The sequence below is a fragment of the Haliotis asinina genome, chromosome 4 (genome assembly GCF_037392515.1).
Source record: "Haliotis asinina isolate JCU_RB_2024 chromosome 4, JCU_Hal_asi_v2, whole genome shotgun sequence".
Taxonomy (NCBI): Eukaryota; Metazoa; Mollusca; class Gastropoda; order Lepetellida; family Haliotidae; genus Haliotis; species Haliotis asinina.
In genome coordinates this window covers 2,604,501-2,748,679 of record NC_090283.1, presented here as the reverse complement: position 1 = coordinate 2,748,679, position 144,179 = coordinate 2,604,501, and the positions used below count along the sequence as shown (strand labels likewise).

General features: G+C 41.7%; 7 protein-coding genes and 1 long non-coding RNA gene across 10 annotated transcripts; 7 read left to right on the top strand and 1 right to left on the bottom strand.

The window, feature by feature from the left end:
* The first annotated feature begins 33,104 nt into the window (after positions 1-33,104).
* Positions 33,105-38,285, top strand: LOC137282045 (scavenger receptor class F member 1-like). Its single transcript, XM_067813796.1, has 4 exons — positions 33,105-33,157; positions 33,346-34,203; positions 36,061-36,205; positions 36,583-38,285. Exons 1-4 carry the CDS (start codon positions 33,124-33,126, stop codon positions 37,163-37,165), a joined length of 1,620 nt encoding a protein of 539 aa, XP_067669897.1. The 5' UTR covers positions 33,105-33,123; the 3' UTR covers positions 37,166-38,285.
* Positions 38,286-45,393: 7,108 nt separating this feature from the next.
* On the top strand, positions 45,394-47,100 carry LOC137282046 (uncharacterized). The gene is made up of 3 exons (XR_010956786.1): positions 45,394-46,114; positions 46,389-46,524; positions 46,842-47,100. It is a non-coding gene; the product is annotated as an uncharacterized lncRNA (long non-coding RNA).
* A 74-nt stretch (positions 47,101-47,174) lies between these two features.
* Positions 47,175-49,427, top strand: LOC137282044 (putative ankyrin repeat protein RF_0381). The gene is made up of 2 exons (XM_067813795.1): positions 47,175-47,206; positions 47,680-49,427. The coding sequence occupies exon 2, from the start codon at positions 47,721-47,723 to the stop codon at positions 49,014-49,016; it is 1,296 nt and encodes a 431-aa protein (XP_067669896.1). The 5' UTR covers positions 47,175-47,206; positions 47,680-47,720; the 3' UTR covers positions 49,017-49,427.
* A 3,790-nt stretch (positions 49,428-53,217) lies between these two features.
* On the top strand, positions 53,218-125,524 carry LOC137280865 (uncharacterized). 3 transcript variants are annotated; one of them, XM_067812061.1, is made up of 12 exons: positions 53,218-53,521; positions 86,998-87,065; positions 88,470-88,531; positions 89,510-89,902; positions 119,745-120,089; positions 121,735-121,790; positions 122,089-122,185; positions 122,797-122,853; positions 123,173-123,228; positions 123,482-123,590; positions 124,620-124,673; positions 124,952-125,524. In XM_067812061.1, exons 3-12 carry the CDS (start codon positions 88,471-88,473, stop codon positions 125,377-125,379), a joined length of 1,656 nt encoding a protein of 551 aa, XP_067668162.1. In that variant the 5' UTR covers positions 53,218-53,521; positions 86,998-87,065; position 88,470; the 3' UTR covers positions 125,380-125,524. The 3 variants fall into 3 exon arrangements, with proteins under 3 accessions (XP_067668162.1, XP_067668161.1, XP_067668163.1); XM_067812060.1 differs by having other exon boundaries at positions 86,998-87,988; XM_067812062.1 differs by lacking the exon at positions 86,998-87,065.
* On the top strand, positions 67,709-71,096 carry LOC137282141 (uncharacterized). The gene is made up of 2 exons (XM_067813868.1): positions 67,709-68,246; positions 69,289-71,096. The coding sequence occupies exons 1-2, from the start codon at positions 67,709-67,711 to the stop codon at positions 71,094-71,096; spliced, it is 2,346 nt and encodes a 781-aa protein (XP_067669969.1).
* LOC137282139 (uncharacterized) lies at positions 84,621-85,283 on the bottom strand. The gene has a single exon (XM_067813867.1). The coding sequence runs from the start codon at positions 85,281-85,283 to the stop codon at positions 84,621-84,623; it is 663 nt and encodes a 220-aa protein (XP_067669968.1).
* Positions 89,829-91,014, top strand: LOC137280872 (uncharacterized). The gene is made up of 4 exons (XM_067812068.1): positions 89,829-90,198; positions 90,341-90,431; positions 90,582-90,710; positions 90,832-91,014. Exons 1-4 carry the CDS (start codon positions 90,125-90,127, stop codon positions 90,943-90,945), a joined length of 408 nt encoding a protein of 135 aa, XP_067668169.1. The 5' UTR covers positions 89,829-90,124; the 3' UTR covers positions 90,946-91,014.
* A 14,959-nt stretch (positions 125,525-140,483) lies between the features above and the next one.
* On the top strand, positions 140,484-141,575 carry LOC137282138 (ankyrin repeat domain-containing protein 29-like). Its single transcript, XM_067813866.1, has 2 exons — positions 140,484-140,490; positions 141,022-141,575. The coding sequence occupies exons 1-2, from the start codon at positions 140,484-140,486 to the stop codon at positions 141,573-141,575; spliced, it is 561 nt and encodes a 186-aa protein (XP_067669967.1).
* The last annotated feature ends 2,604 nt before the right edge of the window (positions 141,576-144,179 follow it).

Sequence of the window (144,179 nt, the reverse complement as noted above, 5' to 3'; positions counted from 1 at the left end):
GGGCTGCCATAGTGTTGACTGGGCTGACGACTACGCTACGTCTCTGAGTTGGGACATAAGCCACGAGCAGGGTTCCATTGTTCACGACTTTATTTAGGTGGTTGTCTTTGTTATCCGTAAACACGTAAGGGGAGACGAGTCTAATATTGAGAAACCAGTCGTCGTTATCGGGTAACAACACCCACTTGTTATCTTCAGTGAAGACGAGCATATATGGTTTGTTTTGGACGACGGTAGTGCTCTCAACATCGTCTAAGTCGAACAGTTTACCACCGAACGATGGGTATATTATCCAATTATTATCACCGGTGTTGACAAGGGCGTACTTAGTGTTGACTGTTGCTCTTGTGGTATCTATCATATCACTTAGGGTTCCACCGGAGGGGATTTCAACGCGTTTGTAAATGTTGTTTTTCAGTTGCAAGGCGTACGATTTACCATCTACCCCGGGAGCGTCGAAACCGCGCGTGTCTCCGAGGTCGGAGATCACGATATTGACGCATTTTTTCACTCCGGGCCCTTGTGCGCTGGTCATTTTACATGAAGCGTTAAGCTGAGGTATCCTATATTTACAGGATTATGATTTATATCTAACACCGATATTGTCAGCTCAGGTATGTTGCCCTGGGTTAATCTCTTATACTGCCGTGGTGAAAACGACTCGGTTCTACCGTCGTTGAATTTCTCAGTTTTCACCGGCACTGCTCTCAGTATAGTGGAAGGGTGACCTCCTTGAATGTTGTACGTTGTGCTCACCTGACCGAGATGAATGTACAGCTCTCGGTACGGTACTAGATCGGGTAACTTCGTGCCTGTGACGGTTGTTGTTGGTTTTATCTCGTCAGGAGACATACCGAGTATCCTCGCTAATGGTCGGCCGAGCCTCAAGGAGGTTCTTCCGTTGTTGATTAACACCACTGTGCCGTTTGAGTCTTTCATCTTGAGTTCGGCTCCCAGGGGTTTGAAGACCTCATCGTTTAGAGAGCACACGCTGTAGTAGCCGTCAGTTATCTGGCTGCGAGTTCCACTAACGAACAGCTTATTGTTGCTGATATTGATGTTAGTCCATTGCGGTAGGTAGGTGATATCGCAGAGTGCGACTTCGAGTTGGCCTGACGTGTTATCGATCGCGTGCGTCAGCTGAACGGCCTCACCGCTCGTTATTCCTGGAAGTGTTATGTACATATTATAATATATGAATTATATATTATAATATGGATCTGGCACACTTGAAAATCGTGGTGAATGCAGATGGTACGGGGTTTAAAACAACCTTTATTGATATCTTTGAAAACTATATCGTGTCCGTTAATAACGCGCAGGCGGTGGTAAACTGGAATCAAAACCCAATGCAGTTTTGGCAGAACCAACTCAACTTTGCTGTGTGGTGTGCGACGACAGGGTCGGGTGTGACACCAGACTATGGTATAGACGAACTGAGTAAGGCGGTTATTTTGTTTCATATTTATTATCAAACGAGACGAATATTGAAGGAAATAAGTGCTCCTCTTCCCCAAGATAAAGCGTGGAGTATGACGAATAACCCCTATGATAGGCGCGCTTATGAACGTGTTTGTGGGGAGTTTGAGATTCCAACGAATAAAGACTTTCGCCTTCCTGGTGTGAACCATGGTCTCGGTATAGTTCTCGTGTACTTCTACAGGTCCGGAACATATTATGCCGGTTCTAAAGATGGTTCATACAACCCAAACCGGCATACATTTACAGGCCCCACAACGAATGAAAAGATCCATGTCAGCTGTATAAAGCAAACCAATCCTGATGCAGCCACAGCCTGGACTAAAATGATCTCAAAAACATCTAAAGAATTCACTCGTGCTGGTACAATACGCTTGAACGACTCGATTCGAACGTACGTGTGGGCGCTGTTGGGTGCGCAGTCGATGACGCGTTCCAACATCATCGGTAAGGGAACTGCTTACGACGCTCAGAAACAGTTCGTTTCCAACGTTGATGATGCTATCAATTCTCCAGTTGATCTCCCGAGGGCCATCGACCGTTACCAAAACGTGTTAGAATACGCCAGATCGAAAGTCAATTACGTGTTCGGCGTGGGGTTGTACATGGCTCCGAGTGATATGCAACTGAGAATAAAAAAAGTGGTGGGTTATAACAACAAAATAGTCATAGCCACGGCGGACCAAAAATTGGGTATCAACCCCGATATTAACACCCCCTATATCCCACACATCCCACCACGTGAAACGGGTATAGTTGCCCCGCCCCCGGAGTCTAAAGTTCAACCAACACCACACCCCCATATGCATGTGGGGGTACCCCCCTATCAGCAGCATATTGATAATAAAACAGCCTTAGTGGTTGGTGGGGTAACTGTGGGACTTATTTGGTTAAAGATTTCTTAGCCGCTACGTACACCAGACCCGCCACGGCGACGATGGCTGCCCACAGGTTTTGACTGAGCCACATGGCAGTTTTAGACAGAGCGCTCAACAACCACGAGACGATGCTACCCAGGATGCCGGGAAGGGCTTCGGCGGCTTTACCAGCCAGTTTAGCTAGGCCTTCCCCGAGTTTTTTTATCCAGTCTGTAACACCACCGCCACTTGGAGTTCCCCCGCCGCCGGCAGGCCCCACAGGGGTTCCTCCCACCAGTGACACCACCAGGGTTGATATGATGAAACCCAATGCAGTTAGAATGCTGACGATGGTGATCCCTTGCTCCCGGAACAATATCCGAATCCTGTTGGCTAAAGTTGTATCCTCATTCAGTATTCTATCGATTGTTTCCCGAATGCGACTGATCTGGGATCGAAGCTGTTCACGATTCGAGGAAGCGGCTTCCAATCGTGTACGTCTCTCGTCTTCTAAATCACGTATTCGTTCATTGATACGACGCTTCATATCATCGTTTTCAGTTTCGTTGAGTTTGGTTTTTTCCTTAGCGATGTGCTCGTCGATTTCGTTCAGTTTCCCCATGTTGTTCACGAGTTCTCCACGCACGCGTTTCACGGCTTCGTCTAAGCCGTGCAGTTCCCTTACCGGAAAGTCAAACCCCGGTAACGGTTTGTCCCAGTAGGTGCTCAACAGTTTTTCTATGCTGTCCGAGGCTTCTGTAGCACGCTGTGGTGTCATTTCATCTCTAGTGGTGAGGTGGGATCTGGTAGCTTGCAGATCTTCAACAACGGCCTTAGGTATTCACCAACGTAATCATTCATGTTTAGATGTTCACGGATAAATTCGACACCATGGCGGCTGGCTAGAGTTGACAAGGCCAGTGTTTTTTTATTGCGCTTGTTAAAGAGGTCAACCTCTGGTTTAGCCTTAAGGCGTAGAACACCCTTTGTATCAATAAAAAAATTATCAAGGTATCGGCCCTGTGGATCAACGTAGTATTTATCACTTCTTAAACTTTCGTAATAATCATCTACCGTTGTTGCTAAAAGTTCTTGGTTCAATAGTGAACTAGTAAATGAGGTCTCCTGCTCATCAGATGCCTGGGCACTAGCGCCCGGCATCTCCGTCATATCTATGTCTTCATCCATTAGTATTTAAATATATTTTATTTATATATAACAATGTACGGCAGAAAATTAGATCCTTTCAGAAGATTGAGAGAGCCATTAGGAGCCAGAGCCGTGCGCCAGTCGGTGACCATCACCAACAATCCCAGCAAGATAGACCAGAATCAAACTCTGCTGGTTAGATTTCCAAACCTTGGTGAGAATGACCTCATTGTACCAAGCACTGTTCGACTGGCGTTCAATATCACGTTGACCTCCGACAACGACAAACGCGAGCTAGTGCGGAACGTGGGTCGAGCCATCATCAAGAAAACGACCGTCAAGATCAGCGGTAACGAGGTGCTGAGTATCGACGACAGCGACGTGTTTCACTGCTACAAGGATCTCTGGAAAAGCGAGGGAGAACGAGTCAATGATGTGTACCAGGGTATCAGCAAATCAACCCGGGCGCGCATAGGGTATGTGTTCACGCAAGACCAGCAAGACAAGCTATCGGACGGTGAAAAGGCCATCGCTCGAGCATACGGGAATCGATTCTGCGTGCCGCTCGACTTCGAGTTGCTCACAGGACACGCGCCGTTTTACCAGGCCGCGCTGGGTGATAGGCTCGAATACGAGCTCACGTTTAACGACTATAGCAAAGTAGTGCGTACGCCGAACGGTGATGAGGCCAGTTATGCCATAGACAACATCTCTCTGGAGTTCGACATGGTCACTAGCCCTGAGCTGGCCAGGCAGGTTCGAAGCCAGTACTCTGGGAAGATGGCTATCCTGTACGATCGCGTACTGAGGCATAGATCAGTCGTGCGAGATAAGAGCGACACTGTGTGGAATATCAACCTGAACGTGCCGGCGCGATCGATGAAAGGTATCCTGGTCGTCCCCGTGGAGTATTACGATCCATTCCGGAGGGACAGCGAGAAGTTTTTCAACCCCGAGATTGAAAAGTTGGAAGTGACCATCGAGGGTGTGCCAAACCAGCTGTTCAGTCATGGTATGAGACCACACCAGCAGTGGGATGAGATAAAAAAGCTACCAGTGGGGGATTATATAACAAAAGACCTGGACCTCGGCTCCGTGCAGATCGGTGAATACCTGACCACCAAGTACGCCCTATGGTTGGACATGCGATCCACGGATGATGATAAACTGCACGGTAGCGGGCGCCGTATAGATAACGGCAGCGAAGGGATAACCATCCAGATTACTAAGAAGGCTCAACCCGCTGGTAAGTTGAAATTATATCTGTACGTTATTATGGACGCGCAACTTAATATAGACAATGGGAGATTCGTGCAAGCCATCTACTGTGGGGGATTCCCCCAAGCGAGAGAAACTGGTGGCGTTGGCTGTTGGCGGCAAAGCCAAACATTACTTTGGAGACTACACTCCAGATAAAATTCACAAAATGTCAGCCGAAGAAATCGATAAGCTGTACGCTAGATACGAGTCCCGGCTCGGAGCAGAAATGACAAAGACAATAGGATCGGCTATGACCCAGATATACACCGGTATTGTATCACACTTCCTTCCCATTCCACCAGAGCGCCGACTTTACCTGTGGGAGGACCTCGAGAAAGACCCTTTTATCGAACACGCCGTGAGCTCTATCAGCTGCGGGCTGTACCACAAATATGGTATGTTGTTGGCTCCAGTGACGGCGGCGATTATCACGGCAAAACATTGTCAATTTGAGAGAAAGAATAATAATAATAGTATAGATGGATGCTGCACAGGAACCAGTGGAGGTACCCCCAACAGTGGAGGAGACCCCTTCACAGGAACCAGTGACCCCAGTGGGGGTACCCCCAACAGTAACCAGGCAGAAGAATCCTAAGAGAGTAGCTGCCGGTAAAAAACGGTGGTGTAACCAACATAAAGTGACCAACCCAACCCGACTGTTGTTGGCTGTAGGCGTAACTGCTGCCGTGGTTATAACATGGTTATACGTGGGGGTACCCTCCCACAGTGAGCCACCACCCAACAGTGAGCCCCCCACCCCCACTATTGACCCGCATATCATGTTATAATTTTAATATTTTATATCATATACATAATGTCTGAGGGGAAAACGTTTGTCAACGACGCATACCACGCCACAGTGGTAGCCAGTCTAGCCGTAGGGTACGCTCGGTTGACTAAAATGGTGCGTAAACAACCAACTATCAAGCTAGATTTCAACCTGCAGGATATGGGTATGCTCATAATGAACCTTGGTATGGCGATGGCCACAAAAGACATCCTAGTAAAACAAGGAATAATACCTGATAATATAACGAAATAAATATAGGGATGGCCACGATAGCTATGATGGTCGGTGGGGCGTTAGTGAATGCCCTGGCATTTTCCGGGAGTAATTTCCTCTTCTCGAAACTACGAGATGATCACGTGGCTGAAATACAGGAAGAAAGGAAGCGGCACGATCTCGCTACTGAGAAATTACAAAGAGCACAGGCCAAGTACGCTAAAAAACGTCTCCAGAGGATCGACTTTATTAACGAACAACTCCAGCGTGAAAACCATGCCGTTCAAACATTCAACGATGTTGATGAAGCAATGAAAGAATACTACCTACTAACTGGTAAACAATTGGAACCGCTCAATAAACCCACACTCGCTCAGTACTACACACCATCCAAGGGACAAATGAATCGTGAACTGGGCTTCATAGTGTTGGGTATAGCAGCTACTGCGTTGGTTGCGAAGCAATTAAATTAAAATACCTATATAAGTAAACATGAGACCCGCTCCATACCGATGCGAATACATACTTATGGGGAAGACCGAGGCCTGTGGTAGGAAATGCAGGAATCAGGGGTTCTGTTGTTTCCATATGGGAAGTCCTAACTACACGTGTTCTGTGTGTGGTATCGGGGTTAAAGGACACTACTGTCTATGTAAAGCTCACGGAGCGAACGTAGTCAGACATCAACTCATCTACGAGAATAAAAAAGGCTACATAAAAGAACGTAGGCGACTGCTCAAGATAGACTCCAGTGCGTGAAAGGGTTACCTCCCTTTACTGTGAAGCAATTAGACATTGGTTCTCTTAGGTGTAAACACTATGTCTACTGTACGCGAGCTGAAGAGGGTCGCAAAACAGAGAGGTGTGATCGGGTATTCTCGAATGCGGAAGTCAGCATTGTTGAGATTACTAGGTTTAGAAGCCCCTCCTACGGTAACACAATTAAAAGCTCAAGCAAAACAGCTTGGATACACGGGTTATTCAAACCTGGGGAGAGCCGGGTTAACCGCATTGTTATCACATGCCCCCGTAGCAAAACCTCCCACTGTAAAACAACTGAAAGCCGAGGCACACGATTTAGGTTTAGGTGGGTATTCCCGTATGAGAAAACCACAGCTTGTAGAATTATTACGACAGAATAGAGCTATTGACCTACAGTTCGTGCGCACTGAGCGCGCTGTAGGCAACTATTTGAGAGGTTGGCGCATGCGCGTTGATAGAAATATAGACATTATAGATATCAAGCCTCTGATAGCTGATAAGGTCAACCAGGAACTAAATAACCTAGGAAGTATCAAGTTTCAGATCACAGTGAAAATGTCGCTCGATAAGCAGGTTGGGGGCCCCACAGGGGCCACTGAATATGTTCAGCCTTACTTCCGAGGTCAACAAGAGGTCGCCACACATACAGAGACCATTGACGCATCAATCGATACCAGTTTTCAGCAGATACGAGAATACCTAGAACGCTACACACACTTGGGGTCCGGGTGGGCTGTAGATAAAATCGATAATGTCTATCTAGACATAGCTAACTACGTGCCATTCAGAGGCGGGTCATACCTAGCCTTGCCTCCCTACTATAGGAACAAACATGCCATAGTAAACGTTAAGAATAGAGGAAACGATTGCCTGAGGTTAGCTATCAGGTCAGCCTTATTTCCAGCTGGCGCTAATTCAGATAGGCTTTCTAGCTATCCCCAAGATGATGGGCTCAATTGGGATGGTATAGATGAACCCACCCCCATATCCCAGATCACTAAAGTAGAAAAACAGAATAATCTGGCTATAAATGTTTTTGGGCACGAAGGTAACACAACAATAGTACACAGGGTCAGCCCGGTGAAGGTCAGCCCGGGGGTACCCCCCGCTCGCGTTATCAATATATTCATGATCCAGCGAGGTGACAAGTATCACTACACATGGATAAAACACTTTAGCAGGCTGTTGTATGACCAATCAGCATACAAAGGAAAGACCCACTTCTGTGAACGATGTCTACATGGCTTCACCCGAGCTGATTTATTAGAATCCCACCGGGATGATTGTCAAGGTGTGGGGCAGACGGCCATACGAGTCGACATGCCTAAGGAAGGTGATAATATCCTAAAATTCTGTAACCACAAGAACCAAATGTCTGTGCCTTATATCATATACGCCGACTTCGAAGCCTTAGTTGTGGGGGATACCCCCACACCCCCCAGTGGTGCCGCCGGCGAGGCTCCCAGTGGTAGCTTCACCCACAAGACACAAGAGCATAAAGCCTGTTCGTTTGGATACATTGTCGTCCGTTGTGACGGGGAAACGAAAGCTCCGGTAGTATATAGGGGGCCTGACGCGGCTGAAAGGTTTCTAAAGTGTTTGCAGGAGGAAGAAAAAATTATTAGGAATGCATTGTATAAAATCGCTCCCATGCGTCTGACCCGAGTCGACAGGCTAGCCCACGCTAGTAGCACTAACTGTCACGTGTGTGAATCACCACTTAACGGTGATTCGGTGAGAGATCACTGTCACATAACTGGTAAGTATAGAGGCGCCGCTCACAACGCGTGCAACCTCAAGCTTAAAATCAACCCTAAGACAATACACATCCCCGTTGTCTTTCACAACTTGAGAGGGTACGACTCACACTTGATCATGCAGGCCATCGCGAAAATCGATGGTAATATAACGTGCATCCCCAACAACATGGAGAGATACATCTCCTTCAGCTTAAACGGACTTAGGTTCATTGACTCGTTTCAGTTCCTCCTGTCGTCACTCGACAGTCTGGTCAAGGCCAACAATACCTTCCCTATCACCAATCGATACACAGACGCCGAGACTAGACCCCTGCTTATGAGGAAGGGTGTGTACCCCTATGAGTACATGGATAGTTGGGCCAAATTCACCGAGACCAGACTACCCCCTATTGACTGCTTTTATAGCAAGCTGAATGAGGCGTCCGTCTCACGAGATGATTACTCGCACGCGACTAACGTATGGAATAAACTGGGTTGTAAGAACCTGGGTGATTATCACGACCTGTACTTGAGGACAGATGTACTGCTGTTAGCCGACGTGTTTGAAACGTTTAGGCGGACGTGTTTCAAGCAGTATAAACTCGACCCCGCATGGTATTACACCAGCCCAGGTCTGTCGTGGGACGCCTTGCTTAAAAAGACCGGAGTTAATTTGGAATTGCTCACAGATTACGACATGCACCTATTCATTGAGAAAGGCTTGCGAGGTGGGATTTCCATGGCATCCAAACGATACGCGAAAGCAAATAATCAATACGTGAAAGGTTACGATCCTAACAAGCCAACCAATCACATTCTCTACCTCGACGCAAACAACCTGTACAGCTGGGCCATGAGCCAGTATCTACCTACAGGGGGATTCGAATGGGTACCCCACGTTGATGTTATGGGGGTTGCACCAGATTCGAACAAAGGGTATATCCTCGAGGTTGACTTAGAGTATACCAAGGAATTACACACATCACACAACAGCTACCCCCTGGCCCCCGAACGTATGAGGGTTAACCCAGACTGGATGTCTGAGTACCAACATAACTTGTTAGGTGGGCGTGTGACAGACGTTGAAAAACTCGTGCCTAACTTAATGAATAAGACGAAGTACATCGTTCACTATCGCAACCTACAGCTGTACCTGTCGTTGGGTATGAGGCTGACCAAAATACACAGGGTGCTCATGTTCGACCAGAGCCCATGGATGGAGCCCTACATCAGAATGAACACAGACCTACGAAAAAAGGCCACCAGTGATTTTGAGAAAAATCTCTACAAGCTCATGAACAACTCGGTGTTTGGTAAGACTATGGAGAACCTGAGGAAACGCGTGACCGTGAAGCTGGTTCGGTCGAGTGAGGAAGACAAGCTCAGGAGATTGATAGCCAGTCCGGCATTCAACCGTAGTAAGATATTCACAGACAACCTGGTTGCCCTACACATGAAGAAAAGCCACATAAAATTCAACCGGCCTGTTTACGTGGGGATGAGCATCCTCGATTTATCCAAACACCTGATGTACGACTTTTACTACAACGAGCTCAAGAAACAGTATGGTGACAGGTGTGAAGTGCTGTACACTGACACGGATTCCCTGCTGATGGAGATTCGAACCGAGGACGTGTACGAGGACATGAAAAAACACCTCGATTTATACGACACCAGCGACTACCCTAAGACCCATGCCATACACAGTACGGTAAATAAAAAGGTCCTAGGTAAGATGAAGGACGAGTGCGCTGGCACGCCCATAGCCGAGTACATAGGTTTGAGACCTAAGATGTACTCCATACTGAAAGCCGACAATAGTGAGATCCGGAAGGCTAAGGGTGTTAAGAAGTATGTGGTGAAACAACACATCAAACACGCCAGATTCAAGGAAGCCCTGTTCAAGACCCGTACCTTTAGGCATAAAATGAACACACTTAGAAGTGATGGACATAAGATATACGGACTGACTATAAACAAGACGTCCCTGTCACCTATGGACACGAAACGTTGGATAGCTATTGATGGGATAAACACATACGCGTATGGACATGAAAAAATTTGAGGCTATTTACTACAGCCCGCGTGGGTACTGGAAAGGAGCTAGCGCAGTAGATAAGCTAGCTAAAATAGCGCGAGTACCCCCGGAGGAAGCCAAAGCGTGGCTTGAAAAACAAGCCCTGTGGCAGATCTATTTGCCGGCACCACGCTACGTGCCTAGAAGGAGGTTCGGTATTAACATACCTAATAGCGTTCACCAGGCAGACCTACTGTTCCTACCCCACGACAAGAGGTACAAGTATGCCTTAACCGTAGTGGACGTAGCCAGTCGTTACAAGGAAGCCGAACCCTTGACCACGAAAGATTCGGCCCAGGTAGCCAGAGGATTCGAACGCATATACAAACGCAGCCCGCTGACGTGGCCAACAGAGCTGCAAGTTGACCCCGGACGGGAGTTCATGGGTGCCGTGTCACAACTGCTAGCCAAACACGATACAAAGGTCAGGCGTGGCACGGCCGGAGCCCATCGCAGCCAAGCCATAGTTGAGAGATTTAATAGGACTTTGGCTGAGCGCTTGTTCGGCTATCAGTATGCTAGGGAGATGGCCACCCCTGGAAAACGATCGACTGAATGGGTCACGAGGTTATCCAAGGTGGTGTCGGCAATCAACCATGAAGTCACCCATCTCACCGGTAAGAAACCGGCAGACGCTATCAAACTAAAATCAATAGTTGCAGAGTCGGCCGCTCCATTGCGTGGGAAGGAGAAACAGATACCAGATAGGGCCCTAGTGAGGTATCTATACCAGCCGGGGGAACACGAGGGCGATAGCCGTAAGCGAGCCACCGATCCTATATGGTCAGTCAAAACTTACAACATAGATAAAGTGGATATGAAAGCCGACGAACCTAACTTGTACTACTTGAGGGATGGGCCGGGTAGGGGTTTTGTAAGAGAAGAATTATTGATCGTACCGTACGGCACAGTGTTACCTCCAACCAATACACGGTAAACTGTTTCATAGACACCCAACCTTTTTGTAGTAGGGGTAATAGTAGCAAGATCTAAGGTCCCAACCAAAGCCTTATTTAGTAAATAAGGCTTTGTAGAGACATTTCTTGAAAGTGAGCCAAAACCCCTATTCCCTATACTACTCATTAGAACGTACATTCGTGATCTGATACAAAAGAAGTGGGACACCCAAGTGGGAATAAATAAATTACATGCCATAAAACTTTATATTGGTTAAACCCACTTGGGTTGTCAGTCCAGATTTGAAGAGGTCATTATGCGACGATGTCGCATTGGCCATATGCGCTACACCCACAGTTATTTACTGAAAGGCGATGATCCTCCGTTTTGCATCCCTTGTGATGAGAGAACCACGGTCAAGCATATCCTGCTTGACTGTGTTGAATTCTCCATCATAAGGGATAACTATTTCAATGTCAAAACAATGAAGGATCTTTTTAGCACAGTACTCATTTAATTCTTGGATTTTTAAAAGAAATTGATTTTCTTATTGAATTGTAGTTGATATGTTCTGTAGATAGTTGTATTTTAATGATTGGTAGTTTAAATTAGTAACTTAGATTGTTAGTGGCTGTACCCTCAAAGGGGGTTGAAGTATTGTAAAATTATTGTCCTCCTGAGAGGGTACGTAAGTCCAATACACTCATAGTCAATTTAAATCTACTACAAGTTTTTAATCGTAGAATATTTGTTCTTTTATGTAATGGCTAAATTTCAGGATTATCGCCAATAGCTGAGGGGATGGTGTAAATCCAGCTAGGGTTCATGCAGGTAGCAGAAGTAATGTAAGTCCCCATGGACCTTAGTGTGGTGATCTACCTTCAGTTGTTGGCGATCTATAGCCCCGGTTTTATGTTGTATTGTCTTCTTTAATTCCATTGTTTTAACTTTCAATGCTAGTTTTATGTTCTGTGATACTCTAGTGTTTTTACTGTCCTTCGCTGACAGGTTTTACTTTTTCTCTTTTTTCATCCTAACATTACTATAACTTATATTGTTCTCGTCACGATATGGCTGCAATATTGCCGATGTGACGTTAAATGTTAACTCACTCACTCACTCTTCCTGGAACTCGAGATGTAAGGTGAGGTGTGAGGCAAGAGTTAGTTTAAAAAAGAGACTGAAGAAGATTCCCGAATTCGCTGGGTGAGAATACAGAACAAACGACCATCAGGTTGCAAAGTGTTAATTCTGACACCACTAACAACACTTAGAAAACGTTTACACAGTGAATATCACTGCCAGATAACAGATCCTTTCTTCTGATCGTTCTTATATGATCACCATCCGTGCAATACTACAATCAAAAAGTATTGGAACATCCGAAAATTTGATAGTCATATAAACACTAAAATGTGGTATGGTCATTTATACTCTTTGACGAATGCAACATCTTGTGTGCACCTAAAACAGTATTTTATGGCTTGAAATGAAGCAACTGATTCATTATTCGCTGAGTACGGGTGAAATGAAACACTGTCAAAAGCAGCGAAAAACAAGGGTGCCGAAACACACCAACACCATTCAAAAACCCAAACACAACAGCCAAGTGTATGAGGAAGACAGACTTTCCAGGCAGTTTCTGAGTTGACAATGTGGATGTATGGGACGCTAAGGTGTGGTTGACGGAGTTGCCTCCCTTGTGTTGTGCACGATCTGGCAATGAGCCAAGTTTCTCTCACTAGAGGTGTTACGGCTGACCCACTGTTACTTGTGCAGCCCGCACCCGTGCTGAGATCGGTGTGTGTAGGGTGTATGAAACTGGCGGAGTTGTCTCCCCTGTGCTGTCAGTGCTTGTGCACGTTCCACTGAAACACTGTTTCTGTGACTAAAGACTGCGACATTCGTATCCGCCTTTTACATTGTCAGTCTAGTAATGGTGATGCAATGACCTTGAACCAAGAGAGCAGTCTTCTTTGTATAGTCTTTCTTGTGAGATTGACATTGATCGAGGGAAAATACCAGCGCCTTGAGCATGCACCAGTGCTTGGATATGAGCGCTGTATGAATATCCTATGATCCTACACATAAAGCCAGCAATGGTACCTTAGATGTCCGGTGACTTCAGCAAGTGGATGCAGCGGTATAGTCTGTGTGGTCTGTATACAGTATACATGACAGTATGAGGCCCGTGTAATATCATCACACATCATTGCCCCGGTGACACAAACGTGAGGCGACACGGCAGTCTGTATACCGTATACATGACAGTATGAGACCCGTGTAATATCATCACACAGCTTTGCCCAAGTGATACAAACGTGAGGCGACACGGCAGTCTGTATACCGTATACATGACAGTATGAGACCTGTGTAATATCATCACACAACACCGTACAACAGATGCGAACATGTGACTACAAGGTGATTTGTATACCGGGCACATGCCAGTAGGAGTGACTGACTTAAATATTTACGTCCCGTCGGCAATATATCAACCATACAACCAAGAGAAAGTCTGCACAATAAACAACGTACTCTTTAAACAGCCAGTCATACTGTGTAACTGTACAAATAGTGAGAAGACACATATCTAATGGCCTGAAAACATGAAGGGACTTTGAAACTGACATAATGGTTATATTTGGTGAGTGTATTGATACATTCAAACGCCAATAAAATAGCATTGATTTGGTTGTGAAACTAGAGATGGTAAGCGAGAAGATATTGTTGTGTATCTAATGACACTGGCACCAGCAACTGCGCCACCATCCTTTGAACCATCTGTAAAGACGAAGACTGGTATGCCTTATATATACTTTCTAGCTGATTAAATTCATGTTTACATTTAAATGCATTAGTATCTGATATTTTAAATATCGTCATTTTTGGTCAGCTCGTGGCGTCACTAATGGCCAAGGAGGGGAAGAATGAAGGCGGAAAGGCGATATCGTTATCCAGCTCAATGAAATCCTCAGAAAGGAGCGGGTTTGGTCTTATTACTAGAGGTGGAACAAGAGAAGACTTCAGTGACACAGGTCCTCAAATAGGATTAAACATCATTATAAGCATTGGTATATTCATTACGATAAAGTTTTGTGACGTAGAGTACAGAAGAATGGATGCGTAGATGTTTCAAAGGTGGTTTATCAGCCTCGACATGACGATCTCCGCATGCTCCACCGTAAACGATGGAGTCATAACCCAGTTGGGGACGTATATATACTCCAGCTGGAGTTTTCTTTATGCCTTCCCATCTATACGATCAACCCTCCCATCGTTTGATTGTAGTAACGGATCACAAATGGTTCTTCAGCAGCTGCTTCTTTTGACTCTCGGTCATCTCTCTGCTCTCTGAAGTTGCTGGACACCGCACTTGTTGCCTGTGTTGTTGCCATTCCTTCTGACCACTATGAGACCTGACTCGATGTCTGTGTCTGGGTCATAATTATCTGTCACGTTGGCTGTCAAATCAACATTTTTGACATCACATCTCTCATTGGACATGTTTGAGAAAGATGTGCACGAATCGTTTCTGTGCTTGCTATGTTTTTGTCTGTCAGCACATCCATCAGATTCAAACGAGTGAAGAGGTTGTGAAAAGCCCCGGACCTCTCATACCCATCTGTTCCATAACTGGGACAATATTCAAACGCAGGTTTGCATAATAATATACCCTGTAAAACGGTTTTGACAGAAACACACTCACTTTTTGTCAGAAGACATCATTTGTTAGGCAACTGTCACAATTTCAAACAGTATATTAAAGAAGGCCAGTTGACCCATTTCTGTGCCGCATATTTCAGTCAAGTACGTGTGAATACAGTGTCCTGTCAATCTCACCTACTGTTGTAAAGGTAAGTGCCTCCCACAACTGAGATAGTAGTCACTTGTAAACATGTTTATGTTATGAAATAAACAAATCATTGTTTGAGAACAACTCCTCCAGGATATAACCCTCTGTATAGCTGCTAGCGGGTTATGGCCATTTAAGTACTCCCTTAATGACACAGACCTTAGATTTTTGGTCACATAATGCTTGCTTTGGTCAATATATCGGGGACAAAACAAAGGTGGAATGTATGAAGACCATATGGTTACTCGTGCAGCGACAGCCGGGAGATGGGTGATGGTATGAATTATATCTTAAGTCAAAATTGTCTGTAGTTATAAAGAAAGTTTAATGTAAATAAAGAGGTAATGGGTCTCCATTTTGTATCCATAGCTGAAGATCATTGGTATTGTTGTGGAGTCCTCTACAATGCCATTGAATTAAATTAGTAGAGTAGGTTATGGTGGCTCAATTGAAGATGGTACACGGAGAGATTGTCCACTGCGCCGTGATGACAATGACGGTGTGTCCTCCATGTCCAGAGGTTCAAATGTGTTGTGAATCTCTATATGGAAAAAAAACGAGAAGACACCTCTACGTTTTTAAGTGTCCTACTTTATTTCGTTTTTGAGTTGTTTCCGCTCTTTGTTCGTGATTTTTTTTATTGTTTGGTTAGCTGTTCTGGCTTGAGTTCAGGGTCTAAAAGAGCTTGGTGTGCAATGTAGTGCGATTTCTGTTACCATAAACACTGTGCAAAATGTTTGCAATTCGACAGCCCTGATCATCCTTTAGACAAGTAGAGACAGCTGCTGTGTACATTTTTAGGAACTATTAACTGGTCTTTGCTTCTTCTATTTTACAATCTGAGTTTGTCCTTTGAGTGTGTATGCTCAACAGAATTTCACAATTGATCGAAGCGGATTTGGGATGCACATTTCCACTCTCATGTCAAGCTTATATTGATCCAAGGCGTGACCTGATGTAGAAGGTAAACAGGCACGTATTTGTCTTAATGATACCATCGACAGATTGGTCTTTGGTAGTATATTCCACAGTATGATTGACAGTATGATTGACATATTGCTTGACGAGATGCTAACGTTATGATCAAGCACGTGATGTACGGACATGTGAAACATGAAGACTGTATGTGGATACAGTGTGGTGGTATTGCTGTATGGAATGATGATAGACACACCTCAAACAGCAGTTGTAGTTTGACTGATTTATAATGTGGAACAATCAAGAATGACTGCGTGAAAACAGAAGAAAGCTGTGACTGGTGTGGACAGCGAGAAAGGAAGGCAGTATTAAATGACAAGAGTGTTAAATGCTACAATTGCATGGAAGAAGCCTTTTGGCAATTATTTGGTAAAAGTATTATTGATATACCGCCGTGAAAACTCATATGTAGATACGAAACAAAAATAAAAACTTGATACTCGTTTCAAAGTGAATAATTTGAACATTTTGGAAAATGGGTTTGAAATAACGAGTGTTTTCAATCCTCTTGTCATCGAAGATGTTATAGCTTACAGATCATTTTCGTCATGAAATCGGTTCCACCGGAAATACGACTACAATGTCCATGGTCAAAAACGGTCAATACCGGATGTGTCCTCCATGGGCGTTCCCAACTGGGATACAACGTCTCCTGTTGGAAAGTCAGACCTGGGCTATGAGCTGCCATGAATGGCAAAAGTTCTGGAACGAGCCGCCCCCAAATAGACCCGCTACATGTATGTAATACTGGGCATTGCGTTCTCCTTGTCTTCTCCAAACTCTAACCCTTCCATCAGCAATTGCAAAGCTTAATGTGAACCTTGATTCATCACTAAACACAACTCTATTTCAATCTCGCTGGGTCCATCTCAGGTGCCCAAAGAAGACGTTGGCGTCGATGGAAACGGGTTAGAATTGGTTCACGATAAGGTCGTCGTGCATGAAGACGAGCAGAGCGCAGGTGATTTCGAATGATGTGGGCAATCACTCGACCTCCAATACATTCCCAGTGGATGTGGCAGTGACAAACCGAGTACGCAAATGACGTAAGACGATATGTTGGTCTTCTGCGTGTGACGTCACACGTGGTCGGCCAGGACGGGGGCGGTCAGCTGTGGTGCCAGTTTGATGGACTCGTGTCTGGAGATTATGGATGGTCTATCGACTGCATCCCATAACCCTCGCAGTGACGGACGTTCCCGTATTCACCGTGCCAATGGCACGTTTACGCTGAATGTTTGACAGTCGTGGCAATGCAAATTAACGAATAATTAACCATAAAACCGTGTTTTTTTCTGAGATGACACTCTACTCTGCTACCGTGAGATCAATTGCACGTGTAGCAATAGGTCACGTGACTTGTGGCACGTGGAAACGTGATCTTAGCATGCAGTGCTCTCCCCTTCGCAACATAGGCCCGACCGGTCGAGTAGAATGAATGTGTGATGCAATGCCCTTGACAATGCATTTATCCATAATAACAACAAGAACTCTTTCAAAAAAAGTTTCAAAATACCATTTGAAAAATAATGAGTGTCACGTTTTTATTTTTGCTGAGTATATATGTAATCAGAACATTACATTCCCTAACCGTAATAATTACTTATAAAAAGTCATGGTAGAAACACTTCGAAGAAACAAACTATACTGTGACCCACCTGGCAGACAGACAAGCTGACAGTGTTCATGTGATGGGCAGTGCATGGTGGGGACCGTCTCAAAAATGTCAAGTGTCAGTATCACTGCTGATCGAGCACTTTAGCGGGATGACAACAAGTGCAACTCCGCTGAAGTTAACTCCGTTTCCTCAGACTGTTATCGTCCTCGATTTTGAGAACACGGCCTTCAGTCTTTTGCCATACTTCTGGGGTAATTCTCGCCAAAGAAGCATACACAAGATATTTAGCGCCTGAGAGTGTGAATGCGGTATTCCTGTGGACAGTGAAAGTATTACAGTTACCTGAGATCAGTTCGATGGGAGCTCACAGTACTGGTGTACGCAGAACTATGTGGCCTTGTTTTGCAGCTAGTTCTTTAGTGATGTACTGGATTGGCTTTTTATGCAACCAGATATATTATCCATGAACTGTCCCTTTGTTTACTGATTGGCACGCTACCGGAAGTGAGAAAATCCTGCAGCTGCGTCTTGTAAATGTTCATGGTGGGTGTGATGGTAAAATATGTAACATCAGATCGCTGACTCTTTTCAGTACGAGGTCGGTTAAGGCTACGGTTGTCAACACGGCACGATCCTATTTGAGATGAATAAATGTACGTACACTCATCATGAGAGTAAGGTGCAAGAGTCTCCGAAAGAATAGCGATTGATTTTGACACGACCCCTGAGGTACTGTACCAGAGGAGTGAGGTGTACTACTTTGAGGGCCTGGACCAAAGGAGTAAAGGGTATAACCCTGAGGAACTGGATCAGAGGAGTAAGGGGTATAACCTTAAGGGACTGTAGAAGAAGAGTAAGAGGTATAACCTCGAGGGATTAGACCAGAGGAGTAAGGGGTATAACCTTGAGAGACTGGACAAGAGGAGTAAGAGGTATAACCTTGAGAGACTGGACCAGAGGAGTAAGGGATACCACCTTGAGAGACTGGACCAGAGGAGTAAGGGGTATAACCCTGAGCGACTGGACCAGAGGAGTAAGGGGTATAACCTTGAGAGACTGGACCAGAGGAGTAAGGGGTATAACCTTGAGAGACTGGACAAGAGGAGTAAGAGGTATAACCTTGAGAGACTGGACCAGAGGAGTAAGGGGTATAATCTTGAGGGACTAGACCAGAGGAGTAAGGGGTATAACCTTGAGGGACTAGATCAGCGGAATAAGGAATGTAACCTTGAGGGACCAAACATCATCTCTTATTTACAGTAGGTCCATCTACTGGTGACAGATTGTGGTATCATAAACAATCGTGAAGCGCAAAGTTTTCTTCAAATTTAGTTCAATCTCCGTGGCAAAAAATGTCAATTTTGAGGCTTGATAATGTCAGTCTGATAAACCTGTAGGTTGCTGTGGAGGCATTGAGTGAATACATTGAGTGAATTTTAAAAAATACTGTACGGATCACCCAGACTGAATTGTGATTATGTGCTCACAGTAACGAAATTAGATACAGTATAATACATCAATGTGGCAGTCTGGACAATTAGCGGGGGAGCAGTACTTTAAAGTATCGCATTTCCTGTGAAAAGGACAACACCATTACAAAAAACTATCTTGCGAAACAATCTTAACTGCCTTATATCGACTGTTAACGTTGTCGGTACAAGCAAAGCTAATGGAAAACATATGCCGTATTGGAGATGAAGTATCGTATCCCTGTCTCACGTACGGCATAGCGTAAATCCTGGTGTTTGGTGGTTGGCACCTGGCGGCTGGCGACTGGGGTCATATGGTTGGCTATTGGTTATTAATTTACATACTTTTATTTTGCCTTCAACAACTATTTAGAGATCATTTGATAGACAGCCTGATACCACAGTGAGAGGGTTAGTTAGCAGCTAGGAGGTCTGAAACGGGTTAGCTGTCAACTGACCCCAGAAAATAGTTGTGATGTAGAATGTACAAGTAAACTTGTAAAATATATGTGATGAAAGCAAAACAAAAAACGACGAACGATTTTGCTTCGCATATAGACGCAGTTTAATCAATCATGAACACACGTTCTACACCACCACCAGAAGAAATGAATTTTGGACATATGTTGTAAAGAATGTATTCCTGCCACAATGTGTAATGAGAAAGTTGTTTGGGAAAATGGCAAATTTGGATCGGCCATTCCTAATAATATGTGTCAGATTGCACTGAAAATATTCTAGCTGTTTGTTATACTTACTCATTCCAACTGTTTCCTTGACTCTCGTGATGAGTGTACGTACATTGTGAACCTTCATACCACAGTAAATTAACATTGTATCATAAGAGTAATGGTTGACTATCAAATCATAACACCTTATGTGAAATATGCTTTAACGTGTGCTGTTTATATCATGTCATATATGTACACATATGTAAAACGTTCCCCCGAAGAGAATATCCATTCACTGGTGCATTGATCCGAGCGCCATGGGCAAAATATATCATTGAAACTTTTATGAACACATCTGAAAAATAGGTGATGACTTCAGCTGTTTCGTAAAGCTAAAAAGAAAACCGTAATATTTTTGGTGCTGACAACACTGCACAACATGCACCACGTGATGACAGCCTGGAAACAAACCAGAAAATAAATAAAAGTGATTGACCATATAATAAACACAGTAGGACATTTAGAAATGTTGTCAAAAATGAAACAGTGCTATAATTTTTAATATTACACATTTCTGTAGCATTGTTATATTCGGTATATACGAGGATATATGAATGGATTTGCAGATGGCTTGTGTCTGTTGAGACGTTTTGTTTGTTTGTTGTTGTTGTTTGTTGTTGTTGTTGTTTTAGGCGGGTGCTCCCAACATATGCCTTCTTTATTGTAAGTATACTGGATACCAATCACATCATTATTTGAGGTAGCACATTCTGATTGTCAAGAAGTTTGGACGCTTGACCATGACACTTCTGTTTTATGGGCAATTGAGTGAATGTGTCAAGCAAGGCATTTAATGTATTTTAAACCCGGCCCCCAGCCGCCAAACGCCAGGTTTTACACTATGCACACGTTTACTGGGTAGAAATTATTCACATAGCAGGGTGACAATTACCCCACTTTATAAATGAAAGAAGTACTTTAAATACGATGGTCGATTCTTCGGGGAAGTGACAATAAAAATACAAGGTCATAGAAAACCTCTGTCAACCTGCCAGGGATTGAGCCTATGTAGCAATTCACCCTGAAGGTAAAATGGCTGTGTATGTTGATACCTGCAGCTATGTGCGTCAAAACATGTCCCTTTTGTATTTTAGCAGTGGGTCGTCACAGACTCCACATCGACAATGAATGCAGAAGTATTGTCAACGCGTGGTATATGGTGTGCGTCGACAGGGGAATAATAAGCTCATGATTACGATGAATATTACGTTGACGATGACGAAGAGAAGTTTAGTTCGAACTTCATTAGTTGATTTCTCAACACATGACAAACAAGTAGAACGAGGTGAGCGGACTTCCAAATCAACCCCAGGGCCTCAACCTCTGTAAAGATGTGAGCATCTCTCTCTCTCTCTCTCTCTCTCTCTATATATATATATATATATATATATATATATATATATATGTAGATAGGGACAGTGGGAATCTCGTTAATCCATTCATGCGCGTCACTAATTAGATGACGAGGCATTTGGCTACCTTAAGAGAGTCATAGTTACTCCCGCCGTTTACCCGCGCTTGACTGAATTTCTTCGCTTTGACATTCAGAGCACTGGGCAGAAATCACATTGCGTCATATCTATCTATCTATCTATCTATCTATCTATCTATCTATCTATCTATCTATCTATCTATCTATCTATCTATCTAGATAGATAGATAGATAGATAGATAGATAGATAGATAGATAGATAGATAGATAGATTCTATCTATCTATCTATCTATATAGATATAGATATACATATAGATAGATATATATATATAGATAGACCTATATATATACATACATACATACAGTTTTTAACAACAATGAACAGGCAAGGATTCAACAATGGACAGATAGAGAAACAATAGCACTTCTTTCTACGGTTGATGTGATGACAGACACATGGCTGTCCTGAAGTAGACACTAACAGTATCATGAAAACCAGATTCAAAACGTAGCGTGTAGTATTACAAGTTCTTTCCCACTTATGTTCACGGTTACAGTGACATGCAGGGTCCAAGTAGAGGGCGTAGTCTTAGTCAACAGTTGACAGGAGAAATATAAGATCTGTTTCTACAATCACATTACAAGCGATAGTCTCATTTAATCTTAAAGACCCTGAGTTGAATGCATGTAGTGATAATTGCTGTTACATAACCAGGCGTGCTCGCCATGGCACATGAGTCTGTAAGTACTTGAGTATAATGTAGGTCTAGCGGACAATAAATATTCTATATGGCGGGGAAATCCCTCCTACTGAGCGTCTAGGTTATAGTGACACACCGCTTTAAAATGCAACTGTTGAGGGTGAAATTTTGTTTGATACACCATGCTGATGCCCGAGCTTACAAAGATCCATTTCAATCGTAAAATACTCGCATCCAGCAGAAGGCGTTGTAAAAGAGTTTAACCAGTCAAAAAAATTCATTCTGCAAACAGGTAGGCACTGTGAACTGAGTGACGATATTGATCACTAACGATACCTTCACAGCACGTTAGTGGTAATTCACAATTCCTGGGAATCTGGTGTGACTAGTAAATCGTGACCACAATGCATGACCATTGTCACCCAGACATTGTCATTACCATTGTCACTTACGTTACATGTGCATTGTCACACCGTTTGGGGGCGCGGTGGGAGAGCTGGCTAAAGCTCTAGGCTGGTGATTCAGTGAGGTTGAGGTGTCGGGGTCGAGCCCACCTGTGACCAGGTGTGAAAACCTTGGAGTCACCTTTGTGTGCCGACGCCTTCCGTGTTGTCACAACCCCCAGTGTACAGTACACAACCCTATGCACTTAAAAGAACCCATGAACCCGTTGGTATATGGTTTCCACATGAATACGTGCATACACCTAGTTGCGGGTACAGCGATGTGCAGTGGACAAAGTACTGTGACTATGTGTCCCAGGCCACCCAGCTGTGAATGAGTACCTCGTTAGGACGAGAACGCCACAATACCCACGTGCGCCTAGTAGGCAAGAGTTGTATACTCCCCAGGGAGTTGAAATTGGTAATACGAAGTGCCGTTGGGATTAACATGGCGTGATCGAGGGAAAAAATACGAACGCCTTGAGTATGCACTAGTGCATGGATATGTGCGTATATAAATATCCTATGAATATCCTATGTGTTTAAATCACGAACATTGACAAACGACGCATGCAAGCGTGCAGTTAATGTTGCTGGGTGTTTTTTGTTGGCGTATAGATGGGAGTAGCTACGTTTGCTGCATGTAACGTGTTTCCTAGAAAATTGAAAGTAGGTATAATACTGACTGTGTCGACATAGCAATAAACTCTTCCCTCACGTGGAACCTGGTTCTGACCAGGAAGTATTCACCATAAGCATTAGTCACACACCGGTCAGCCACTGAACATGATAAAGATCAGCTCCGCCGTAACACATATAGACTTAGGTGAGACGTCGTGCTCCGCCATTACACCGTCGACATAATGGACTTAGATGAGACGCCATGCTTCACTAAAACACTGTCGATATGTGGACAGAGGCGGGACGGCACAGCATGGATGTCAACACCCCAAATCAGCAGAGTGCACATTACAGTTGTCCATGACAATTCACTTCAGAATGAATGCAATTCGCGTAAATAAGTCCTTACAAAACACAGTGGCAATGCAGAGTCAATGGTAACACACTAGACAGGTATCAGCAAATGGCCAAGATCACTAGATATTCTAGCACAAAGAATGTACACAGGAAGCGGGTTGTATTTCACACGCTGGACTTTGTAAGCTGTGTGTTTTCCATGTCAGTGTGACCCGGGATGTATTACAGGTAGAATATCCGGAAAGAAACAGTGCGTGACCACAAACATACATTGTACCCCCATTTAAAACCGACAGCTTATTCCATGTCATTTGGGGTTTGAGTTCAATATGATGAAACCCACTGAAGCCTCTTGGCTCCGGCGACGGAGCAAAACAATTAAAAATACATAAGAATGAAGATTTTTATGGATATCAACTTCTTTATATGAGAACACAACGTTTCGGAGTTAATGCTTACTCCTTCATCGGCTCAGTTAATGCTTACTCCTTCATCAGCTGAGTTAATGCTTACTCCTTCATCAGCTGAGTTAATGCTTACTCCTTCATCAGCTGAGTTAATGCTTACTCCTTCATCAGCTGAGTTAATGCTTACTCCTTCATCAGCTGAGTTAATGCTTACTCCTTCACCTGATGAAAGAGTAAGCATTAACTCCGAAACGTTGTGTTCCAAAGAAGTTGATATCCATAAAAATCTTCATTCTTCTGTATTTCACTTCTAAATGCCCTTCAAAAAAATAAAAATACACCTTCAATGATGTGGCTATCATTTTCAACTTTCTGAACTCCCGGATCAACCCATGCCGAACAGCAAAATAAACGGTGCTCTGTGTTTGTCGGCGTTATATATTGAAGACAGGAACAGGATCATTTAGTTTTGCGAGATTTCAATTTCTTCGAGACTTGCGTTTCTTTTATTGCTCAGTTCATATTATTCAGCATTTGCTTGTTCCAAGTATATAATGGTTATTAGTACTGCCACTATTGCAGAAATGACCTCCTTTGATATTAAATATAAACATTATGCATGCATACAATTCTCAAACGTCATTTCACGACAGTAAACTGAAATTTAAAAAACAAATGGTAGTAATTTCAAGGGAGTGATACCCTGACTTCATTGAAGTCTGTCAGTAAACGTTTCTCCGTATTCACAGCAAATGGAGTTGTGATGAGAATTATGTTCTATACTCAGTACAGTTTAAACACTGAGTGACACGTCGTTTTAAATGCATCCTAAGTCCTGATCCAAAGAACTGATCCTAAGTCCTATCCTATGCTCCCTTTTAATGCAACATAGGTACAGGGACATACATCGTCTGCGAGATACTGTTGTCATAGCTTCCTGGTGAGAGGGTCCTGGACCTGGTCCATGACTGGAATAACACCAGAGAACTGCAGAGAGAGGATCCGTAATTACTAATGGTGATACTTCCAATATTTCCACAATAGAAAAACCAATAAAATCTAACTCATCATCATCATCATCATCATCATCATCAACACCCAACTTCGTCAATCGCCTCTACCTTGTCCCATCTACAACTTCCACGATACACTATAACACAAGACGCCACTACATGGTGGGAAGACTTTGAATTATGGACAACGCTACAACAAGCTTCCAACCAAAAGGTTTGCCTGATTCCTTTCCTGCCTGAAGGCCCAGCAAACCACTGGCACCAGTCACTGTCAGACGCACACAAGTCCGACCAAAAGGCTTCCCTGATGCTTCCTTTGCTGTTTGAAAGCCCAGCAAAACACTGACACCAGTCACTGTCAGACGAACACAAGTTCGGCAGGTCAGGTCATGTTGACTTGACAGAGTCAGAGGACAACGGAGACGGTGAAACATTTCCTCAGCAGGTGCAAGGGGCCACATTACAAGCAGACATCCCTTGCAAACTATTGGTCGCCATAACAGTCAACGGACTTCTACCGTCACTCAAGCAGTGGGTGTTTTACAAAGAGGCCAAATCCATAGAAGAAGTACTGTGACCTCTGAAGTGAACCTGGCTGACCAATTTGAAAAGCTGTCTGGTCTTGTGAAGTCCCTCCTTGAAATCAGACAGGAACCGACAGTAGCTGCAGCAGCTCCTGACTACACCAGCCTTGAAGTCATTGAATTTTATATCCCTTTTGACAGCTATGTGATTGACAAGATTCAGGAAAAGCATGATAAACATTACCCAGATTGTCACAAGGATGCGCCTTTGAAGTGTCTCGCTTGCATCCTTCTGACAATCTGGGTAATGCAGATGGCCGCTGTGTTGGGGAGCCTTCATATTATCCCGAAAGCTCTTGGTGGGTTAGACTAGGCAGTGTTTCCAGGGAGAAGTCCCATTCGCTGTATGGGCTGCGTGTAGAGGAGGCGAGTGCCCTGAATTGACGATGAGTCTTACCAGCCTGACTGTGCCAGGATAACCCAAACCCTCTCTGCTGCCCATCTGTCTTAATCAGTAAAAGAAAATAAGGGCATTTGTATTGTAGTTGAATTCGACACCACCGAGGGGATGCTTGAAGCGCTATAATATGATTATTATTACCCCGCATAACTGACGCAGCCTGCGAGGGACTAGAAGGTAAATAGTCACATGAATTATTTCGCCGGGTACCCATTTTCTGCTGGCTGAACAAAGGCAAATTGAACAAATTCTCTTGCCAGATCCCAGGTGTCACGTCGGTCAATGTTGGGCAGAACAGGCGTCCTAGAAACTTTCAGGAGTCAAGCGCCATAAATCACGCCTTTGTAAACTGTTCTTACCTTCATTTCTTAGATGAATATGAGGCCTCCTCCACCCACAGTTACCCAACGATTACACGCTGAATGCTGACATGTCATTGCTGAATGCTGACATGTCATTGCTGAATGCTGACATGTCATTGCTGAATGCTGACATGTCATTGCTGAATGCTGACATGTCACTGACTATTGCTAGAGATGCTTGTTGGCCTCCATCAACTCTCAACCGTTTTGCCAGGACACATCAACAGAGTACTGAATTAAAGCACCGTCAGCAATGAAACTGGCCACAAGTTTTGACTCATAGGGAGGATACTGCCCTTCTCAGAATCACAAGACTCCATCCATTTATGTCAAACGTGAAACACAAAGTGACATCGTCGTTTGTCCGATAGAACATCCCGACGTTGCCTAAAATCAACGGAATATAGAGCCGGACTACCCAGTTGTAATGATTTTATATGCATATATTTTTACAAAACATTCTTTTAACAAAATTTCTTAAATTATCAAACTCATCGGATCACTTCAGTGAATCATTTAAAAATTATTCATATAAAGTAATTTACTCATTCTTCTGAGTGTTCTGAGGAGTGAGTGAGTTAATATTTATCGTCATATCGGCAATATTGCAGCCATATCGTGACGAGAACAAGTAGTATTGACACTGTAGAATAAATGAATATAAGAAACTAAAACCCTGTTGACGACGAACAGTAAAACCATTAGTACATATCACAGGTATCCATTTGAGACTAGTGATTAAATCTAAAACAGTTTAACTATAGTGGACAATACAATATAAGAATGGGCTATAGATTGCCAACAACTGAAGGTAGATCACCACACTAGGGACCATGGAGACTTATATTACTTTTGCTACCTGCATGGACCCTAGCTGGATTTACATCAACCCTTCAGCCGTTAGCAATTTAGGCACATCTGGCCATACAAAAGACACATATACTACGATTAAAATAGCGGAGAGATTGAATTCACTTTGAATGTTTGTGGACTTACGTACCCTCTCAGGAGGACAATAATTTTACAGCACTTTAACCTCCCTCGAGGATACAGCCACTAACAATCTCAGTTATCAATTCAAACTTCCAATCAAAAAAGATTGATCTGTTTACAAGTCTGTTATCCAATCTAATTGCTAGAATTAAACGAGAACTTATGTTATGAAAAAGGTCCTTCAGAGTTCGTGATTTGAAATATTTATCCCTTGTGATGGAATATTCCACACAGTCAAACAAGACATGCTTGACCGTGATTATTTGATCACAAGGGATACAAAATGGAGGATCTTCACCTTTCAGTATATATGCGTGCAGCTTGTGTGGCCAATACGACATCGTCGCGTGATGACCTCTTGAACTCTAGACTGACAACTTAAATAGGTATAACCAATATAAGGTTTTATGGCATGTAATTTATTTATACCTACTTCTTCTGCATCAGATCGCGGATATAAGATCTAATGGTAGCTTTATAATCAGTGTAAGGGATAAGAAATGGTGTCACAGATTTGTTGAGTGCTACCTTAGCAGCAGGGTCAGCAAGTGTGTTACCAGAGATTCCTACATGGCTGGGTAACCAGAAAAAGACGATGTCGCATTGGCCAGTAGCAAGATCATTATACAATTCAACAATTTCTTTTAAAAGTGGATGTTTACATGATGAGTTTCTAATAGTCTGAAGGCAATAAAGAGAATCTGAAAAGATGACATATCGTTTATACTTAGGGTGCCTATTAATATATTTTAAGGCTGTTAATATGGCGTTTGCTTCCACTGTGAAAAGAGAGCTGTTATCAGGCAATCTAGAAGATATCGTTCTGGATCCAATGACAGTGGCACACGCCACTGTACCACCATCCTTGGATCCCTCAGTAAATAAGGATTTATGTGTATTGTATTTACTACGTTATTGATTACATTCTTGTTTATATAATTGTAGTTCATTAGTTTCTGATTTTTTAAATGTGGTTAGTGCTAGGTCCACTTGGGGTCTAACCAACTGCCAAGGAGGAGAAGAAATAAGACGGGATGGAGCTATATTATCTATCTCAATGCCGGCAGCAGATATATACTGTTTAATTTTCAAACCAGGAGGCGGAACGAGAGAAGATTTCCTCTTGTATGAATCCTCACAGAGAGGAGTGAAAACACGTTTATATGCAGGGTTTGACTCATTGTTATATACTGTGACGCTAATTTTATACGGCGCTGCTCAAGAGATGGTTCATCGGCCTCGACGTACAAGCAGTCAACAGGTGAAGTTCAAAAAGAGCCAAGACAAAGTCTTAAACCTTGGTGATGGACAGAATCAAGTATTTTAAGTTGCTTTTGCAGGCTCCACCATATACGATGGAGCCGTAATCACGTTTTGATCGTACCAACGATCCGCATAAGTGAAGGAGGGTAGTTTGATCCCCTCCCCACTTCGAATTGGAAACAACCTTCAATAAATCAAGAGCTCTCTGGCAGTTACGTTTAAGGGATTTAATATCTGGCAAAAAGGTTAAATGTGTGTTCTGAGGAAACATGTGCCCCTGGACCTAGGCATGGAATGAAGAGTTTAGTTTTCAGGCGAAATTTGTTTCTCACACGAACTGTCTCAATGAAGTGAACTCTAACATGTGCATCTGCCATCACCACTATGTGTATGACAGTTCAGTTTCAGTTTCCAACTTAAATATTATAGCACAGATCTTTCTCCATTTTACTCAAATTAAATACACCTGTAATAAAACGCCACTGATATATAGTTCAAAAGAAGTGAAGACGGTTATAACAATGTTTTTAATGAAAATCTCTCTACTCCCGACATGTTTTATGCTTCACGGCACCGCGTCTTTAGCCTCCCTGGTACTCTAACAAGCTCCCGCGGGATAACCGAAATATACATTTTAGCCTCCCAGGTACTTCTCTAATTAGCTCCCCCGGGATAACCGAAATATACGTTTTAGCCTCCCAGGTACTTCTCTAATTAGCTCCCATGGGATAACCGAAATATACATTTTAGCCTTCCAGGTACTTCTCTAATTAGCTCCCACGGGATATCCGAAATATACATTTTAGCCTCCCAGATACTTCTCAAATTAGCTCCCCCGGGAAAACCGAAATATACATTTTAGCCTCCCAGGTACTTCTCTAATTAGCTCCCCTGGGATAACCGAAATATACATTTTAGCTCTTCCCAGGTACTTCTCTAATTAGCTCTCCCGGGATAAGCGAAATATACATTTTAGCCTTCCCGGTTCTTCTCTAATTAGCTCCTCCGGGATAAGCGAAATATACATTTTATTAATAATAATATAATAATAATAAAACTTTATTGCCCGACAAGGGAATTCCTTTCACAACAGTGAGGCATACAGCATGGTTAAAACAATTCAAGCAAAGAGACTCGATCACATTAAAAAATACAGAAAAAACAAATGAATAAACGGCATGAGAAAGATAACCAGTGTATATTGTAAGAGACTGGTAGCCAGATGCCTTTAACGTTGTGGCTAGGTCTAACCTTCATTTAAAAGTTTAATGCTAGCGGGTATAAAAGATGATTGGGACCTCTTTGTGCGCACTTTAGGGACGAGGAATCTACGTCCAGAAGGTATAAGCTTAAAACAAGAATGTAGGTCATGAGACGGGTCGGATAAGATTTTGTTCGCAGACATTAAAACACGCTTCTCATACATATAACAAAGGGGGTGCAAATTCGTGCCGACAATTTTTGAACAGGTGGTTACAACTTTTTGCAGTTTGTTTTTGTTTTGAAGAGAGAGGGCACCGAACCAACACTGAATAGAGAACAATAAAATAAATTGGATACAGCAGTTATAGAAGATATTCAAAATGGTGTTGTCAATGTTAAAAGATCTGAGCCTTCTCATAAAATACGTACGTTGTTGACATTTCTTGTATGTAGCCTCGGCATTGTGGGAGAAGGTGAGTTTACTGTCTATGATAGTTCCGAGATACTTGTATTCAGTTACAGTCTCTATCGTTTCACCAAGGATTAGCAAAGGGGCACAGTATGAATTTTGCCTAAAGTCAATTACCATCTCTTTGGTTTTCCTAGTGTTGAGCTGAAGGAAGTTTCTGCTACACCATGTTGTAAATGCCGTGACTTCGGAGCGATAGCCTTCTTCAGAGTCTGTTATGAGAGCAACTAGTGCATTATCATCAGCGAATTTGACTGCTGAACAGACCTCTGTAGCGCTCCTACAGTCGTTGGTGTACAGAATGAACAATACTGGGGAGAGCACACAACCTTGTGGGGCGCCAGTATTGATAGGAGTGACGTCGGAAAGCACGTTGTTGACTTTAACACGTTGGGTTCTATGGGAAAGGAAGCTGGAGATCCACCTGATGATAGAAATGTTCACGGAGAGATCAAGAAGTTTCTGAAGGAGAATATTCTGCTGTATGGTATTGAATGCAGAGGAGAAATCAACGAACACGATGCGAACGTAGGAGCGTGGTTTCTCAAGGTGTTCATACACTCTGTGAAGGAGACTCAGTGTGGCGTCCTCTACTCCACGCCGTGGCTGGTAGGCATACTGGAGAGGATCCAGTTTGTGGCTGACGTCACTGAGGAGGAAGTTGAGAACGATTCTTTCAAAACACTTCATGAACACAGACGTAAGTGCTACAGGTCTATAATCATTCAAACAGGATGGCTTTGATTTCTTTGGCACGGGGATTATTTCAGGAAAGTTTCCAGATCTTAGGGATACAATGGTTATCCATGGAGCGTTGAAATAACGTGCAGATGACGTAAGCCAGCTGATCACGGCACTCTTTGAGGACAATGCTGTCCGCTGTTAATTTTCCGAAGACAACGTGTGACGTCACGCCTTCCTGGTAGGTACTTCTCTAATTAGCTCTTCCCGGTACTTCTCTAATTAGCTCTCCCGAGATAACCGAAATATACATTTTAGCCTTCCTGGTTCTTCTCTAATTAACTTCTCCGGGATAACCGAAATATACATTTTAGCCTCCCAGTACGACACCTCATCCTCAGGCAATATGGCAAGGCTGGCGTCAAGTTCGACGTCAGTGTAATGAAAAGTCCACTGGCCGGATTTTCTTTCTTCTTGAGAAACAATGGATCTGCTGTGTAGCGTCATAGAAATATTGCATAAAGCCAGTGAAATAACTTTGCGTATGTACCGTTTAGAGGGAACTGATGGACGATGAAGGGGTGCCTGTTCCGTGACAGTAAACTTGACTTTGTAACGATCAGACAGATCTAAACAGTTAACGGCACATCACTAACATCTTAGGTAAGACCGCGTTACAGTGACAGCCATCGCCATACAAGGTTAGACGGCGATACTTCAACACAATGTGGATGTTCCGAGATGTCCCGTGCAACTACTGGAGATATGAACTGACCTTCTGACACCTTTAAACCTTGCATGTGACAGGATACTGTTTAATCACATTTTGTGAATGTGTGGGTACTACTGGACATGTTCACACTTTTCACACTGACGTCATCACCGATCTTCAGTAATCGATTCATACAAGTTTCACAAATTTAATTTGTTTCTGAAGATAGTCATGCTATCCGTTTGAGGTGAAGTTTATAGTTTTGAAAACGACAGCGTGTATCATCACACTGGAGATGTTTACGTCCCGTGATTCCATTGATACCAGTTTTGCGTACTACCAGTGAACGTTCACAAAGCTCCAAGTTTTCACCATGTTGTGAATAGGGTCAAACTTCCTGAACAAAGTTCAACGTGTAACATGCGTCTAAGCTGTGACATTGCCACACGAATCCGTTGAGATACCTCAATAACAAATGAATCCTGAAATTCGAGATTGTGAAACTGATTTCATTTATAGCAAAATGTCAATGTATCATCATATTTCAATCTTGTCTTGTTAAACGTGGCTATGTATTTCAGGAACGTGAAAATGAATATAGTTTGTAATTACATGTTTGGGCAAAGGAACATTTTTTCAAACACACGTGACTGTATTCTTTCCTGTCCCTTTTCAACACAAGGAAACAGAAACTAATTCAGTGGCCACGGAATAACAGTTAGACTTATATACCAGATGCGATATCGCCCCACACGCATCTGTCTGAATACCGCCCTAGAAATGTAAGTGTATCTATCTTTTTAATCAAGTTTCAGTGGTTTAAAAATCATTTCCGATGTTTGCATCCACTTCGACATTGTAAAGAGTATTACGGGTTTTGTCTCTTTGCTCGCCACTTCGGCATAGTAAGCAAATGCTACATTAATCTATAGACGCTGCCACCAGGTATCTACCTGAAGCATTATCCATACAAAGTCTTTACTTCGTATCACAGCGGTACTTACTCAAAGAGAACTTCATTCACATAAACATAAAACTAACATTGATTGTTTTATCAAGATACGAAATCATTTCACACACTCAAAACTATGGAGAGATGTCATGTTTATAACATGCTCTGACTGATGGGTGAGTTCCGTGTGGCCTCCTCCTGACCTGCTGCAGTAGCTGCTAACCATCCTGAAACAACTTTTATATATAGGGCCAATACTGCAGCTACGTCTACAGATCAGTCAATGAAAACACTGTGCATTGAAGAACTGGGCTCGTAGCTTCAGGCCACATCTTGGATGTGATAGATCAGTGTTATCATTCCTGTATTTTCATATTTACATTTTCATATTTTTTCTCGTTGGCTTATTTTTTCCTTCCAATTAAATCGGAACAACTTTAAATTTTTGTCTGTGCTTTAAATGTAAGGCCTACGCAGAAATAACGTTTTCGATTGGCCAGTTATATATTCCTGCACTCAAGGTTATGTTTCCAGGCACCTGTGAGAGTAGAATGTAGTTGTAATTTTTTAAGTGTAGGCATTGCACACATTCATTGAGGGATTATGTATGTATGTATATATCTTTTCAGGAATATCAAGATCGTTACGCAGATTATGTGTGTGGTGCATATAGTAACATCCACCCAAGGTAGAACTAAATCATTTCCTTTCCATAAAGAGATTGCATGATTTTAATTACCCAGTCTCACACAATGCGTATTGTTATACGCGAGTCTTCAGACAGATCTAAAGAGGCTGAGGGTGCAGCTATGGGTAGAACAATGACAACATATCATTGTTATTAACAGCATGACCTTTACTATTGTGTCATTTCAGCTTCACCGTGTAAGAATAACCAGCACTGTTCAGACTGTACAGACCACGGCATATGTCTCACCGAGTGTGAGCAGGGATATTTTGATAAATACTGTAGCAGCAGCTGCAGCAGGAACTGCCAAAATCACACGTGTAAAGCAACAAGTACTGGGATCGGGAGATGCACGAAGGGTTGTGTACCGGGCTTTCGAGGTGATAACTGTAATCGTCCCTGTACAGAACCCGGAAGTACCTGTAGACGATGTCAAGGCCGATGTGAAGGGGGATACTGCTACCAGGGATCCTCCTGTGTGTCAGGATGCTTTGACTCTTACTACGGCTCGTCCTGCAGGAACTGCTCCAGCAGATGTAAGACTTGTAATAGGATAACAGGGACGTGTGAAGAATGTCTGCCATCGTATCTGAAATGTGAGGACTTGTGTAAACACTGCTTAGGTCCATGTGAGGCGAAATGTGTAAAGGAATGTCCGTCAAGCCTCAATCAGAGCATCTGTGGAAAAGAGTGCAACGATCACAGCAAAATCTGCATCAATGGTTGCACTCCTGGCTGGTATGGAGCCGAGTGTTCGTCTCAGTGCACTCAGTGTCATGGGACAAGATGCAGTAATACGGGTGCATGTTTAGACGGTTGTAATCCTGGATACTTTGGACCTTACTGCAGATCATGCCCCATCACTTGTGCAGGTGGTACTTGTGACTCGCAGAATGGATCTTGTGTCCATGGATGCATCACAGGATATTATGGCGATAAGTGTGGCCATACCTGCGACATCTGTACCGATGGTGTTTGCGATCAGACTGGAGACTGCGTCGATACATGCATCTCGGAGTCATGTACTACAGGTGTGATAACCACAGGTGTGTTTGCTTTGAAACAGATTATTTATTCACTTGAAAATACTTAAAGATAAAGGCGTGACTGAAGACATGGATGGGTGTGAATATCTAATACACAAAAGACGTTGGTGGTACTTTTGCGGCCATTACAAGAAAACAAGACATTGGTTTTTGGTGTACTTGCTACGATAATATACATACGAGCATTAATTAAGCGTCACCCAAAATAATTGTTCATTTTTAACCAAATGGGATCAAACAGAGAAGTCAACCAGTTATATCTAAATGTACATGCAGTGAGCATGAAATTCACGTGCAGACTCAAATGCATGCCTTTCAGGGTTAAGTTCTGTCAAAGTACAGACAAAGGAGGGGTATAAAAAGGTGAAATGAAGTATTCTCATTGCTTTCTGATCGACGCATAAATAAGTGAACAGTGCTGAAACTGAACCTTTTTTTACGTGCCCAGGCGTAGGCGTTCTGGAACTACCAGATGGCAGATTATTTGTATGCATGAAGCTGGTTTGTCCTGTCGCAGCATTGGGCCTAGATTGAAAATCAATCACATTGTCATTGGTCGCCTTGTAAGGAAACATGCACTGGTTACGTCAAGGATCGTCCACTATCAGGAAGGCCGAGGAAGAGCTCTTCCCGTAATGACCGTACCCTCGTTCTCCTAGTGAGACGCAGGCCCATGGCCATTGCCAAAGATCTCAGAGAACAATGGAGAGTGGGTGTTCGTCTCTCAACCAGCACCATCAGAAGGAGGCTCAGGTTCGCTGGACACACGTCGTCCAATCAGACGTCCCTTTCTCACTGATAGACACAAGGCTCAACGTTTGGCGTGATTTAATAAGCGACAAAACCATAACGGACATGACGCAGGATCCACTGGTCCGATGAAAGCCGTTTTCTTCTTCGTGTTACTGATTGATGGTCGTTGGCGAGTTTGAAGAAGGAATAATGAGGCTTATCAACAGTGGATGATCCATGCAGCTGAACCCTTTGGAGGTGGCTCTGTAATGGTGTATGGGTATATCTCCTATGACTGTAAGCTGAATCTTACCACCATTCAAAGGACACTCAATGGTCAGAGATACCAACAGGAAGCACTGGCAGCTGATGTTATTTGAATAACCACTCCTAGCCAGTCAGCTAGTATTTATGGACGATAATGATAAGTCCCATCGTTCCAGAGCTGTTATCGCAAACTTGCAGAACAACGCAGATGACAGATTACCTTGGCATGCGAGAAGCCCTGATCTCAACCCATTTATGGGACCATCTGGGGCGCCAAGTTCAAATAAGGGATACGCCTGTTCAAAATCAACAGGAATTAGCCCCGGCTCTTCACGAGGAAAGGCAGAGGATTCCAGTGATGTGCATACGGTGTTTGATTTCCAGCATGAGGAGAAGGGTCGCAGCCGTTATCCGTGCGAGGGGAGGGTACGCCAAATACTGATGTCACCATTACTGTTGGCTTAGGATTGAACAGTGAACGTTCTTTGAAAAATTTGTGTACGTTGGACTACAGACGTTGTCTGTGTGAGCATAGTTCTGGATCGTCAATAAATTACAGCCATAAATAGCAGCACTGTTGGTAGTTGATGGATTGACACTTTAGCTGGATCAGTTAACGAAATTGGAAGCATATGTTTAGTTTCCATATCATGAATGACCAGTGTGTTGTGTTATTCTTGTAGAATGAAAATGGGTGGTGCTTAATTGATGCTCATGTGTACATTTTGTTAGAAGTATTCAAACAGGATATCCGTAACCCATTCTCACACCATAAACTAGATGAAGAAACAGTTCCCAGAATTACGTTTGTTAATGATATGTCCATTGTCAAAATCCTGAGCGTGTTCTCTTTCACAGACGATGGAATCAACAGCAACAAACCAGAAATCAAGTCATCAGGATATTTGGTGTACCTTATCATCTCTCTCCTGATTGTACAGATCGTCATGGTCTCAGTCTGCGTGTATTACTTCTGTTACCGTAGGGGGATGTCAGCACGAAGGTGAGAAGGCAGGACGAATTGAAGAAACTCAGACCGTCATAACCTTTCATTTTTTTGTTAGTTCTGAAAACAAAAACAAGTTGACAAGATTCACGACTTGAACTTCTCCCACTGTAACCATGGAGCACATATCATAGCGTAGTGAGCACACACCATTTCAACCACGGCTATGATTCATCAATGAAACGAACTCGGCATGGGGCATATCACATGAGTTACTTCCGTGTAGCACTAATTAATGATTATGGAAGTCTGGGAAAACGTATTCGTGCATTTATATTTGTAATACTGATTTCTGATGTCGTAATATGTCTCTGGACAAACGCTGTTTACATGTATGCCATTTAATTGTCTAGACTCCATAATTTCTTTAACAGAGAAAGTCAAACAGAAAGCATACACCTTGCTACAATATCGCCCTTGGAACCTGACGCTCCTGTCATGGACTACCAGCAATTGCACCGATACTATGAGATCAGGGAGGAGGACATGGACACAGATGAGCCTGTGACTCCACCTCGTCGATCAGCAGACCCTGGAGGAGGTATGGACAGACTGGAGTGTGTGGCTCCACATCTGAGACCGGCAGACCATGGAGGAGGTATGAACAGACCGCACTGTGTGGATCCACCTCTGAGATCGACAGACCCTGAGGTAGCCATGGACAGACTGGAGTGTGTGGCTCCACCTCTGAGACCGGCAGACCGTGGAGGGGGTATGGACAGACCGGAGTGTGTGACTCCACCTCTGAGACGAGCAGACCCTGAGGTAGGCATAGGAAACATGGTTGTCTTGGCTGACGTCCTACAACCAGCAGCTGACGCAGATGACGGAGCTGGTGTAGCATGTGGCAGTTCCACCAGAGACCCGCACACATACACGCACCTGACGAGCGTCCCTGTTGACGATCAAGTAAACTACATCTCGCCAACTGAAAGCGAAAGTGACCAACAGGTTTAGTTGAAACCAGCTTAACCTGTTGAAACTAGTTAATATGTGTTCTGAAAGTACAATGCACGATTGGAATATATGGGTTTTACTTTCATTTCGATCAAAATAGTGATATATATATATTTTAAAAACATCTATGTGAATTGCCCTATCCACATACTGTATTATGAGGGCCGAGTGTGTAGTTCAGCTGTGCCTTACTGAAGTCAACATATTCAAAGCATGAATCATTGCTAAAAATAGAGTTTCAATGCAACAACGAAATCCAAGGTGCACAGTTGTATGGATACAAGACGCTTTCTTCCGTGACTGTCAACAATACCCGTCCTTGTCCACCAGGGCAAGCCGTGTTGGGAAACGGAGGTGAAATGTTTCCTAATACATATTCATCTAGTCTGACCGGCAGACCATGAGTACAAACTGAAACGTGTGTAATTTGTGAAGTGCTCTAGTGCTCGGTAAGTCCACATACTGTTACTGAGTGGCGTATTGTTCATATTACACATGTCAGCCTTTCCCGCCTGACGAGGAAGTATCAGGGCAGCCCTTGTGCATGTGATCCTATTTGAGAGAATCTTCTACCGACATGTTTAGCATAGGTTGTCATGTGTTTTTATATTGCTGATACGTGTCTTAACTTGTTGTATCTGTTTCCAAAATAGGTTCTAGAGAATGAGTCTTGCGATGTCAGATTTTTTTATGCTTATAGTTGTATGTAATGCCACCATATAGCTAGAATATTGCTGAGTGCGTCGTAAAACTCACTCACTCACCCACTGTATGTAATGATTCGGGACACCTCTATAACTTCCATGACAGTTTTTCCATGGTTTTGTATTATGAATATATTTCTTTCTTTAATTCCCATCTTCGCAATTCTTCATCGTCATTTTGTTCCCATCTTCAGTGCTAGATTTATGTTCATATAGTCAAGCTTTTTTACTGTCTTCGACGGCACGGGTTTTTTTTACATTTTCAATTGAATGGTTCGAATTAAATTGTTCTCGTCACGAAGTGGCCGCAATATTGCCGACGTGACGATACATTCTCACTCACTCACGTGTTCTCATCTTACGCTTGGTTTGTGAGGCATTTTGCAAATAAATTCAGTGTCACTCAGCGTAAGAAAGTCACCTGTCCCGATTTTCTCTCGTGTTTGCAAATCCACAGTCGCCACATCACTCTACTGATGTACAATAAATACCCTCCTTTGAGAGTTCACATGACTGACGTCAGACCATCCACACATTCAAGTAGGCATCAATAAATTACACGAAATAAAACCCTATTTTGGTTACACCTACTTGGGTTGTCAGTCCAGGTTTGAGGAGGTCATCATAGGACGATGCATTGGCCACACAAGATTTTCTCATCAATATTTACTGAAAGGTAAAGATCCTTCGTTCTGCATCCCTTGTTTTAAACGAATCACAGCGAAGCATATTTTGATTGACTGTGTTGAATATTCCATCACAAGGGGAAAAGATTTTAAATCACGATCTTTAAAGGATATTCTTATTAATGAGAACTCTCATTTAATTATTGCATTTTTATAGAGGTTAGATTTGTTATCTGAGCTGTAAATAGATAAATATTTTATGAATGGAAGTTTAACGTAGTAACTAAGATTGTTAGTGGTCGTATACTCGAGGGGGCTTAAAATACGATAAAATTATTGTCCTCCCGAGAGCGACGTAAGTCCCAAAACATTCGAAGTAAATTAAAACTTTTCATGTTTTTAATCTTAGTACAGGTGCGTTTTAATGAACGGCTAGACATGTCAAAATTGCTAACAGCTTAAGGGATGGTGTAAATCCAACTAGGAGCCATGCAGGAAGCAAATGTACTGTATTGTCACTATGGTCACTGGCATGGTGATCTACCTTGTTGGCAATCTATAACCCTTTTTTATATTGTATTGTCCTCCATAGTTAAACTGTTATCTGTGATATACTAGTGGTTTACCTATTCACTGTCAACAGGGTTTTAGTTCCTAGCAAGTTTAAGGTTTCTTGATATACATGTATTGATGTTTTTTTTACCGTTCCCGTCAGGATATGGCTGCAATATTGCCGATATGACAATAAATATTAAGTCACTCACTCACTTACTCAGAGCATCCACAGTGTTCTACTCCACTGTTTCTGTCAACTAACAAACAGGGATTCATGTTCTGTGATCATCAATATATTGTCTGTTACAATTTGTACTAATAGGAACTGATCAGTGATGAACCTTTCCACCAGTGTATTTGTTACAACAAATAACCCTTACTACACGCTAAGCAAGTCTCTATACATCTGTGGAGGCCTGTACGACAGCTTGGATCAGTCACATCGGTAAATCCGCCTTATTACCCCCTACAACTAGCTCCATCACTGCTGTGTCTCTCCAAATTTAGGCAACCCCTGTGGCAAGTAGTGGGGTATCTACTGTTAACATCTCAGACCCATACGCTATGTCTCCTAAACGTGGTTGCTTATGTATCTCAGTTCTGGCATGTGGAAGGCTGTGTAAAAATATGTTTCATGGCCTTTAAACAGGTGACATTATGTTATATTCCACTCCACCTCTACCTCAAACAGGGTCATCAATGTCTCAGAGTTTCCAGAATTGAACATATACTTGCATGTTAGTAAACATGACCATAGAAGACAAATCACACTGAAGAGGTAAATGCAGGTAAGGAAACAATCTGCCAACAATCTTCACTATTGCACAGCAGATAAGTTTGCTTCCTCGTTACCACTTCCCAATGTCCTACAGTACTCTGCAGGACACATTGTATTCTTACCTGTTTACCATTTCCTCTGTTACAGTGTACAAGGTCGCCATGTTCCTTGTCGTCATTGTCATCATATTATCCTGTGAGTAGCTATGTCATGACCATGACAGTAGTTCTCTATCAGTGTATGAAACTCCTAAAATACCGAGTAAAATACTAACTCATAAAATACCCAGAACACGTCACAATTTAATTCTGGACTCACAAAAGTCCAGAAACTCTCTGCACTGTGGCCACTCTCTCACAACAGATTTGGCAAAAATAAACATGCAGCTGTTATGAATATGAGCAAAGTATGGAATACTGTAAAGGACATTCTCGCGATCTCGACCTTTGGAAACAAGCTTAAAATGTCAAAAGTGCGAGAATGCGAGATCGCGAGAATGTCCCTTACAGTATTCCATAGCTAAGGATGAAAAAATGTAAAACGTTTCTTTCGAAAACTCAAAATATAATCTCGCTCGCCCATGGGCGTACCCATGGGCGAACAGTGACCCATGGACAGGCCCATGGGCGAGAATGTTTAATTTCGTCCAGAATAAATGTTTTGGAGGTTGTAAATGAATGAAAATATGTATCATGACACAAATTTCAGCTCGGTGTGACTTGACTCCGCTGACAGCGATTTTAAAAAATCTCGCCCATGGGTGAAAAACATATTGCCCATGGACGAGAATAATTACTTTCACTGAAAATACATGTTTTTTTTCATGTTTTGCAGTTTTAAATAAATGGAAGTATATTTATTGGTGTAGTGACACGAAAATCAGCTTATTTTGACGTAACCCTGCTAATTTAGAGCGATTTTTTAAAACCATCTCACCCACGAGCGAAAATATTCACTTTTATTCAAATTACATTTTTTCATCTTTTGGAGGTTGTAAATGGACGAAAGTAGTATCATAATGCAAATATCAACTGACTTTGACCTTAATTCCGTTAATTTAGAGCGATTTTAAAAAATCTCGCCCATGGGCGAAAAACATTTTGGCCCATGGGCGAGAATATTTACTTTTTTTCAAAATATATTTTTTCATGTTTTGCACTTTGTAAATGAATGCAAACATATTTATGAGTGTCATGACATGACATCCAACTCATTTTGACTTGATTCTGCTAATTTAGAGCGATTTAAAACAATATCACTTATGGGCGAAAAACATTTGGCCCATGGGCGAGAATATTTCCTTTTACTCCAAATACATCTTTTCCCATGTTTTGAAGGATGTAAATGAATGAATAAATGAATGCTTTATGAGTATCAGGACACAAAATGCAACTGATTTTGATTTAATTTTCCGAATTCAGGGGGTGTTTAAAAATATGCGAGAATAATTACTTTTTACTCAAAATACATATTTTCCCGTGGTTTGGAGGTTGTAAATGAATGAGGATATATTTATAGGTATCATAGCACAAAATTCAAGTCATTTTGACTTAATTCCGCTAACTACAAGAATCTGCACTTCCGCTCCAAATACATAGGTTTTTTTTTATTGTTTTGGTGGTTGTAAATGAATGAAAGTGTGTTTATAAGTATCACTCCGGTCTTAATTCGACTAACCTCGCTCGTGGATGAAAATATTTTCATTTGCTTGTTTTCTTTTTGGAAGCATATGGTTAAAATTTAGATGAAATTATGATGACAAATAATTTCAGTTTAATTTAGTGAGTTTAGTTCTATGTCACGCTCAGCAGTATCCCAGCAATATGACTGCGGTTTGCACATAATCAAGTTTGGAACAGACAATCCAGTGATCAACAGCATGACCATCGACCTGCACCATCGGGAACCGATGACATGTGTCAATCAAGTCAGCAAGCCTGACCTCCCGATCCCGTTAGTTGCCTCTTACGACAAGCACAGTCACCTTTGATGGCAAGCATTGGTTGCTGAAGCCCTGTTCTACTCCAGATCTTCATAGGTAGAGCTATGAAGTTGAAGTTATTTGTGAAAGTCCTTACTCCAGTGACATAAAGACTATGCTGGGACACATTAATAAACAGCGTTGTGAGATCTTTAAACTGTATTGAAATATGTCTTGTCAGTCCTACTGACATTTGCCAATTACCACTTTAATATAGAATACATGGTCTGTGCTCCTTAAGAACAAATAAGTAATTAAGGATCCCCAACTGGGTAATTAAGTAAAGAACTCAAAATACTGTCACTTTCTGTCGAGGACGTCACGCACCATCAGTCGTGAGCTAATGACCTTGCAAAACCTCTCACAAAAGAAACACAAAGCACCAAAGCATGCAAAAAGATGTAATTTGAGTAAAAGTGAATATTCTCACCCATGGGCCAAATGATATTTTTAAATCGCTCTAAATTAGCAGAATTAAGTCAAACAAAGCAGATGTTCGTGTCACGGCACTAATAAATATACTTTCATTTATTTAAAAACTGCAAAACATGGAAAAAAACATGTATTTTCAGTGAAAGTGAATATTCTCGTCCATGGGCGAGATTGTTTTTAAATCGCTGTCAGTTAGCGGAGTCAAGTCACACCGAGCTGAAATTTGTGTCATGATACTTATTAACATTTTTTCAGTCATGTACAACCTCCAAAACATTCATTCTGGACGAAATTAAACACTCTCGCCCATGTCCTGCCCATGGGTCACTGTTCGCCCATGGGTACGCCCATGGACGAGGGAGTTTAAATTTTCAGTTTTCGAAAAAACACTTTTTCATTTCTTCATCCTTAGCACATATTCATAACAGCTGCATGTTTATTTTTGCCAAATCTCTTGTGAGAGAATGGCCACAGTGCAGAGAGTTTCTGGACTTTTGTGAGTCCAGAATTAAATTGTGACGTGTTCCAGTAAAATACTAACTCCTAAGATACTTATAACTGGAAAACGTTGCTGGCCCTTTTGACGTGTGACCATTCTTGTATTTAAAATGGGAAGCTGATATAAGGTGTTGAAATAATGTGATTAATTAATGACTTACTTGTAGTGAGGTAAACATAAACATGTGCAGAAGCAGATTTAATAAAATCATAACTTGTGGGTCACTGTTGATTCGTTTACTGTCAATGCCATCTGAATCAGAAAAGCAGAAAAGAATGGATTCGAATTCCCTAGACCAATCACATTTAGTGGTAGATAAATGGGTAGGCTGCTCTGTGGAAGGTATGGTTTAATTGATCATGATCGGTACAGACATCGTTCAGTTATCACATTTGTAAACTATGCTTGAAATATTTTCTGTAGTCAACTAGATCGACAAATGTAAACAAATTGAAAATGCATTTGCCCATGGGGCGGGCTATAACATATGATTGTGATACAGCCATATACCTAGCAAGCAGCAGGCCGCCGGGCAGATGTTATTTCATATACTGGACTCTCGATTAACATGAATCCAGTCATATACCTAGCAAGCAGCAGGCCGCCGGGCAGATGTTATTTCATATACTGGACTCTCGATTTACATGAATCCAGCCATGTACCTAGCAAGCAGCAGGCCGCCGGGCAGATGTTATTTCATATACTGGACTCTCGATTTACATGAATCCAGCCATATACCTAGCAAGCAGCAGGCCGCCGGGCAGATGTTATTTCATATACTGGACTCTCGATTTACATGAATCCAGCCATGTACCTAGCAAGCAGCAGGCCGCCGGGCAGATGTTATTTCATATACTGGACTCTCGATTTACATGAATCCAGCCATGTACCTAGCAAGCAGCAGGCCACCGGGCAGATGTTATTTCATATACTGGACTCTCGATTTACATGAATCCAGCCATATACCTAGCAAGCAGCAGGCCGCCAGGCGGACGTCATTTCATATACTGGACTCTCGATTTACATGAATCCAGCCATATAACTAGCAAGCAGCGGGCAGACGTTATTTCATACACTGGACTCTCGATTTACATGAATCCAGCCATATACCTAGCAAGCAGCGGGCCACAGTTATTTCATACACTGGACTCTCGATTTACATGAATCCAGCCATATACCTAGCAAGCAACGTGCCGCCGGGCAGACGTTATTTCATACACTGGACTCTCGATTTACATGAATCCAGCCATATAACTAGCAAGCAGCGGGCAGACGTTATTTCATACACTGGACTCTCGATTTACATGAATCCAGCCATATACCTAGCAAGCAGCGGGCCACAGTTATTTCATACACTGGACTCTCGATTTACATGAATCCAGCCATATACCTAGCAAGCAACGTGCCGACGGGCAGACGTCATTTCATACACTGGACTCTCGATTTACATGAATCCAGCCATGTACCTAGCAAGCAGCGGGCCACCGGGCAGACGTTATTTCATACACTGGACTCTCGATTTACATGAATCCAGCCATGTACCTAGCAAGCAGCAGGCCGCCGGGCAGATGTTATTTCATATACTGGACTCTCGATTTACATGAATCCAGCCATATACCTATCAAGCATCGGGCCGCCGGGCAGACGTTATTTCATACACTGGACTCTCGATTTACATGAATCCAGCCATATACCTAGCAAGCAGCAGGCCGCCAGGCGGACGTCATTTCATATACTGGACTCTCGATTTACATGAATCCAGCCATATAACTAGCAAGCAGCGGGCAGACGTTATTTCATACACTGGACTCTCGATTTACATGAATCCAGCCATATACCTAGCAAGCAGCGGGCCACAGTTATTTCATACACTGGACTCTCGATTTACATGAATCCAGCCATATACCTAGCAAGCAGCGGGCCACAGTTATTTCATACACTGGACTCTCGATTTACATGAATCCAGCCATATAACTAGCAAGCAGCGGGCAGACGTTATTTCATACACTGGACTCTCGATTTACATGAATCCAGCCATATACCTAGCAAGCAGCGGGCCACAGTTATTTCATACACTGGACTCTCGATTTACATGAATCCAGCCATATACCTAGCAAGCAACGTGCCGCCGGGCAGACGTCATTTCATACACTGGACTCTCGATTTACATGAATCCAGCCATGTACCTAGCAAGCAGCGGGCCACCGGGCAAACGTTATTTCATACACTGGACTCTCGATTTACATGAATCCAGCCATATACCTAGCAAGCAGCAGGCCGCCGGGCAGATGGTATTTCATATACTGGACTCTCGATTTACATGAATCCAGCCATATACCTAGCAAGCATCGGGCCGCCGGGCAGACGTTATTTCATACACTGAACTCTCGATTTACATGAATCCAACCACACACGTTCTTCTGTGTTTCCCCTTTTGCTCTGTAATCATTTTCTAAACAATTGTGACATCCCAACATTTATACACATGGTCATGTATCCGTTTCTTGGGACAATATTATTGTCATTAACCCTTGTGTGTTGAGTGGACTCGAGACGTTGCCGTTTGAAGACAAGTCTTGGTATCCATTCTATAAAATGATATCTGGGGAGTGTAAGATGATTGAATTTTGTCTTTCCATGCAACATGCAATATAACTATCGCATAGCGTTACAAAATAGACAAACGCTTTATGAAAATGTTCTTATTTGTACGAAAACCTTTATTTGGGTTTCGATATAATCATTCTATGCGTCTTTCCTTTTGTTCAGCAGTTACTGCTTTCAGTGATGCCGAATGCAACATTCGTTCATTTGGAGAACTGTGTGACAAGTCCTGTCCTTCACAATGCGCTGTTCCACTGAACAGATTGGACAGATTCTGTGACTTGAGCAGCGGAATATGTCCTGAAGGATGCATCAGAGGCTGGCATGGCAACTACTGCAATCAAACATGCAACACTAGCTGCTTGGGAAGTGTCTGTAATCAGCAAAATGGGCACTGCACCCTTGGCTGTATTGATAACTATGTTGGCCCTTTCTGTGACACTGGTAAGCACAACATATTTTGGGTGTGGTCATAGCTTCTGTTATCGATTGAAGGTGCGAACGAAGATAGTGTATGTGTTGATACATCTGAAATGTATTCCACGTGTACTGATAGTAACGTATTAAATCAACAAGACAACTAAGACCTTTTTGCACTATTTGAAACACATCTGTTTACATCAGTGAAGTGTGCCCAAATGAAGTTCTGTGTTTACTTGGTGACAAAGAGCCAGACCATTGTTCACTTCTTCCTTTGTTAACTGTCATCCGTCTCCTGACTTCAGTTCATGGCACAACAACTGTGACTCCCGAAGAAGACACAACGTCAGGTAGCGGATATTTAATAGCTTCAATATCAGGAGTGTTGCCGTCAAATAAGGATTTTCTTGCGGTGTGGCATTATCAATTATCATTATGAAGCTCCATACATTCTCGCTGGTGTCATGATTAACTACATGGTATTATTATTAGTGTTGAGATGAATCACGGTATGCTCGTATTGTTGTCATTATATATAACACAGGAGGTTTTTGTTGCTGTCAACATTTATCACGGTATGTGTGCATTGGTGCCGTAATGAATGACAATACCTTATATTCACAGTAGGTACAGAGAGCAATGAGCCTACGAAGACTACTACCACAGAACCTCCATCAGATAAATCAGTCCTTGCTATTTCCGTGGCAGTAGCGGTCACAGTGGGTGTCGTCATTTTCATTGCAGTAATCATCTGTCTAAGGTAAGTAAGTTTTAGCACTTTTAAAATGTGAAATATTTCATAAAAGCAAATTTAATTTCGTTGTTTCGCCAAGGAAAATTCCAGATAAAAGTAGTAGTGGCACAATGCCCTGGAACCTTTCACGTTTTCTTTGAGTAAAGACAACATATTGTTATATTAATTCAGGATATCATAAGACAGGTTCTAACTATCTATCTATCTATCTATCTATCTATCTACCTATCTATCTATCTATCTATCTATACTTAAATTGATATGAATAATACATTCATTTTATGAGAGTTTTTCTCATGAATTGCCTTCATGTTTGTTTTCAGACATGAAAAGAAGGGTGAGTGACTGTATAGCTTGTAACCTTATAATAACAACATCAACGTGACTCATATCATTGTGTTTTACTTTTTGTTTAATCTGTCATTAAGGCTATACGTATTTCCCGAACAGAATTTCCGTTACTGATTAAATAACAATGTGGCATCAGGAGGCTGCGTTTATGAGGTCTTTCATTGTACACGTGCTTTGATATATTCAGCATTATAACAGAACATCTAGAATATAACAGGTGTATATGCATGGCTGTTGTAGAACTGCAGCATAAAACCATACAACACATATGTCATGTTGTTATAATTGTTGTTTATAAGTCACCCTGACCCTGAGGTTGGCCAGAGACTACTTCCGGGTATTAAGTTTATTCTGTAGTTCACCTTATATGACCCAGCGTACAACTGTATTGTAAAGGATGATGATTACTATGTTCAAGATGTAATTTATGCAATTCATAACAACATAACAGATGGAGTGAAATATACATTCTAAGTAACTAATTCCAATATTTAATACTTTTATCCTTGTTTGTCGTCCAGTTTCTCCACGAGTACTTTTACCACTCTCAAGATGACACCTGTCAAATATTTAGCGCCAATTGTAAAGAATTCGCCATTGTTTTCCAATGCCTTTCATTGCCAATGTAATTTCAATACATGTGTCTTTGTCAGTACCACTGTGGTACATTCTTCAAAGAGTGCAACTGTCCACACTGTCGTAGTCTGTATAACATAAAGCTGCACTGGCAGTTAGTTTCAGTTACAATAATTATTTCCCTATCACTCAAAGAGGTATTATTACGGCTAAGGTTGCATAAATTCCGTGTAGTTTCAGCCGCAAATCTGGATGGCAGTCGCAGAAAGGACACCATGCTGCATAGTGCCTGCAGAAGGGGGACCCTTGCTCAAGTCAGACAAATTTTATCTCACGAACTGGTGGACACAAACAGCAGAGGAGAGTATGGCTGGACACCAGTCATGATAGCTGCTGAGGGTGGACGCCGAAAACTAGTTGACCTCCTTGTGAAACGAGGTGGTGACCTGTCACTGACAGATGATGACGGTTACACCGTGCTTCACGTGGTTTCCATCAAAGGACATTTGAAGGTAGTGAGATATGTTTTGTCAAAGAAAGTAGTTGGCGTAAACACCACAGGACACTGTGAGAGGACAGCAGTGATGGCGGCAGCAAGGTTTGGACATAGGAAAGTGTTTGACTTACTTGTGAAGAACGGAAGTGATCTTACAACTGTTGACTCAGATGGAAACAACATCCTTCACATCGCCTGTATCGGAGGAAATGTGGAGATTGTGAAGCATATCCTCTCCAACGTCAATGTTGATATTAACAGCAGGGGACTTAACGGAAAGACTCCACTGATGTTTGCAATCAACTTTGGTCATGTACAAGTCTTTGAACTGCTTGTAAGTAAGGGGTGCATCTTGCCAATAGTGGAAGAGAACGGGAAAAATATCCTGCACATGGCATGTGTTAAAGGAAATGTTGACATGGTTCGACACATCCTCAATAAAAGCATTGTTTCTGTGGATGGAGAGGACAGTATGGGGAAGACTCCAGTGATGCTTGCTGTTGAGTCTGGCCATACAGACGTATTTCAGCTGCTAGTGAGTAAACAGTGTGACATACACAAAACCTGTCACGATGGAAACAATATCCTTCATACAAGCTGTTCTCGGTGCCACGTTGACATAGTAAAGCATATTGTGACAGGGCATCTTATTAATATCGACAGTTGTGGACAAAACCGAATGACACCTGTAATGTTTGCAGCAAAGAATGGACAAAGAGACATATTTGATTTACTTGTGAACAACGGGTGTGACATGTCCCAGAAAGATAAAGATGGAAACACTGTCCTTCACATGGCCTGTATCGGAGGAAGCAAATACATTGTTGAACGTATCTTGTCAAAGGAACCTGTTGACGTTAATAGTAGAGGACAGTCTCAGAGCACACCGGCAATGATGGCAGCCGCATGTGGACACAAGGACGTGTTTGACCTACTCGTTAACAGAGGAGCAGACCTGACACTAGTTGACGGAAGAGGGTTTGGCGTCCATCATCTGGCTTGTATGGGTGGACACCTACCAGTGGTGGAACATATTCAAAACATTATTGGTGTTCCTGACAGTGATGTACTTTAACACAGATGCACAGTCGGACGGACAGTCCCAGTTACGTGCTTCATACCAATGATCTTGCAATATATTCCAGCTACAGTATGTGCGATACATTCTCGTTATCTGTGTGGTCAGTTTCATGTCACAATATCGTGTCTGCAGTCTGCAGATTTACTTTAGACACATGTTGACGCTTCAAGTTGTTACCTCACAGCATAAGAGCGTCGATACAAGGAACATTAGCTACGTCTAACTTACAGAAAGCACCAATCCATCAGTCAGACATATATGAGTACTTGAAAATGACTATGTAAGCAATGTGTTCTGTGTGGTCTAGATTATACACTATGATGATACAATAATGTCTCACAATGTATGTGTTTAAGAGGAAAACTGATGTGCGTTTATCTATTTCAATAAAGCCTGTTAAAAGTTGCATGGATTTGATGTGGAAATATGAATTGATGCCATAATTCTACAACATCCAGTCAGTATGTTCCAAAACGTTTAAAATTTCAGGATCCACAAACAGTTTTATAATCTGCTATAGGCACCTGGACATAAAGTGATCTCAAGAGAAACTACCCCCTCCAACCAACATACCTACCTACCTACCTACCTACCTACCTACCTACCTACCTACCTACATACATACCTACATACATACATACATACATACATACATACATACATACATACATACATACATACCTACCTACCTACCTACATACATACATACATACATACATACATACATACATACATACCTACATACATACATACATACATACATACATACATACATACATACATACATACATACATACCTACATACATACATACATACATACATACATACATACATACATACATACATACATACCTACACATACATACATACATACATACATACATACATACATACATACATACATACATACATACATACATACATACATACATACATACATACATACATACAGACATACATACATACATACATACATACACACACACACACACACACACACACACACACACACACACACACACACACACACACACACACCTACCTACCTACCTACCTACCTACCTACCTACCTACCTACATACATACATACATACATACATACATACATACATACATACATACATACATACATACATACATACATACAAGTGTGCTATGTGATCTGTGAAGTAATAAATACTGCAGGGCCTGCAATTTGCGTAGAACAATGGCGACATTAGGAAAGTACTAACGGTATGAAAGTCGATATTGCGAAAGTTATTCCGACATATCAGGTTAACGAGGATGTCGGACTAAATAAATGAGACTAAGTTACGTTTATTCAATACGTTACCAACAAAGGCGTCCGATAAAGTCGATTATCGGATAAATGGTCGGAGTAACGAGATTTGACTGTATTGTAAGTTGGTTCTCTTGAAGCCCAAATAAACGAATCGTGATAAGTGTTAGTAATTTTGAACCAGTGTAAGTGTTTTGGGTTTTTTAGTTGAATTGACAAATTTTATGATCAAACAGATATATCTATATGCAAGAAACACATCCTTTTTTAATGCAGGTATATCACATAAGATACTGAAGAAGTACAAATGTAGTTGGGTTGTGGGGATAAGATAATCTGTTTCATTGTGAACGCCGGTATTCTTGTTGTTGTTTAATAGAATTCCCATTATGAAACATAGTCCATGAATCGAGAATCACTGATAATGTTGCGGAAAAGATATTTCCTAGGAAATATCGTTTGATCTAACACAAGCGATATCTCCTGTGGATCACAGTTTTGGATAATAAAATTCGCTATCAGCTTTCTTTCACTAATGTCTGATCTCCTCACGTAGGTTAAAATAGAATGACAAATGGTGTCTGCAACCAATAACGGGCCATATATACCGGATGTGAAAACAAATGCCATTCTTGGAAAAAAACAACAACACATGTTTGAAATGTAGATAAAGCCACACTTATATTTTATACCGTATATTTTCTCATACACTGAGAGATCCCTTCGTCTTCGAATTGTATAAACATGATCACGTGTTTCAGGATATTCACTGGAAGACAAGTTTTATGATTGAATATACACCTGATCAATCTTACTGCTGCTCACATTTTCAGTTCTAATACTTCTTGCGTATTTTTACACACTTTTGTTGCACTGATATACAAAATCATAATCAAAGGGGGGTAACTCTGGCCTGGTTTTCTCGACAAAAGTCTCATAATGACATAACATTTCAGCACTTATATCGAGGGTAATAATTTCATTGTAAGAAATGAGTGTATGTTTTCAATCATTGATGTTAGCTATCGACAAAATTCCATTTGGTTTCATATGGAACTGGAATTATTTCGTGTACACTTCCCCTTTAAAGAATAACTCAGTCTGCATCTGTCGATCATTTTCTCTCCTATAAAATGTCAACGAGTGATGACATTTGCTAAAAATGTTTAATACCAGATGAAACAGTCACGTCCCCACTTGTATTTTAGACATGTATTTTTTTTTCCAAACCCGACAGTCAGTGATATAAATGACCAGTGTCTGATGTAATTCCCACTGTATTGACGTGCATAATCGAGTCTGGATCAGACAATCGCGTGATTGACACCATGAGTGACAGTTTACACAACTAGGACACGATGACTCATCAAGCACGTCAGCGATACTCACCCCCGGGTCCCGTTAGTCGTCTCTTGACACGAATATAGGTTGATCTGTTCTAAGTAGGATTTTGGTGGCTTGGTAATTCCGACATTATTCTGCATACTGCTGGCTAATCGTCACCACAACCAGGGAGCCTATATAGAAGGGGAGAAGAAACTCCTCGAAAAGCCGCTGAACGTATGTCTCGGGTCGTTACGTAACCACTGTAGCCAATATGGTGGCAGCGTAGTATTTGAGATAGAGTCCGGTTTATTTTCAACAGCTGATTAAGTTCGCTGAGTGTTATAACAACTGAAATCTGACATGTAGAAGATAGGTTAACTATTTTGTCACTTCAGCTCAAGTCAAATAATTGGTATTAGTGTCCGTATTAGGACAGTAGATCTGTAGTAAAGTTTCAAGTCGGTATGTTATAGCTCACTGGCTAAACTGTGCCGATAAAAACGTCTTTCACACATTCGTTTCATTTTTAGAAGGAGAACATACCTTTAGTTGAAAGGTATTTGCAAGCAACACTGAGAGTTTTATGACTTAAATTGTTAGGGTGTATTTGAGATGTGTGAAAAATATGATCTTTCCTAGTTACTTCCTCAAAAACATCTTTCACATACACCTTCAATTCATATGAGGGAATATACTATCAGGTGAAATGTGTTTGCAAGTAACAGTGATAGTATCATAAGGTTAGGGTGTATTTGAGGTGTGTGAAAAATATGACATGTTGCCGATTTGACCTGATTCGCCATTGACGCTTGAGGGTTATAGTTCCATAACTTCTTTCTTTCTTGTTGATCTTATTATTTGACAAAACTGGAAAGGTGTTTTAGAACGCTTTTGTGGGAGCTTTACACTTTATTTTTGAGGGCAGTGTGACAGTGTCAGTTAACATTTTGTTATTGTTAATGCCATTCCCCACACGCAATAAGATATCTGAATAAATTATTAATGGAAACAAAAATGTTTCAAAGTAGATTTTTTAAAAGGACAGCTGATGTTAACACGTGTTCTCGTGATACTTTTGCGTTCTTAAATATGTTTTGGGAGGGAAGGAGGCGGTGCATCATTTATTCTTTCCTTCACTCACATAATCCTTGCTCTTAATTCTTACTATAATTCATTCATTCATTCATTCATTCATTCATTCATTCATTCCTTGTAAAATTCCGACTGATACAATAAACTGGCTGAAGGTCTGTTAAACCAGGGATAATCTACAACGTACATACTCTATATAGTCTCCCTGGTTAAACACAACTGAAGTTACACTGGAAACGAGCCAAGTCATCGTGTGCGTTGGAGCATGACGAGGCACACGTTAATTAGTACACATGGTAAAGCAATCAAGCGAGTGACCCATCCCTGTTGTAGAATATCCCTGCCACAACACAATCTGAACTCATTCTCTCGAAACAGAATTAATAGCTGCCTATGCATAATAACACTTTATTCACAAAACGCCCATATCTTCAGTATAAATTCTGATGTCAGCCTACTTCATACGTGTTACCTACGTCGCCATGTTAAACGGAGACTGTGTATTTTTAACCTGTTGTGAGGTTTTAAATGTTCAGTCACATGACGATAGAGGCGGCCTAAATAATTTAACAGAGAGCGCACCTGTCGCACCTTCGGCCGTTGTAATGTGAGTCACGCAGACTACACTGACACAAGATTTTCAATTCCGATGTTACGCAAGTAACAGTCTTTCCTGATTACACTCGCGCCGAGACCCGCATGAAGGCATGTCCCGACACACAACTTGGAGCGGCCTACCCTGTACTACAGGTAGTGTGCAGCCTCACAGGAGGGTGGGAGCAGCGTTACATGTATAGCAAGGTAAGGTGGATACATGTCGAACGCTCACTTTGATAAATCGACGGAAACGTGGTGAGAGAGGAGCAAGATTGTTATGCATTTACCTGATACAGAGGCCGTTAGTCTGATTACTCAGGTCATGTATTCTTCTCAACACAACATTTACCTGTATTTCCGACCTATAGACGTCGACTTCGATAAGCCGCACTTTGTATTCCTGACCAGCGTCTATCTCCCATCACTAGGGTAACACCTAAGATTAGTTTCGCGACTTGTCTTGGATTTGTACAACATAACCATTAGGTCATCTGGGTATATGACGTAATGTTTTTTGTTGTTTTCCATGTCACCTGTCGTCAAGGGTGGAAGTCACTCACATCAACAGCGACAAAAACGCCCCATACATCTTTAAAGTGAGTTATTGAGCCAATAAGACCGGTTACGATTGGTAATAAGTGTATTGTGCATCCTATGCTTAAATATGGGTGCCTCTACTAAAGTTTGGAGACTCAAAATTGTTACATTTTGTCCACGAGTCAGGACAGGCAGGCGTGTGGCCCCCGATATACGGCTCACCGGCGGCATAGGGATTGGACTGCGAATTGTGTTGTTGTCATTTTGTCTGCTGATTGTGTCGGGCGACATAGAAATGAACCCAGGGCCTCGTTACCCCCTTCGTTACCCCCCTCAGTCTGATAAAGTACAGACACTACTTTCAACTAAGAATGTGAGTGGAGAGTGTTTGACAATTGAAAGCGACTCAAATCCGTCGGTCATGGCCGATCTCGCTTTAACGGTGAAAGCTATCCAGGAACAAACTACCTCCCTTAGCAATAAACGCGATGTGTTTACAAGTGAATACGAAAACAAACTATCAGCACTGACAGATGAAAATAGTGAACTAAAAAAAGGATTTCGTATTTAGAAGTAAAAACGGACAAAACTGAGACTCAATCCAGGCGAAATAATATTTTGTTTCACGAAGTCCTTGATTCAAAAGGTGAACCTTGGGATGCAAGTGAATCCAGAGTGAGAACCTTTATTAAAGACAAACTTAACATAAAGCCAGCTGAGGACATGCCAATACAAAGAACTCATCGCATTCCTTCAAAGACTGGCACCCGTCCTATTATTGTGAAATTTGCCAACTATAAGGACAAGTCAACCATTCTTAAATCTGAGAGGGACTGTTTAAAGGAGGATAGAGAGCACCGAGTCTCTGACGATTACACTGAGAGAGTAGATGGTTAAGGTCATGTCTTGTTCCGTTCATGAAGAAAGCCAGAGAAGAGAACAAGATTTCTTTCAGGAGCTACGACAAACTTATATTTGAGGGGAAAGTGTTCATTTATGATGAAGAGAGCGAGTCGCTGTTCCAAACAGGTCAACGCCGAAACTGGAAACCCAACAAAAGACCCCCAGACAACTACAGCAGGGACGGGCAAGGTGATGCAGCAGCTGCAAGGTCCCCTGCTGACCAGGATGTACACACCCTTACCACATAGGACAGCGGTCCAGTTGCGAACTCACAAAAATCAAAACGTGTTCATGATGTTGATAACGTTTCTCTATGTGCTTGGAATGTGTGTGGTTTATTGCCTAAAATACAATTTTCTGTTTTCCTGAAACCATGTGCACTGAAAGGTCAACTGCACCAGGGGAAGCATTTACCGGGTTTGTACTTCACTACTGTAACGCAAAACGACAGTAGGCTAGAGGTAGGCCGTCTGGTGGCATGTGTGTGATGATCCGCCAAGGCATTGAAAATGCTTTAGAAAGGGTATATGCACACTGGGATAATATTATTATACTGACGGTAGTTAATAATCGGTTTCCCCAGACTAGTGAAAATATATTTCTTGTATTCACATGCATACATCCGGAAAAATCTCCTGCGTATGACAAATCTGAAGAGAATGGTGCCAACCGTCTGCAAAACAAACTGTTGCATATTAAGCGTGATTACGGGGATTCCATCAAATTTGTTTTATGCGGTGACCTAAATGCGAGAACTGGGCCAGATCCTGACTTTATTACTGACGATAGCAGTGAATACCTTCTATTTGGTGACACATATAACACGGACAGTTTTGAAAAACCTCGAAACTCAGAAGATGATATTACAGTCAAATAAATATGGCAGATGCTTGCTTGAACTGTGTAAACTGTTTGGTATACCCATTGCAAAGGGGCGTTGCAACCCAACTGCTTCTCGTTTGTATACATACATTTCCGATATGGGTACAAGTGTTGTGGACTGTTGTATTCTGTCCACTGAGATGTTCGGTTACTTGCAAGATTTCTGAGCGCACTGAGTCGGACCATACGCCGATTGTTGTCGTCTTATCCAGCCTATTTTCGGGTCTAGATTCTGATGTTTCTGCGTGTACAGATGCTCCTGTTCTAACCCGTGTACCGAGATACAGACTCCCTGACGCCTTTGTCACAGAATACAATAACTGCCTCATGCAAACCATCCAGTCAAGTATATTTGACAATTTTGTAACATTACTAGATGTCGATATTAACCAGGCTGCGAAGAAGATGGGTGATATTTTCATATATTGTTCCCCAACTAGGTCATTGTTCAATACCAGCCTAAATAAACAAAGAGAACAGCCGCCGTGGTTTGATCAGGACTGTCGTATTAAAAAAACGCTAAGCAGAAAGCATTATCTATCTTCCGTAAATTTAAGTGTCAGTTAAATTTAAATAAATACTTATCAGCAAAGAATTTAAGAGGTGCTGTCAACTTAAAAATGATAATTACGATAAGAAAACTGCGGATGATATATGCATTGCAGCAAGGTAGGGAGACTGTAAATCCTTTTGGAAGTCTTTGAAATCCCTGATGTGGTAGGAGAATACAAAGTGGCATTTCTCCAGATATCTGATTATCGTACTTCACATCATTACTTTGTCCTGAGCCAGGCAGTGGGACCAATGTTTTTGATGAAACTGTATCTGATTTCTTACATTCTCATTCCTGTGACAATTGTAATAACTTGACCCTTACTGATGAACTATTAACAGGTCAAATCACAGTAAAAGAAATTGAAGATAGTATTGGTATGCTGCAACGAAACTCCTGGCGAAGATGGTATTCCAACAGAATTTCTTAAGTTAGCCGACACTACAACTGTTACTAAATACCTGCACTTACTGTTTAATAAGATGTTAGATACAGGTCACTTTCCCGAGGTGTGGAATATTGGAATGGTTGTCCCTCTATTTAATCTGGAAGCAGATCAAATCCGAATAATTACAGAGGGGTCTCGTTGCTAAATGTTATTGGTAAAGTGTTTACAATGAACTCATAAAAATAACAGCTTAGAGCTCACCAGCTACCATTACTAACTACCCTATCAGCCATGTATACTTTGTCACAGCTACAGCCACTATTGGCTTCCTCTTATTGTCTCATCATTACTACCACCCATTGTTGTTGTTAATCCCCCACCTTTGATTCATACCTACCTGTTGTTATTACTTTATCCCTGTCCATGTATATAAGTCTGTTCTGTGATGTATTACTCCACTCTTGCTTGACAACGGTATAAGGATCCATACCGAAACGTCGCATCATATGCAATAAAGAAGTTGTTATCCATAAAGAATCTTACCCTCTTAAAGGTTGCCATGGCAAAATGTTTAACATATTGAAGAGTATGTATTCATCAGTTAAAGCTTGTGTAAAATCTGAAGATGGCATCACGCAACAGTTTGAAACTTCATGGTTGTGTTTTAAGCCCTGTGCTATTCATATTTTTTTTATAAATGAACTTGTAATTGAAATGTATAAGAAATGCAATCATGAAATATTCATAAGCCAAGATATAAAAGACATAATGATGCTATTGTTTGCAGATGATGTTACACTGTTTTCATTTACTGTAGCAGGTTTGCAAAGACAATTGAATGTATTAGATGATGTTTGTGAAAAAATGGACTCTTGAAGTGAATACAGAAAAAAACCCAGATATAACAGTATTAAAAAACGGTGGTACATGACGGAGAAACGAGAAATGGTACTTTGGGGGTAAACAACTAAAAAGTGTCACATATTATAAGTACTTAGGGTTGATATTCTCCTCAAGGCTCTCTTGGTCAAGCGCTTGTAATACTCTAAAGCAATGGCTTCTGTATTTCATTTATTTAGTAAGAACAGATATATCTCATTCACTACAGCCTGTGAAATATTTGATAAGAAAATTGCTCCTGTTTTATTATACGCAAGTGAAAGTGTAATAGAGCAAGTGCAAACTACATATTTTAAGCAATACTTAAGAGTGGGAAAGTTTGCATCTAACAATGCTATGCTTGGTGAGACTGGTAGATGTGAAATGCTCATACTAACTCAAGTACGATTTATTAAGTATTGGATTAAGTTGTTGCAAATGAAAGTAAATCGGTATCCATATCAATGTTATGTACTACGAAAAAAATAGATGAAAATGGAAAATGTAATTGGGTGTCCAACATTAGAACTATATTGTGTAGATGAGGTTTTTCATTTGTGTGGATAACACAAACTGTTGGTGATGCAGGTATGATTATTCGGCAGTTAGGAGAAAGATTAACTGATATGCACAAACAAACTTGGCATGATTCTTTTTGTAGCTCGCATTATCTACCACACTACTCTAAGCTGAAAGTAATTCTGGAGCCTGAAAGGTATATTTTGCAGCTGAATGATAAGTCTCCTGAGAGTAGTTTGTACATTTAGAATATCCCTACATAATTTTAAAATTGCGTCTTTCAGGAGAAATAAAGACAATTGTATAACCAGGTGTATTTGTACAATTTGTATTCTTGGAACGATTGAAGATGAGTATCATGTTTTCATGCAATGTACAACATGTAATGAAATTCGCCAAAAAGTACTTGCCGCAGGTGAATGCCATGTCTCAATGTGAACAAAGCATGATAAATGTACTACGTACAGTCTAAAGATCCACACCTTATTAAATCAGTTGCTCTGTTTTTGAAACACCTACTTAAGCACTACTTTTGAAACTAACACGTTTCATTGTAAAGTATTGTATGTGTCAATTGTATTATAGGCCGTTATCCCCACATTACTGAATAAATATGCCTGTCTGCCTCTCTCCTCTCTCTCTCCATACATGCACGCACACGCTCGCACGCACACACACACACACACACACATACACACACACATACACACACACACACACACACACACTCCTGAGAGGGGACGTAAGTCCCAAAACGTTTGATGTAAATTTAAGTCTACCAGGTTTTTAATCGTAGTATTCCTCAAGTTGTCATTTTAAATTTGGCTAGCATTTCGTTCACTCGCCAGCAGCTGAAGGCATGATGTAAATCTAGCAAGGGTCCATGCAGGGAGCAAAGGTACTTAACTCCCCATGGTCCCTAGTATGGTGATCTACCTTCGGTTGTTGGCGATCTATAGCCCGTGTTTTATAATGTATCGTCTTCTTTAATGACAATGTTTTAGTTTTTCAAGCTGGTATTATACTCATAACTGTGATGTTCTAGCGTTTTACTGTCCTTCGTTTACGGGGTTTTATACTATGCATATATTTCTTTTCAGAATTAAATGTTATCGTCACGATATGGCTGAAATATTGTCGATGTGACGATAAACATTACTCACTCACTCACACACACACATACACATACAGAGGGGAGCGGTGAAGGGGTGGCGGGGTTGGTTTGTTTTTTTTCTTTTGGCCTGTTTTCTTTTTTGGGGTTTTTTTTATTGTTGGTTTTTGGGTTGTTTTTTTCGGCTTTTTTCTTATTTTAATTTATTTATTGGGGGGATGTTCAATTGTATTTATTTATTTATTTATTTATTTATTTATTTATTTATTTATTTATTTATTTATTTATTTATTTATTTATTTATTTATTTATTTATTTATTTATTATTTATTTATTTATTTCGGGTGTCATTTTTTGTTTGTTTTCTTTTTCGTTTTTTTATGTTGACTTAAACCTGCTCGATACACCTAAAGGAGAAAAACAGTTGTTAAAGATATGTTCCGATGCTCACCTTATGTTTCCATTTTTATTTCTGAAAAGGGTTCAATAATTACAAATGAGACTTGTTTTTCGAGTTTGCGAATAAACATTACTTTCAAAAAATCAATCTTCATTAAATCCCAAGGCAGAAACACAAAAACGGATTTAAAATGTTTCTGAAACTGAACATTCGTGCAATCTTTCTATCATACCTAACGCGGAATTTTAACTTATTTCGCATAGCAATACATGAATGACCAAAAAGAGTGAGACTAAAATATTCCCAGAGATGTGAAATATATATCAAGTGTTGAAGATTAACGTTGATTAGTTATACAGATATATCATTACTGTTTTAAACCTCCTGGCCATTAATAATTACGCTTCCTAAAACTGAAAGCGCACGTACAATGAGCACAACACTCTCGCAGGACTGTCAGAACATACACTCACTTGGACCAGTGAGAGCCTGTATGTCAATAAACGTCTGTATCCATATTCGCCTACATTTGTTGTATCCCTGCTACTTGAAGAATTTATCCGCCATCTTGGATTTGGACACCTAGTGTGTCTATTTGTAGAGTATGAGTCACTCCTATATTTAGCCTGTGACAGTACATGGGATTCCCCACAATTTTATTTTTAGACTCTGCTTATGTCTATATTTAGGGTATGACTCATGTCATACATGGGATTCCCCCACCATTTATTTTTAGATTCAAAGGGGGATTATATAGACTGTGTGCCATTCACTGGATTATATAGACTGTGTGCCATTCACTGGATTATATAGACTGTGTGCCATTCACTGGATTATATAGACTGTGTGCCATTCACTGGATTATATACTTTGTGGATACATATTTTCAACTATACATCAACAGAATATTAAGGTAAGTGTACACAAACAAGGGAGAAACAACTTACCTCATGGCAGGTATATCCATTGTATTCAACAGCACGTATAGTTCCATGAATGAATAGATTCACACACAGATCCAGGAGTATGAAATATCACAGATTTCCATGAAGTATCCAATGTATCCAGGAGCACAGATTTCCATAACATTAGCTATACCACTGGCTCCCACTAATTGATTGGATTTGGCTAATTACCCCGGAATATTTTCTTTATTCGTATACTACAGAAAAACTATTCAATCTTTTTCAATTATTTCTTCTGTTATGTTTAGACAACATATTAAAGTAAATAATATCCAAAAATGGTGTTTGCTGTTTGTTTAGTTAATTAGCGACAGCGAGGTGAATGTCAGCTTTGGCAGTCTGTCAAAGGTCCCGTCCCGTGGACCGTTTGATGACAGTGCCCAGTTTCGTCGGGGTATTTTCAAAGCACCGTGGTGCTGCCATTCTAAGTTCAAATGTCATGAAAATCGGTGAACCATAAGATCCGAAGACGGTCTTTCATGTGGTATATTTTATCTATTATTATTATTATTATTATTTTATTTCGACGAATCAAGAGGAACCGTGTGGAATTGACGTTTGAAAAACTCCCCCATTTTCAAGTGCTCGCCATTTTCAAGGTAAGTGCGATTTCAATCTGCTTCATCGTGTTACATAAAGAGCAACATTTCCGCTCTAATTTGATGTATATATCAACAATATTAAAATTGGGTAACACGGCGTGAGATCGCGTAATATAAAACTAGTGCCGTTCAAAACGTGCCATATTTTCACCCCTTGGGCCTGACCCATGCGCTAACAGCCTCAGAGCGTAGGCCTGTGTGCAAAACTTCACCCATTTTCAAGTGCTCGCCATTTGCAAATTAAGTCCGGTTTCAATCTGCTTCATCGTGTTACAAAAAGAGCAACATTTCCCCTTTATTTTGATGTATATATCAAGAATATTGAAATTGGGTAACACGGCGTGAGATCGCGTAGTATGAGACTACTGCCGTTCAAAACGTGCCACTTTCACCCCGGAGCCCACTAACAGCCGTAAATTAGAGCGTGGGTCTCTGCAAACTGTTACTGCACAGTAAATAGTGAACGATCGTCATCTACTGAAATGGGTCTGCATATATAAAAATTATAATATCCGACACGTAATATTTCCCTCCCTGAAACATTTCTAATAGTTCCCACCCAGAATGTGAGCTCGGTTCCATATACGGTTCATCTTAGAGTGATTTCAGTTCAGTCTGTAAACAGTATGATACATAGCGAGTAAAGTTGATAGATAATGGATACATACGCATATTTTGTTTCTCTAAAAATCATATTTATTGACGCTGGACGATAACATGTCAACAAACTGTTTTCGTAGTTGAAAAATCGAGATCGCGCGAAACCTCATCGGTGACAGGTGAAATTGTTCCACGCCTATGAAACGATCCGGCAGTGGACAAAAGTGCTGCCGCTCAACCTCAGTTGTGTTTAAAAATATTTTACACGTGTACATCAAAACATTAAACAAAAAAAGCACAATGTTACGGTGTATTTCCATTCGTAAAATAATTGTCTTTGATACCGTATTTCGCCGAGTATTGCATCAGAATTCATACAGTTGTATTATGAGATACGTTTTAACTGAATCACCGGTAGATAGCTGGGGAGGTGTGCACAGCTGATCGCCATTTCCGGCTTTGTGTACGAGAGAAATACACACGGTAATCTTAACCCCTGCAAAAGCCCAGCATACACCTTTAGACTGAAATGGTGTATAATCTTGTCTTATGATGTCTATTTGCAAATTTGACGCGTTCCCTGACATGGTCATGTTGTTTTGATAATGTCTGCTGTTTAGTAGGATCATGGGCACAGTGATATACAAAAACTCTAATGATGGACAGGTGACACACCATTATGTAACGGTTGTGTTTTATTGTAAGTAACAGTTGTGCTTTATTGTCTTTCCCCCCAGCATCAGTAATCATCTCACAAAATTGAATGTTGTTTCGAATTTCCGATAATTTGATGTGATTTTTATACGATGGACAGACGATCAACCCTTCCCCCCCCCAAAAAAAAAAAAAAAAAAAAAATCAAACGATGGACATCACTCACGCTGAAGCTAAACGGATTGCTAACGATGATTTTGTCTGCATTTAGTAATTTCATATGCCCAGAAATTTTTTGTTTATTGGTTGATTTTTTAAATTAAATTTGTAAGTATACGTTCTGGAATGTTTATAACATTCTGCTGATTTTTCTGTTTTCCATGTGAAATCCAAGATTATGTAGTCTAAAAGACTTGATGAAATTATGCAGCATAATGAAAATGCAAAATGACTGATGTATTTATTATGATAATACGATGTACTCATAATACTGTGTCAGGATTGAGAAATTAGTAGCAAAGTAAAAATGTATAACCATGTGTGGAATAGTTTTGATTAGTGAAGATATATATATATATATTTGTGTTGATGTGTGTTAGTGAAATCTGTTTTTTGTCATACAGAAAATACCTTAAATTAAGATTTCATGCATAAGATCTTTGCTTCTCTGCTTGAAAATGTGAAGTTTAAAATATATTTTGACTTAAGTTAACAAAACTTATAATAAATATTGTTTCAGGTCAGATCATCTGGGTCTCCCCAGCATCTCTTTCATACGGCCATGGAAGTTCCTTCACCCCCTCGGTATTCCAGGACAGTTTATATGTCTCTTCAGGGATGACCAGTCTATCAACAGCAGTCAGTTTATTTTTTCAACTAGCCATCCCAGGCCAACTTCTGCTGGTAAAATGTGTTTCCACCTGAAATATCTTCAACTTCAATCTACATATGATTATGAAGATTACAAACAGAGGTAAGCTGCAATTAATTCCATGAATAAAATACTTATTGTGCTGGAGAGTAAGAGCAAAACATAAACAAAATATAATCTGGCATAAACTAAAATATATTTTATACATTTTTTGTGACATATGGATGGTGGAAGGTTTCAAAATGACCCCCCTTTCTCTGCAGGTTTTAAGCATGAGGGAAAGTGTCCAGTCCAGTGAAGAAAGTAACAAAGGCAATAACAGACAATATCGTGAACATTGTTATTCCCTTATGAGACACAATTTTGTGTGATGCATTTAATTTTTGTGTAGACAAAGAAATTTCTACTTATATCAGTTAAAATAATGCATGACTGATATTTTTATCAAGTTTATATTGGTGGGGTACAGCAAGAGTATGAACAGATGAATAAAAATGCTTAAAAAGTATGAGTGTGTTTGCTGTTTTGTTTAATGATATTTAGGAGTCATCTTTGTATGAATTCCAGAGTTGTAGATGGTGTGCTTCCCCTGGAGTCATGGTCCATGTTACTTGGGCATGCGCTGTGTTTTTAATTTTGTGCTTAATAACTCTTAATCCATTACATGTATCTGAGTTCTGATGCCAGAAATGAAATCAGGGGTATCAAATTACCCTTTGTGCCAAATTTTGTATAAATACACCCCCAAAACAGCAAAGTTATGGAAAAATTAAGATATTTTCGACGAAAAAAGTGGTCCGCGATTTTCCAGTAATTATGAACACACTTGATCCAAACCTGGACCCAGAATTTCGACACTTTAATTGCCTCTAAAATATTTGTTTATTGTCCGATTATCAAAAGGAAAAGTGATCTGAAATCAGTAGAATGCCAGCTATCAGACAATGTTATTTGTATTCATTTGTCTGTAATATGAAAAAAATCATGTGGTATAGCTAATGACATATCCAATGTATCCAGCACCACATAGGTATCCAACATCCCAGCATGTCGAGATGATTTGGTGGGTTGGGACAAGTAACCCATTCATGTGGACAAACAGGTTAGGAATGACTGTAGCCCAACAATGAATGAATCATTTGCCCACCCTAGGGCTCCTTTATTTTTTACATATGTACAAGGCAAGTAATATTATATACAAACACAACAATATCTACAAGCACCGAATACCAGTTAACAGTATTCACAAAAACAAACATAGAAAAAAAAACCAAACATACATATGAACAAGTAATCACTCTCTCTCACACACACACACAGACAGATAACATTATATACAAAGTTAACAACCATATGTACAAATATGTAAAACTAACTCTACAAAACTAACACACTACAAAAACACAACCTAATAATCATTCATGATAATTTCTGATATATCTAGGACTGACTCTACATATTGAAGAGTCAGTATTTGTCTTCTTATTTCCTCCCTCCGCCACTCAATGTGATTTTTGAAGTATTCCTTGAGCCTGTAATGAGAAGGATAAAAACAATGTTTAAAAAAATGACGAGAATGTATTTACTTCGGATAATAATAAATTTAATATAATATATACTTACGGGGAGGAGGAAGAAGAAGATGGTGCTGGAGTGGAGTTGGTCAATGGTGGTGGTGGTGGCATGGACACCCCTGTGATGACACAGTCATCATCATCACTGTAATGCAAATAATATTCACATAAATTGGTTGAAATTCCTTCTCTCTCTCTCTCTCTCTCTCTCTCTCTCTCTCTCACACACACACACACACACACACACACACACACTATAACATCTATTACAATGTTATGAACCCATTCACATAACTTACTCTGGGGCATCCATCTCCTCATCACTGTCATCACTGCAAAAGAAAAATGACATGATTACTATTGTGATTGTGATTAACAACATTACCATGAATTAAACTGAATACTCTACTTATATGTGAAGACTGCAGAAAAAACTCACCCCATCTCCTCCCCTGTAATGTCTGAATACTGTGGGGAGGTTTGTGTCTTGTCTTGACTGAAAAAAAATGGATTTCATCATTTTACACTGGTATTATGCTCAGGAATCCTCATAGTTAAACAAAATATTCTTTGGAATGAAATTAACTTTCCCATTACTACTTCAGATTTTTCAACATGCATTACAATAGTATGAAAGCATTACTTACTCAGCAGAGGCCAATATGGCCTCCTCCGCCCCCCAAAAGAAGCTCTCATCACTGAAATAACAACAAAAATGAATTAGTAAAATTTCTTTCTCAGACATTTACCAGCAATTAAACTGAATATAAAAAAGAAGGAAAATAGCAAACTTACTCCTGTCCCAGCAGTAGTCATCGAAATGTGGGGTTGTAGGGGTTTCCCCCAATCTGTCTTGACTGAAAAATAAAATATTTTAGCGCTGTCATTTGTACACACACATCATGTTAAGGAATCAGTCAGTAAACATGTTGTATTTAAAACAAAATATAACATAGAATAAAAAAGGAGAAATACTCACAGTTCAAGATATTCCTCAGCCATTTCTGTGTGTACTACAGCAACGAGGCATGAACTTGGGTGAAAATGTGTAAAGGAATGGGAACCAGGGTTTTATATTAGGAATATTCAGACAAAGAACTTCTCCTTCCAAACTCTGGAACTTTCTTTTTGTGACCTGCAATAGTTTTAAGGTTGCCGTTTCCTCTCAGTTTGACCTGTATTTTGAAGGCCGCCATTTCATCTCAATTTGGCCTATATTTCATCTCACTATGATCTGCATCTGTAAGGGGGTCATCCACTGGTGTTGGAAAATTCCACTATTTTCAGGTTCCCCTAGGCCTAAGGTTGAGAATACTGGCATTGGAAATTGTACCAAACAACCCCTCCAGTGTACTATCCTAAAGAGTATTCACCTTGCAAACATCCGGCTGTACCACACAAAGGACACAAAGACACAAAAAAATAATGAAATATTGACTTTATTATGTCAGCTACAATAAAAATAGTTGTTGATATTTCTCTTCCTAACAAACCCTAACAAATCAGTCACAATTCATATTTATGATGTGGTTTTACAGCAAAATTATACTGGCCCATTGTTTCATTTGTTTTGCCACCATAACAAAAAAATCACTTCATCTATTTACAGTTCACACTCTCGCATTATTCGCCAACACATCATGTATACTATGTGTGGTGATATGTCAATGTAGACGTCGGTCATGCCTCATCAGTACATATGGTGTGTGTTCGTGGTAATATCATAACAATGTAACCATACATACGTGATCTGTCCCGTTATCAGTATGAAAATCATGAACAGTGTACACACCAAACACATTGTCCATCAGAATAAAGAATAATGCATTCGAATGTAATCCATAACACCTATTCCATTGTGTAAGCCATGCCAGTTTCCCTCCATTTCTAAGATCAGACAAAGAAACACATGGGCATCCATTAGTAAACTAGAGTTATGTCAATTACTCTTGGGAACCAGCTCCGTTAAACCGGTGCGAAAACGGCTTGGGCTCAAAACGGTTAACGAACAGGTCTATCAAAACGACTCATATTTCTGAATGAATGATGTATTACTTTAAAGTGACTATATGGATATAATAATGACATGCTGTTTAATGATATTGTTAGCACAAAATGAAAAGTATTAATATGACTCAATACTGCAAAGTATGGTTCAGGGTGAAATGTTTGTTTTATTTCAGATGGAAAAATAGATTCTTTTGATGATCATGCTAGTTTGATTAAGTGGGCAGAAGAACATGGTCTGTCACATGATGAGTCAGTAAATATGAGGTCTATATGCCTGCTGTGTAGACAGATAGAAGAGCAGTCACAAGCAACAACAACAACCATAACATCACCTGAACACCACTTGGTAGAAGAAGAACAAATGGAGGAAATGTCTTCTTCATATGACCTCAGCTCTGATGGCAGTCCCTCCACGGAGGACATGAACCCAATCGAAACCCATGATCAGAAACAGAAGGGTTTACCATGCTCCTTTTGTGGAAGTACTTTTAGGAAAATGCACTCACTTCGCCAGTATAAGTTGACCTGCCCTAAACGTCCCTCACTCACCAATCCCAGTACCTCTCAACAAGTTGCTGTAAATGCAAGGAAACGATCAGGCTCTCCAGTACCAGGACCATCCCAAAAACGTGTACATAGGGGGTCTCAGTTATCTAAGTCATTGGACAACTTGACTCAGGTCAGTCTCTTTCAAGGGGATCTTGATTACAACACATATTTATCCAGTCCAGTGGGGTTGAATGAATTCGATATCTATTTGGGTAGTCAGCAACAAAGAGCTGGAAAGGATGACTCAGGGGAGGTCCAACCTGCTTATGAATTTCACCTTAGGAAGGAACGAACCTTTGCAAAACATGCAGCTGTGGAAAGAGTGTACAATGTACGATTTAATGATCAATGGAAGGGACAAAATTTAAAAGATTTACAGGACAACTTACATGCCATGTTTGACGATGTGTTAAGACAAGCTAGGGGAAATCTACAGGATGAAGATTTGGCTCGAGTCGTGCTTCATCATCAAACTTTGCAATACCCTATTGTGATCCCACTCCGACCATTGGAGGAACTAAATGCTGACGTGATTCTAAGTCATATCGAAAATGTATTAAAAAGTCATAACAATCTGGCCTTGGACGATTCTTTCGATATTGATATTGGTTTTCTTGATATGCCCAAAGGAGGTGCCAGACACAACATATCCAATGTTGAAGAAAGTGTCAAAGAAAAACTGTCTATTGTCGAAATAAAAAATAAAGACAACATGTGCATGGCAAGAGTTTTAGCTGTGAGCTTGGTAAAGGTTCATCGAGTGTCTAAGGTGGAATGGGAGGATCTCCTCCAAGTTGATCCTTTAGATCAATGCGAGTGCAGGTTTCTAGTCATGTCTACCACGGACAAGAAAAGTACTCATATGGCTCATTTGGCACTGGAGCACAAGAAATGTCCGCCCGCCTTGTACACCAACTTGAAAGCTTCCACAAGTACACAACAAACCCTTTTTGCCAAAACTATGTGTGATAAAGCAGGTGTGTCCAAAGAAAGAATGGCCAATTTGACAGATATTCCCAAATTGGAAGCTGTCTTGGGATGCCAAATTTTGGTGGTCAGTGCATCGCTGGGGAAAATTCATGACCAAAGGAATTAAAGATGACAGAAAACAAGTGTTTCTCTATTTAGTGGATAACCATTTTCATGCTATCCCAAACATTTCTGGCTTTTTCAGCCAAAGTTATTTTTGTGACCACTGTCTCACCCCTTTTAGCAAAAATCACGAGCATGAATGTGAAAATTATTGTCGGGTCTGCAAGAGAAAATCCTGTAAGGTCAATGATACTGCAAAAACTTGTCCTGACTGCAACATGCAATGTCGATCGGAAGAGTGTTTTGTGACTCACAAACAACCCAAAAAATCCAAAAAGGGTGACCTCCCATCAGAATGTGAGACCTACTGGCGCTGTTCTCAGTGTTTTAAAGTCCTAAACATTTGGCAAAACAAAGATGGTCAGCACGACTGTGACACTTACATGTGTCAACCCTGTGGTAAGAGGGTGCCCATGGATCATTATTGCTATCATACACCCCTAGCTGTGAATGACAAACAGGAAGTCAAAAAGTTTATCATGTTTGATTTTGAGTGCTCACAAGATGAGGTGTCTACCTGTGCAGAAGGTTATCTACCTCCCCCTTGTTCACAGTGTGGACCTGATGATGATTGCTCTCACCATACCCCATGTGATAATTGTCATCAGTCGTGGTGTGGGCGTCAGGAACACAAACCTAACTTTGTCATCGCCCAGTCTGTCTGTGATGTGTGCAAGGATGAACCTGTCACATCGAATGCAAAATGTACGAGTTGTGGATCTCGTTGCGATCATTGTTCTAAATGGCACAAGCAATTCAAATGTTTCAAGATGCCCCCATGTCCAGACACTTGTGGTCATTGAGAAGTCAAGTTCAAAGGCCCATACACAGGAGCACTATTCTGTCAATGGCTTTTCACGAAAGCTCACAAAAACCTTTCAGTGTTTGCCCACAATTTCAAGGGTTACGATGGTTATTTTAGTTTGGACTATCTGATCCAAAATAGCATCCTACATGACAACATTGTGTACAATGGGTCCAAACTCATGTCCATGCATGTCCCTCGGGGCTTGAACATTCGACTGTTGGACAGTTTGTCCTATTTCAATACCAAATTGGCCAGCCTTCCCAAGATGTTCCATCTGGAAGAGTTGAAGAAAGGCTATTTCCCACATTATTTTAATACCCACGCCAATCAACGGTATGTTGGACCTTATCCTGATGCTTCTTTCTATGGAGTGAACAGTTTGTCCACCAAGGGTATGAGTGACTTCCTACAATGGCACACAGAACAAAAGGACAAAATGTTTGACTTTGCTCAAGAGATGGAAGACTATTGTCGGTCAGATGTCCAGATCTTGAGAGAAGCTCTCATGACGTTCCGACAGTTATTATTGTCTGTCACTACAAAGACATATCTTGTCAAGGACCCAAAAACTCAGCAAATCAGTGAGAAGAAAGAACCGGGCATTGATCCTACAGATTACATTACCATTGCCAGTGTCTGCCATGGGGTATTCAAACACAAGTTTTTGACCAAGCACAGCCATGTGAAATTACTGTGGCATGTGAAAGAGGTAAAAGGACAGCAATGGGTGGAAGTCAAACCTGGGTCCTGGCTAACCCTTCAAGCAGTACAAGAGGCAGGGGCTGTGATTCACAAGGAAGAAACCCTTCCTAGTCCCATTGCGAAGGTCCCTGGAGATGGATACACCAAGGGTCAATACAGTCTCATCTCCATACAATGGCTGGAATGGTTGATCCACTCCCATGACAGACACATTCAACATGCTTTGAATGAAGGGGAATATTTGATCCCAGGGACCAAGTATAAGGTGGATGGGTACTGTCGTGACAGCAACACTGTCTATCAGTTTGATGGCTTTCTCTATCATGGATGTCCTACATGCTATCCTCACGACCGTGATAAAACAGTACTGCCTCACACCAAGCAGTCGGTCAGTGAGTATGCATTAACCATGAAAAGAAATGCAGCCATCAAAGAGAAGGGTTACGAGTTAGTGACCCTCTGGGAGCATGAGTTCAGGCAAGAACTGAAACCTAAGGCTGAACTGAAAACGTTTGTGTCTACCTTAGATCTTCAGGAACGATTAGATCCCAGAGATTCATTTTTCGGTGGACGTACCAATGCTTCCAAACTGTTTTACGAGGCCAAGGAGAAGGAAAATATTCTGTACATGGATTTCACCTTCTTGTACCCTTGGGTGAACAAGTATGGTCAGTATCCCGTGGGTCACCCTCAAATCATTACCAGAAATTTCAAATCCTTGGATCAGTATTGTGGGATTGCCAAAGTCAAGATCCTATCCCCACGTGGGCTGTATCATCCTGTTCTACCGTTGAAGTCTCAAGGGAAACTCAAATTTGCTTTGTGTCACACTTGCGCTGAAACAGAACAACAAAAACCATGTCAACACACCAATGAAGAGCGTTGCTTCATTGGGATATGGTGCCTTCCAGAGCTACTCAAAGCTCTTGAAAAGGGGTACAAAATTCTGAAAGTGTATGAGGTCTATCATTGGGAGGAAAGCACCCGGTATGACAAAACCACACACTCAGTTGGTTTGTTTGCGAGTTACATCAACACCTTCTTAAAGATAAAGAAACAGTCTTCGGGATGGCCAGCATGGTGTCAGTCAGATGAGGACAAACCGAAATATGTGGACAATTATTTGTCCAATGAAGGTATTCAGCTAGAAACTGACAAAATTGAAAAAACCCTGGCCTGAGAGCTCTTTCAAAATTGATGTTAAATTCATTCTGGGGTAAATATGCCCAGAGACCCAATATGAAACAGACCAAATTTGTTCATAGTTCTAAACTAGAAGAACTGTATCAACTTTTGGCTGACCCCAAAAAGACCCTACACGATTTTCACATTCTGAACAATCATGTAGCCCAGTTTCAGTGGACTCACGACACTGAATTCATTCCAGACAGTGATGTCACCAATATCTTTATTGGGACATTTACCACCTGTTATGCAAGGCTAAAATTGTATAGCGTGTTGGACATGCTACAAGAACGTGTGTTGTACTATGATACAGACTCAGTCATTTCTGTCTCTGCCCCTGGTGATGTGAATCCACCCTTTGGGGACTATTTAGGGGAACTCACCGATGAATTAGAAGGAGACCCCATTGCCATTTTTTGTTCAGGAGGGCCAAAAAATTATGCCTACAAAACAAAATCTGGCAAAGAAACTTGCAAAGTGAGAGGATTTACTTTGAATTATACCAACTCTCAATTGATCAATTTTGACTCTGTCAAAGACACAGTACTTTTTCACAAGAAAGACATGTTGGGCTTGGAAGAAAAAATGGAGAAAGTCATTGAAGTGACCAACTCCTCCAAAATTACTAGAGACAAATATTCGGCCAAAGTATTCAATAGAAAAGAAACCAAACGTTATAGAATGGTCTACACTAAACGTGTTATTCAAAAAGACTTAGATACTGTGCCTTATGGGTATTGAGGTTCGTACTTGCCAGGGACATTTCTACTGTGTCAGTGTCATAGGGAGCCACAGGGAGCCATTTGGCAACCATTTTGGGAGCCACTTGGGAGCCACAGGGAGCCATTTTGAGAGCCATTTTGAGAGCCACAGGGAGCCACTTGGCAGCCACTTGGGAGCCACAGTCAGCCATTTTGGGAGCCACAGGGAGCCACTTGGCAGCCATTTTGGGAGCCACAGGGAGCCATTTTGGGAGCCACAGGGAGCCACTTGGCAGCCACTTGGGAGCCACTTGGGAGCCACATGGCACCCACTTGGGAGCCACTTGGGAGCCACAGGCAGCCATTTGGCAGCCATAGGGAGCCACACTATAGATAGGATTAGTTTCATACAGGAACGTATATTCCATAAGATGGGTAGGGTATGAAAAGACTGTCCTGTACCTGGTTGTTCTGCTCGACATCTATTGAGACTTCCCTTACATCTATTCAAAGTTCACAAATTAGATTCTGAGAATAAGAGGTACTGGTTAATGAAGAGGGAGGACATGGCTGAAGTTCAACCCACTACACCCAAGGCAGCCATTACTTGGAGTCCTGAAGCAGTGATCGATCCGACTAAACCTTGGTGGGAAACTCAAAGTTTAACACCTTTTGAACCCTGCTCCAGTATTTGTGTGTCTGGGCCCACATGAGCAGGCAAGACTCGGTGGGTGTATAGACTGTTACAACATGTGAATGGCATGTATGTGAAGGACCCACCCCAGAAAATACTGTACTGTTACGGTGTGTATCAATCTCTGTTTGATGACATGGAAAGAACTGTGCCAAACCTCGTGTTCCAACAGGGATTACCCACGGAAGCAGACATTGAGCAGTTTTCCTCTGAGGGACAACATGGACTCATTATCCTGGATTATCTCTTACATCAAGTGTTGAGCTCTAAAGACATGGAGCTGTTATTTACACAAGGCTGTCATCATCGATGCCTGAGTGTGATCTTTATTACTCAGAATTTGTATGGTCAAGGCAAATCAGCACGGACCATAGCCCTGAACACGTGGTACCTGGTCTTATTCAAGAATGTGCGGGATATTTCACAGGTGATGACTCTTGGAAAACAGTTATTTCCTGGACGTGCTGGGATTCTGGTGGAGGCATACACTGATGCTATGAAACAACCCTATGGCTATTTGGTGCTGGACATGTCTCCACGTGCAGAAGACAAGCTGAGACTCAGAACCAGAATTTTTCCAGGCGAAGACCCCATTGTATATGTGCCGAGACTATAAATAGCAGTGACTTTGTTTGTGATGTTCATTCAGTGAGTCACCTGTGAGTGTTGTGCCTATAAATAGCTGTGCAGATGAACTGAAACACCATTATGTCTAAGACACTCAGGCAGAACGGATATTTTTTACGTTTTTTGCAAGAGACCACATCCACTGTGCAAAAAAGTTGGTGTTGCAAAGTGTGACTGGTGAACAATTAAAAGCCTTGGTGGAGAACATTTATAATCTGTTACATTCAGATGTTCCTCTCTCCAAGGATAATTTGACAGAAACGTGCTCCGTTTTCTTGGTAATAAATCCGTGTCTGATGCACAGAAAAAAACAATTACTGCCAAAAAGTGTGTTTGTCATTAGTTTAGTGTTGAAGGTGGTTGGACCTTTATTGAAGACATTGTAATGGAGCATATTCAAAAACAAGTACTCGTTCCCATGGATAAATATAAACGCCTCCTGAAACATGATGTGAATGGTGGTGGGAGCATAAGTGGTGATGGTGGTGCAATGGATACGTCCTCAGATGTGAGTCATCCTACCATCACTGGAGATGAAGCCTTGGATACCAGTTTGATTTTGAGTGTGCTCCCCAAACCTTACAGACAGAGAGGTGCTGCTTTATTGAGACATATTCAGAGTGACCCTGAACAGAGACTATCGTGGGATGAGAAAGGTGTGCTCATCTACAAGGGTCGAGTGATTCCAGGCAGTCATATCGCAGACTTACTCAAAGACTCGCAGTATCTGTATAAACGTTTTCAACCCAAGGGAATGACTGAATTTTACCAGGCGTTAAAAGAGATACATGTGCCTCAAGGACTTGTAGGTAACAGACAACGGCTGGAAGTGGAAATGAATTCCAAACCACCTAAAGTGACCTCTCCACCTCCTGGAATACCAATTCAACAGAGGAAGAAGTCCTTTAAATGGATTACATTGTAACTTGAGATTGTAAAGTAGACTATGGTTTGCTCCTAAACTATAGTACTACTGATGTGAACGGAGCTATTAAACAATTGAAATTATATATCTTGTTGGTTTGTTTGATAACAACAGAACACAATGCCATACCTCCCAACCGTCTTTCTCCAATAGGGGACTTGTGTGGGCTAGCGCAATTTTTTTTTTGTGTGTGTTATTGGTTACTACAATATCACTATACTAATGACTGGACAGGTATCAGGTTACATTATACTCCCTGAAGAGGAAACAGAGCGTCATGGACATGTTTTAGTAGGAATCTTTGCGATGATTCTATGAGAATGTTGCGGGCCCGATCCACTTTCAACAGTTGGGGTTCTTCTGCATACACGATACAGCTCACTGTTTCCGGCAGGGCTTTACTGAACTGAAGTTGTAGACGTATGTTGCCGCGTTTGATCTGATCCAAAAATTCTCTTCCATAGTAGGGTTCCAGGGTGAACTGGAATAGGGAATACCCCTTACTGAACATGTTTCTTTTGATGTTGGGAGCTGAAGAAGGGTGTCTGGGGTCAAACAGACCTTTGAAACCTGGTATGGTGTCAAGTCTTTGAATGTCATTTAGAAGTGAAAATACATAAGAATGAAGATTTTTATGGATATCAACTTCTTTATGAGAGAACACATGGTATGGTGTGTCCGTCTGTGATTTGTAGCGGTTGGGCTGGGAGAGATTCTCCATTCACATACAGTCCCAGGGTGGCGATGTCAAAGAGTTGAAAGTTGAAGGGGTTCTGTTCATAATCCCCATTCAGTGCCTTAGAGGATAGGAGACCTATGATCACTTTGTTTGGACAGCAGTTCTGAAAGATTTGGTCCCAAGTGAAAGCGAGTTGTCCTTGAGGGATAGAGGCTACCCGGAGATCTGTTTTGATGTAGGGGTACACTGCATTCTCTGTCGCCAAGATGTTAGCATGTCCTGTGACAACGGAAGCTGTGGGTCGTATCTTACACAGTCGGAGATAGACATCTTCCAGTATAATTTTGAATTTCTTATTGGCCACATTACTCATGATATTAAACTCGGGTTTACTAGGATAGAGTTTAATTTGCATATCCACTCCATTGATCAGGAACTTGTCACATTCCATGACATCGTCGTACAGAGGTCCACACATGTCCATGGACCTGCTGAGCCCTGTATGATCACCTCTGATGAGAAGGCCATGATTGCCCCCAGTGATTGAATCGGTACTGTTGACATCGTCATCATCTCTGTAGAAGAGCTGGCTGGTACCGCACACTTCCTCTCCTGCCGTCCCTGTTCTCATCAGGAGTTTCAAATAGCTTTTGTAGGGGTACAGATGGGTGGTTTAGGTCACCAGTTTTCCATTTAGGGTGATGTCTATTTGAGACCACAGAGATTGTAGCCATTGATTTGCTGGTGCAACCTGTTCATTGTCTACCAAAGGTGAACCGTCTGCTTGCATAATTTTAGCAGTGACGTGCAGGGTGGTTCGTTTCAAGTCGGTATAATCCACATTCTGACCACTAATGCTGAATTCAACAGGGCTGGTATCTGTGGTGATTTGAGAAGTCGGTCTCATTTCCAAAAAGTACATTTTATCTATTCCAGTCGTGAAGGAGGGTTGGGTAAATATGTCCAGCTCACTGATAGAGCTGGATTTGAAAGGGGTTGATGGGTCATTGCACGACATAATGATCGCAGAAAATGGGAGCCTGGTTTGAAAGCGTGTGCACTGTTTGATAGCTTCTGCTAGACTGACTGACTTGGTGTTACAGTACCACTTATATAGATGATGAGGTTATTTTCTTCATGCAACATCATATTTGGGATTTCACTTTCTTAGTAAAGTACAAATTCTAGTACTTTTTTTCGGTTGAGTCCCATCCGGGATTCGAACCCGCACCCTCAGAGTCAGGCACCTAATCGCCAGCACACAAAGTCAGCCGCCTAGCCCGCTCAGCCACCGCGGTTTCCAATATCTCCTGTTCATTGTTGAACACTAACACAGCTGTTACAGATGAAGTGTCACTGTCATGGGTCCAGTGATAAATGAAGCTAAATCACCGTTCCTGTCCTTTATATAGATGTCTACGTTCTATACATCTTTCAATTTGACAGGTATGTAATAACACTGAGGAATAACGAATGTCCGTTCTCTTTTGTTTCCCTTCAGAGAAACATGTCTCAACACAGGTAGCTCCGAGTGGGAAGTGTCACAAAAGGATGAACAGATGTAGATATCCCGACATTCTGATTTCTCGTTAACCATCCAGTTACACAGGGTGATGTCAACCAGTCCTATGAGCCATTGGTTGTCCAGGTGAAGGGGTTTGTTCAAGTTGACATGAAACTGATAGGGTTTATTATCGGGATAAGAGGTGTCTTTACTATCCGTACTCCCTACTGTCACATACTTATCCATGTTTAGATTTAATATTTGGATTAGGCAGGAGATATCCTAAACTACTGCTGAGGAGAGCTGTCCACAGATTGGAGTTTCCTTTGTCCAAGGACAAATTGACAATACACGTAATCACCACAATGTCAATAATGATGATTTGAGAGAAAACCACTGTTTCTGTTTTGGCTACTTTTCGACCTAACAAAGTCCAACTTTCACCAAACCTGCTACGTGAGAGAGGAGGTTGTGCTTCTACTGTGTCTTCCATTCCACAAAATGAATCCCTTTCTGGTTTCGTCTCTATTTATACCTTCGCATAATCCTTGACACTGACCTCAGGGATCCAACTATTGTACGTTTTTGGCCAATGAAGCCATTTCACTAAGACTTCCTTCTGTTTATTTCTGGTCTTCTTTTTGACAATGTCTTGAATTCTGTACTCCTGATCAGGGTTTTCAGTCACAGGTTGAAGTTCTGCAGCATAAAAGCGCCTTCGATGGGATCGCCACCCCAATCATTCAACTTGTACATGTCATTGTCTTGTGGCCAATATCTCCTGATGACTGTAAAGATTTCCCCAGACCATTTCTCCTGGTATTCTCTGTCAAACGTTCTCTTAAGATGACTCACCCTGACTTTATCCCCCAGTTTGAAAGTGAACTGTTTCTTTTTACTGACTTTCAATGTTTTGGGTTGAATTAAATACTGAGAGAGTCTCACTTCACCCTCATTTTTACGAGTCACACTTGCAGGTGATTGTCCTAAGGAAAGATGTTTGGTGTGGTTGTAACTCTTGACTACATTTGGTAAGATATCCATATATCTGTAGGTGAAGTGCTTCAACATGTAACATTTTAATGGTTTTAATGACTCTCTCAGCGTAAGGAGATTTGGTTTCATTCTGTGTAAACAGTTGGGTTACCTTGTGCTTTTTCAAAATGGTTTTTACCCATCGATTCTTAAATTCTGAACCCATGTCAGATTGAAAAAGTTTAGGCTTTCGTGTTTCTGTTTTCTATAATTTGGTTAATGCTTTCACCACGTCTTGAGCTTTTGTAGACATCAGTGGGTACACCCACAAGTATCGTGAAAATAGATCGATGATGACCAAGAGGTATTTGACCCATCGTCGTACTTTGCCAGTGTACTTTGCCATAAGATCAGCCTGCCAGTGACTGTCTAAACCTTCCACTACATACTTATTTCGTGGAAACTTTCTTCTGACTTTGACAGCTTCGTATAACTTCCTGGGTCCAGCATAAATGCCAGGATGTTCTGGATCATAATAGATCCTATTCAAGTAGTCTTCCCAGGGTGCCATCTCAAGCACAACTAAACATGACTCACATGCATCATGCTATTTAAAACAAAACCAAAAAATACAATGCAATATTTTATTCACAAAAAAGACAACAGCTTTTCATGGACACACATTAGTGTTTTTCCCAACAAGTTTTCCCCTGGCCTTTTCCAGGGTTTGTCAATATCTGGATGAGATACATCCATTCCGATTCCCCATCTTTTATCAACAGGGCTAGCCTCAGCTAAGGGCTTAGGGTAGGATTGAATCAACACATGTTTCAAGTCACTGTTCGGAGAGAATTTAACCATGACAGCCTTAGTCATAACATCAAGACTGACTGTGTCCCACACTTTTTGAGTAAATCCTTTCACACCTCGTCCCAGGCGTTTTTGCTTTGCTGGTGAAGTCTCTTGTAGTATACACTTTGCACTGTCCAAATCTCCAAAGTACATTGCTTTAGAGTACATGTAACATTGCTCCACACAATTAACTGTCATACCATCCAAAGTAAACACAGCTGGATGGAAGTCGCTGACTTCCCTCCATAAAAAAACATAGTCAGTTACTCCACATGCCACAGCCACTGGGGTTGCAAAAGGAACACTGGGGGTACCCCATCTGATTCTGGTGTTCCTCTTGTGCCATACAGGGAACCACGACCTTGAGTTCTGGTACAAAGTCTGGCATCACTTCCACACAGTGTCCTAGTTTCTGCCACTGGTCCAGGGGGCACCCGTGGCGAGCCACCTCCTCGTGGTGGGTGCTGGGTAACGCCAAGAGCTCGCCAACACCCCCGTAGTGGACCCGGGGGCATATTTGGTTCACCAACCCGTTTGCCGTGGGTTGCGGCCCTGTGTCGGCGGAGGAGGGGATCCTGGTGGTTGAGGGCAATAGGGGCCTGCAATCGTGCTCCTGTTGCTCAATACGCCACTTTGGCCCTGACTTCGCCTAGACGGGTGGTCGAATGGGCCCGGTTCGACCACTCGGCTGGTCATGCCAAGCCCTGAGTATGTATATTCTAATGCATAAATTTCCGAAATTCTCAAATGTCTTGGCTAAATCTTTATATATTTGAATTTCAAATGAGTCACTTCAATTTTGTGTTGTAATTTGCCTAGAGTCTTATGCCCAGAAGGCGGTGGCTCATGGACCAATCTGGTAGAGTAATTACTTTGTGATTATTCTACTTGAGTATATCATCCGAGTATCCTTGGTGCTGCAAGCTGGAGATCCGCTTGCTTTAGCATTGTCCTTGTGATACTCCATGGCGGGTGGGGAGCTCGGATGATGAAACTATACACTACAACATGGACCTTGAAACCCCTTTAAAACAGAAACGTCAACTCGATAATGATCAAAGTACAACTGAAAGTTGCAGGACACCCAAACAAATAGACTACTGGCCACGATTTCTGGTTATTGAATCTCCGGACAAACAACCAATCAAATTGAACCCGTTTATTGTTTCTAAAGCAGTTTATGGTATAGCTGGTGATGTCAAAAACATCAAAAGACTGAGATCTGGATCGTTGCTCATAGAGTGCAGCAAACGGCAACAAGCAAACAACCTGCTTTCAACAGATAGTTTAGCTGGATCTCCTGTTAAAGTGTCTATCCACCGAACCCTCAATTCAAGTAAAGGTATTGTTAGGGATAGGGATCATCTTTTGGAGGACATGACAGACCTTGACATCATGTGCGAACTTAAAGATCAAGGTGTCACGTACGTGAAACGATTCACTCGACGTCAGAACTCAACAGTAATTCCAACGCATACGTACCTGTTCTCATTTGTATCTCCAACTGCACCAAAATCTATCAAAGCAGGGTATTGTAATCTGCAAGTAGAACAGTACATCCCAAACCCACTGAGATGCTTTAAATGTCAAAAATTTGGTCACGGGGTAAATTCCTGTTTAAATCCTATAACTTGCGGTCATTGCGGAGGGCAATCCCACGTGACAGAAGATTGTGAAAGCAACTACAAAAAATGCGTCAACTGTTCTGGGAAACATTCGTCATCATCAAAAGAGTGCCCAGTGTGGAAGAGGGAAATGGAGGTGAATAAATTAAAGCACACTCAAAACATTAGCTATGCTGAAGCGAAGAAACTCGTTCCATCCTTTGATCAAAGTGCTTCTTATGCTTCAGTTACCAAACGATCAACTCCTACTACAGCCTCTGTTGAATGTCAGACAGAACTGACATGGACAAAATCAACCTCACCTGAACTGGTTCCAAATGAAGACCTTGTACAACGCGGAGAATTTGCTACACAGACTGACTCGTTACCAGTTACATTGATGGCATCTCAATCTCGGTCTGTGTCTTCTTTACCAAACGGCTCTACATGCCCTATGACTCAATCGGATAAAACAAACACTAACAGTGAAAATGCTTCTTCGAAACACAAAACAGGCTCGGGTTCGTCCAAAAAAGTAAATGAAGCTCTGGCTAAACAAACTGTCAAAGGAAATCAAAAGTTAAACAGAATCAATCAAAGTGAAAGGCTGGCTAAAGGTTCAACAGATGAGATTCAGCTTTATAATAAGTTTGGATCCCTTGAGGACATGGATGTGTCCGACCATGGCAATGGTAGGACACATAGCTTGTCACCGTCAAGGAAGGCGCGGGGTAGATCTCCTGTACATCCTCCTCGGAAGAAATAATGTCTTCGTCTATAATTCAGTGGAATTGCAGAGGACTCAGAAATAATTTTAATGACTTACAACTGTTAATCCAGGATCTTAATCCGTCAATATTCTGCATTCAAGAAACCTATCTAAAGCAGACGGATAATTTTGATCTACGTCATTTTAATGCATACCATTATTTTTCTCCCCCAGGCGACAGGGCCACTGGTGGATCATCTATCCTGGTGAGGAATAATGTTATTCATAGTCACGTCACGCTCAAAACAAATCTCCAAGCCGTGGCAGTGCGACTTACATTACAAGTTGCATTTACCCTTTGTTCATTGTATCTTTCACCATCTTCTTCTGTTCAGTTACGTGATTTGCAAGCTCTTTATGATCAACTACCTAAACCCTGTTTGATCATGGGTGATTTAAATGGCCACAACCCACTCTGGGGTGGTACTAATACAAACACCAAAGGTAAATTACTGGAGGATTTAAATTTCATCTCAAATAATGATCTTTGCATTTATAATGATGGTTCAAAGACATATTTACATCCTGGCACGGGAACATATTCTGCTCTCGACTTATCAATGACTGATTCCACCCTATTTAGTGAATTTGACCACTTCCCAACAATATTAAAACCTGTCAACCCATCTGATGTTCCACCATCATTACTATGGAATTTTAGAAAGGCCAACTGGGCTTTATATGAAACCCTGTGTGCTGACAAACTTAGACCTGACTGTTTTCTTAATGTTCCCGATGCTATAAAAGATTTTTCTGACATACTAAACACCATTGCTGATGAGTGTATCCCAAAGTCCTCTACAATTTCACACATAAGGAAACCATGGTTTAACTCTGATTGCAAACAAGCTAGGAAGGCACGGAAAAAGGCCGAACATTATTTCCGTCATCACCCTATGGTTCATAATTTGAACAAATTTAAAATCCAAAATGCTAAAGCTCGCCGTACTTTCAAGCAAAGTAAACGTAAATCTTGGCAAAACTATGTATCTAATATCAATTCCCGCACGCCTATATCTAAGGTATGGAATATGATCCAGAAAATCAAAGGTAAGGGCTCTAGATCTAGTGTTCACCATCTCAAAGATGGAAACCAGTTATTAACAAATAAAGCAGATATAGCCAATAAACTTGGAGAAACACTGGCGCAACATTCTTCTTCCTCGAATTATGTACCTCAATTCCATAAGTAGCAAAAACAGCAAGAAAAGAAAGCTATTAATTTTACTTCAGATAACGGGGAAGATTACAACGAGGTATTTTCGATTCATGAGCTCCATACAGCACTTGACCAGGCCCATGATACTGCTACAGGAGCTGATAACATCCATTATCAACTTCTGAAACATTTACCGGAATCATGTTTAGAGACCCTTTTACATATATTTGATGATATCTGGACATCTGGAAAGTTTCCTTCTTCATGGCATGATGCTATAGTTATCCCTATCCCTAAACCTGGACGTGATCATACGGACCCTTCGAACTATCGGCCTATATTGCTAACGAGCTGTGTTTGCAAGACCATGGAACGCATGATAAATAATCGACTCGTTTGGTACTTGGAAACAAATAACCTCATTACAGATATACAATGTTGTTTCCGTAAAAACAGAAGTACAGTCGATCACTTAGTGCGTTTAGAATCATTTGTTAAAAACGCAGTGATCAATAATCAACACGCTGTATCTGTCTTTTTTGATCTTGAGAAGGCATATGATACAACCTGGAAATATGGCATTCTGAGAGATTTACATGACTTCGGCTTGCGAGGTCGTTTACCTGAATTCATTGCCAACTTTTTAAATAACAGACAATTCCAGGTCCGTGCGGGTTCTACCCTGTCTGATCATTACAATCAGGATCAGGGTGTTCCACAAGGCAGTATTTTGTCCGTCACTCTTTTTAGCATCAAGATCAACAGTTTTAAAGTCAAAAGTTTTAAACGATTCAATTGATGGATCGTTATTTGTGGATGATTTTAATATTTCTTGTCGTGGCAAAAATATGCATACCATTGAACGGCAATTGCAGTTGTCTTTAAACAAGATTAATAAATGGTGTCTTGAAAACGGCTTTAAATTTTCTAAATCGAAAACTAACTGCATACATTTTTGTCGTAAATACAAACCACATAAAGACCCTGAACTGTCTCTAGATGGCACGCCGATTAAAGTTGTGAAGGAAGCCAAGTTCTTGGGTCTAATCTTTGATTCACACTTAACGTTTTTACCGCATATTAAATCACTTAAAACTAAATGCCTGAAGGCGCTTGACCTATTGAAAGTGGTGTCAAATTCGAAATGGGGAGGGGATCAAGCTACCCTTCTCCATCTATATCGATCACTTGTACGGTCTAAACTTGATTATGGCTCCATCGTATATGGTGGAGCCTGCAGAAGCAATCTTACATTTCTTGATTCTGTCCATCACCAAGGTCTAAGACTCTGTCTTGGGTCCTTCAGAACTTCACCAATTGACAGTCTTTACGTTGAGGCCGATGAACCATCTCTTGCACAACGCCGTATCAAATTATCTTTACAATATGTCACAAAACTATACTCTAACGAATCTAACCCTGCATATAACTGTGTATTCAATCCTCTTTATGAGGATTTATATAGCAAAAAGTCTTCTCTTGTTCCACCTCTTGGGCTCAGAATAAAGCCGTTTATTGCTGCTGCTGGTATTAAGCTGGACAATATAGCTCCTTTCCGTCTTCTTTCCTCTCCGCCTTGGCAGTTGGTTAGGCCACAAGTTGACCTAACATTAACAATATTTAAAAAATCAGAAACGAATGAATTACAGTATAAACAAGAATATAATCAATTGAAACATACATATAACAGTTACAAACCCTTATTTACAGATGGGTCCAAGGACGGTGGCGCAGTGGCTTGTGCCACTGTCACTGGATCCAGAACAATATCCTCTAGATTACCAGACAATAGTTCTATTTTTACAGCAGAAGCTAACGCCATATTAACAGCTCTTAAAGATATTCAAAGACACCCTAAACGTAAACAGTATATAATATATTCCGACTCTCTTTCTTGCCTTCAAGCTATTAAAAATATTTCCTGTAAACATCCACTTTTAATAGAAATTATGGAACTGTATAATACTCTTGCTACTGGCCAATACGACATCGTCTTCTGTTGGTTACCCAGTCACGTAGGTATTTCTGGGAATGTGATGGCCGATCTTGCTGCCAAGGCAGCACTCACCAAATCTGTGACACCACTTCTTCTTCCATATTCAGATTACAAAGCTTGCATTAGAACGTATATCCGTGATCTGATGCAGAAGAGGTGGGACACTCAAGTAGGTATAAATAAATTACATGAAATAAAACCTTATATCGGTTATACTTACTTGGGTTGTCAGTCCAGATTTGAGGAGGTCATTATGCGACGATGTCGCATTGGCCATACGAGGTATACTCACGAGTATCTATTAAAAGGTGAAGATCCTCCGTTTTGTATCCCTTGTGATGAAAAAATCACAGTCAAGCATGTCCTGCTTGACTGTGTTGAATATTCCATCACAAGGGATAAATATTTTAATTCACAAACTTTGAAGGATATTTTTAATTCTGTTTGCTCTCATTTAATTATTGCATTTTAAAAAGAATTAGATTTGCTAAATGAATTGTAAATAGAAAAATATTTTATGCTTGGAAGTTTGAATTAGTAACTAAGAGTGTTAGTGGCTGTATCCTCGAGGGGGGTTAAAGCACTGTAAAATTATTGTCCTCCTGAGAGGGTACGTCAGTCCCAAAACATTTGAAGTCAAATTTGATCTTCCATTTTGTCTTAGCCGTAGAATATGTGTCATTTTAATTTGTGGCTAATCTTGCATACAATCACCAGCAGCTGAGGGGATGATGTAAATCCAGCTAGGGACCATGCAGGTAGCAGAAGTACTGTAAGTCCCCATGGGCCCTAGTATGGTGATCTACCTTCAGTTGTTGGTGATCTATATAGCCTGTTTTTATATTGTTGTGTCTGAATAGGAATATTAGTTTTAACTTTTCACGCTAGTTTTATTTCTTATTGTGATATTCTAGTTGTTTTACTGTCCTTCGTTGACAGGTTTTTATGATATACATTAATTCCCTTTTAAGAATGCTCTCGTCACGATATGGCTGCAATACTGCAGATGTGACGTTAAATGTTAACTCACTCACTCACTCCCACTGGTCCAGGGACAGAAGAATACCCTTGGCACGAGGAACCATAGATTGCATAGTATTATCCCAGCAACTCTGTCGAATTTCTATGCCTGTGTTATCCATGACAACAAACACATTAGCTCCCAAATGCCATTGGGAGCTAGGTTTCCCTTCCTTGACAGCCTCCTCAATGGATTGAATAGCTCCTGGGAGTTCCAACCAGTGTTTTAAACTCAGGACAATACCCCTCTTGGTTGGGTAGGACTTGCCACTCGGGTACACTTCATGCTTCCTCACATGGATGCTCAATACATTGTCCCATGTCTTGGCTGTCACATACATGTTGTCCCCTAGATGTAAATGGCATCTGGGATCCTGAAGTTCAGTCATCTGTTTGTCTGTCTCAGGACCCAGCAATATCATCGCTTCTGTCTCCCCACATTCCTGCAATGCTCTGCAGAAGAGGTTATAAGCTTGAGGACCCCGTCTAGGCAGGATGTTAAGTAACTCTCTAAACCGGTCAAACGATGTCTGTGGTTTCTCCATAATCTCCGCTCTCATGAAGATTGTCAGGACGTTAAACTCCATCAGTTTGTCGACCACCTCTTCTATACGCTGTATAGCCTGGACGAGGCCAGAGCAGTTTTTCCTTAGGATCTCCTGGTGACAGGTTTCCATTTTTCACCAGCTAGTGGAGTAGAGTCAAGAATGGAACGTTCGCTGTGACGACTGAAGTCAGAATGACAAGAAGGATCGTTTGGGAACCTTATATTGCCGGCAGCTTCTAAAAATAACCATCTGAGTCACAGGCTAAATATAGGAGTGACTCATACTCTACAAATAGACACACCAGCTGTCCAAATCCAAGATGGCGGATAAATTGTTCAAGTAGCAGGGATACAACATACATTCTAGAGGGGTGTAGGAGCTGGATAGGGGAGGTGTCAGGTTGTCTAGGCCATTAATACCGTGCCAGAACTACATTTTCATTTTGATTTTCAACACTATTCAGAAAAATTAGCACCCCCTTCCCCTCTCTGAAAACGGTTCCTACGTCCCTGATCATGAAAAACTGGCATTAGACGATAACCAATATGCACATTTTGTAATCAGGCATGAAGGTTTGCACAGCATCTACTGTTTGAGTGCAGTTTTGTAAAGGTAATGTGGACAGAATTGTCCTCATGCTTCCGGATATTAGGTGAATGGAATTAACGTTAGAAAATATATCATTTAAGCTTTAAGGGTAAAATAAAAACCCTCTGAAGATTATCTGCCCAATATAGTAAGGAGGAACATTTACACTATGTACAAAAAAGAAGTTAAACCAAACCAGATCAAAAGTGAAATAAAAATAATTACTGCAGATCATGTAAATTATTGCCAAGCTAAAATGCATCTCTTGGAAATTTAACTTTGAAAAAAAGTTGCTTATATTTTGAAATATTAGGGTCATTTATAAAAATAAACACTACTAAAAGAAGAACGCTCATTCGCCTGTGCTTTTCATCTAAAAAAATAATATATTTCTATATTGGATATGCTTATTTTCCTACTCCACTGAAAAGTTTGAAAAGAAGAGTCAGTCAAAATCACTACAGTCAGGCGGTTTCAGTATAAACGTGATGGTGCATTTTTTCATCGTAATTAGTCGGCTTTGTTTTTGCTGGCGAGTGGGGACGTGGGCGATTAGAAACTTAAAGGTCGCATGCAACGTAAAACACAACCTTGCAGATTCTGATACCTTTCGGTATGCACTTACCGTAACAAATCATCAAAAATGCCAATTCAACCTATCAAGTTACAAAAATCGCGAAGTAAAAAAGCCAGCGAAATCGGAGTTCAAATGATTCACTAAATTTCACCCAGCGCTGGGGGAAGAAGTTGTTTCAACAGTTGTGCTGCACTGCGCCCATAACGCATGGGCAGTGAATAGGTTCGCGGAGCTTGAAACAGTATGCAGGCCCGGAGTATGAGGCCGTGAGCAGTAGTCTTATCCTGGTTGTGTACACAAACTAGTAAATAATCTACTCGTTACATAAAAGTAAGTTTAAAAAATAATAAAGACAAAAACAAAACATTTGTTGATTGTGGTAAGGAGCCTCTGTCACAAAGAAAACTCAATATCTGGTATATTGACACCTATATGTCTGCCTGCCTGTCTGCTATTGACAGTATGCAATGCACAGCTTCAATCATTGATCACATGCAATTTGAACTTAACACCTATCAGGCTGTACTCCATAAACAAAATAAATTGATTTATGACTTCTGCACCCGAGTCCTGTCTCTGCCTCATTATGTAATTAGGCAGGTGTGATACTTGTACACATGACATGTTTTTATGTCTGTGGGTTGCAACCAAACTACTTGTACATCCATTTTTTCTCAGATAACTGGACCTGACGGAAACTGGTGCAAACTCTTGAAGTCCTTGAAGTCAGATTGAAGTCCTACTTTGTACGTGGACGAATGGCAGTTTCCAGCCACGCAGTAGTTCACCGTCTCTACTGAGATGATTTTTTATTGGATCGAACTCACATTCAGAGAACATGTATTTACAAAACCCAAAATGCAACATTTCTGTATACAATCTTTATGGAAAACAACTTCTTCCGGTGTATATGACCCAAAAAGAAGTTGTTATCCATAAGCAATCTCACTTTCTTGTGACTCTCCATACTTCTAAAATGCCCATCAAACAGATAATCTTTCTGTACACACAATGAGCACTCTGCGTATCAGCCAATCGGAAACCGTCGTTACACTTGAGCGCACATCCACCCGTTGTGACTGCATTCGGTCTCCTGACAGCTTTGTTTCGAGGGAAGTATGACCAAGTATAAAATATTGCACTTTTGAATCACGATTGTACGCTCATAATTTTGTTTATTTGTTTTTTATAAGCAGCAATGTGCGTTATATGTCATGAATAAGTGATAATTGTGTTTTAATCATGTTTGAGTTTTTGGTTGCATGTGACCTTTAACCGAAACCTTCACATTAGACAGGACAATTCTGTTAGATTCTGTTCTTTGTACTTTCATTATGATATAGATTTGTCATGACTTTTATAACAATAACATAATGTCATAAATGATTTAAGTACTCGGGAATATTTTTATCAGAGCAAGGCATCCATTACGCGTGTTCTGATTGGTTTGTGGTATTTTCGCACTGAACAAGCATCGACTGGGGGACGAGTCTGGTTGGAGGTTTCCGAAATGGGCACGTGCTGATTAATGTATATCGAAGATATGTTTCTCCATTCGCTTGGGGGAACCAGCTGCGAACCTCATGCAGATGAATTGTACGAAGATCATGCAACCCAATTGTTGAAAATCACATGTATATATCGTGCATGTGAAGAGCTACGTTTTGGGGTACAGTTTTGCTAAGAATTCGCCAATTTTCTCTGATTTTCATTATTTACTGAACAATAACTGGACAATAATCTTTTCAACGCTGCTAATTGGCTTTACAGTACATCAGCTCACGTGTAAACAATACATCTAAAGAGTATGGGATTTTGTGCAAAATCTAGTTTAGAACAGTGGACTGAAGTAAATGACTACATTTACACTAGTGAGATTAAACCTTTGAAGGGTAGTATATATAATAAGATATATGATGTTTACGATGTACGACTGTTCCAAGTGACTAAACTAGACATTCCTGACTCTGTAACCGACACGTTTTGAAGTTCACGTGAATCAGTGTAGATGCATTGTTTCTGAATAAACTGAATGGGTCAACGTTATGTGAATAAGCCAGATCAGGTGACTGTATGCCCGTTCTATAATGTCCTTTAGGTATGTGTGTTTCTCACATATTTTCTAACTACATTCGTTTTCTGTTATGAAGGATGGAAAACAAGAAGGAAACTACACGAGCACCTGAATCATCTACGAACATTAAACCAAAAGGTAAACTTTAACTTTGTGTACTGAAACAATGCTTTGCTTAATCCACACAACAAACAGAAGTTGATGTTTCAGTTTCGAACACAGAGTTACAAAACAAAAACATTGAAAACTATTGATAATAATACGTTCTTTGAGAGGCAACTTTAGAAGTATAAGTGATGGAAAACCAAGTTCTACGGATAGTCAACTTCATTACTGCAATCAGTGCGACGTTTTGGTGTAGCCACTAACACTGTCATCAAAGAAGTGATACAAAGACTTGAGACCAGATCCATAGACACTGTGGAGAGTCTTATACAGGTGAAACATCCTGCCTTCTCCCACTACCAATTGAAGACACAAAAGTTCAGTCTAGAGCAAAAGACTCCATCCGCCATATCCGACCACACCCAAGCCAGCCCCGACCATGCCACCACCCCTCCACACACACACGCGCGCGCGCACACGCACGCACGCGCACGCACACATGCACGCACGCACACACGCCCTATTCTATGCACAACAGCAATGTTCTCGTAAGCAGTTGGCCAATTTGTATGCACGCTCTTTGCTTGGTTGTTGATGTCAAAACTGAGCATGCACTGAGTTTTCAGAGGGTTTTTATAGGAAGTTAGTATTCCAAATGCCGGCTTTGTTTATTGTGTGTGTCTTCATATCGTTTGGTATACGATGAAGTGTTTTCACACGGAATGAATTTGTTCAGCTGAAATCTTTGGTGAACTTCATAATGATAAGTGTCACATTGGCGACGAAATCTTCTGATGATGTCAAGAACAAGGGTGTGCGACATTGTTGACATTGTTTGACAATAGGAGTATTTATAGTGACATAATAACACACGAGACTGGAGCACAATTCACCTGAAAGGGCATAGTTCCATCAATTGACAAACACGTGGCCATTTCTTTGCACTGCACAGATGAAAACTGATTTTCTTACCGTTACCAGATTAATATCTGTTGTATTTCTGAATCTTAGGTTATTATGACGAGGAGGAGGCCTTTACGGTGGATTTCACCAACAACGAGGACAAGTCTTGGACATATTTTACAGAATGGACATGCATTCCGAAATCCGGGCCATGTGAGATCATACTTACACGAAGAATCAATGAACATTTGTGTAACATGATGCGTCACTTTGACAGACCTCCTAGTATGAAGCTGGTGAGTTTACGGAATCCTGACCAAAAGGTCACACTTGTCTTCGGACATGACACAGAGGCTGACGCTTTCAACATGTTTAACAAATTCACTGATCTGAGAAACACTGTCTTATCATTTCTGAAGAAAGTTACAACAACCGTGGAGGACATCAAAATGAAAGTACAACTTACAGGAACGATTCAGTCAGCAAGGCAGCAAGACCAAGGTAAAACAACTGCATTTTGAACGTGTCTGTGCAGCTTTTGTTCAAATTAATGTCCATTATTATACAATTTTGTCCACCAATGTATACTTTCATATATGAAACATGAAGCAGACTTATTAATTGGCATCCTTTTACCCTCTGATCCTGGTGAAAAAAAACGCATGCTAACTGCCAAGGGGGCCTGTCAGGTTTCAATCCAGTGTCTGCTGCCTAGGATGTCAGATGCGTTTGGCAATTCGTTTATTTGGAAAAGGAAGGACAATGAATGAATTCATGAGGATCGTTGAGAATAATGGGTAAGTATTTGCAATATTTTCACAAATTGGATAAGTTTATTAAGTTTCAAAATTTTACAGTTTATTGATCACAGACGTTTTAAACCAGTGATATATAACTAAAAATGTGGGGTTTTTTTTATGATGATATCTTTGGTTACAGAGACAAAGTTCCACAGGGTCTTTATCACATCCTCATGCATCATGGAACCAGCCGTCAGGAGGTTTATAGATATATGTATGGGCAGCTTGTGGTAGGTTTTGTTTTTCTTTTAGTTTCGTTTTGTTGTTACTTTAACATTCGCTCTAACCACATGTATAACATTACAATATATAGTTTACGTTCAAATTCTTTATTTAACATTTCAGAATGATTTACATGAAATTTACAATGTATATTTCAGCATGGTGGTAAGCTTGCGACTCCTGGGTCTACCCTAATCTACCCCCTCGAAATACGCAATGTTGTCCGAAAACGTTTTGCCGATGCATCTTCAGGCCAATATGATGCCCACTATGACAAGAAAGATGATGTAAGTAGAGCGCATATGTAACTCTTTACAGCTCCGAATGAATAGTTTTGTAATGACTATAAACTCTAACTATGTCAGTATGCCAGTTATTGGATTTTATGAAAGCTATGTTATTTTGCAGTGCATCAGGCTGACCATCAAACAACTTATTGACTTTCCTTGGCGACCACCACCCAAGAAATGTGACCAATGCAAGACCACCAAGAGTCAAAAGGAGCGCTACAAGCCATACTGAACAAAAAATAATTTCAAATTATCTGTAATATTCAGAAAAATAAAGCTTGCCTTTTAAATGAAAAAGAAAGATATTTGTTATTCCAATATTTCTTTTGATAGAACACTCAGGTACAATATTTATGCCTTGTCAACGTCAGCCTGCCAAAACCTGTCACAGAATTTAAACTATAAAACAGTAAGCTAAACATCTGATAATGTAAAATGGCTGAGCTGCTGCAACAGTCAAGGAGTACAGTCATCACAGACAATTTTCATGGTACTGTGTTCCTTGCAAACATTTCTGGTGCAACTATCGCATCTTTGTTTGGACTTTCTGTCCTTGGACGATGGACAAAGGCAACACCTCCTTCTTCTCTTTGGGCTGGATGGTTCTGTGTCCTCTGCTGTGTCAAAGATCTTGGAAACCTCAAGTCGAACATTGGCAGTTGTTATTCCTTCATCCCTGCGTTTCTGTATCTGTGGTGACATCAACTGTTCCGCAGTTGTCCTCAAGAATTCCCTCTTTCTGGAATCATGGAAGTATTATGAACTAATAGAGGGACAGGTAAAGAGTTACAAAAGGTGGCAATAGGGAATAGAATAGAGGGTTGACAGATGTTTACAAGATGAGACACTGAGAGGACTGAGTGAGAGACAGACGTGAGGAAGAATATATATGAGAATGGAATATGAAATGAAATGTGAGCAGAAGAGACAGACAATTGTTAGTGAGAGAATGTATGAGAGATTATATATCTACAGAGAAAAGTGTAAGAGAGTGCAAAAATAATATCGACACAATGCACCTATAGATGGAGAACAATGAGGTACAGACTTAAGTTTACATGTGAAAACAGTAAAGAATATGTACCTGCTAGTGTTTGTGGATTTCCACTCAGGATATTTCATTGTCCACACTGTAAATGCTGCAATGCCTGCCATGTCCAGCATATTTGTAAACATAACAAGGGGCCATCTTCTTGTCCTTCGTTTGGTTGTGTATTGGTGGGCCATGTAATCCATTGTGTCCACACCACCCTTGGTGCTGTTGTAGTAATTCACAATCACTGGCTTTTTCTTCTCTGATGAAGCATCAATCTCTCGCTGATTGTGCATGGTGCTGATCAACCTCACGCTGTTGTTGTTCTTGCTTTGGTACTGTACAAGGGTTACTTTATCTTGAAAGGCAAAGCGCGATTCGTAGAGTTGCATTCCCTTTTTCCATGTAAATTCTGGAGGTAGAATTTTTTTACTTTGGCGCAAAGTTCCAACAAATGTAAGCCGATTAATCAGGAGATCACCAGCCAGATCACGACAAGCAAAAAAATTATCAGCAGTGATATTTCTGTGAGAGCCAAAGAATGGCCTGCACAAATCTAGTGTCAATGACCGTCCAAGTCCAACTTGTCTTTTGGTTCCTTCTTTGCCTAAATAAGGGATACATGAAAGTGGATAGAATGTTTCCGAGTCAACTGCCCAGAATAACTTTATCCCATATTTATCAGGTTTGGATGGGAGATACTGAAGAAAACTGCACCTGCCGCGAAAAAGTACAAGTTGTTCATCAACGGTAATATTGACGCCTGTTATGTAAAACCTTCGAAGGGACAACTCAAACTTTGCCCAGATGTCACGTATTGGTGCAAATTTGTCCTTAGCACGCCTTTGGGAACGTGAACATTTATCATCAAATCTCAGAGCAGCCAGAAGGTCTCTGAATCTTGTTTTACTCATTGTGCATCTTATGATAGGTGGCCCATACGATGTGCTCCACAAAGTATCAACATCCACCATATTTTGCTTCAAATGACCACAAGCTAAAAGTATGCCAATCAGTGCAAATATCTCATCCCTATCTGTATTCAGCCACTCAGATGCTTCTTTACCCCGCTCATCATTTCTCTTCTGCCCCTCTGCATTTGTGTATTTGTCAATGATGTCTATAATTTCCGTACTAATGTAGGCCTGAAACATATGAGATTCGGTCGATATGTGGTCCGTGTGTATCACTTTCTTCAAAGGACCGCGAATAACATTATGGGCAGGTGCACGACGTTGAGTAATCGGCTGACTATACCACACACTCCCATCTTTACCAGCGTATTTGATGGAATTTTCAGCAGCAGCACTACTGTCAGTGTCAGACTCTCCTGTATCAGAGGATTCAGAATCTTCATCACTTGATGGCAAATACAAACTATCTCCTGATTCACTTTCAGACGCGTCAACGTCGAGGATACGCCGTGAACAGCCAGCCATTTCAACAAAGCCACATGTAGGTATTATGTTTTAAATGGTTCTGCACAAAAAAGTGACATGGACGAGTTGCACGTCACTGCTGGGAAAGATGCCAGTCCCTGCAGCAAAGTCCTCACTTCATGTGATATCAGTATAAAGAGTTACAAATCAGCCAAGGCACTGGGCCTGACAAGCCCGCTTGGCAGTTAGTGTGACCTTTTTTAAAAAATCGCTCTAATAATTATGAAAATGCAAAGTTTTTGGAAGGAATTTAGAGAATATGTATAAAATACAATTAGAAAAAAAGTCATAAAAGCATGTGAAAAAACATCCAAAGTTAAACTCAGAATCACCTTTTAAATGTCATGCCGGGCCTAAGAGGCCCCGAAGAAGGATCAGAGGGTTAAATTAAAGATCACATGCAACTTAAAACACCTTTGCAGATTCTGGTAACTTTCGGTATGCACTTACCGAAATGAATCATGAAAAATGCAAATTCAACCTGTAAAGTTGTTAAAAAAAGCATGAAAAAACGCCCGCGAAATCGGATTTCAAACTATTCACTAATTTTCCCTGCTAAGCTGCGCTGAGATAAAAAACAAAACAAAACAAAAACAAAACAAAACATGCTAGATGAATAGCTTCGTGGAGCTTGAAACTGTATGCCTGCACGGAGTATGAGGTCGTGAGCAGTAGTCTTATCAATGTTGTGACACAAGCAAGTAATACTTGCATAAACAAGAATATGCTGATTGTGACAAGCAGACTTTGTCACAGTGAAAACTCAATGACAGATATATATCTGCCCGCTTGTCTGCTAATGACAATATGCAATGCACAACGTCAATCATTGACCACATGTAACTTGAAAGTAACACCTTTTGGGGTTATAAGCCATAAACAAAGAGCCAGCTAACCAGGGTCAATGAGAAGGCTTCGTTACACTTGAGTACAGACCCACATGCTCTAACTGGGTTCGGTATCACGGTCGCTTCGTTTCAAGGGAGGTCAACCCAAGTGGAAAATATTGCACTTTGATTTGCGATTATAACTTTGTTTCTCTGGGTTTTTTTCTCTCAGTCAGCAATAGATTTTATGTATCACGAATAAGTGATAACTGTGTTTTTATTATGTTTGATTTGTTGGTTGCATGTGACCTTTAAGACAAAAATTGCGAAATCTCCAGTCGAATTTGATGGGCTATTTGAGTTTTGGGATGACGCAGTAAGTGTTGGAAAAAACACAAGCACATTTGATGCACATTTCAATGCTTATTTAATACAGCACAAATGTCAAACATACCATTATTTGCATGACATATCGCTGTAAATACAGCCATGACAACTACATCCATGAACTGCTGAAAGAACCATTGGCATTCAGACATGACAAGCGACATACATCGGATTACTAAACCAGGCTACATGTCACACTGCAGATCGTTACATTTAAACTCTGCATACACTTTCACTTCATATTTTTGAGTAATGTTATAACCAACAATTTTACATTTACTTCTCCCCAAAACTTCATTTACAAATTGCAACATACACAAACAAACACAACACTGAATCACAGCATTCAGGGAAAATGCAATACACCCTGAACAATTCGTACTGTCATCATAGTGTAGTCACGAAAACATTCACTCGACCATGCAGTTTGCATGTTCTTGTTTGCGCATCACATTTTCGTTGTTCTTTCTTTGTTGGTGGTGGCGGTAGCAGGTGATGCGTGATCTTAAGTGTTTTTTTGTTATACATGTGAATGTCACACGATGCCTGTTTAACCATCAAAACACATCACATGCACAAACCATGCGATTGTCATTAAAAGGCAGTGCCAAATACTTTCAATTTCATCAATAATACATTATTGTATTATCGTGTTTGGAGAGATCATCAACCCCAGCATGATACAAACCGTCCGCCCTATGATCACGTCAGGCAAACGGACATATTTTGTTTATTGCTCTAAAAGACTCAACAAGAAACTTCCACACCAACTACTCTGCCATATCCTGCTTGGCACCAACACCATTTGATGGTGCAGCCACTAACCATTTCAGTTATTCATCTAAACTACCAATTATACTTTTTTTTTTCAAACCATTTAATAAAATTATCTAGCACTCCTATATCTTTCGAAGGTCTCGTACAACCACAAACTCAAACATAACTGAAACAGAATTATCACTTGGTCATGACATATAGTATACATTGCTGATTGTGAACAGAAAAACAAATAACAAAATCATAAGTGTACAATAGCGAATCATGCGTGCAATATGTTGTAATTGGGTTTAGTTCCTTCGAAACGAAAGATCGGTGGGACCGAACCCAGTCAGAGCGGGTGGTTGTGTACTCTACTGTATGGAAGTCTTTTCATTGCCTGGTTCATTTGTCGATACACTGATGGCTCATTGTGTGTGCATATCGAGACACTTGCTTGGCACTTTGGAAGTATGGTGAGCCATAACATAGTATGACTCTTTATGGAAAACACATTCTTTTATTGTATGCGACGTTTCGATGTGGAAGCTTATACCGTTGTCAAGCAAGAGTTATGTTAGGGTTTTTAAATACATGCTCTCTTCATTCGCGTTCAGACCAGTTAACAAATACCGAGAGGGTGAGTCACTGCGTGGCTGGAAACAGTCCTTCGTCCAGGTAAAATGCAGGACTTGAAATCGACAATCTGAGTTTGCACCATTTTCCACTTGATTCAGTCGTCCGAGAGAAATGGATGCAGCTCGTTTGCAAACAACCAACATAATAATATATCATGTGCCTGTCTGTGTAATTGCATAATGTGACAGAGAAGGAAAGCAGTGTATTTTGTTAAGGTTTTATATCCTGATAGGTGTTAATTTCAAATTGCATGGGGTGAGTGAGTGACGTTCTGCACTGCATATTGTCATTAGCAGACAGACAGACAAAGGCATATGCGTCAGTAACACAGACATTGAATTTTGTCTGTGATAGAGACTTCCCATCACTATTGCCTGTGCGAGTTGCTGACGTGTCTGGGGCTAAGGGTTACGACGTCGCACAAGGGCATCCCACAGATGTTTGATCGAGTCCGGTGATCTCGATGGACAGGGTAGCACATTGATATTGTGGTTCTGAAGGAAGTCTCTAGTGTGACGTGCTGTGAGGGGCCGGACATTACCCTATTGAAAGAACTCCCTCTGGTGATCAATGATTAAAAGGAGGTGTTGGCGTAGGATATCGTCACAGTACCTTTGAGCTGATGGGTTGCCCTGGATCATCACAAAATCACTTCGCCTCCAACACCACCCTGCAAAGGCGTCGTTCCATTAGAAATCGTGATTCATCTTTGAACCAGATTCTACGACAATTCGATAGGTTCAAGGCCCGAACGCTGGTGCACCATTGAACTCGATGTCGACGATGTTATTGTCTAAGCACACGGCCAAAATGAGGTCTTCTGGCACGTTAACCAGCCTGTCTGTACAGAAAGCCTCCTCAATCCGGGTATTTGATGAGTGGTACTGGTTGCCTTAGCTGTTCGATGATACAGGTGATGTACCCGGATGTAGTGATCCTGTGATGCAGTGGTCGCTCGAGGTCACCCAATACGAGGGGCATCTGCTACTGAATTCTCTCCCAGAGTTGTGAAACGGTGCTTTGGTGAACATTCATGCCTCAAGGAACTGCACGTTGAGACTAGCCAGCTTCAAGGAGACCAATGGCGATATGACGGTTGGCTTCACTTAGACGTGACATGTTGCGTTTGTTAACAATATTCCAAATACAGTCACTGTGAATAGTCGATAGCAAAATAAAAGTAGATACAATGCAGTCATTTGAAAATTCATCAGAAAATGTCTAACGTTTAGGGCAGCGTGACGCCATGACTGATGAAACATCACGCAGAACGACAACCATACTTTCGGCAATTCTGTCTTCTTCAGTCATTTACAATGTAAACAATAAAAACATATAATAATACATAGATAGTCAGAATAATTATGATTACTTTCATCTCAAATTTATGTACAAAAGATCCCCGAATTTCCCTTCACACAAGGTCACTGCAGAGCTGTGGGATTGGCCAATTAACTAGACTACTCCGAATGTCTAAATGGATAACTGTGTCACAGCAGTGTGCAGTCGTGTTGGCTGAAGTAGTATAGGGAATGACAGTTCTAAAACACTTTCAAGAAATGTCTCTACAAAGCCTTATTTACTAAATAAGGCTTTGGTTGGGGCCTTAGATCTTGCTACTATTACCCCTACTACAAAAAGGTTGGGTGTCTATGAAACAGTTTACCGTGTATTGGTTGGAGGTAACACTGTGCCGTACGGTACGATCAATAATTCTTCTCTTACAAACCCCCTACCCTGCCCACCCCTCAAGTAGTACAAGTTAGGTTCGTCGGCTTTCATATCCACTTTATCTATGTTGTAAGTTTTGACTGACCATATAGGATCGGTGGCCCGCTTACGGCTATCACCCTCGTGTTCCCCCGGCTGGTATAGATACCTCACTAGGGCCCTATCTGGTATCTGTTTCTCCTTCCCACGCAATGGAGCGGCCGACTCTGCAGCTATTGATTTTAGTTTGATAGCGTCTGCCGGTTTCTTACCGGTGAGACGGGTGACTTCATGGTTGATTACCGACACCACCTTGGGCAACCTCGTGACCCATTCAGTCGATCGTTTTCCAGGGGTGGCCATCTCCCTAGCATACTGATAGCCGAACAAGCGCTCAGCCAAAGTCCTATTAAATCTCTCAACTATGGCTTGGCTGCGATGGGCTCCGGCCGTGCCACGCCTGACCTTTGTATCGTGTTTGGCTAGCAGTTGTGACACGGCACCCATGAACTCCCGTCCGGGGTCAACTTGCAGCTCTGTTGGCCACGTCAGCGGGCTGCGTTTGTATATGCGTTCGAATCCTCTGGCTACCTGAGCCGAATCTTTCGTGGTCAAGGGTTCGGCTTCCTTGTAACGACTGGCTACGTCCACTACGGTTAAGGCATACTTGTACCTCTTGTCGTGGGGTAGGAACAGTAGGTCTGCCTGGTGAACGCTATTAGGTATGTTAATACCGAACCTCCTTCTAGGCATGTAGCGTGGTGCCGGCAAATAGATCTGCCACAGGGCTTGTTTTTCAAGCCACGCTTTGGCTTCCTCCGGGGGTACTCGCGCTATTTTAGCTAGCTTATCTACTGCGCTAGCTCCTTTCCAGTACCCACGCGGGCTGTAGTAAATAGCCTCAAATTTTTTCATGTCCATACGCGTATGTGTTTATCCCATCAATAGCTATCCAACGTTTCGTGTCCATAGGCGACAGGGACGTCTTGTTTATAGTCAGTCCGTATATCTTATGTCCATCACTTCTAAGTGTGTTCATTTTATGTCTAAAGGTACGGGTCTTGAACAGGGCTTCCTTGAATCTGGCGTGTTTGATGTGTTGTTTCACCACATACTTCTTAACCCCCTTAGCCTTCCGGATCTCACTATTGTCGGCTTTCATTATGGAGTACATCTTAGGTCTCAAACCTATGTACTCGGCTATGGGCGTGCCAGCACACTCGTCCTTCATCTTACCTAGGACCTTTTTATTTACCGTACTGTGTAGGGCATGGGTCTTAGGGTAGTCGCTGGTGTCGTATAAATTGAGGTGTTTTTTCATGTCCTCGTACACGTCCTCGGTTCGAATCTCCATCAGCAGGGAATCCGTGTCAGTGTACAGCACTTCACACCTGTCACCGTACTGTTTCTTGAGCTCATTGTAGTAAAAGTCGTACATCAGGTGTTTGGATAAATCGAGGATGCTCATCCCCACGTAAACAGGCCGGTTGAATTTTATGTGGCTTTTCTTCATGTGTAGGGCAACCAGGTTGTCTGTGAATATCTTACTACGGTTGAATGCCGGACTGGCTATCAATCTCCTGAGCTTGTCTTCCTCACTCGACCGAACCAGCTTCACAGTCACGCGTTTCCTCAGGTTCTCCATAGTCTTACCAAACACTGAGTTGTTCATGAGTTTGTAGAGATTTTTCTCAAAATCACTGGTGGCTTTTTTTCGTAGGTCTGTGTTCATTCTGATGTAGGGCTCCATCCATGGGCTCTGGTCGAACATGAGCACCCTATGTATTTTGGTCAGCCTCATACCCAACGACAGGTACAGCTGTAGGTTGCGATAGTGAACGATGTACTTGGTCTTATTCATTAAGTTAGGCACAAGTTTTTCAACGTCTGTCACACGCCCACCTGACAAGTTATGTTGGTACTCAGACATCCAGTCTGGGTTAACCCTCATACGTTCGGGGGCCAGGGGGTAGCTGTTGTGCGATGTGTGTAATTCCTTGGTATACTCTAAGTCAACCTCGAGGATATAACCTTTGTTCGAATCTGGTGCAACCCCCATAACATCAACGTGGGGTACCCATTCGAATCCCCCTGTAGGTAGATACTGACTCATGGCCCAGCCGTACAGGTTGTTTGCGTCGAGGTAGAGAATGTGATTGGTTGGCTTGTTAGGATCGTAACCTTTCACGTATTGATTATTTGCTTTCGCGTATCGTTTGGATGCCATGGAAATCCCACCTCGCAAGCCTTTCTCAATGAATAGGTGCATGTCGTAATCTGTGAGCAATTCCAAATTAACTCCGGTCTTTTTAAGCAAGGCGTCCCACGACAGACCTGGGCTGGTGTAATACCATGCGGGGTCGAGTTTATACTGCTTGAAACACGTCCGCCTAAACGTCTCAAACACGTCGGCTAACAGCAGTACATCTGTCCTCAAGTACAGGTCGTGATAATCACCCAGGTTCTTACAACCCAGTTTATTCCATACGTTAGTCGCGTGCGAGTAATCATCTCGTGAGACGGACGCCTCATTCAGCTTGCTATAAAAGCAGTCAATAGGGGGTAGACTGGTCTCGGTGAACTTGACCCAACTATCCATGTACTCATAGGGGTACACACCCTTCCTCATAAGCAGGGGTCTAGTCTCGGCGTCTGTGTATCGATCGGTGATAGGGAAGGTATTGTTGGCCTTGACCAGACTGTCGAGTGACGACAGGAGGAACTGAAACGAGTCAATGAACCTAAGTCCGTTTAAGCTGAAGGAGATGTATCTCTCCATGTTGTTGGGGATGCACGTTATATTACCATCGATTTTCGCGATGGCCTGCATGATCAAGTGTGAGTCGTACCCTCTCAAGTTGTGAAAGACAACGGGGATGTTTATTGTCTTAGGGTTGATTTTAAGCTTGAGGTTGCACGCGCTGTGAGCGGCGTCTCTATACTTACCAGTTATGTGGCAGTGATCTCTCACCGAATCACCGTTAAGTGGTGAGTCACACACGTGACATTTAGTGCTACTAGCGTAAGCTAGCCTGTCGACTCGGGTCATACGCATGGGAGCGATTTTATACAATGCATTCCTAATAATTTTTTCTTCCTCCTGCAAACACTTTAGAAACCTTTCAGCCGCGTCAGGCCCCCTATACACTACCGGAGCTTTCGTTTCCCCGTCACAACGGACGACAATGTATCCAAACGAACAGGCTTTATGCTCTTGTGTCTTGTGGGTGAAGGGAGCCTCGACTGCGGTATCACTGGTGGAATCCCCACCCACAACTAAGGCTTCGAAGTCGGCGTATATAATATAAGGCACAGACATTTGATTCTTGTGGTTACTGAATTTTAGGATATTGTCACCTTCCTTAGGCATGTCGACTCGTATGGTCGTCTGCCCCACACCTTGGCAATCCTCCCGGTGGGATTCTAATAAATCAGCTCGACTGAAACCGTGTAGGTATCGTACACAAAAGTGTTTTTCCCCATCGTGTTTCGACTGGTCATGCAACAACCGGCTGAGATGTTTTATCCACGTGTAGTGATACTTTTCACCTCGTTGGATCATGAATATATTGATAACTTGGCGATCCTTCACCGGGCTGACCCTGTGTACTATTGTTGTGTTACCTTCGTGCCCAAAGACATTTATAGCCAGATTATTCTGTTTTTCTACTTTAGTGATCTGGGATATGGGGGTGGGTTCATCTATACCATCCCAGTTGAGCCCATCGTCTTGGGGATAATTAGAAGGCCTGTTGGGATTAGTGTCAGCTGGAAATAAGGCTGACCTGATAGCTAACCTCAGGCAATCGTTTCCTCTATTCTTAACGTTTACTATGGCATGTTTGTTCCTATAGTAGGGAGGCAAGGCTAGGTATGACCCGCCTCTGAACGGCACGTAGTTAGCTATGTCTAGATAGACATTATCGATTTTATCTACAACCCACCCGGACCCCAAGTGTGTGTAGCGTTCTAGGTATTCTCGTATCTGCTGAAAACTGGTATCGATTGATGCGTCAATGGTCTCTGTATGTGTGGCGACCTCTTGTTGGCCTCGGAAGTAAGGCTGAACATATTCAGTGGTACTCCCAACCTGCTTATCGAGCGACATTTTCACTGTGATCTGAAACTTGATACTTCCTAGATTATTTAGTTCCTGGTTGGCCTTATCAGCTATCAGAGGCTTGATATCTGTAATGTCTATGTTTCTATCAACGTGCATGCGCCAACCTCTCAAATAGTTGCCTACAGCGCGCTCAGTGCGCACGAACTGTAGGTCAATAGCTCTATTCTGTCGTAATAATTCTACAAGCTGTGGTTTTCTCATACGAGAATACCCGCCTAAACCCAAATCGTGTGCCTCGGCTTTCAGTTGTTTTACAGTGGGTACGGGGGCATGTGATAACAATGCGGTTAACCCGGCTCTCCCCAGGTTTGAATAACCCGTGTATCCAAGCTGTTTTGCTTGAGCTTTTAATTGTTTTACTGTAGGAGGGGCTTCTAAACCTAGTAATCTCAACAATGCTGACTTCCGCATTCGAGAATACCCGATCACACCTCTCTGTTTTGCGACCCTCTTCAGCTCGCGTACAGTAGACATAGTGTTTACACCTAAGAGAACCAATGTCTAATTGCTTCACAGTAAAGGGAGGTAACCCTTAAGTGGCTATCTTGAGCAGTCGCCTACGTTCTTTTATGTAGCCTTTTTTATTCTCGTAGATGAGTTGATGTCTGACTACGTTCGCTCCGTGAGCTTTACATAGACAGTAGTGTCCTTTAACCCCGATACCACACACAGAACACGTGTAGTTAGGACTTCCCATATGGAAACAACAGAACCCCTGATTCCTGCATTTCCTACCACAGGCCTCGGTCTTCCCCATAAGTATGTATTCGCATCGGTATGGAGCGGGTCTCATGTTTACTTATATAGGTATTTTAATTTAATTGCTTCGCAACCAACGCAGTAGCTGCTATACCCAACACTATGAAGCCCAGTTCACGATTCATTTGTCCCTTGGATGGTGTGTAGTACTGAGCGAGTGTGGGTTTATTGAGCGGTTCCAATTGTTTACCAGTTAGTAGGTAGTATTCTTTCATTGCTTCATCGACATCGTAGAATGTTTTAATGGCATGGTTTTCACGCTGGAGTTGTTCGTTAATAAAATTGATCCTCTGGAGGCGTTTTTTAACGTACTCGTCCTGTGCTCTTTGTAATTTCTCAGTAGCGAGATCGTGCCGCTTCCTTTCTTCCTGTATTTCAGCCGCATGATCATCTCGTAGTTTCGAGAAGAGGAAATTACTCCCGGAAAATGCCAGGGCATTCACTAACGCCCCACCGACCATCATAGCTATCGTGGCCATCCCTATATTTATTTCATTATATTATCAGGTATTATTCCTTGTTTTACTAGGATGTCTTTTGTGGCCATCGCCATACCAAGGTTCATTATGAGCATACCCATATCCTGCAGGTTGAAATCTAGCTTGATAGTTGGTTGTTTAAGCACCATTTTAGTCAACCGAGCGTACCCTACGGCTAGACTGGCGACCACTGTGGCGTGGTATGCGTCGTTGACGAACGTTTTCCCCTCAGACATTATGTATATGATATAAAATATTAAAATTATAACATGATATGCGGGTCGACAGTTTCCCTCACTGTGGGAGGGTACCCCCACGTATAACCATGTTATAACCACGGCAGCAGTTACGCCTACAGCCAACAACAGTCGGGTTGGGGTCGTCACTTTATGTTGGTTACACCACCGTTTTTTACCTGCAGCTACTCTCTTAGGATTCTTCTGCCTGGTTACTGTGGGGGGTACCCCCACTGAAGGGGTTTCCACCGTCACTGTTGGGGGTGGGGTCTCCTCCATCACTGTTGGGGGTACCTCCACTGGGGTTTCCTGTGCAGCATCCATCTATACTATTATTATTATTCTTTCTCTCAAATTGACAATGTTTTGCCGTGATAATCGCCGCCGTCACTGGAGCCAACAACATACCATATTTGTGGTACAGCCCGCAGCTGATAGAGCTCACGGCGTGTTCGATAAAAGGGTCTTTCTCGAGGTCTTCCCACAGGTAAAGTCGGCGCTCTGGTGGAATGGGAAAGAAGTATGATACAATACCGGTGTATATCTGGGTCATAGCCGATCCTATTGTCTTTGTCATTTCTGCTCCGAGCCGGGACTCGTATCTAGCGTACAGCTTATCGATTTCTTCGGCTGACATTTTGTGAATTTTATCCGGAGTGTAGTCTCCAAAGTAATGTTTGGCTTTGCCGCCAACAGCCAACGCCACCAGTTTCTCTTGCTTGGGGGAATCCCCCACACCCCCAGTGGGGGAACCCTCCACAGACAATTGTTCGAGCAATTCCTCACACTCCATCTTATAATATAACAAGTAAGATTTAGTTTTAACTATATAATACCCGATGCAGACAAAACACAGAGAAATGAAGGTTAAGTTGCACACGACAAACACTTCAAATATCATAGCTATATACTTAGCTTTGCTTAGCTTTGCTTAGCTTTAGCTTAGCTTTGCTTAGCTTTAGCTTAGCTTTGCTTAGCTTTAGCATACTATATATGCTACTGGTTGGTCGGTTTTTAGCACGAGCTTAGCGTGTTTAGTTTCAGCGAGCTGTTTCTTCACCCGTTCCCGTTCTAATTTACTCATCACATCGTTCTCTCTCAAACACTCCTCGAACGAATCCCTATCCTTGCAGTGAAATAAGGCCACCCATCGCGTCTGCTCCCTGAGGTCTTTCAACACTGAGTTGAACTTCTGCGTTAGCACCCAGACGCTGTGATTTGCATGCCGGCCGGAGAAGGCCAGGTACGATAGCATGTCTCTCTTTTTTGTTATCTCGCGATTAGCGCTGCAGTCGTCCAGTATGAACAGCGTCGGTTCCCCTTTAAATTTCTCGTGAAGAGCTTTCAACCAGTCCTGCAGGCGTGTTCCAGGGTCGATTTTGTGTACGTCCGGGTCCGTCATCACCCAAGGTCGCGCGTACGTTTTATTCATGCTCAGAGTAGGGCACATGATAACGATGTTATCGAACACACCCTTGTAGTAACCCTCCAACATATCCAACACGAAAACGGTCTTCCCACAGCCAGTCTGCCCGCACACTATGGCGCAGTGTGGGTCAGTGGGTAGTTGTGGGTACCCCCCATCAGTAGATGGCTTGCACGAATCTCCCATTGTCTATATTAAGTTGCGCGTCCATAATAACGTACAGATATAATTTCAACTTACCAGCGGGTTGAGCCTTCTTAGTAATCTGGATGGTTATCCCTTCGCTGCCGTTATCTATACGGCGCCCGCTACCGTGCAGTTTATCATCATCCGTGGATCGCATGTCCAACCATAGGGCGTACTTGGTGGTCAGGTATTCACCGATCTGCACGGAGCCGAGGTCCAGGTCCTTTGTTATGTAGTCCCCCACTGGTAGCTTTTTTATCTCATCCCACTGCTGGTGTGGTCTCATACCATGACTGAACAGCTGGTTGGGCACGCCCTCGATGGTCACTTCCACCTTTTCAATCTCGGGGTTGAAAAACTTCTCGCTGTCCCTCCGGAATGGATCGTAATACTCCACGGGGACGACCAGGATACCTTTCATCGATCGCGCCGGCACGTTCAGGTTGATATTCCACACAGTGTCGCTCTTATCTCGCACGACTGATCTATGCCTCAGTACGCGATCGTACAGGATAGCCATCTTCCCAGAGTACTGGCTTCGAACCTGCCTGGCCAGCTCAGGGCTAGTGACCATGTCGAACTCCAGAGAGATGTTGTCTATGGCATAACTGGCCTCATCACCGTTCGGCGTACGCACTACTTTGCTATAGTCGTTAAACGTGAGCTCGTATTCGAGCCTATCACCCAGCGCGGCCTGGTAAAACGGCGCGTGTCCCGTGAGCAACTCGAAGTCGAGCGGCACGCAGAATCGATTCCCGTATGCTCGAGCGATGGCCTTTTCACCGTCCGATAGCTTGTCTTGCTGGTCTGGCGTGAAGACATACCCTATGCGCGCCCGGGTTGATTTGCTGATACCCTGGTACACATCATTGACTCGTTCTCCCTCGCTTTTCCAGAGATCCTTGTAGCAGTGAAACACGTCGCTGTCGTCGATGCTCAGCACCTCGTTACCGCTGATCTTGACGGTAGTTTTCTTGATGATGGCTCGACCCACGTTACGCACTAGCTCGCGTTTGTCGTTGTCGGAGGTCAACGTGATATTGAACGCCAGTCGAACAGTGCCTGGTACAATGAGGTCATTCTCACCAAGGTTTGGAAATCTAACCAGCAGAGTTTGATTCTGGTCTATCTTGCTGGGATTGTTGGTGATGGTCACCGACTGTCGCACGGCTCTGGCACCTAATGGCTCTCTCAATCTTCTGAAAGGATCTAATTTTCTGCCGTACATTGTTATATAAAAGAAATATATTTTTAATACTAATGGATGAAGACATAGATATGACGGAGATGCCGGGCGCTAGTGCCCAGGCATTCGATGATGAGCAGGAGACCTCATTTACTAGTTCACCATTGAACCAAGAACTCTTGGAAACAACGGTAAATGATTATTACGAAAGTTTAAGAAGAGATAAAAACTACGTTGAACCACAGGGTCGATACCATAAGAATTTTTTTATTGATACAAAGGGTGTTCTACGCCTTAAGTCTGACCCAGGGGTTGACCTCTTTAACAAGAGCAATAAAAAACCACTGGCCTTGTCAACTCTAGCCAGCCGCCATGGTGTTGAATTTATCCGTGAACATCTAAACATGAATGATTACGGTGGTGCAATACCTAAGGCCGTTGTTGAAGATCTGCAAGCTACCAGATCCCACCTCACCACTAGAGATGAAATGACACCACAGCGTGCTACAGAAGCCTCGGACAGCATAGAAAAACTGTTGAGCACCTACTGGGACAAACCGTTACCGGGGTTTGACTTTCCGGTAAGGGAACTGCGCGGCTTAGACGAAGCCGTGAAACGCGTGCGTGGAGAACTCGTGAACAACATGGGGAAACTGAACGAAATCGACGAGCACATCGCTAGGGAAAAAACCAAACTCAACGAAACTGAAAACGATGATATGAAGCGCCGTATCAATGAACGACTACGCGATTTAGAAGACGAGAGACGTACACGATTGGAAGCCGCTTCCTCGAATCGTGAACAGCTTCGATCCCAGATCAGTCGCATTCGGGAAACAATCGATAGAATACTGAATGAGGATACAACTTTAGCCAACAGGATTCGGATATTATTCCGGGAGCAAGGGATCACCATCGCCAGCATTCTGACTGCATTGGGTTTCATTATATCTACCCTGGTGGTGTCACTGGTGGGGGGAACCCCCACACCCCCCACACCTTGCGGCGGGGGAACTCCCACAGGCGGTGGGGTTAAAGACTGGATAAAAAAAACTCGGTGAAGGCCTAGCTAAACTGGCTGGTAAAGCCGCCGAAGCCCTTCCCGGCATCCTGGGTAGCATCGTCTCGTGGTTGTTGGGCGCTCTGGCTAAAACTGCCATGTGGCTCAGTCAAAACATGTGGGCAGCCATCGTCGCCGTGGCGGGTCTGGTGTACGTAGCGGCTAAGAAATCTTTAACCAAATAAGTCCCAAAGTTACCCCACCAACCACTAGGGCCGTTTTACTATCAATATGCTGCTGAGCCTGAATATGAGGGGCCACCTCCTGTGGTGTTGGTTGAACTTTAGGCTCCGGGGGTGGCGCCACTATACCCGTTTCACGTGGTGGGATGTGTGGGATATAGGGGGTGTTAATATCGGGGTTGATACCCAACTTTTGATCCGCCGTGGCTATGACTATTTTGTTGTTATAACCCACCACTTTTTTTACTCTCAGTTGCATATCACTCGGAGCCATGTACAGCCCCACACCAAACACGTAATTGACTTTCGATCTGGCGTATTCTAACACGTTTTGGTAACGGTCGATGGCCCTCGGGAGATCAACTGGAGAATTGATAGCATCCTCAACGTTGGAAACGAATTGTGTCTGAGCGTCGTAAGCAGTTCCCTTACCGAGGATGTTGGAACGCGTCATCGACTGCGCACCCAACAGCGCCCACACGTACGTTCGAATCGAGTCGTTCAACCTGACTACCCCGGCACGAGTGAATCCTTTCGACGTGTCCAGCATGAACATTTTCCACCCGTCTGCGGTTGACTGCTCCACTTTCTGGACTGTGAAAGCAACACCACCTTTAAAGTTCATACGATCATCCCTCCATTCATTACTCGACAAAGCAAAGTCCTGGCGTAGTATATCTCGTTTCAGTAAATCATCACTGACTTCTTTCACTGATCGCGCGCCATCATAAGGAATACCCAACCCGTGGTTCGGCCCCGGCAAACGCCAATCCGTCTTCGGGTTTATTTCGAATTCATTGCAAATACGTTCGTAGGCCCGTCTATCGTACGGGTTGTTTGTTGCGCCCCACGCTTTGTCCTGTGGGAGGGGGGCGCTGATCTCTTTAAGGATACGTCTGACCTGGTAGTACACGTGGAACTTGAACACAGACTGACTCAGCGGTCCACGCCGAGTGTCGGCCAATGTCACACCACACCCCGTTGTAGCGCACCACACGGCAAAGTTGAATTGATTCTGCCAGAACTGCATAGGGTTGTTGAACCAAGCGTGGACTGCCTTGATGTTAGTCACCGAAAGCTTATACTTATCGAACACATCTAAAAGCTGGGCATTGAAATACAACTCAGGAGCAACCACGATCTTCATGGGGGAGAAATCTACGTCCAGTTTAGGGTAAAACACACCAGGGGAATACATTTTAAAACTATTATATAATGAGCATATATACTCTAACATGTACATAACACTTCCAGGAATAACGAGCGGTGAGGCCGTTCAGCTGACGCACGCGATCGATAACACGTCAGGTCAACTCGAAGTCGCACTCTGCGATATCACCTACCTACCGCAATGGACTAACATTAACGCCAGCAACAATAAGCTGTTCGTCAGTGGAACTCGCAGCCAGATAACTGACGGCTACTACAGCGTGTGCTCTCTAAACGACGAGGTCTTCAAACCCCTGGGAGCCGAACTCAAGATGAACGACTCAAACGGCACAGTGGTGTTAATCAACAACGGAAGAACCTCCTTGAGGCTCGGCCGACCATTAGCGAGGATACTCGGTATGTCTCCTGACGAGATAAAACCAACAACAACCGTCACAGGCACGAAGTTACCTGACCTAGTACCGTACCGAGAGTTGTACATTCATCTCGATCAGGTGAGCACAACGTACAACATTCAAGGAGGTCACCCTTCCACTATACTGAGAGCAGTGCCGGTGAAAACTGAGAAATACAACGACGGTAGAACCGAGTCGTTTTCACCACGGCAGTATAAGAGATTAACCCAGGGCAACATACCTGAGCTGACAATATCGGTGTTAGATATAAATCATAATCCTGTAAATATAGGATACCTCAGCTTAACGCTTCATGTAAAATGACCAGCGCACAAGGGCCCGGAGTGAAAAAATGCGTCAATATCGGGATCTCCGACCTCGGAGACACGCACGGTTTCGACGCTCCCGGAGTAGATGGTAAATCGTACGCCTTGCAACTGAAAAACAACATTTACAAACGCGTTGAAATCCCCTCCGGTGGAACCCTAAGTGATATGATAGATACCACAAGAGCAACAGTCAACACTAAGTACGCCCTTGTCAACACCGGTGATAATAATTGGATAATATACCCTTCGTTCGGTGGTAAACTGTTCGACTTAGACGATGTTGAGAGCACTACCGTCGTCCAAAACAAGCCATATATGCTCGTCTTCACCGAAGATGACAAGTGGGTGTTGTTACCCGATAACGACTGGTTTCTCAATATTAGACTCGTCTCCCCCTACGTGTTCACTGATAACAAAGACAACCACCTAAACAAAGTCGTGAACAATGGAACCCTGCTCGTGGCTTACGTCCCAACTCAGAGACGTAGCATAGTCGTCAGCCCAGTCAACACTATAGCAGCCCACATGCTATCGAGTAAACCAGCCATACAAAACGTGAAATTGCAGTTGGTGTCTGAATTCGAAGGTGTGGTCACTATACTAGAGAGTCTACCGGCAAACTCAACACTGATCATCAAAGTCTACCTAGGGGAACCATCGGGGAATGATGTCGAGATCGTGAAGGGGATCAAACTCGGGTGGGGCAAACAACGTCAGTATCAAGTTTGCAATGTTTACGTGCGGGTGGGTGTCGACTCCAAGACCAGTCTGCAGGGGGTCAACGTGATCGTGGAAAACAAGATATCACTAATCAATATCTTCCTGCCTGACAACATACACTTCATGGGTATGAAGTTAACCCCTGAATTATTATCAGAAAACCAGTTGGAAATTATATCGTAATAGTATAATAATGACCAGTCATCATCCCAACACTACGCTTAACGACCTAGGAGACACGGAGGGATTCGATCAGCCTGGTGAGGAAGATGAATTATATATCCTGCACTTCAAAGACAACGTGTACAGACGGGTGCCGTTACCAGATTTAAAAGAGCCCAAATGGCTGATCAACTTAACATTCACCTCACCTTATATCACATTAAATAATGGGGTTGTCTCTAAGATTAAGAACAACGGTATCTGGGCCGGGGATTTCATTCCGGAGAGGGCATTAGTACACATACCATCTACTGGTTACGAAAAAAAGGGGTTAAGTGCTTATCCACACAATAAATTAACATTTAGCAGTAATCTTGATAGAATATCCTCCCCTTTCACCCTCATCATAGAAGTCTTCTTTACGGCTTTATTCGATGGAACCCCCCCAATAGTACACCAAATTTTACCCGGGGTGTCAATACGCTGGTCTTACATAGACCAATATTGTCGTATTGTTATACAACAGGATACCACGGGTCCTATAAACCACTTAATAAACCTCCGTGGGGTTTCTATTACAACAGGAAATTCTATTAGCCTCTCACCTATTGCCCTGACTAGTAGTCTAGAACTTGTAGACTTCAAATTCATTGATAGATTTTTAACTGAAACCCAATTAAAATATCTTTCAAAATATACATTATAGGATGGGTCTGTACCCAGTCGTAGAGGAAGTAGCGAAGACGCTGGAAACCGTAGATGGGTTCCGCTTGAGGCAGTTATGTGATGTGAAACGTCAACTAGAACAAGACCGTGACACGTGGAAAGCACTATGTAAAAAGTACAATAGAGCTTTCAATATCGTGGACGGGGCTGACACTACCCTTATGGCAACCAGCATGGGACTAGGGGCGGCAGGCGTTGGGTTGTTAGCTACCATCGTGGCCGCACCTATAGTGCTAGGTATTGAAATAACAGCTGGGGTGGCAGGGTTGGCAGGGTTGGCGCTTAAGTTAGTATCACGCAGACTTAATCGTAAGGCATTGAAACATGACGAGATCAGGGTTCTGGCCGAAGCAAAGCTGAACACAGTGAGTGAGCGAATTTCCACGGCACTCTCTGACAGTAAGATCTCAGAAGAGGAGTTTCGTTCAATCCTCTCTGAACTCAAAAAATATAACGGAATGAAACAAGATATTCGATCCAAGTCTCGTAAGTCTGCTATCAGCGAGGACGAGAAAAAAAAGTACATAGAACAGGGGATACAAAAAGCCCAGCAAGCCTTTATTACGAACACCAAAGAGATCGTAGGCGGTTCACGTTAAACTGTTTCATCGATATAAACATGACATAGGCACAGACGTTAAGTAGTAGGGGAACACGAGGGCGATAGCCGTAAGCGGGCCACCGATCCTATATGGTCAGTCAAAACTTACAACATAGATAAAGTGGATATGAAAGCCGACGAACCTAACTTGTACTACTTGAGGGGTGGGCCGGGTAGGGGGTTTGTAAGAGAAGAATTATTGATCGTACCGTACGGCACAGTGTTACCTCCAACCAATACACGGTAAACTGTTTCATAGACACCCAACCTTTTTGTAGTAGGGGTAATAGTAGCAAGATCTAAGGCCCCAACCAAAGCCTTATTTAGTAAATAAGGCTTTGTAGAGACATTTCTTGAAAGTGTTTTAGAACTGTCATTCCCTATACTACTGCTGACAACCTATTGGAGAAATTATTTAGATGAGGTATGAATCTTGTAATATGCCTACGATACGTGAATTAAAAATACAAGCACGTGAAAGGGGTTTTCGAAATTATTCATGTATGAGGAAGTTTGAGCTCATTGAATTACTAAGGGAACAAGCCCCTATACCATTACAATTCAAGCCTACTGAGCGTGCTTTTGGGGAATATTTGAGAGGGTGGAAGATGGAAGTTTAAAGAAACACAGACGTTGAAGATGTAATGCAATTGGTGTTTGAAAAAGTGAATGATTTAAAAGGTATTAAATTTCAACTCACGTTAAAGTTGACACTATAGAAACAACAGGGGAATGATGCTTTTGACCAGACCATTGTTTACTTCCGAGGTAATCAGGAAGCTACAACACTGCCAGATACTATCAACTGTTCTACTGACAGGTCATTCGAAAAAAATCGTGACTCACTGGAACGTTTCACTAATATGGGCTCTGGTTGGGTTATTATTATGATTAATATGGTCTACCTCTTTCACTATCCGGTAGTCTGGATGTTTCATCTGGTGTGAAGGCTTACCTGATATATAACCTGTTGGATCTTTTGCTGCCCAGTCCCTGGTACATGCTGTTGTCGCGTTCTTCCTCACTTTTCCACAGGTCTACATAACAGTAATATATATTGCTGTCGTCTATGCTGAGCACCTTATTGAAGCTAATTTTTATGGTGATCTTCTTGACTATGGGATGACCCACGTTATTAATGAGCTCGAGTTTGTCGTTGCTTGAAGCCAGCACGATGTGAAAGGTCAATCGAGCCTTACCCAGCACTATGACGTCGTTTGCACCCAAGTTAGGGAATCGAACCAATAGTGTTTGGTTCCGGTCTATCTTGCTGGGATTGTTCGTAATAGAAACTGACTGGTGCACGGTTTTGACGGCTAGCAGTTGTCATAATTTTCGAAAAGGATTTAGCTTTCTACCGTAAGATATTTTACATATACTAATATAATAGAATTTCAACATATGGGTGATTTTGAGATGGATGATTATTATGTGGATGATGTTGGAACGGTGGAAGTTGATGAAACTTCGTTCACTAGTTCACCATTGAGAAAGCAACTTTTGAATACAGCAGTAGAGCATTATTATGATGCATTAAAAACAGATAAAAACTATGTCGAGCCACAGGGCCGAGACTATTCAAAGTTTACCTTAGATGATTATGGCACTCTGTGCTTTAAAGATAACCCAGAGGTTGATGTCACTAGAAAACCACTCACCCTGTCAACTCTAACCAGTCACCATGGTGCTGAATTTATCCCTGAAAAACTAAACATGTTGGATTACGGTGGTGCCAAACCAAAAGTGGGGGCAGGCCCCACACCCCAGCTGACCGCAAGTCCCCATATCCCCGATGGCCATTCAAGATCTGCAAACCATACGATCCGAACTGAGTGACTTGCAGTTGGGTGCCCACAGGACTGTGGGGGTATCCCCCACTGATGCTACAGAAGCATCTGTCAGTTTTGAGAAACCATTGACTAAATATGGGGATAAACCATTGCCGGGATTTGAATTTCCAATGAGGGAACTGTACGGTCTAGACAAAGCCTTGAAATGCGTACGAGGAGAACTCGTGAACAACATAGGAAAACTGAACAAACTCGATGAGCACATAGCTCGTGAAAATACAAAATGCAAGTCAGTGAAACGGGAGACGAGGATATGAAGTGCTGTATCACAGAACGAATTAGTAATGTAGAAGACAAGAGAAACGCGTGATTGGAATCTGCTTCCTCGAATCATGAACAGCTACGAACACAATACAGTCGCATACGAGAAACAATCGATAGAATACTGAACGAGGATACAACTTAGCCAACAAAATATGAACATTGTTCCGTGAGCAAGGCATCACCATTGCTAGTGTTCTAACGGCACTAGGTTTCATTATATCAACTATTGTTGTATCAGTGGGGGGGTTCCCCACACCTCCAAGCTGACCGCAGATCCCCACAAGAGGTGGTGGCATCAGAGACTGGATAAAAAAACATTTGAAATAGCTCGCGGAAGCCCTGGCTAAACTCGCTGGTAGGGTCACAGAAGCCCTGGCTAAACTCGCTAGTATGGCCACAGAAGCCCTGGTTAAACTCACTGGTAGGGTCACAGAAGCCCTGGTTAAACTCGCTGGTAGGGTCACAGAAGCCCTGGTTAAACTCGCTGGTAGGGTCACAGAAGCCCTGGCTAAACTCGCTGGTAGGGTCACAGAAGCCCTGGCTAAACTCGCTGGTAGGGTCACAGAAGCCCTGGCTAAACTCGCTGGTATGGTCACAGAAGCCCTGGCTAAACTCGCTGGTAGCGTCACAGAAGCCCTGGCTAAACTCGCTGGTAGGGTCACAGAAGCCCTGGTTAAACTCACTGGTAGGGTCACAGAAGCCCTGGCTAAACTCGCTGGTAGGGTCACAGAAGCCCTGGCTAAACTCGCTGGTAGGGTCACAGAAGCCCTGGCTAAACTCGCTGGTAGGGTCACAGAAGCCCTGCACAGTATCATAGGAAGTATCATGTCGTGGCTGCTCAGCATGTTTAGTAAAACTGCCACGTGGCTTGGTCAAAATCTGTGGGCATCCATCGTCGGCGTGGCTGGACTGTGTTCGGTGCTGCTAAGGAATTTTTAACCAAATAAGACACAAGCCGACCACGACACCTCTGACAGCCAGTGCTGTTTTATAATTGATATGCTGTTGATTTGACGCTTGCACAATGGGGGAGACTTGCAGTCGGCTGTCCACAAAGCTCCTTGATTTAGCTTCTGGTGATGGTTGCACTAATATGTGTAGGTGGTATGTGGGAGACATTTATTTCGGCATTAACACCCAATTTTTGATCTGCTGTAACGATGATTATTTCATTGTTGTAGCCCGTTATTGTATTTATTCTCATACGCATATCACTTGGAGCCATATACAATCCCACACTGAACACGTAGTCGACTTTTGACCTAGTGTGTTGTAAAGTGTCCTGGTATCGTGTTATAGCCCTAGGTAGATCTACCGGTGATGCGATGGCATCCTCAATGTTAACCACGAACTGTTTCTGGACGTTGTAAGCGGTTCCCTTATTATCTATGATGGCGAAGCGTGTTTGCCAACAAGTACCCCAACACAGTCCACACGTAGGTTCGAATAGAGTCGTTCAAGCGTATGGTGGCAGCACAAGTGAACCCCTCCGATGTTTTTGATATCAAGCTGTGACTGCCCAAGGATCGGTTTGTTTATTATGGCTGACATGGATCTGCTCATCCGTTGTGGGGCCTATAAATGTATGACGGTGGTGGTTGTGTGTGCCATCTATTGAACCGAGCCTATACGTTCCATACTTATAAAAGTACACGTAGACTTTACCGAGGCCGTGGTTCACACCGGGAAGACGAAAGTCTTTATTCGATGGAATCATGAACTCCCCACAAATACGTTCATACGCGCTTTTATCATATGGGTTATTGGTCATACTCCACGCTTTATCTTGGGGGAGAGGAGCACTTATTTCCTTCAAGATCCGTCTCGTTTGATAATAAACATGAAACAAGATGACTGCCTTACTCAGTTTGTCTATACCATAGTCTAGGGTCACACCCGACCTTGTCTTCGCACACCACACAGCGAAGTTGAGTTGGTTTTGCCAAACTTGCATCGGGTTTTGATGCCAGTTTTACCACTGACTGTGCATTACTGACGGTCACGATATAGTTTTTGAAGATATCAATGAACTCGGTATTAAAATGGGGGGGGTCCTACGGACAGTCGACTGCATGTCCCCCTCAGCTGACTGCAAGTCCCCACACGATTTTAATGTGTGTGAAGTCAAGGTATTTATGTTGTGCATATCATTATTATGTATAATTTATATTATAATATGTACATTACTCTTCCGAATATAACGAACGGTGAGACCGTTCAACTTACACATGCCATTGATAACACGTCTGGCCAACTCGAAATAGCACTATCCGATATCACCTACTACCCGCGATGGACAAACATCGACCTCGGAAGAAATCATAAGGTCTTCGTCGATGGAAAATTGTTCTACATACCCAATGGTTACCAAGTGTGTGTTCTCTCAATGATGAAATTTTCAAAGACTTGGAAGCAAAACTTATAATAAGTGACTCAAACGGAACATTGGTGTTAGACAAATCCAGTGGATCACATAACCTGAGGCTCAGTGAACCGTTGGTGAGAATGCTAGGATTTACAACGATTGATTACTCACAGGAAATAACCCCTGGCACAACAATCATTGGTTTGGAATTACCAGATCTAATTCCATACCACGAGCTATGCATTCATCTAGACCAGCTTAGCACAGCGGATAATATACTAAGTGGACGTCCTTCCACGTTGTTGAGGGCCGTCCTGTTAAAACAGAAAAACGCAACGAGGGTCACACCGAGTCATATTCATCGCGCCAGTATAAAAAATTAACAAGTGGTAATATTTCTGAATTAAGGGTCTCAATTTTAGATAACAAAACCCCTGTAAATATAGGATACATAAGCATAACACTGCACATATAAATTGGTTAGTAATCAAGGACAGGGAATGTGAATAAAACGATGCATTAATGTTGGTTTATCAGACCTAGGTGATACTAGAGGGTTTGATGATGCAGGAATAGGAAAAAAATGTACGTTTTTAAGCTTATGAACAACATTTACAAACGAGTTGAACGTCCCGCCATAAGTCAACCTGGTTCTTTTAACCTAGATACATCAGGATCGGGCAGTAACACGCAGTATGATGTAGTTTTGCAGCGATGCAGATGAATGGAGAATACGACCATAGTTTGGTGGTATATTGGTTGGCTTAGAAGACTTTGACAGGCCGACAGATATCTGTCAAAATATGCCATACAATATAATACGCAATAGCAGTAACAAGTGGACGATGTTACCAGCTCACATCAACTGACTTCTCAACACTAATTTCCCCATACGTTTTCATGGAAAACAAAGACTACTACCTAAACAAAGTCGTAAACAACAGAATCCTGCTCGTGGCTTACTTCCCAGCACAAAGACTCAGTGTAATCATCACACCTGCCTCTAGTAGAGCACTCCACATGCTATCCTGTAAACTCGGGGAAACCGCGGTATTGCAATTAGTTACTGATTTCGATAGTGTAGCCACCCTCCTAGAAAGCCTCTGAGGTAATACCGCGCTGGTTATACACGTCTTCCTAGGTGAACCACCGCAGAACGATACTGAGATCGTGAAAGGAATTAACCTCCGGTGGGTTAAAAACACCAGGGCAGAGTTTACTCAATTTACGTACGGGTGGGGGGTGATACTAGTCTGCAAGATATCACATTGATAGTTGAAAACACTGTATCTCTAACCAAGATTTTTCTATCCGAGAATATCAGTTTTATTAGTTTAAAGTTCATACATAAGGCATTATCAGAAAAACTATTTGAAACCATTTTCTGACAGATATATAAACGATGGTTTCCAATGTAACACCCGATGACACACAAATGAGTTCAATTCACCTGGCGAGGAAGACACCCAGTACATCTTATACTATAAGGATAAAGTTTACAAACGAATGCCACTTGCAGATTATCCAGAAATTGAATGGACTAAAATAACACTAACCAACCCTTACGTCATTTATAGTCAAAGTGGTTATGCTCTCAAAATGATTAACGACAGCATCCTTCTCACATCCTTTCTTTCGGACAAAGAATATTCTATACAAGTGTTACGATTACACTGATGGCAACATGTTAGCCCCAGCCAACTCGAATGCCATTTTAGACATTAACCATCAAATAGAATTCCAACGTTTTTTAGTATTTTTCAGTTGTGATTTGGGTCCATTTTGTATTAAACCACACACAACAATAATTATAGACGTATATCTCGCAGAGAGGCCAACCGATCCAATAAAACTTTTACATGGTCTTAAAATAAGTTGGTATAAAAACACGAGAATAAATGTTGTCAAATCACAATAAGACAAGGCATTTCACTATCAACAAGCCTCGATGGGATTCGTATTTTTAATCGCGGAGATACTCATATCTCACCCATTTACCTATATGATAATATCAACCTTATAGGCTTAAAGTATTTTCTTTCAAATTGACAGACAATTACAAATAGTTTATAAGCTATATTATAGACAAAAAGAATGTTGCTGTATCCAGCCGTAGATGAAGAAGGAAATATTCAAGGAAGTGCAGACGGACTTGCGAAGTGAAATAATTACATAATCATAAGAAGAAAAGTATATATCCTCAGTGAATATTCAGGTGTTGTGAATGTTTCATTTACGCTAAACTGATGCCATACAGGTGCACGTGTTGCTCACAATAAGATATGTAGTAAAACCGTCTAGTTGTTGGCATATTCAGGACACTATTTCAGTGGTGAAACCATTCATTTTAGGTTTTGTCTAAAAAGAGATGAACTATGACAAAGATACCTTTTACACATTGCGTGGAAATTAGGTGAGATATATACTAATCAGCAAACCAGAGTCGTCTTTTTCCAAAGTTACAAAATGCACAAAACATGCCATAACATCAACTAAATTTCACATTATTTTCAGTTATTTCATTACATCTGAAAAAGTGGCTGTTACTCCGTTAATAATGATGCAAAATTAATCAAAATACATCTACAAAAACAGAAGAATATGGGAATCTAAGAACTAAAATATGTATCGGATAGGTCCACCCAAATCGCTACTACCTGCTTTCTGACTTAGTACATTGGCATCGTTTCTTACGAATTGTGAAACTACCAAAAGGTATCCTCTCACACTGGGGAACTTTGTGTTCACTATGAACAAAACATAACGAAAATATACTGTCCGTATCCACAGCAAATTTTCTCCATGTGATCTGAGTTACACTGACCTAATGTAAAGTATGGCGGAGTTATGCCCCTTTATCTTTATACGTGCATGACCTCTCTGTCGACGTTTGACGTCATGCATTAACGTATGACGTTATGCATTAGCGTCGTTCAGATATCAAAGCTGTATTTTCTTCACTCACACTTTTCGTAAAGAGGACAAATTAAAAACCTTGTAGCAGAGTGCTTTTATTGGTGTATGATAAAAACGGAGAAATTTACTTTTTTCACCGCACACAAACGTTTTGGATAACATTGAGCAGTGTCTATTTCTCAAACCCTTGAGGTAGTCACAGTTATATTTATACCAACGGATAGGAAATTACATATTCTATATTCCTGTGTAATTTTATAGCCGTATGCACATCCAGGACCAAGCACAATGTTCACTTTTCAAACCTTCAAACCATTGTAAGCTTTGACCTTGTCACTCTAGAACTTTGTCCCTACTGTGACGTCATAATGCATAATTTTATAATAATGACGTCATTTTGTAACTGTTACAATCTCTCTGAAGATACATGTTGGAGAAAAGGGCATTTTGTACGTACTTAGCTACCTACCTCCCGAATGTGAACAAAAGTTCAGACTCGGGATTCAAACGCTGACAACTGAATGTGAAGAAGATTCATTCTTGAAGATCAAATATGGGAAACTGCAGTTCAGTTGTTTATGTTTTCTAGATGACCAGGACTCTCCATGATCACCTTGTCCATTTGAAGGGGTGACATAATGTATATTGGCACTGTTGGTCATAATTTGAATCTGTACAAAATATTCAGATTCGGGATTCAAATGACGAAATCCGTTTTACACACAGATTGAGTAGTCTGTGGGTTAATTAAAGTAATACTCTACACAGTGATATGTTAACTATTGAATTTGCAAAGAGCATTCTTAATTCGAAAAGTAGCGTTTCTTCATCTATGATTAAGGAAGTAGTTTTGCAGTTTATCTTTGAAAGGTGCGTGTTCAAGGAACCGCATTAACATGCAAATAACACAGTTATGTCTGTAAGAGATGGTGATGTCTACATCTGTTTTGCCCTTTACACCAGATGAAATAGCCACCTCAAAGTAATTTGCTGTACTGGGATTTCTTCTGCCAGGACACACGGCACACATTTCAAGCAAAAGTCTCAAATTATATCTTTCATATTGATCGGTTGCATACTCTCAGAACATTTTCTTTCATTGCAGAATACAGATGTATATTTGATTCGACTGCAGAGTATTCTGAAGAGGATAAATCAGAAACAACGTGGCTCTGCAAACCGGACACCCTCAACCTTGAAGTCGACAACGAGACCAGAAACAGTCATTTTACTCGATTTAAAGAAAATATCACACGCTCGTTTGAGGCTTGTCTAGGGAGCGTTTCAGCTGGCTCTGTGATATTTACCTTTCATCATAGAAGCACAGAAGACGCCCTGGGGATGATCAGTAAACATGCAGAAGTGAGAGCAATGATCCTGGAATGCCTCCAGGGGATAGCTTCTACAGTGAAAGACATCCAGATTGAAGTCCAACTGCAGGACTTCATAGGTAAGGGACGAGTTTACGTGCTGGACACGGACCAGACGCTGCCTTGTTTTTTCCTGCCTTTAAACACTTGCATGTCTGGTGAACTTGTTAATGCACAGGTGTTTTGGATCAAATGAAAGTCAGTATCAGGAAACTTGCTTGCTACTTTTGTGTAATGAGGCTGACAATGACACCTGTCATTTACTATTGTGTCGTCCTAACGGGAATCGTTCAGTATATTTAAAATATCACCAATAGCACGTACAATTAAATGCTTGTAATATGTTTGGATATGTTATATGACATTAATCTTAGGGGTTTAATGAGAACAAATGTTTGGAAAGAAATTATGAGTCTTAAAGTGTATTCAATACTTATTAAATCTGCTTCTAATTCTGCTATTATGCTTTAATACCGAGTTATGCATAAGCATAATATGCTGTTCATTCGTACATTGTTAAGGAAGGTCTGTTCAGAACTGATTAGATTCTTGTTTGGCATCTTTGTTTCGAATCGCTTTTGGAATGATCGATGCTGATGTTCTGGATCACTGGATTGTCTGGCCCAGACTCGATTTGTTTACACACAACATCATACAGCTTTAATTCTGTCGAAACAAATACATACTCATGAAATAGCCACAACTGTACACTCGAATGTGTTGATGGATGTGGGAAGGGTTTTGTCTTTTCTATTTTGAAATATTGTTCAGTTGGGTAATGTCATCATTTCTGTATTAGTACTCTAAACCAGGTTATAACTAAATGCCATGGTTGTAGCGTCTTTCATAAGTAAGCTATGTGTACTTTCAGTTTGGACTCCCAACACATCCTTTGTACATTAAAACCATCAACTATATCGTGCCCACATTCCGACTCAGTGTGATGCAAACCAATTCGGTTTTTCCGTGGGTAACATGTCAGAGCAGTCATCCTAGAGTTCCTCGTATACCGTTGCTAACAACGGCGTACCCTGGATGACACCCCGCCCTAGTGGACTGGTCAGTGTGTGACCATGACTATCTGCCACAAGGCATCTCAGCTGGCAGGGCTAGTACAATCAGGAACACGTGTGATATATAGTGATATGTCCAGTGAAGATCACAGTGAAAATTGTCCTTCAGCATCACAGGCTTTACACGGGAAGCGAGAAACTGGATCAGGTGCTCATGGACTTGATACATGCATGCTGTATCCAAGATAGGGTGATCTATACCTGAGGCATTTCATCTTTTAGCCTAAAGTCGAATAGTCGTCGTCCCTCGTCTATAACAGCCATAATAATTCTGAGTGATTCACCAAGTAATGTTAATATTGATTTAATCATAACCATAGAATATAATGCAACATAAAAAGCATGCCTCATTTTTATTGGCCATAGCTATGGCGGTGTGAGTCCTGGAAATGAAGGATTCTACGTGTCCTCCAGGAATCTAGTAGAATTCTACGATGCACATTCCATTTTCACTCTTTATTAATGCTTTTGTTAAGAATGTTTAACTTGTGGAAACAGTGTACCTGCCTTTCTGATTATTTGCAAGTCTCTTTTGACGTCTTTACAGATGATGTTACAAAAGGAATGAATCCATCTTTAGGTCTACTGTAATGTCCATTGTATGTTACAAATTGCTAAACGAACAAACTGCTGACTCAGAACTCTATTTCAGATCCACATTCATTGCCTGCACATGGTTTCCAAGATAGAAGATACGTGGACAAGCAGGTATCTGTGATCAACACGCCTGTCACTCATCTAGCTTATAGCATCAAGTTTAATGTTCCAATGTCGGTGGTATTTAACCACATGTGTTAGGATTCGTAAAACTACCCGCAGTAATTTCTAATTTGCTTTAAAGTCCTGCTTTTTCCTGATGTATGTATGTATGTATGTATGTATGTATGTATGTATGTATGTATGTATGTATGTATGTATGTATGTATGTATGTATGTATGTATGTATGTATGTATGTATGTATGTATGTATGTATGTATTCATCCACAAAATATCTATTACATGCAGGAACACGACAAAGTGGTGCAAGACCTGTCAGAAGAAGTGGCAAACTTGAAGCAACAATTACAAGACATGAAGGAGATGGAACGGGCACAGCTGGCAGGTATATGTTGTAGGTCGTATGTCTGAAAAGGTGAACTAGTTTGGAAATCTAACTAATCATTAAAAAAAACAGTGGCTAAATCAAAGGAGTGACTTGTTCTGAACGTATGGGTTTTGGATCTGATCTATTGCTTTCAGCAGTTAGTATTTTTTCAAGGTTTTCCTCGATGTTACGTGTAAACATGCTTTTCTAAAAAAAACCTTACGCATTCCACTGAATGCCCAGTTAGATCAAAGTGAGTTATTTCGATACATCGTTGTTGTAGTTGTGTACATTTTAGGGATACAGAAACCAGTGGAGTCTGTGAGTACAAACTGTGATCAGGAACACCATTATTCAAGATGATCTGTACGTCACTGTAGCTACAAGACAAGACCCATCTAGAAGCTGGATTGTGGTGTCCTTGGTCGCTCTACTTTCTGTGGACATGAGATGGCAAAGACATTCCACTGTGTTCACCTCATTAAATACATTCACAAAAAATAATGTTGAACAGCTGGAACGCAGGAGACATTTAATCAATAAAACATCAGAAATTGTGTCAAGTTAATGTACTCTTCTTACTTAAATGATTGTAGTAAATCCTACAGCTGCAGATCTTACTGTTTCAGTTACTGCAGCAGATACAGTGACAGACGTTGGTGATGAGGAGTTTCGGGATACTAGAGGTAAGCTGGAACAGGATCAGTATTTGTTTTATGTGTCGTTAACAAGCAAGTGATACATCACCACATAGACAAGGAGAATATATAAATTCAGGACAAACGTGAATAATAGACAATGGTTAAGAAGTGAGATGAAGTCGATTCTAAAGTTGATAACTGGTAATAAACTTAATCCGATCACGTTTAATCCCTGAGTTCTTTTCTGAAAGCGTTAGGGTAAAATGACTTAATGTCGTCCTGTATTTTCATTATGATAAAACGATGCATAGTTACTGGTTTCTGTAAGTAAATGTGTTGTTATAAATATGTCCGTAAATTACAGATCTATCTGAACCTGGAGGCGGCCACAGGAAAAAGGGGGACGCTAGTAAACCACAGGTGTAGTCAGTTTTACTCTCATGTTAGTGATGTTCAAGATGATGCAGTTCACTATTCCTATTGAGAAGTGACATTGCAAGATCTTGATCTGATATGTATCTCTCAAATACACGTAAATTGACAGACAGTTTCAGGGGATATTAATTGCAGCTGAACCAAATATTTCCTGTTATTTTCTAAGATGTTAATGCTAAATAAGTGGTACTTTCTCATTCAAGCTCATTTACCCATGTTCATAACCCCTTTCTTGCAGCACATGTCTGAAACCGTCACTGATCTGAGAAGACAACTTGCAGAGACGAGGCAGGAACTGAAGGCCACCAAGGAGAGGATGTATAGACTTGAGATCACACACAAGAAAGGTAACCCTGGTCGACAATTACTACACACCCCAGCAATGACAGTCATTATGCAACGACAAATATTCATTTGAAAACACTGCATAAGATCGCACTACCTTTTTATCAAACATCAATGCCATAATCTGTAGTTTCCTGATCGGAAATGTAGAACAGATTAGAGTTACTTCCCCTGAATCCAAGTGCTGCGGCCAAGTGTCTGTATCGTCATCATCTAAGAAATATACACAGCAGCATCTGAAACAAGACCTACAACTTAGCCTTTCCTAGGATGTGTATGTGCAATAAAGGTTACAAGGCAATCCTATCATGACCTATACAGCGGCAGAAAGAATGAGTAAGGACTACTTCCATTCGTGACAACTTGTGTCATTCCGGGACAAGTCCAACACCCCACATCAGAACTAAAGTACTGTCGGAAATAGGAAACAAAAAACTGTTCTTGGTCTGCTACTATGCATCCCTAACATTCACACAACTGCAAATAGGACACTTAACCGCCACGCCAACTATATCGGCATATTATGCTGGTCCCCACGCATGCAGGCTTATTAGCTTGCACTTTACATAAAGTGTAGAGATTAATTAAAAAATAGTTTTCCGTATTTTCGACAGTACTGTAATTTAAACAATACAGCAACTCTATTTCTGTTGAAATCCATCAGTATTAACCACATCATTCACACCTATTGACCTGTTTTTAAACAATAATTTTGATTATGATGGCGCTGTTCCTTTGTTCAGGATCACAACGTGGTCATTACCAGCAGATCGACTTATGTTTGCACACACACACACACACACACACACACACACACACACACACACACACACACACACACACACACACACACACACACACACACACACACACACACAGACATGCGTGTGTGTGTGTGAGTGTATGTGTGTGTGTATTTGTAATCTAACATCATCGATGATAAATGCAATTCAGAAACAACACAATCAATGTAATGTAATATAATGCAATGAATCTGGTGTTTATTCTAACCCTCATGTTTGTCTCCACAGCCACGAGCAGGGACACACGGAAGTCTGGGAGCCCCTCAAGACCTGACACACGAGGTGGGTGGAGCCAGTGTCACATGTGTCGTTAGTGGGGAGACAACTCTCCACATACTCACAAAACTGTGTTAGAACTGTCAGTCAACATTCTAATGATGTAAGCATGTAACGTGTTAAAATATGAAGTAGTTCTTGTCATTCCCTGACAGTTTGTTGTCAGCCATGATACATGTATAGATTATGTATCAAGAGTTTTGTATCATCAGTGTAAGATGTGAACAATGTAGCTGTAAGATAAAGATGTCCGACCTGTGTACAGAGTTTACTTCGTGTTACAGCGACACCGACTTCCTCACGTAGATACACCCGGGCAGACGCCGACCTCCATGTCGCCTGCTGGGAGGGGAACCTGGTGGAGGTGAAGCGGATCCTGGACACAGGTCGGGGTGACGTCAACAGTAGAGATGGAGTCGGCAGGACGCCGGTGATGGCGGCAGCACTTGGGGGACACAGAGATGTGGTGGAGCTGCTTGTGAGTCGATATGCCGATGTGTCATTGGTGAACGTGTACGGTAACAACATCCTTCACTTCGCCTGTTATGGAGGAGACAGGGAGACAGCGGAGTTTGTCCTGTCTCTGGACGGGGTGGACGTCAACACCAGGAACAACAACGGGCTGACAGCCGCCGACTTGGCGAGAGGCTTGGGACATCGTGAACTGTCGGATTTCCTGGTATCACGTGGTACACAGTGTTGTGTTATGTAGTCTTGATGTAGTCATTGAGGGAGGACATGTCGCAACTGACGCTGTCGTGGTCTATGCCGTTCACGTCTTCGCGTTGTCTATAATTCAGTATTTCGGTGAGAATATTTGTTTTGTTGGAGGAGAAATAAAACGTTTTGAGAACATTTTCAGACATTTTGTTGTTTATGGAACTTTACAGAATCAGGTAAGGACATTGTTGACTGTGAATATTGATGATATGTTGTTAGTATATGAACCCTGCATCTCGTGATGTAGTTCTATTTTAATTATGTGTCATGATTACCTCATTAATCGTGAAACACACAACAACAACATGTTTGTTTACATCTCACTGCACTCTCTGACCTCTGACTGACCCGAGGTTCACCAGCTGACGCGGTGCCAAATGCTCAGTGACGTCACACTGCTGATGACATCACGGTGTTGTGGTCAAGGTGCCGAAGTGGCCAGCTGTTGTCTGTGCCTTGTGTTTCAGGACTGCACAGTGCTGGCTTGGTGTCAGGGCTACTGTAGCACCTGTACAGAGTAACACAGTCATCCGCAGTCCATTGTTCTATGGTCAAGGGGGCGGTAGGGTATCCTAGTGGTTACATCACACCGAAGGCCTGGGTTCGATTCCCATGGATACGATGTGTGATGCCTATTACCGATGTTGACGGCCGTGCTACTGTTGGAATATTAATAAGGGCGGCGTAAAACTAAACTCACATAGGGTTTCCTAAAGTCTGAAAATAACATGGTATCAAAAGTCTGAAGAAAATCGTGAACCTAAATACAGAAATAAAAAGGCTAAGGCACCATTTATCCAACAACATAAATCAGTTAAAAACAATATTTTCGGGTTTGATTTCGCTAAAACATATATTTTAAAATAAACTATGTCTGGAATTTTCTCTGACGCACTTTCTTATAAGGTCTGAAACGTTGTGTGAGTGTTGTGTTTGTGTGGTGCTGGCTTGCTTTTTTGTTGTTTAACACCGCACACAGCAATATTCCAGCTATACGTTGGTGGACTGTAAATAACTGTGTCTGGACCAGACAATGAAGTGACTGACATCATGAACATCATTCTGTATAGTTGATATCCGTGAAGGTATGGGGTAAAATAGCCCTTCATCAACCCATGCTTGCCATAAATGGCGACTGCTTGTCGTAACTAACGAGACCAGGTGGTCAGGCTAACTGACTTGCTTGATATATTTCATCGGTTCCCAGTTGAGCAGATCAATGCTCGTGCTGTTAATCACTAGATTGTCTGGCCCAGACTCGATTATTTACAGACCGTCTCTGTCACACTTTCTGATATCTTTGATGAAATTGGAACGATGGGCAGTGTCATAGATGTTGATATCACTGTTCTTGTCGATGATGTAACTCCAAGTACACATACTTATCCTGCTTGACAAATAGACATTGTCAAATGACCGCTTTTTTCTCAGTTTTCATCGTAGAACTTGGTGCGAAGGGTTTTTAGGGAAATCTTTAGGGGCATCTTTAGGGAAATGAGTGATATTTTTTTTTAAACTGGATTTATGTATTTATGTAGATCGTTATGCATTTAAATGTATAAAATAGCTTGCCCAAAATGACGGAGTTTGATTTTCCTCTTGGACGTCAAACGTCGACATACTGGTATACACATTCACAGTTAAAGATTAGGAACATCACTCCGCCGTGTTTTAACACTAGGTCATTGCAACCCATGTTTATTTTATAAATAATTTCTAAAAATAAATTCTCGATTACTTACAGACGCCGCCATCTTGATGGAACATTACGTCGTTTAACAACAATTTTCCTCTCCGACGTCAAACGTCCACAAAGACCACACTCACGCACGCACGCACACACATACACACGCACTCATGCACACACACACTATATTTTCGTAATGTGTTGTTCACAGAAAGCAATAAAACAATCCATATTGTAACCGAATACGAAGTGTCACAAATTATAAGCAATTACAGAAAGTACTGGAGGGGTGTTCTATCCACCATGTAAACTATTTCTTATGCTTCCATACTGTCTTGATTGTGAAGATGTATTTTGACTAATGTTGCACCATTATCAACAGAGTACCAGCATCACCATCACGTGCACTGCTGCTACTGTTAGTTGGCGCCATGGCTTGTTTTATGTGTAAGTGACGTCAGAGAAAGACGACATTGGTGTGTGGATTTGGGCAAAAGCGAAAGACGGGGAATGACAGATCATCTTTCCAGATTATCTTATATTAATTAGGTAATTCTCTCATTCACTGTAGTTACAGCATTACAAACAATTGCAACATTGTATTATTTGTGTTTTCTACAAGTGTTTTTTTTCAAATGTTTACATGGAATAATGATGCATACTAAACCTACTTCGTCTCTGACGTCATTAGTATCCACGTGAGATAAGCGCATGAATCTCCATTCTGGCTGCATGTCTGTGAGCGTGTGGACATCGGTCAATCTGACCGTTGTTTTCTACGTTATTAGCCTGAACAGTCGAGAGTAGACCAGGCGCATACCAAGCCAATTTGATTCGTGGAAACTCTATAGGTTGCAAAGGTTCTTTATATTTAGATAGTATTGTGAGCTTACCCATGGTTTTTAGCAGAATCAGCCCATGTATTTTTTGTAATGGCAGCTATTCCCCTGTAGGCACTACTTTACGGGAAACTTCTTTTGTAGACGCTACAGTTATACTTGGGACAAATGGTATTTTTCTTACCTTGTTGACTGCTTTTATCATGGTTTTGTGTTCAACGTGAACATGTCACGTGGAAAAAGTGGACACCGCGTTTGGAGGTGTGTGTTACCACCTATGGGGATTTATTGTTGAAAGATGTTTCACCGGTTTGGAAACTGTCTGAAAAAAAACAAAACATTATGTGTTTCATGGAAGTATAAGCGACAATATTATGTGGACGATGGCCGGCTCAATGACAGACGTAGACGAGGCCTGGAAGTAGGCCACCACCACAGATATCATCATAGATTCAAATAGCTGTTATTGGTTTGTGTTGCATGGGGGTAAGCGCAGTAGCTGGAAGAGTGAAATAAATGCACGTGCGGTACGTGATGACTGTTTCGACCAAACGATCTCCCTCACTAGCACTCGCTCGACATCAGTCGCAAGGGGATCTGTGGGTGTATGAAACGATCTCCCTCACTAGCACTCGCTCGACCTCAGTCGCAGGGGGATATGTGGTTATATGAAACGATCTCCTACACTAGCACTCGCTCGATCTCAGTCGCAAGGGGATCTACGGGTGTATTTAACGATCTCCATCACTAGCACTCGCTCGACCTCAGTCGCAATGGGATCTATCGGTGTATTTAACGATCTCCCTCACTAGCACTCGCTCGACCTCAGTCGCAAGGGGATCTGCGAGTGTATGAAACGATCTCCCTCACTAGCACTCGCTCGACCTCAGTCGCAAGGTGTTCTGCGGGTGTATGAAACGGTTCCATACACTCACATAAGTTTTGCGACAGTTACATTATCGCCCCACTGGACTGCGCTTACAATAAGACATTTCCATAGTCTTGTGGTCGCAAGTCAGTCGCAGAAACTGTCGCGTTGGTCTCAACCCCAGTCGTGACTGCTCGCATGGAAAATCGCCAATACTGTCGTACCACAGTATGACCATATTGACGTACCACAGTATGACCATATTGACGTACCACAGTATGACCATATTGACGTACCACAGTATGACCATATTGCGACGACTAAACGACCGATCACATCCCTCTCAACTCGGTCTGAACTCGCTCGTCCAAGAAATGACCCGTGAACAATTTTTGTTCGCAGTGGGATCTCACAACTGGCCTGGTGTAATCGGAAGTCAAACAGTGTCACAATCCGTCTCTAAAATTCCGGCTAAGATCAAACTGGTCGCAGTGATCGCGTTGAGCCCTGTATCGATCGCGACCTGGTGGAACAGGGACCTGAGCGCTTTAACCTTTTGTGACCCATACAAACTAAACCATAATTGATAAATTGACAACAACAAAAAAACAAAACAAAACAACAACAACAACGAAACAAAAAAGAACAACAAAAAAATCCTCATTACAAAGGAAGAATGGTAGAGATCCACAACAACGGATGATGTGCCAGATCTACAACAATGCAGTTTGTAACAGATCTACAACAATGTAGGATGTAATAGATCCACAGCGATTTGACATCTGGCAGATCTACGACAATGGAGGATGTAACAGATCTATAGCAATGCAGGATGTAACAGATCTACAACAATGCAGGATGTAACAGATCTACAGCAATGCAGGATGTAACAGATCTACAGCAATGCAGGATGTAACAGATCTACAACAATGAAGGATGTAACAGATCTACAACAATGTAGGATGTAACAGATCTACAACCACAGGGAATGTAAAGACGATTTCCTTACGTTTGATTTTCTGAGAGAACATGGCTGAATCTGTATTGTTCTCCTATCCCAGCCGTGCCACCTGTTACTGATCAATGCTCATGATGTCAGTCACTTGGCTGCTCTTTACTTCACTGTATACAGGTAGAAGGTAGCTGTTTGAAATACACGGTAGATCAATGATACGGTCACTGTATGTACCACTAGGTGTGTCATTCCAGTCAACCATCACCAAGGGTCATAAGCTGCCTTCCTTTCGGCATTTGGTTTGTGCAACGTGAACACTACACAGTGCGTGTCTCGGTGCTCCATGAGAACCTTGTATATGTCCGTTACAAGACACGGGTCTTTTAGTTTCTGTGTAACCTTCACAAATGTGGAGGGACTGATAGAGATCGGTATATTCGGATGAATGAGTGAGTGAGGGAATGTCGTTTTACGCTGACCGTATTGCAGCTGACCTTATTGATCTGTCAAAAGTGACCCGTTCTAAACAAACCAGTGACCGATAGCTTGAACAAGGAAACCGTGACACGTGTTATCAGGGTATGTGACGGGTAATGTCAGGTCAAGACATCAAAGTGTCAGGACAGTGGCACGCAATGTCAGAGCACAGTGACACGTAATGTCAGAGCACAGTGACACGTGAAGTAAGGACAAAGGGTCATGTACTGCCACTCACTAAGCCAAGCCACGCAAATACACGGTATCGATGTGGTAATATACGGTATAGATTCCGGGAGGGCTAAAAATACACATAATGGAGTAAACCTTGTGTGCTGTGGAATGAGCTTTTGCAGGAGTAAATTGATACCAGGATACCAGGATGCTAGTGTAGCGGGATGTCGGATACCAAGATACCATGATACCAGGTTACCAGGATACCAGGGTAGAAAGATACCAGGATACCAGCATACAATGGTACCAGGATATCAGGATACCAGAATACCAGGGCCCTTATTCGTAGCCCTAAGAATTCTTAGCTTTGATCGTAGTAAACGTGTTAAGAATTGGCTTAAGAAGTTCATAGGGCTACAGAGATGGCATCAGCGCCTGGCAGAAAAGATGTCTTGACTCACAAGGGGACTATTTTGAAAACTAAATGTGGTTCATACCAATAGTTTGTGTTTTTCTATGCAAGGCTCAAAACGTATAGACATCCGCTCGTATCATGGAAGCTGATGTGAAACCGATAGGATTCACCTATGAATAGACTGGCTCCGGTATTTACACATGCAGGAGGAGGTATCTGAATTTGTGTTGCTTAACTTCGCTCTTTCCAATATTCCAGGTATATGGAGGTTTTCTGTAAGTAATTGAGTTCGGACCAGACAATCCAGTGATCAACCCATAAGCATTGACTACGTAAATGGGATACCATGACATGTGTCAATCATTTCAGCAAGGCTGGCCTAAATCGCGGCGTATTACGACAAACACTGATTTGTTGAAGAGCGATTGTGACCCGCATCTTCAGGGCAAGGGTATCTGAACAAAATGACTAACATTTTGGGGCACTAAGTAGTGCAGTTCATCAATAAAGTACCGACTAGCACTTGTCTTATTCCATTAGTACTCCGTGGGTAAACAAAACGCAGAAATCATGTGCTATCAGATATCGCCTGGTCCACTCAAGAGCAGGACTGGTGTTGGAAGGTGGATACAGTGCATTGACTGTTTTAATGTCTCATTTGTAACTAACTTGGTCTGTGTCTGACGATACTGAATTGTGTGGGCAGCTGGGGAAAGCACAACTACGTCTTTCGAAAGAATTCAAAAATAGGGAAACTGTCTGAAAAAAAAACTATATTAAGATACACATTAAACTTTATTCTTCCTGTTTTTCTGTTTAGGATATTTTTAACTTGTGTGCACTTCCGTTGCAAGACGTGTCACTATCCCTGCACATCCCACTTATACACACTCACCTGCTGTTAATTAACTTCATGATTTCACTGGTGTCCTATACCTGTGTTATACAGCAAAGCATTGTACCTTCATCGACTTCAAGGCGATTACATACTAATCTTGTCAAAGCACGCCATGTCACGTACGAAAACAGAAGTCATGAGTTGTTTCTTAACATGACATCAATATTAGCGATTATGTGACAATACCTAAATTCTACATCTCATGGCTGTGAGCAGTGCGAGGACTGTCACGCCTTCACTCAAGCTTCATAACGAGGAGGAGCTACATGAGCCTTTCCCCTAGGGAATGTGACTTCTGACATGTTGGTGTTGGTGACGATGCTAGCGGACACTTCCCTATATGTTTTGTATTTCCCATCATCGGACAGTTTTACATTCCTGATATGTAGAATTTAGCTTTACTCTGTGCACTGTGTGATGAAGAGAGTGTGCGTGTTCTGCCATACAAGAACTATTGCATGTGTCGATAATGCTGACACAATTTTCTTATTAAGTATGATAAAAATATTCATTTGATAGATTTTCAGTGAGCATTTGTGCTAAATAGGAACATATGTTTGACAGCTGCTGCAATATACCTTGACAGCATAGAAACATAATTATGGTAAAATGGTATAATGTATGCTTTAGTTGTTATCAAAAACTCGCAAAAAAAATTGCCCGACAGCGATTGTTAGAGGTACACCTTCTGTAATGTTCTACAATGTAAGTTGGAGTTCCAGCAAGATTAACGCACTTCCCAATTCCGGCAGACCAAGAAGGGCACTTCTTAAATCTCATCCTTTTGAGAGAAAATGACTGCTCTCTGACAGCGGGCATAGAGCATCAAAGTGCGCATTTTCAAAACGCGATTTCAGGCTGGCAAAAATATTAACAGAGTGGACGTGTTGGACTGTTCGTCTGACAGAGATAAAAACAGAAACGTTGCACATATTGGACCTGTTCGTCTGACAGAGATATAGACAGAAAGGTTGCACATATTGGACTTGTTCATCTGACAGAGATAAAGACAGAAAGGTTGCACATATTGGACCTGTTCGTCTGACAGAGATATAGACAGAAAGGTTGCACATATTGTACTTGTTCGTCTGACAGAGATAAAGACAGAAAGGTTGCACATATTGGACTTGTTCGTCTGACAGAGATAAAGACAGAAAGGTTGCACATATTGGACCTGTTCGTCTGACAGAGATATAGACAGAAAGGGTGCACATTTTGGACCTGTTCGTCTGACAGAGATATAGACAGAAAGGTTGCACATATTGTACTTGTTCGTCTGACAGAGATAAAGACAGAAAGGTTGCACATATTGGACCTGTTCGTCTGACAGAGATAAAGACAGAAAGGTTGCACTTATTGGACCTGTTCGTCTGACAGAGATATAGACAGAAAGGGTGCACATATTGGACTTGTTCGTCTGACAGAGATATAGACAGAAAGGTTGCACTTATTGGACCTGTTCGTCTGACAGAGATAAAGACAGAAAGGCTGCACATAATGGACTTGTTCGTCTGACAGAGATAAAAACAGAAAGGTTGCACGTGTTGCAGGGCGTGGTTATTGATGCATAATGTTGAATGCATCATAGGTACCTGGGAAATATAACAGAAAGGTATTGTTAATGATTTGATGTTGCAAGTGCGTGTTCGTGTTCGTGTGCGTGTGGGTGGACTACGCGTGCGATAAACTTAAACTAATGCGAAAGTCTTAAAGTTTCTCTACGATAGGACCCGTGAAGGTCCCAGGGTAGAATTGGCCTTCAGCAACCCATGCTTGCCATAAAAGGCGACTATGCTTGTCGTAAGAGGCAACTAACGGGATCGGGTGGTCAGGTTCGCTGACTTGGTTGACACATGTCATCGGTTCTCAATTGCGCAGATCGCTGCTAATGTTGTTGGTCACTGGGTTGTCTGGTCCAGACTCGATTATTTACAAACGTCCGCCATATAGCTGGAATATTGCTGAGTGCGACGGAAAACTAAACTCACTCACTCACTCTCTACGATAGAGAATTCTGCATGAATCTCTGTTTTTTTCTTTTTTCCATGCCATGTTCGCCGGCGTTTATTCTAATTGGAAATGTGTGACAGATGAGATCCCTTTCTTGCAAATATTGATTATGATATGCAGGTATTGTCGTAACTGGCGATTTGGGTGTGAGTAACCCTACTACCAGTTACCTGTTACGATTCACTCTCAGGAAATGCAGTATTCAAAAGTGTATAAACCTAAAGTAGATCAAAATGTATAAAATATGAAATTAAAATATTGGGAACAAAGGCAACTTGACCGACTTGAAAAGGTGAATGGTCAGTGTCTTAGGAAAAGATTTACATGATGTTAATTAAAGCTTGTTTCACCAGTGTTGTAACATAGATTACAAAACTTAAGAAAAAAATTACAATATTTGGATTTGATGCGAAACAGTTTAGTTAAACATTGTAGACTTGACAAACAAACTTTGAAAAAAGGAAAGACAAGTTACATGGATTTGAACCTGCATGTCTGATAACAAAATGACCCCAGCAGTCCACTGTTGCAACCATTAAGTTACATATTTTTTTACCTCCCAGTGTGAATTTAAGCTTATATATTACACTTTACAACTATGTATGACTTGACGTCTGCTTGTGTTCATCATCTGCTAGACTTGATGCAATGTTCTTATTCTAGCTCCTTTTCATACAGTTAAGTGTAGTCATTTTGGTTAAATGAAATCTAATATGCCATTGGAAACCTCAAGGTACATAAGTTCTTGGAAAATGCATATGTTTATGTATGGCAATCCTGTTGAATGACAGTGTTATTCTGACAGTGACAGGTGACTCAAAGGTGCTTGATACACAGATGATAGAAAAACTATGATCACATTCTTATATAATAACATAGATTCTCACCTTTACAGCACTGCTTGATCATATTTTGAAAATCTTCAGATATCTCCATACTTTTCTACAGAGACCAAAAACCAAACACCAGTGTTTACCTCTCATAAATCAGCCTTGTGAATGCCTTATGATATTGAAAACTTTAATAACGATGTTTGATATGTGTATTTTAGAGCACAAAACCATCCAAAATATAATGTATCATGGCACAGATGTGCAAATGTGATGGATTGTCTTTAAAGATGTTAGTTTCAGCCAATGTTTATTTTTTGATATGTTGTATGGGGCAGTTTCATGGACCGAAAAAATGTACTTTTTTAAAGATTTTGATGTGAGCAAAAAGCTTGACCCACCACAATGTTTTAGGTGTGCATTCTAATTTACTTTCTATATATGTGGTGAAAAAATTGGGATGGGTCACGCTTTTGCTCACACTTTTCTATCACTCTGAAAATCAGAAAATGTAGTACAGCCATATATATGTTAACTTTGAGGTCTTCAAAGAGGAAAACTAACAACACCAACAACATAAAAATGCAATTGGAGGTAACTTCAACAATTAATTTAGCTGCTTTTATGCTAAAATTATCGTGTTGGAAAATTTTGATAATCATGACATGTTGTGGGCCAATAAGGGCCTCTATCATACCTTGTCCTTTACGCATGCATGGTAGCAATTACAAGGAGGAACATTAGTAATACGGGGTAATATTAGTAATACGGGGTCATATTAGTAATACAGGATTAATTCCGTAACTTTAGAACGTTACTAAAGTAGTTTCCTATTTGCTTCATAGTATCTATAATATTTTCAGCAGACATCAGGTTTATAAACGTATTGAGTGTTGATGGATAGCTGCTGTTATCAGGAAAGCAGAGTTGTCGTTTTTGACTGTACTTAAGACAAACCATCATTACATGGTATTCATCCTCAATAAGAGATACATTACTAGAGTGACAAGAAGTGCATTATCTTCCTTCACATAGTGTATTGGAGTGTTGATGGTAATGACATGTAATTAATGATCAGCTTCAAAAGATGGAAAGCGTAGCAGAATTATGGAATGTTTTTGTTGCACACTTACGCACTGCCTGTTAAGACGCATTTTCTTAATGAGAACTATGGCAGTTTGAAAATAGGTCTAATGATATACAGAAGAACTACAGTGTGAGTGCTTGAACTATGACTTTAAGATTGTACATGTCTCTTTAATGTGTTTTAGATGTGGTGAACCAGGTGTCAGATGGCTCGCAGCCCGTATTATTGACTGAAGGTACTATTAACAAATTCACATTGTTGACGGTTACTAGTAGTGTTCTTGTTCAGCCTCGACTATTTTCTGCAAAACTTTAGTTGAACCTGTTCAATTACTTTACAATAATTAGCTCCCCACATTTCCGAACCATAAATAATACTGGAGTTATCGTACTATCAAATAGTTTGAACAGTTCCTTTAAGTCTAAATAACCAAGAGTTTGCTGGTGTCTGTTGAGTGGCAATAGCGCTTTAGTGGCTTTAGTTCTTGTCCATGATAAAGTTGGTGTGAACAATGTTCCAAGATATTTAAATACATTTACAGTTTGGATTTGTTGACCTTTGAAATACCACTTTCCATAGTATCAGAGAGGGTCTCCTTTGCTGAAGACAATGATTTTAGATTTTTTTAAGGTTCATTCGTGGCATCAAAAAATGATTCAACTACATTTATTTCTTCTGTAACTGATTCGCAGAACCTGAAACAGGTGAAACATCTCCTGCGTGCATGAGGCCAACAATACCTGGACAGTCGGTTTTTAAGAATATACCTCTTCCACCTGTTTCTTCCATTCTTGTTATAAGCTGATTAATGAAGATTACAAATATCCGTGGGCTTAATATACATCCTTGTCCTTGTCCCCATATTGCAACTGAAATAATTTGACAGACTGTGGTAAGTCCTGACACATGCTGGTAAGTTAGAATACATTGATACAATAAAGTTAAAAAATTCACCGTAGATTCCAATTTGTTGAAGACTTCGGAACAAAACATCATGGTTTACACAATCAAATCCCCTGGAGAAGTAAAGTAAGAGGCAGTAGAGTCTCCCTCTATTCTTCACGAGATATTTCTGTATCATGGCATGCAGTATAAATATATGATCTATGGTGGAATATGCAGGCCTACATCCAGCTTGAGACTCAGAAATAATGTTATTATCATCACACCGCTGTTTGAGTCTGTTATTGATCACACTTGTCAGAACTTTGCACAATGAATCAATGAGAGATAATCCCCTATAGATGGGGTCAGTTACACTTCTACATTACTGGATAGGACGTATAACACTCTTTCCCCAAGCTGGTGGGAATTGTTCACTTGTTGGTAAACAGTTTTTTAGTAGCTCTGTCAGTAATGGGTGATATAATGTCTTGTTGATATGACGAATTTACTTACTGTTCCATCAGTTCCTGGTGATTTACTGTGTTTCAGATTCTCAATTCAATTTCATCCTCTGAAGTCTGTGCAAATGTTCATTACATATTTCATACGATTCACATGAAACACTTAACTGTTAATTTTGGCCGTTAGTAGTAGTTTCAGATATTTTAATGCTCAGTAGATTATGAAAGTGATCATGTATTTACACTGTTGTGAAGTTCCACTGCCACTGGCTTTCACTGATACAGTTGATAGAGTTGCCCGTCACGTGTGGGGTCCCGGGTTTGTCTCTGCATCACCGTTCACCACCAACAGGTTGAGCGTTAGTGGTGTAAGCCTCAAAATCAGGCAAACACCTCGTTTCCCAATTGAAATTCCATGTACAGTTGTGTGACCCTTACCAGGTTGCACAAGACAGCCTATTTTAAACCTGTATTGTTGTAAACTTTTCCCCATTATGGAGCAGGGATGAACATGTCAACACTCAATGATGCTATAAGTATAGGAGAAAAAACGCCTCCGAAGTTTTGGTAGAGAATGTAAACCTGAGGGGTAGGGAAATCCCGAAAACTGAGGAGAAGTTTTTTCTCTTGCTTATAAACCGTCATTTTAAATATTGCGTTATAAGGAATTAGGACCTCACTATACCGCGAACATTCGGAATGACAGCAATGTCGCAACTCTAATGCACAAGTTAGAAAACGCACGGGATTTTCACGCAGTGCACGTGTTTTTTGTGAGTGAGTCAGTTATATACCACGTGGTTACTTGAATCCGCTCATTGCTAACCATGGCAAACCAGAGCGAAGACGAAATGTTTTTAACACAGTCGCAGTTTAAGAAAGATGATGACAATGCTGCTGCTGCTGCTGCTGCTGATGATGATGATGATGATGATGATTTTCTGTTCCGTTTCGCGGCACCTTTGACTGAGGAAGATATTGAAAGGAAATTATCTCGATGTGTTCCAAGAACGACAAGGTACAAAAATGATTGGGCGAAAGGAGTATTCAGGCGATGGCAAGAAGAGCGTCGGACGAGGTCAATGGATGCAAACATCGCGCTGTCGTCGTCCGTCTTGACTGAAGACTTGCTGGATATGACTGCTAAAGATATAAATACAGCCCTAAAGTATTTCCTATTCGAGGCGAGGAAAGTGGACGGGACTTGCTACCCAGCTGTTACTGTGTATGGGCTATTCACGGCAATAGCGTCACACTTGAAAGCTAACAAATCTCCTTACAATCTGATGGAAGGCGAAGAGTTCCAGGACAGCAGACAGGCACTGGACGCATGCATGCGTGAGAGGTCCACAGCTGGTCTTGGAGCAGACGTGAGAAAACCTACAGAGGTGATAACTCGAGACGAGGAGAACACTCTGTGGGAGAAGGGGGCTCTTGGAGAAGGCACGCCGCAAAAACTCCTGGACACAGTCCTCTACTTAACTGGTGAGTTGCATTTTGCATTTGATTTCCCTGTCGAAAAGTCGGATATTAGCAATTTTGGCATTTACAATCAAACCTTCACATCGAAAATAAATGTGATTAACTGGAACAAAATGCCCGACTTCACTTTGAGGCAAACCAAACCAAACAAAGTTTGGATGGATATTTTGAATCCCGTGTTAAGACCAAAATAGATAAACATTATATAATTGTGTACGGAATTTTATTTTCCAGGACTTAACTTGAGAGGTGGAAAGGAACATCGGAGTTTAAGACTACACCAACAACCTCAGATTACAGGCCCACATACAGACCAGAACGGCCGCAGGTACCTGCAGTATGTGGAAGACGTCTCTAAGACAAATGCCGGGGGAGTGAAAGACAGGAAACTGCAGGAGAAAAAGGTGCGAGCGTATGAAAATACCAAGAACCCGGAACGATGTTATGTGCGCCTTTTCATGAAGTACAAGTCACTTTGGTATGTATTAGATGTTTTCTGATACATTTCTGATACATGTTATACATTCTTTAGATATACCACTCATTTAATCACATCATGCGGGTGACTTGACCCATACTGCATGTAAATTGTCTTATAATTTTACTCCCTGATGATGATTGCACGCATTGGTTTAGGGGCATATAAATGACAAATGCAAACATTTCATACTTAATTGATTCTATGTCAACACAATTTAACTTTCCAGCCTACCATCTTCAACTCGAGCAAATGCGTTTTACTTCACCCCGATGAAGAAACCTAAGGATGGAAAATGGTACCTAGAGTCGCCCATGGGCCACAACACAATCCAGACAACGGTGAAGAGAATATGTGCTGAAGCCGGAATTGAAGGAAGGAAAACGAACCACTCGCTCAGATGCACTGCTGCTACCCGTCTCTACGAGGCAAACATAAGCGAGCAACAGATTTGTGAACAAACTGGTATGTAACTCAATGAATATCTGCAAAACACGAATGAAACTTGAAGTGACTGGGCCAAATTGCAATTTGGCGATTTTAAATGCTAGAACTTGTGATGTCAACATGTGTTATGGTTAACATGCCAAGATCCGGGTTCGAATCCCAATGATGGCCCCAAGCAAAGCGATTACAATATCATATAAATTGCTTTTCAAACGGTTATGTACAATTTGAAATGACTTATCAAGATGAATTCTTTTATTGTAGGTCACAAAAGCGAGGCAGTGAGGGTTTACAAGAGAACCAGTGATCAACAACAAGCAATGGCGTCAGATGTTCTCTCATGTTCAGCTCCAAAGAAAACTCAGACGTCTGCGACAGTGTCGGTTCCTACTTCAGAGGGAGATTCCGGTACAACACAAACTGTCGCTCACGGAAGTGTTACAATGACGTTCAATTTCAATTAAAACACTGTTGTCAGAGTTTTTGTTTTTCCTTTCCTGTGAATGCAGATTTCGGTGGCTGATCGCTCCAAACCGGTACTTTCGGGACGAGGGTTTACTCCTAGTAAAACCTGGGAATAGGTTTTACTTAAATCTAGTTAAACCTATTCCCAGGTTTTACATTGGGAGTAAAACCTCTTACCGGGTATTGGTGCAAGTAGAAAGGATAATGACCATTAAAGGCAGTGATCAGAATTAGGTTTATAAAAAGAATGAAAAACTGAATTGCAGAATGCTCCGCTGGTATCCATTTTCTGTCCAACATTAAACATTTTAAGTCAGGTTTAGTCTTCCACATTTTTAGGGCTAGTATTTCTGTCATTTCAGTGTGTGGCTTATCTTGCATACAGTCGCCTTCAGGTGAGGGGATGATGTAGGTCCACCTAGGGACCGTGCAGGTAGCAGAGGTACTGTAAGTCCCCATGGTCGCTAGAGTGAAGAACTACCGTCAGATGCTGGCGATCTATAGCCGGGTTTTATATTGCACTGTCCAAATAGTTCTATTGGTTTTAACTTCTGCTAGTTTTAAACTCTAACTGCGATATTTTAGTTGTTTTAGTGTCCTTCGTCTACATTTTTATGATATACATATATTCCATTTCTATGTCAGGTATGTTTTCGTGGCTACATGGCTGCAATATTACCGATGTGACGTTAAATATTAACTCACTCACTCTCCAACATTACCCATACCTGAATGGTCAATCATCACAAACAAAAACAAGTGAGTTAGTGAGTTGAGTTTTACGCCGCACTCCGCAATATTCCAGCTACATGGCGGCAAACAAAAACAAATCGCTCAATATTGAATATGGTATCATTATTTATTAATATTTTAGAAAATCTTACTATCAACCTGGAGTAACTACACGAACATGGAGTAGGACGCGTTGAACTTTTTACATCGGCATCAATTTTTTTCTCGAAACCTGTTTGTGATTACTTGTGATCGCTCTGGCAGCAGGTGCTACGAGCAGTCATTGAGGCCACATGTAAATAAACTGCGGTATAGTAAGTTGTTTTTGGTTCACGTTTGATGTATGAAAGGATAGGTGTTTTGTATCATCAGTGTAAGGTGTGAACAATGTAGCTGTAAGATAAAGATGTCCGACCTGTGTACAAAGTTCACTTTGTGTTACAGCGACACGGACTCCCGTACGCAGATACTCCCGAGCAGACGTTGACCTACATGACGCCTGCAGGAAGGGGGACCTGGCAGAGGTTAAGCGGATCCAGGACACAGGTCGGGGTGACGTCAACAGTAGAGATGGAGTCGGGAGGACACCGCTGATGGAGGCAGCACGCTTGGGACACAGAGATGTGGTGAAGCTGCCTGTGGTTCGAGGTGCTGATGTGTCACTGGTGGACGATGACGGTAACAACATCCTTCACTACGCCTGTGTGAGGGGAGATCGGAAAACAGTGGAGTTAGTTCTGTCATTGGGCGCGCTGGACATCAACAGTAGAGGACCGGGGAACCGGACACCGATAATGGAGGTTGCTGGACGGGGATGCAGAGATCTGGTGGAGCTCTTTGTGAAGCGAGGCGCTGATGTGTCTCTGGTGAGTGATGATGGTGACAACATCCTTCACTGGGCCTATGTCGGTGGAGACAGGATGACTGTGAACGTGGTGAGCATCGACGCCAGGACCAGCAACGGGGACACAGCCGCCGACGTGGTGAAAGGCAAGTGACATGATCAACTGTCCATCATCGTGGTGCACAGTTGAGTGAAAGTTAAGTGTTGATGTAGACAGTGATGGTATACCAACATTTACTGACACCGACGCTGTTAATAATTCAGTGTGAAGGTGAGAATATTGGATCTGTTTGAAGGCAAATACAAATGGAGTAATGGGAACATTTTCAGACATTGTGTTGTGTTTGGAAGCATAATCAGGTAAGTACTGACTGTAATTATTGATGGTATATCGTCGGTATGGAACAACACTGTATGTCAACAAGTAGATCTGTTTACATTGTTAGCCATGCATAGTATCATGAAGTCTCTAGATCGAGACAATGAACACTTATTTATGATTTTACGACCTCTTCATGACTGAGGCTAATAGTTGTCAGAAGTTTTGTGGAATCACAAGCTTCTTTGTACTGAGTAGGATTTGCGACCTTTTTGACCTTGCCATCTTTGAGCTTTATCAAGATGACCCCACCTGTGACCCAGGAGGATTCAAACTTGTGATCATTAACCATTTGTCGTGCGTCACGAGCTATAGTAGCACGTGTTTAGTTAAATATTCATTGATGAAGACTGTTGGTTTTCCCGGTTTCTTTACATTCTTCAGTTTTGACCGGGATTGTAATAGCAGACGCTTAGTGGCGTTGCTTACAAATCGCACAAGCCCTGGGCGTGGACTTTCTTGTGGGGCGGTGGGGCGTCTTGGTACCCTATGACTGATGTCAATGTCACATTCTCTGATATTGACCCCAATTTTTTTTGCCAGTGAAACTATAGTCCTATCGGTATTTTCCCCCTCTGTCTCAGTGATACCACTAAACCGTAGGTTATTTCTGCGAGAGTACTGATTACACGATGCCATTTTAGAAAGTGGTCAAATGCAACATATGTCATATTTGGGATTTCACTTTCTTAGTAAGTCGTGGTGGCTGAGCGGGCTAGGCGGCTGACTTTGTGTGCTGGCGATTAGGTGCCTGACTCTGAGGGTGCGGGTTCGAATCCCGGATGGGACTCAACCGAAGAAAGTACTAGAATTTGTACTTTACTAAGAAAGTGAAATCCCAAATATGACATATGTTGCGAGAGTACTGTTCACTTCGGTCTAACTTCTCAGTTAATGACTCAATAACAGCGTCTCTCTCTTTAAGTTTACAATTTAGGTCATCAACCTTTCCCTCAACTTCCAGATGTTTAGCTGATATCTGTTCGATTTCTTCCCGGATCATCGGGCGCAGCCCCTCGGCTACTACTGAACCTATGACTTTCAATACATTGTCATTTTGAAAGGTAGGAACAAGTTTCTCTGCAAAATTATCCATATTCGTGGAAGTGTTCGATGTCTCGGAATCTGACATGTAAAAGGATGGATCAGATATATCTGATACTCACTTGACACTGGCGTTTATAGTCGGCGTCAATCTGTTCGGGCGCTGTTGACACTTCGTCTCGCGGGATAGACTTTATAATCTATCCGGATTTCTGTCATGAACGTAATAATTCTTTAAACGTTATTTGACAATAAAAAAACACCTTGGTCTTACCTGACACATCCGAGGTACTCAGAGGTTCTCGCATCCGTTCTCTGTTTCCTTCTTCAAGTCGCGAATTCTTTCGTCGAGTGCTTTTGGGGAAAGTGAGGTGGGGAACGTTTATTGGACACAGCCATCTTATGCTTAAAGGTTTGAAAATAATTGCTAGGAAAACAAATTTGTCATATACAATTTGTTCCTACCCGCCAAACAAGATGGCGTCTCGCTAACACTCACGGGAAATACACAGTTTTGTCATTGTTTTTGGTTTTTTTTAAATAAATCTAATATGACCATTTGACAGTAGATTTCCGCGTTCTACAACAAAAGAGGAAGGTACACCCTGTCGTGAGTTGTTTTTGTAACAATTAGGTAGTCTCGTGTGGACGTGATCCTGTCGCCATTCCTTTATTTGTTTACATTGCCGACATCAAAGGGGAGTGTGAAAAGTGGAATTCAGCGAATTGAATGTATGTACTCAAAGTGACAACAGTGGGCAGTTATGGTTTTAGCGGTCATTTCATCGCATTAGCGTCACTGATTGTTTTTTCTCAGTGTCAAGCATCAATATGTAGGCCTTGCGATTATTAGCAGTGATTAATTGTGAACACCTGTTCACCTTACTTTAACAGGTCCGAGCGTCATGAGTCCTACTGATTTAGCACTCATGAGAAACTTTATTGTGGCAAATAAGTTATTTTCTAAAATAGAGTCAGGAGAAGGTTATATCCGGATATATTTCTGCTGGATGGATTTCGCCATTGGTCAGCCTCAACGTGCAGTTGCTCAACGCCTGAATGTTCACCAAAGCACCATTTCACGGCTCTGGCAGAGATGTGACCGGCAGAATTCGATAGCTGAGACCCCTCACAGTGGGCGACCTCGAACGACCATTGCAGCACATGATGACATCACCTTTGTCATCGAACAGCTACGGCGACCAGTACCGCTCTACAAATACCCGGATTGAGGAGACTTTCTGCACAGACCGTCAGAAACAGGTTGAGAGGGGCTGGTTTACGTGCCAGAAGACCTTATTTTGGCCCTATGCTTCAAAAACATTGTTGACAATG

What these genes read in the sequence shown, in the direction of transcription:
- LOC137282045 (XM_067813796.1), top strand. Translation starts at nt 33,124, where the DNA reads ATGTGTGTGGTGCATATAGTAACATCCACCCAAG. An exon ending in TACAGGTGTGATAACCACAG is followed by an intron (nt 34,204 to 36,060) that starts GTGTGTTTGCTT and finishes TCTCTTTCACAG; the next exon opens with ACGATGGAATCAACAGCAAC. An exon ending in AGGGGGATGTCAGCACGAAG is followed by an intron (nt 36,206 to 36,582) that starts GTGAGAAGGCAG and finishes TTTCTTTAACAG; the next exon opens with AGAAAGTCAAACAGAAAGCA.
- LOC137280865 (XM_067812062.1), top strand. Translation starts at nt 88,471, where the DNA reads ATGGAAAACAAGAAGGAAACTACACGAGCACCTGAATCATCTACGAAC. An exon ending in AGCAAGGCAGCAAGACCAAG is followed by an intron (nt 89,903 to 119,744) that starts GTAAAACAACTG and finishes CTTTCATTGCAG; the next exon opens with AATACAGATGTATATTTGAT. An exon ending in GGGACGCTAGTAAACCACAG is followed by an intron (nt 123,229 to 123,481) that starts GTGTAGTCAGTT and finishes CCTTTCTTGCAG; the next exon opens with CACATGTCTGAAACCGTCAC.
- LOC137282044 (XM_067813795.1), top strand. Translation starts at nt 47,721, where the DNA reads ATGCTGCATAGTGCCTGCAGAAGGGGGACCCTTGCTCAAGTCAGACAA.
- LOC137280872 (XM_067812068.1), top strand. Translation starts at nt 90,125, where the DNA reads ATGCGTTTGGCAATTCGTTTATTTGGAAAAGGAAGGACAATGAATGAA. An exon ending in AGGATCGTTGAGAATAATGG is followed by an intron (nt 90,199 to 90,340) that starts GTAAGTATTTGC and finishes CTTTGGTTACAG; the next exon opens with AGACAAAGTTCCACAGGGTC. An exon ending in ACTATGACAAGAAAGATGAT is followed by an intron (nt 90,711 to 90,831) that starts GTAAGTAGAGCG and finishes GTTATTTTGCAG; the next exon opens with TGCATCAGGCTGACCATCAA.
- LOC137282141 (XM_067813868.1), top strand. Translation starts at nt 67,709, where the DNA reads ATGTTTGACGATGTGTTAAGACAAGCTAGGGGAAATCTACAGGATGAA. An exon ending in CAACTTGAAAGCTTCCACAA is followed by an intron (nt 68,247 to 69,288) that starts GTACACAACAAA and finishes AAAACCTTTCAG; the next exon opens with TGTTTGCCCACAATTTCAAG.
- LOC137282139 (XM_067813867.1), bottom strand. Translation starts at nt 85,283, where the DNA reads ATGGAAACCTGTCACCAGGAGATCCTAAGGAAAAACTGCTCTGGCCTC.